General features: G+C 47.9%; 2 protein-coding genes across 4 annotated transcripts in view; both read right to left on the bottom strand.

Annotated features, from left to right (window-relative positions):
- Nucleotides 1-26,812: 26,812 nt before the first annotated feature.
- On the bottom strand, nt 26,813-96,382 carry Myom2 (myomesin 2). Its single transcript, XM_028859818.2, is given in 38 exon segments — nt 26,813-27,608; nt 29,180-29,235; nt 29,755-29,777; nt 31,249-31,285; nt 31,532-31,695; nt 35,284-35,356; nt 35,359-35,388; nt 37,113-37,151; nt 37,916-38,003; nt 38,175-38,288; nt 40,982-41,049; nt 41,956-42,015; nt 42,116-42,260; nt 45,809-45,945; nt 46,318-46,362; nt 48,152-48,258; nt 48,344-48,500; nt 49,986-50,100; nt 51,875-52,053; nt 53,924-54,050; nt 55,925-56,112; nt 57,900-58,021; nt 59,649-59,823; nt 61,059-61,242; nt 62,148-62,275; nt 69,211-69,264; nt 69,877-70,076; nt 71,878-72,019; nt 73,984-74,145; nt 74,413-74,577; nt 77,698-77,748; nt 77,839-77,927; nt 85,282-85,374; nt 86,282-86,439; nt 86,571-86,709; nt 89,608-89,763; nt 92,080-92,197; nt 96,220-96,382. Coding segments are annotated over 37 exon segments (4,389 nt in total). The 5' UTR covers nt 92,187-92,197; nt 96,220-96,382; the 3' UTR covers nt 26,813-27,296.
- A 28,677-nt stretch (nt 96,383-125,059) lies between these two features.
- The window catches only part of Kbtbd11 (kelch repeat and BTB domain containing 11), a 22,652-nt gene continuing 3,532 nt past the window's right edge, over nt 125,060-144,179 (bottom strand). For all 3 annotated transcript variants that reach the window (XM_028859822.2, XM_028859820.2, XM_028859819.2), the window contains exon 2: nt 125,060-131,662. In XM_028859822.2, the coding sequence (XP_028715655.1) occupies nt 128,995-130,896 (1,902 nt within the window). In that variant the 5' untranslated portion in view covers nt 130,897-131,662 and the 3' untranslated portion in view covers nt 125,060-128,994. The remainder of the gene's footprint in view (nt 131,663-144,179) is intronic.

Raw genomic sequence — 144,179 nt, 5'->3', positions numbered from 1 at the left:
AAGTATCTCTTTTAGATACAAAGTATCTAAAAGATTGTCTGCTGACCAGCTGCGGAAAATGTCACCTCTCACTCTTATTTCCTGTTTCTGCAGCTGACGTGTTCAGTACAGATTTGGGGGGCACTTTTAATGCACTCCAAGTGATCAAGGCACCGTAGTTTTTGTCGTTATTTTATTTAATCAAACATAGTCTAAACCTGTGGAGACGGAAGTTAACTTTCCTTCCCATCCCTCCATAAAACTCCACAGAACTTCACACACGGGGATCTCATGCATTTCTTTCAGACTAGCTCAAATCTCTTCATTGCCTTTGAATATTACAGAGCTTAGAAATAAATGTATTTCTATATTTTTAATTGAATGGGGTCTCACCATGGCATTCTGTTCTATGAGTTCATTCTTTCCTTGCCTTTCAGTCTTCATAATCCCTGCAGGTCACACTACTGTGCTGCACTCACTTTATAATGCGCTTCTGACTGTTTTTGAAGTAAATGAAGAGGTACAGCAGATAGGTTCACAGTTGATGATAGAAGATGCAGACATCTGACAATAAAATGATAGAAAAACAATGGTGTGATGGTTTCAGTGAGAATGGATCCCATGGCTTCATATATTCACATGCGTGGTTCACAGTTGGTGGAACTGTTTGGGAGGGATGATGAGATGTGGCTTTGTTGGAGGAGCTGAGGCACTGGGGATGGGCTTGGAGGTTTCAAAAGCCCATGCCATATACCAATTTTCTCAATCTGCCTCATGGCTGTTATCGCAACATGTAAGGTCTTGGTTACTGCTCCAGCAAGGTGCCTGTATGCCTGCTGCCATGCTCTCTGCCATGATGGTCATGAACTCACCCTCTAAAGCTGTGAGCAAGCCCCAATAAGTTACCTTGGCCGTGGTGTCCCTTTCCAGCAATAAACATGTATCTGAGACAAATGATGAAGTGGGAGAAAAAAGATAGTGGATAGATCATAGATAGAGTTAGACAGATGTATAAATGATTAACAGATGAGACAGATGATAGAAGATAGATATAGGTAGGTTGATCAATGATGCTATAAAAGATACATAGAAACAGATAAAAATGAATGGGCAGATGATGGATGGATGGATAGATAGATAGATGATAGATGGATAGACAGACAGATAGACAGACAGACAAATAGATAGACAGATAGGACAAAGATAGACGAACTAGGAAGAGAAATGGTGGGCATGATAGATGGATGGGTGACTGGCTGTATAGAATGACAGAAGGTAGAAACAGCATGGTACTCCTTGCCCAGTCTAACAGTTGAAGAAGATATGGACAACAGAAGCAACTGGAGTAACACTGAGCCACAAATGGTTTCCTCATCCTCATCACTGGTATTTCTTAAACAAACACTTGTTCATTTCAATATCATAAATATAAAATACATATTCTACAGAAACAAATATGCATAAATAAAGCATTAGAAATGCAAGTAATATAAAATAAATATAAGGTTGTGTGTAACATGTCTTTACACTTTATGCATCAAATGGCATGAAACATATTAACATATGGAAGGACTATTATTGGTTTATTTGCACAGAATTTTTAAAGACTTACTCATTGTAATTACATTTTTCAGTAGCTGTTAAATGCTTACGGTAGGGTCATCTCAAGTTCTTGACCCTCAGATGTCATATTCATTAATGCCACTTAATCAACATGTAGAACTTCAACAAGATACATAAGTTAGGATTGACTGAAAACTCTAACTTCTGCTCTCTTACAGAATAACAAATGTCTTTGTTTGGAAGACAAACATAATGTTCTAAGATGGAAACAAAATACATTAAAAAATACATGCTTTCAGATATACTCATGGCCAGGGGTCAGGAGCATATTCATTAACTATTTAGTAGGTCTAAATTGTAAAAATTTTAAAGAACAGAAGATCTTTTAAATTCACTATATTGACAACCTAGAGACAGAGGTGTTAATTCATCACTGCTTGAATTTATTTTTAAATAATGAAAGATAATAAGAATTTAAATTTGCATAACATAAACTCATTTCCTCCTAAAGATTTTTTTTTTATTTGAGAGGAGCATGGACCCCAAGTGTATGCAGGTGCTCTTGCAGGCCAGGAAAGAGCATTGGATCCTCTGGCTCTGGAGTTACAGACATTGTGAGCTGCCTGACGTGGATTCTGGAAACTGAACCAGCATCCTCTTCAAGAGCAGCAAGCACATGCTCTTAACTGGGAGCCGTCTCTCCAGGCCCCTCCTTTACCTCTTTGCTTCCTCGTTAATCCATTTCCACTAATACATTGTCACAAGTTTCACTAGTAAGATTTTATTCTAAATATAATTTAAGAAAACTTTTTTCAACAAAGATGCAAATTTTGTTACTTCTTACAAGCATTAAAATGCACTCAGAAGAAGGGGGCTTCTGGTTTTTGTAGCTGCCCCACCCAAAAGTGCTGAGACAAAATTTCAGCATCCTGATCCTCTCAAAGTGCTGGATAACTTTGGCTCTTACAAGTCACTGCCGGACTCAGAAGTATTTATAGAATATCCAGTTATATAAGAAACACAACTGTAAATGTCATTAGGAAAGTCTGCTGACAGGGCGGCCAGCACCTGCTGGGTTTGGAGACCATTTGTTCATGTTGCATAAGATCCCACGGACGGCGTCAGCCCCACCCTTCACCCCTTCTAGCCACTGCCAGAGTTGGCACAAAACATCCCATGCACAGCAATCTTCCCTTACCCCCCTTCACCCTACGACTGCTTCTGCTCTAAAAATAACCAAGTCTTCCCGTTCCGAAGCATGGCATGACAACACCAGACCAGGAATAATCTCTCAGATGTGTGACATTTTCAGTAAGACAGAATCTTGTTCCTTTTAAAGGGATCAATGTCTGCTTTCGACACAAAAGATCTCAGCGTATGGAAAATTGGATGAGGCTGTCAGTTCACTAATGCTAAAGTCACGCTTCCCTGAAAGTGTCTGGGCCTGAGCTCAGTGTCAGAAAATAAAACAAAGTCCCCACTAAATAAGAAGCTGGAGTTTGGACATCCACACCTGGTGAGGTCCACGTGTCAATACTGGAGTGGGGCCACAGTGGTTTTCAAATTCACACCTGCCACATTCTGGTTCTGCTAATGACCGAGTTATTTTCAATCTCCTAAAACACTGGGGTTTGCTGTCTCAGCCCCACAAAGAGTGCACTAAGCCAAAGGGGGAAAAAATGCTGAGAACTTTTATCTCAAGAACCAAACTTTTATCTCAAGAACCTTCCGCTGATATGTAATTGGTTGTAGCTTGGATCGTTTCCACTATTAAACACACTCTACCTGACGCTGATGCGGGGTGTGTGCTCTCAGAACTGGAATCTGAAACTTTAAGGCAAATAAAGGTAGCGGATGAGAGAAGCAATCTACCAACTTACTTTTCTTCCCCTCTAGTGAGACCTTGACGATGTAGGGACAAGGAAAATGGGCAGGTGGTTTCAGAAATAGTTCTAACTAGCTGGGAACAAAAAATAATTTAAGAAAATCCTTTTGGCAACATTTCTGCATAAACATTTTCCTGTCATCTCCCCCCAAATAAGAGATCCATGAGAGACGTTGAGGAGGCATTAGCCTTCTGATGTGGGGAGAGCCAGGTAGATCAGTTGCCAGGAAAACCTTCCTGAGGGCCCCAGCACATTTGCTGAGTACACCACCATGGAAGCTCTGACAACAAATGAAACCAAGATCAGATTCCCATTTTGTCAAGCAAACCCAGCCTTTGCTTGTGTGATGGGAGCATTTTCCTCTTTATAAACTTAACAGTGTTTCCTGAAATCCAGGCCTGTGCCCAAGCTTCTATCATCCTTTTCTTTCTCATGCAAGTCATATCCACCCCTGCCTGGCAAACATATCACTTGCTAACTCAAACGGATTTAGAAGATTAGTGACTCTCACCTGGTGTATCTGTGTGTTACTAGGGGTAACCACAGTATGAAGACTTGTGTGGATGTGGGCAGCACCATCCTCTAGGCTGGGCTTGGATGGAATAAACAGGGAGTGAGGAAAAGACAGCTTAGCTCAGGTATGTGCCAACTCTTATTTCCTGGCCATGAAGACGTAGCTGCTCTGATTCCTTACTCCTTTCACACCATGGGGAGCTAGAGCTGCTAGAGCAAATAAACCCTCTTCCCCTTAAGTTGTTTCTAAGATGTCTGAGCCTGGTGGGGGAAAAAAATATCTAATACCGATTGCTGTTCCTCCTCACCTACATCTGCATCTGCTTCGATGGGGACAGGGAGATCAGGTACCTCAGAGTGCAACACAGTGCCCTGAAGGAAGCGAGATGATACAAGGAACTGATGCTCTCCATGTCTTTGCGTCTATCCCCAGTAAGGTCCAAGTGAGCATGTGCGGGCATGAGAGTGGGGAAGCAGAAACACTGGATGCTCTGCACTGAGGGATTGTGTGGGTGGATGATCTGCCCTTAGGAGACCTGCTGGACCAAGTGGCCACAGACACAGGCTGCTCATTCCCCTCATACCCTAGGCTTCAAGGAAGAAAAGGTTGAGGGGGTGGCTGGGGGCAGGGGGGTGGACCATGTGAAGCCTGAAGGCAGTTAAGGCTCTCAGGCCCACATCATCTCCCAGTGTGGCCCACATCATCACCAGTGTGGTATGGAACAAGGACCTTGGAACCCAGAAGGTCACATGAGCCTGGGCAAGACTTAAAGAGGCACTTTCTGAGGCTTGTTCTAGAACCAGCACTAGCTAGCTGTACATGAGGAAGAAGTCGGACTTCTGTCATCCAAGAAATCAGATACTCATGGCCTTAAGCCAAGCAACACAGGATCCCAAAGCTGCCGCATTTAACATAAAATCTCTTAAGCCTCGCTCCTCAGCCCATGTCCAGGGTCAGGTGAATATTTCACATGTGTGCTCAGTTCCCTTCTTTGATTTAAGAATTTACTGTTATCAAGCATTATGTTTTTTCTTTCAGTAACCACTTGAGAAAATCAGACTTGTTGGTTGCGTATCAACAGGTTTAACAATAAAGGAAGAGGATAAATGTGTTCCTCAGAATGAAAGTTGTGCACACACTGGATAATTATAGAGTATCGATTATGAACTGATTAGGTTACATATTCCATGCAGTAAAGCATGTGGGATACTTTAATTAAATTCACACCCCTGTGATGTTTTGACCTGTGGAGTGTGAAGGAAAGACTAATAACTCGTGAAAGCAGAGACAAAAAAACCAGACTTTTGAATGGTGGCGTTTTGCATGCACGTGACTGATTGCTGCTGGATGGATGTGCAGTCACACTCAGTGTTCAGAAGAAGGTGTGATGCCACAAGGAAGGAATTTTGCCATGCCTGCAGATGGTAGATGGTTCGTTCACCAGGCTGCATCCCAAGGAGGCAGGAGCAGAAATCTGTCTCAATGCCAAGAAGTACTAATAAATGGATTTCCAGACTGGCAGCTGGTTCCTGGGTATGGGGCACCCTGTGATTTTAGCAAATGATACATTTGTTTAACCCAGTGTCCTCGAATAATGTGTAAACATGTATTAGATTGAAATCCTGCACACTTGGCACAATTAGATGGCCAGTTCAATGGAATTTCAAAGACAATGTCATAAATGACATGAAAATAATACCCTGTCACTCCCAGAGCTCATCCATGAATACTTTTCTTATTGGAAATTCCAAATGCATTAAAAATTAGATAAAGAAGCTTGCTGAAGGGCTGAAGAGTCACTAATGTCTCAATGTGTAAGAGCTTCCTGCCCTTAGAGGAATACCCAAATTGGGTTCACAGTACCCAGAACCTCCTGTGACTCCAGCTCAAAGGAATCCAGCACCCTTTTCAGGCTTCTTAATCAGGCACATACAAAAGGCATATACTCACACCAACACAGACACACACATAAATAAAAATAAATATACAAAAACAAGTTTGTCAAGGCTTGAATGCCTAGATCTGTGATGAGCTGAAGATATTTTCCTGCCATTAAATAAATGATTGTATTTGGTGTGTTCTTCCAACTTTTCACTATTTTTTGTTTTTGTTTTTGTTTTTCGAGACAGGGTTTCTCCGTATAGTTTTGGTGCCTGTCCTGGACCTCGCTCTGTAGACCAGGCTGGCCTTGAACTCACAGAGATCCGCCTGGCTCTGCCTCCCGAGTGCTGGGATTAAAGGCGTGTGCCACTGCCACCTGGCACTTTTCACTATTTTTAAGCAATGTTAAAAGTCACACTTTTGGCATACTTTGACACCCTCAGTCTGTTATGATATAAACCCATCTAAACTATCCCTTCCCTGAAGCAGTTTTCATTTTACTTATAAAATTCAAATGGTCCCCAGATTTTTCACCATGTGGCCATTGACTTCACTGTGGCACAGTAGTGGAGACCCAGGACCCAGCTCTCGGAGGAGGGTCCTGCTGCTGTTGGACTCCAGGCTTCCTGATCCCAGCCCTCCAATGAAATGGCACTCAAAATTAAATACTGCCAAATATTAAAGTGCTTGCCCCTAGAAGACGATACTTGGAACACTCATGCTTTGATGGTAAAAAAACCTGCTTTCTGAAGCAGCTCCCCCACGCCCACCCCCATCCCCACCCCCACCCCCACCCCAACCCCACTCCCAACCCCACCCACCAGCTGTGTCCCTCAATGACTGGCGCGCACGCACTGACGACAATTTCATAAAACCGTCTCTAGTGCTTTGAGCAGTGATTGTATGTCAGCTCTGTCCTCTATGAATAAAGTTTTCTCATTTAGTAAAAGAGAGCCAAAGAGTAGGAATGGGTACTGTTTGAATGAAGTCAATAAATATAACCATCTCTCTTAGGACGTTTACGTGTGTCACATGAGGCACGGCGTCGAGATATCTAGTGAAACGACAACTGTGGTCAAGCAAATGACCCACGCCCATCATGCTGCACAGCTGTCTTCCCTGAGATGATAGCATCCAAAACCTTAACATCTCTTAACAGCTTTCCCATGCGAGACGCAATGTCACCAACCACAGTCTTCCCACTCGGCGCGTGAGACGTGAGAATTTCGCATCACACATGGCCGTGAGTTTGTTAGGATTTCTCCAACAAGGTCCTTATTTCTTCTTCCTAAGAAGGTAAGATTGCCAGGTATAATACTGCTGCTTGGCAGGTGCTTTTTTTTTCTTCAGCACGTTGAATACATCCTCTCACCCACCCTTAGGCCTGGAAGGTCTCTGCTGAAAAATATGTCTTGTTGCCAGGAGCTGCTAAGACAATGGCGTCTGGAGGAGAAACCACTACGCTCACTTTCCTAAACCAGTATCATCTCTAACTGCATCCTTAAAACCCATGTATGCGTGCATGTACGTGTGTGTGCGTCTGCGTGTGTCCACAGTTAAGTGTGGCCCTCACCCTCATCAAAGAAGCTTCTCTTGCAATGGACAGAAAACCACCACTGGTCAAAATGCAGAGAACCCCTGAACATAGGGTGCACATCCCCAATTAACACATTTGCAATATAACCGTTACACCTCATGTTCAGGGACCATGGAGGAAGAGAGAGAGAAAGACCAGGCCATCTGCTGGGATGTAGAAGAGAGAGTAGATCTGGGAGGAGGTGAGATAAGAGGTGAGGGTAAAAAAAACGGTCAAAGTCATTTACATAAAATTCTCAAAGAATAAAAACGCCATAGTTTTTATAAAGACAATTGCACCAATATACACGCTAACATGGAAAGGGGAAATCTCATTGTTCTCCAACCCCAGACAAAAAAAACTGCAGCAACTAGAGAATGCGGAGGGTGAGAGGAACAGTCTTCCCTAGGGCAGAGGCCCCGACTGGTTATCTAATATCAAGTGGTCACTCTGAGATCATATGCACATATAGGTGACAATACATGGTCTAAACAGAGAGAGAATAATTAAGGAACAAGTGGTCATGAATATGAAAAATAGAAGGGAATCATCAAGGGGTAGAAGAGAGGGGGGGATGGGGTAATGGGGTAATTACACTTTAATTTTGAAAAATAAAATAAAATTCAAGAGTATCTCTTTTTAAGTAACAAGTCTTCTTTCTGGCTGCTTTCAGATTTTTTTCTTTGTCTTTACCATCTGGCCATTTGACTCTGTGTGTGTGTGTGTGTGTGTGTGTGTGTGTGTGTAGGGCAGTGTCCTTGAGTTTATCTTGTTGAGTGCCACTTCAGTTTCCTGGATCAGCACTTCTAGCTCCTGCCTTAGTGTGGGAAATATTCGTTCATGATTTTTAAGATGCCTCCTGTTGTTTTTTTGTTTTTTTTTTTTTTTCTTCTCATTCTGGAATTCCCGTAACTATAAATTTCCAGCTTAATGGTGTCCCACAGATCCCTTAAACCTTGTTCTCCCTCTCTCTCTTTTCCTCTCTCTCCCTCTCTCCCCCTCTCCTCTCTTCCCTCTCCCCCTACCTCTGCCCCCCCCACCCACACACACTTGGATTTTTGTCTTCTTTTCCCTCAGAGTTTATTGCCCATGACCTGTCCTCAAGTTCTCTACCCCTTCCTCTACATTCAGTTTTCTGTCAAAGCGTCTACTGACTCTTCAGTTGTATTATTGTGCTTTTAGGTCAATGATTGATTCTTGATTTTCTTTATACTTTCTGTCTTTCTCCATCTATTCTCAGTTTGTGTATCCTTATTATCCTAAACTCAGGTTAACTACTTTGTTAAGAGATGAGCAGAGGCCCATCAGTTATTTCCATTCCATTAGGGTTTCTAAAGACTTGTGTTGTTCTTTTTCTTGGAATGCATTTTTCAGTTTGGTCTTCTTGATTTTCCATGCTGATTGCTACACATCAGAAGACAGGCTCACCCTCCCTGTCCTGTCCCCTTGCCCTTGTGAAGCAGACAGACCTCACCAAATCAGCCCAGCCAGAGGGTCTCTTGTCCAAACCAACCTCTTTCTTTTTAGTGTTCTCTACAAAATTAGGATAAGCCACATCCTGTTAGTGCCCCAACAGAATCAAATCATCTAAATTCATCTTTGAAAGTTGGGTGTTAGATATGTGTTCTAACACTTTATATCCTCATGGGGAAACTAAGAGTTGGAACATATCTCCCTCTAAGTTATGGAGAGAGTCTGTGGAAAACAACCTCACTTTTGCCCACACCCCCAATGTGCCCAGGCAACATAATCACTAGAAATGTTCTCCTGTTCAGAACCCACTTCATCGTTCTGTGGGTCTAGGCATCCTTGTGTTTCCAAAGCTCTGTGGTCAGAAGGCATCTCGAGGAATCATCTGTTGAAACTAGGTCTGTGCACAAAGCTTTTCTGGCAGGGCTTGGGAGCTATGTGATGGCCATTCAATTCTATTCATTCTCCTGGAGGTCTATGGGTTTTCTGCCCTATAAGCATCGTGATGCAGGCTTACAGAAGCTATACCTTCAGGTAGCAGCTGGAAAAGTAGACACTCTTCCCAGAAGAAACCAAAAGCAAGGCCTTTTAGCCCTATTTCTAGACCTGCTCTCTAGAGCATCATCTTGTAAAGAACCTCCATATCCATTTAAAACTGCTTCTTAGTTCACTGTGATCCAGGGAAACTCACAAATGCCAAGTTTCTTCTGCTTCTCGACCTGGGGGATTTAAGAGACAAGCTGTAAAGGCTGAGCCCAACTTCTCTTCAGGCAGAGTCTCAGCTGGGGTTCCTTTCTGATCATAAGGGATGGTGCCCTGGGAGAACTGTGTTAAATCTGCTAATGAGGTCAGGCTGACGGGAATGGTGACCACCTCCGTCCTTCCCCAACTCCCAAATGCTAATGGCAGCAGCAGTCTGTGGGGAGCTGCTTGCTATTAACTATGTATTTATTGAATTCTGCCCTGGGAATGCATCTCTGTATTTAATGTCTGTCATAAAAATATTTGAGGGAAGACGGTTAAATGTCAAAGTAGTTCTGTGTTCCAAGACTCTTGAGTAAATAATGAGCTCACAAATTAAAGAAAACCTGTAGCGATGTGTGAGTCTGCAGGGTAGGCAAGCATATTCACGGAGTAGCATCCACAATGGGCTACTAGCGCAGCCATGCTTGAGGGAAACAGGAAACTAATTAATCCCAAGAGGACGGCAACCTCCAGGTCCCTCACTGAGAAGCAGCTTCACTCAGATTCAACAGGATCAATTACTATGTAGCAAAATCAACCTTCACTGAGCCACGACTCCTACCTGTCACACCAAGTATCATAGCACAGTTTATACGAGCTGCCCCAGGGTCAGGCCACGCAGGCTCTGTCCACCATCTTGGCGCATACCTGCAGCGGCCGCCAGATGATCCTGTTTGCTTGATGTTTTGCTTTTATTTCCTTTCTTTAGAAATTATAATAAGACCTGGCCAAAGACATTTAAAATGTATCTGTACTCCAACAAGAGTACATTCACTGAACCGTTATCACTAAAATATATAAAAGCAAATGACCAAAGAAACTGAAATTGAAGGCAAATAGACTAGAAAAAAGAAAAATTGCACAGAAGAAAGCCAGTGCCCAGCATATCTGTTTAAGACCAAGGACTCCTCTCTAGGATCAGGTAGAGCAACTGATACTAGCTTTCTAGAATCCAAACGTTTCCCTCCTGTTTTATCATGACATAATTGACAAGTAAAAATGTATACATTATAATACACACACACACACACACACACAACACTTCTCAATGTTTTGATAAATGTGAAAGCCGTCACCATAATTGAGTTAGTTAAGAGTCACCCCCACCATAGCCCTGTATTCATTTCCACCTCCTTTTTTATGATGAATAAATGTTAGCATTTGAATGACTTCATGGTTTTAAGGAAATCACCGCCTAGTGGAACCCATAACTGCAGTTCTGCAAGGAAATTTCATTTTCTTGATCACACATCCTTGCAAAGAGGTTGGGGGGGGGGCAGAGCTTCTAGTTAGCAGGGGGGAAAAAAGAAAGAAAAACTACAGTTAGCATTGCATCGTAGGATATAGAAGTGAAACCTCAGAAAAATACTTAAAACCCGGAATAAGTAAACCACATTATCTGAAAAGAAGCGTGAACCTTCTGTGTCACCAAATCCTGCAGAAGAGGAGCACTTTGCGGCCCCAGTGTGTACCAGAGGGGCACACGGCACAGATAAGGCTGTCTCCCATTCACAGTGGCCTGGGACACATGGCCTCAAGGAATATGTGGTGTCAGACATGAAGAACCAAGGCAGAGCGAGGGCAGGGTGCTGAGCCTGCCAGGTGGCGATGCAGACATTCCCATGTCCCCCAGAGCCTGCACTGAACTGATGAAATGCACAAGGTACAGAAAAGTCAGCACGTTCAATATTCAAATGGCTAAGAATAAACATCCCTTGGAGGGATTAAAAACCCATTAATATGGAAATTCAAAAGTATGGAACCAGCACTGAACAGTCACGTTAAACAGAGACACAAAATATGAGGACAAATGGTTGGGGAAGGCGAGATCTTCAAAGTCACTCCCACTTACACAGAAGCATCTTCATGTGATGTGAGTCAGGCCTATGGAAAAGTCAGGAGCTAGGGGACCAGCAAGCTTACCTACAGAGGCAGGACCAGGAGAGGAAGAAGGCTGGAGTCCCACAGCAGGGTGGTGTAAACTCAGAGAAAAGCAGAAGGGCCACCGGCATTCTAGCAACCTGAGGGCTAGCAATGGGATAAATAATGGGCGTGTAATGGCAGGCTTTAGCAGGATAATTCAAATGAGTGGCAGCATGCTCTAGGGAGTACTGTGACTAGGACCCAGAAGAAGATGAGTGGACCAGCAGTCCAGAACTCACTAACCAGAAAAATCATTTAAACAACATCAGCTTTTATAAGTTAAAAAGAAATGTCTAAGCAAGAATTCACGTGCATGGCTAAGTGGTGTCCTGTAAAGAGGGCACATGGAAGACTAGAAATTATGTTTACAGCCTATATAATAATATTTTTTAAAAATGAGCTGGCTGCCACAAACATGGTGTCCTCATCTTCAGAAGCCAGAAAACATGAGGAAGGAGCCCACTGCCTTTCCCTTTGCAAGGTCATGGTTTCAAACACAGCAGGTGGGATGATGTGGAGAAATCCCTCCTGAGAACATGAAGGATAGATGTTGCTAGTACACTGGTGTTGGTATCTGCAGGGCATGAAGGCCAGCAACAGAAATGGGGGGTGGGGGGGAGCCAGGAATGGGGAGAGAGGATGGCTGGCCTGGGTTTGCTGCCACAGCTCAGAGGCAGTAAAGTTAAGCCCAGGTCATACAATCAAAAAAAAAAAAAAAAAAAAAAACGTAACCAACGGCTGCTACTGTTCACCTCTAAGTACAACCAACAGCTGGACACTGACACAGAGGGACGTGGAGAAGCAAGAGCCGCACTCAGTGCTGGCGAACGCAAGATGCCACGGACACTGCAGAAGGCCATGTAGTGTGGTTTCTTAGAAAACCACTCTAGCATACAACTTAACAATCACAGCCCTTAGTAGCCACTCATAGAGGTTGGAAATTTGTGTGTACGCAAAACCTTCAATTGCATATCAATTGAATCCGTAATTACCCAAACTTGAAAGCTACAAGGACATCCTTCAGTGGGGGAATGGGCCTGAGGTATGTCCAGACTATGGGAAATTATTCAGCAGTAAACAGAAACGTGTGGCCTAACCATGAAAAGACATGCAGGAATCCTCAGTGCATGTTACTAAAGAAAGAAGCCAAGCTGAAAGATAAGTATGGGATGGTGCCAGCTACGTGGCATTCTGGAAAAGACAGATGCTAGGGATGGTGAATGGGTCAGCGAGGGCCTGGGGTTGGAGAGGGTGTCTTAGTCAGGGTTACTATTGCTGCTGTGATGAAACACCATGACCAAAGCAACTTAAGGAGGAAAGGGTGTGTTTGACTTACTCTTCCACACCACAGCCCATCATCAAAGAAAGTCAGGACAGGAACTCAAGCAGAGCAGGAACCTGGAGGCAGGAGCTGATGCACAGGCCATGGAGGAGTGCTGCTTACTGACTTGCTCAATCTGCTTTCTTTTAGAACCCAGGACCACCTGCCCAGGTGTGGCCCCACCCACAATGGGCTGGACCCTCCACCACCAATCACTAAGAAAACGCTCAAAGGCTTGCCTATATCCTGATCTTATGGGGCCATTTCCTCAATTGAGATTTCCCTCCTCTCTGATGGCTCTAGCTTATGTTGACATAAAACTAGCCAGAATAAGGGGAGATAAACAGATGGGCATGGAGGAATTTTCAGAGCAATGGAACTCATATGTGTGACTCTTATAATGGACACACATCATTGCACACTTGCCCAGACAGAGTGTAAAACATCAGGGTTGAATGCTAATGTTAGGTGTGGGTTTGGGGCCATTCTCATGAGGCAGTGTGAGTTAACTAATTCTCTTCTTCTGAAAAAAAAAAGCATAATTTTATGTAGATGAATTTCTAAATGGTCTTGTTAAATAAGAAACACAGAGCCAAATATAGGGGTGAAAGCCTTAGAGATCAGGGAAATAGTGAGAGCCATCAGCAAGCCTTAACTCACCATGCTGCCATAGCTTCCCAAGAGAGCTACTTCCCGTCTGCCCAGGCTTTTATTGCCTTGTTGTTCTGCCCTCTCATTGGTTCTTAGCCTAGCTACCTCACTTCCTTGTTACTGCCTATCTATATGGACCTCCAGGTCTCTGTGGTTGGCACTGGAGTTAAAGGCATGTGTCACCACTCTTGGCTGTTCCCTAGTGTGTCCTTGAACACACAGAGACCCTGCCTGCCAAGTGATCAGATCAAGGGTGTGTGCTACCACTGCCTGACTTTTGTGTTAATGGCTTGCTATTATCTCTGATCTCCAGGCAAACTTTATTTATTAATACATACAAATAAAATATCATCACATTTTAGCACAAATAAAATATCACCACATTTCCCCTTTTTGTCTAAAGAAAGTAATTAATAAATAAATAAAAATAAAAATTATAACTGATATAAGAAAAACTATATACAATAAGTACAATAACTATATACAATATATACAAACAATAAATACATCAGCAATGTCTAGTCCATTTGCTTTTGACAAATTCAGAGAAAATATTCCATTATCTATCCTATTTTGGCGAGTCCAAAATGTACCTAATTCACTTTCTATCTTACTTTCTATCCTAACTTGTATTATCAACAGAAAACTATCCTATGATGTCTTTCAAACTTTTACATTTTTTTAGATTTATTTATTTATTATGTATACAGTGTTCAGCCTGCATGAGTCCCTGCAGGTCAGAAGAGGGTGCCAGGTCTCATTACAGATGGTTGTGAGCCACCATGTGGTTGTTAGGAATTGAACTCAGGACCTCTGGAAGAGCAGCCAGTGCTTAACCACTGAGTCATCTCTCCAGCCCTCAAACTTTTACATTTTATCCCTCCTTAGTGAGTTTCTTTTCTGTCAGAAGAGTCCTATAGAAAATGGGCATTTTAACTGAGCCCCTTCACAAAGCTGCAGCCTCAGAGGCTGTGTGTGAGTTGTTTTGCTGTTGCTGGGATAAAATACCATAGCCAAAAGCAACTTAAGGAAGAGTTATTTTGACTTAACAGTCCCAGACAGCTGGATGTTGGCAGGAATGGCATGTCATCAGGATCAGGGAGCTAAAAGATAATTTCTCAACCACACACAGGAGGCAGAAAGAGAGCTGGAGGTGAGGCAAGACTATGTAACTCTGAAAGCCCGCCCCCAGTGATGTACTTCCCACCACAAGGCAACTTCCTACAGGTTCCATAACAGTGCCAAACAATGCCACCAACTGGGGACCAAGTACTTAAATAGATGAGCCTGTGTGGGGCACTTCACACTGAAGTCACCACAGGCTACAAGCTCAAGGCCTGTCTGGAAGAGCCAACATGCTAGCCCAGGAGGCCCACAAGTGAGACAGAGAGGCCCTGTAAGATGGCGTAGGAGAGATAGAATTCAGAATTTAAGATGGGGAATAGATGAATGGGCATTCATCCCCAAGGAAAGCAAGAAAGAAACGCAGAAACAATCAGCTAGAATGTAAAGAAATTATGAGGAAGGTTAACAAGAGCAACTATTGATTTCTGAAAATAATGAACAAACCCAAATAGTGGCAGCCATCACTACTGACTATGTAGCACAGAAATCTTCTAAACATTAACTACAAGGAGAACACAGAATGAGCCATCACTACAGACTATGTAGCACAGAAATCTACTGAACGTTAAGTACAAGGAGAACACAGAATGAAAGCACAAGACAAGACCATGAGATCCAAGTGTAATGAGTTTGACAGACATACAAACTGAGGACTTTAAAAATATTGTTCTAATAGTCTTGAAATAAACACACAACTATCTTACAAGCCTTTGTGGGAGCAAATCACAAAAGAATATAAGTTCTGTATAATATGACAGGAGCCTTTTACCAAACTTCCAAAGAAGACGTGATCTATTCTTAATGTTTGAACCAGCGGCAGTGGTTGAGCTTTTGATATGGGATTTATACACGTGAACATCCCTAATATCTGTAGATGATCTGGCAGCATTTATTTACAAATACAAATACAAACAAATGCCTGTTCTAGGACTGCAAGAATACCTTGACACTGGGACATTCATGAACATGATTCAATACCAAAAAGACTTAAAGAGTAAAGCAGCAGCTAAGAATTGTGGTTCTTCTGATAAAACACTGGTATAAATAACCAGTGGTACCCATCCCAAGCATATCTTATTGAACATCATCTCCAGCAAGCCCAGGGAATGGCCATTGCCACATCCATTGGCCCCTTGGGGCATACCCATCATCATCCTGGAGATTTAGTTCATAGATCACCAAGAAAAATGTAATTTGTGAGAACTGGAAAAAGAAAAGAAAAGAAAAAACTTGTTTGCAGGCAACATGGTTGTTAGTCTGAAGAAGCCAAGCAAACCTACTAGTCATCAGAAATGACTTGGAAGGAGGCTGGTATAACAACATACCACTCTGAACCACAGTCTTTCCCTGGTGTCCAGTGTAACCAAACATGAAAAACAAAAGGAAGTCTGTATGTGGCTGACCACAACATAAACTCAATAGCATTTCCAAGAGCAAATTGAGAAGACACAGTAAAGTGCACAGCTGGAGACTCCTAGTCCAGCAACTGTCCGCTCACAATACTGCTCATTTAGTGCTATTTTCAATATCAAAAACGTGAAACAACATGTCTTTCTCAGAAGGAAAATAACAGAGCCACATATGACATTAAAGGACAAAATTGGTAAGAGAATTTTACATATCAATTTCAGGTAAGATGCAGCAAATTCTATAATCAGGGAAGAGGAGGATAAAAGAGTGAGTTTTTTTTAACTGCAATGTTGTGTGTGTGTGACATGCATAAGCCCATGTCAAAGCCTTGAGATGTAAGTAGACTCATGTATGATTGACCCAAAAGGAGAGGGGAAAAAAGACAAGCCAAAGAAAGATTTCTTCCTGTGACTGTCCTGCACCACCCTGACTAAAAGCAGCTTGGGAAGGAAGAGATTGATTTTAACTTACACTTCCACATCGTAATCTATCACTGAGGGAAGTCAGAGTGGGAATCAAGGCAGGAACCTGGAGCTAGGACTGTGGAGGAACGTTGCCTGCTGGCTTGCTCAGTTACCTTTGAAAAATAGCCTAGCAGCTTCCCCCACCCCACACACACACCCCTCGGTCTAGAGAACAGCCCTCAGGAACTGAAGTGGGTGGAAGGCTCTGCTATCCTGGGTTTACAGACTGAGCATCAAACACCTGAAATGGATTTGAGGTGTGCATGTATTCTCCAGAGCTTCTTATTATCCACATTGACTATCTCACCTGGGGAATTCTATTTTTTTTAATTTTATTTATTTTATTTTACAATACCATTCAGTTCTACATATCAGCCACGGGTTCCCCTATTCTCCCCCCTCCCACCCCCTCTCCTTACCCCCAGCCCACCCCCCATTCCCACCTCCTCCAGGGCAAATCCTCCCCGGAGGACTGCGATCAATCTGGTAGACTCAGTCCAGGCAGGTCCAGTCCCTTCCTCCCAGACTGAGCCAAGTGTCCCTGCATAAGCTCTAGGTTTCAAACAGCCAACTCACGCAATGAGCACAGGACTTGGTCACACTGCCTAGTTGCCTCCCAAACTGATCAAGCCAAACAAGTGTCTCACCTATTCAGAGGGCCTGATCCAGCTGGGGGCCCCTCAGCCTTTGGTTCAGAGTTCATGTGTTTCCATTCATTTGGCTATTTTTTTTCAATAATTGAGTAAAACCGAAATTTATTATAAGCCACAGTCATCCTAGGGACCTCCATGCTATATATATAGCCTTCATGGTTCTATGGGTTGTGGTCTGATTGTTCTTTATTTTGTATCTAGAATCCACTTATCACCTGGGGAATTCTTTGTGGACAATGCCAAGTAAAACTCATCTGGAAACAGAACCCAGCGACGGCTCTGATTGTACGTGACAGTCTGATTGCGCCAGCTGATGAAGCCAGTTCTTGCTGTATGGAACAGGGCCCACCTCCACCTTTCAGAGTTACACAAATGTCTGTTGAGCAGCCTTTCCAGAAAACACTACCTGAGTACTGAGGACCCTTCTGCTTGCGGGTCTCTCACACTGTGAATGGCTGATGCAATGAAGGCATACCTTCACCCCTTAGGCAGAGGTGGAGCCCGTTTTCCTAAAAGACAGTGAGTCAGGTGAAAACAGTGGAGAGGCGGGGAGTTGTCACACAGCCTCCTTTAGCTCAAGTGGCTTAGGGGACACCAGAGGGCTTCGTCATTATTTCCTTTTCCTTCTCCGTCTTTAGAAGGGAAGATATGGAAGTGTATGCCTGAGAGTTTCTCTTTGAGGAAATACTAGGGATGTTTCAAAAACAGTGATAGGAAATGATTTCCTCAGCTGGTTGGAAGGTCCACATCTTGGCCTGCTGACCAGACCAAGAGCCAGGAGGCTCCAAACCTCGGGCTGCACAAAACAGCCTCCCCAAGACGTCCACAGTCAAGACTCGGTATTTTCCCACCACCTAGCCCTCCCTCTGCCTCAGCAGGATGGCACACCTGCATGGATCTTTGAAATCACGGTGCCATATTGGCAGGAGACAGTCTTGTTTCCCTCCTGAATTCTAGACTTGTCTGCATGCTGTAGCCCCATGAGTCGCCCCACTGTCCCGAAACCCACATAGGCACGTGCTTGAGGCTTCTACCTTGCTGGCGTCTTGGTTATGGTAGGGCCCTTCAGAGTTGGCCTTGTGCAGGTGTCAGTCAGCCTAATGTGTTCAAACATGAACTCTTTGCTGCTTGTTTTACCCTGTAGAGGCCGGAGAGCAGTTATTCTTTACCATCCCTGGGGCCTGTTTCTGATGGTTTAGTGAGGACATGTGAAGAAAGCTAAGGAAAAGGTAAGTGGGTGAAGGCTGCTGTTGCTGCTGGTGTAGGACCCAAGTGCAGCTTAGTCTTTATGGAGCATCCCTTGGACAGGGAGCCAGGAGATGGCCTCACGGCCACACTCGGTCCTCAGTCCATCTGTATGCACAGCAGATCTGAGACATACCTTAGAAACGATCTGGCATCGGGTCTTAAGAGGCATTGGAAGGGAATATGGTGGGAAGATCCAACATTCAGGACGGTGACTGAAGGTCCGCTGGTAGAACAGAGGACAGGGTGTGTCCCAGGGGTCATGTGTCCCAGGGTCATGGAGTGAGACCCCCTATGTGATTAGGGATATGGTTTAGCTGGAGGTGTGTTGGTTCCACTTTTTACAGATAAAGAAACTGAGGCACAGAAGAAATGTCATCTACGTAAGGCCGCCTGCTAGGTAAAAATCAGGTGTCCTTAACACCGTGCTAAGTAAGAATTGATCATGGTTTTCACAGCAGTCTATTGAAAGAACCAGCGCTTGTGTGTCTGGAGACGCTGGAGAACCTCCATATCAGAGTGCAAGCAGAGAAATCAATGTAAAGGACGGCAGCAGGTCATGGAGGGCACTAAGTGACCGGGGACGTCTTTGAAGTCAGAGCACTGAGCTGGCCTGGGGTTCTTTTTTAATTGTCAATGTACCATTGAAGGTACTCTTCACTGTAGCACTCTGAAGAACCTTCTTAACAGGCTCTGTTTAAAAATATGGCCGTGATTCTGCAGGTGAAGTGAATCTAAATAGGAATTTAATCCACTTGAAGCCAGTGAAAAATGAGGCTAACATCTGTGATCTTTCATCCAATTCGCTACTTCACTATTGCTCAAAGAATCAATTAAATGTTTTGTAAAAGATGGCCCGAGTTCGCTGTGTTTGATCATTATAGAGCGGGGAGGGGGCTGGGGTTCTGACCCTCGGGGGACTGCCCCTCCCAGATACGATCCATCAGCAGAACCCTGAAGGGCAGAGAAGGACTCCTGGGCTCACAACTCCCTGGAGACCCAGGAAGTCCCAACTCAAACCCCATCACGGTGATAGTGCTGCTGTATCCAGAGCTAACAGGAAGAATTCCAATGTTGTAATTTACTGCTTTGAAAAATGAGGGAGCCCGCCGCCTTTGTCATGCCTCTCTGAAACATGAGATATTTAAAATTCACACCCTAGACTTAATGTAGAGATAGATCACACACTTTTATGGCTTCACTGATGCAATGTGAGCCTTGTAATATCTCACAAGGTGTGTTTTATTCCTTCCAGTGTGAGTCACGTGAAGATTAAGACGCCGTATTATTGTCTTCAAACGACCTGCTATTTCCTGGAAACAGTAATTTGCCAGACCTGTCCCTGTCGCTGGGGTAAGTCTCACGCCTTGAACAATCTCCATTCTCTTAAGAGATGGGTTTGCACCAAGGAAGCCAGCTGGCCCGGTGGCTAAACTGAGTGTCTTGGCGCCACCTCGTGGCTGTTTAGGGAATGACCACAGGAAGGCTAGCTGGTGGCCTCCCCTTGCCTAATTGAGAAATAAGAATCTTGAGCAGACTGAAAACTAACATGTCTGAGGGTGCCAATATTCTACAACTTAACTTCAAAAAAGAACAGAGAGAAGGGAGTCGACCCCACATGGCTGAAGGAGGGAACCAACCCATTCCAAGTTTCCCCTGCCTAAGCCTGTATGTGGAGCAAACTGAACAGTGAAATCATAAAGGTCCAGTTGTTTCACAGAGCCAGTTTGAGATGGGCTGCATTCCATCTATGCTGTATATAGTTGGAATTATATATGAATCGGCCCGTCTTCTGGCCACCTCTGCTTCGTCTCAGTACTTTGCAACATTGAATTAGTTGTGCACCTGGTGCCCCTCACTCGCTTCAGTCACTGCTATTTGATGGCACATGGACCTCCCATCATTGAGGACAGGAAGATGTGTGGTCGTTCAGGGCTCTTCAGAGCTGTGCCCTCGTGATACTGTGCCTGTACATCTCTTTTGGGACTTTTTTTTCTTTAGCCCTCCCTGTTTTTATGATTTCTATAGGAAAGAGGCTTGTGACCAGTACTAATCTTGAGTACCTTTTTCCTATCTTCTAGTAAATTAATGTCTGCTCCAAAATATCATTTATCTAATCATCCTTTCTTGAGGAAAAGAAAATCAGATATCAGTTCTAGCAGATGTGGCATGTAAATTGGTAGCAAGTAATGACTGCAACTCAGATGATTAAGAATTTTGTAAGAAAGCTCTGCTATGTTTTAATTTTATATACAATTATGATAATTAGCAGATTATAAGACTACAGACCTCTGCTTTTTAATGTTGATTTTATTCTTTATCACTGTTTATGTACCATTGGTTTCATAATGTAAATACTATACATTGAACAAATTAAATGTCAAATTTTTTATTACCATAGTTCGTGTTAACAGTGGGGCTTTCAGGTGTCTAGAAACTTTTGGTTAACATTTGATGCAAAAATACTAGATGCTTATAACTTTAGAGTTGAATTTTAAGGGACTTCCTAATATGTATACTATCTTTTTATCTGAAGTAATAAATAAACTACGATCTTGAAAGTGCCTGAAAAAAAAAAAAAAAGAAAGAAAGAAAGAAATCCAAGGCAGCCTTGAGAGGCCCAGCAAAGCCAGCTTCTCGTGAGCTTGTGCTCCAAGACACAGCTGAGACGCTGACTGCGGACATTGCCACAGCTTTCTGTCCCCTAGAGATGAGGTGGGCAAATAAGATGACTGGACTGTGGGGAAAAGCCACCCCGGCAGGCCTCCCCTTGGCCCCAGTCTCAGTCAGCCGCGGTCCACTGACCCCACCACACTTTGTGTCTGAACTCCCTTTGTAGCCCTAGAATGGTGTCTTGTGTGTTTAGTGTGGGTGTGTGCCCCAAATGACAGACCATGGAAACCCAGGTGCTGTGTTGACTAGTTCCCCAGGTGAAACAAAGGTTATCTGTAATTATACTCCACACGCTGATGGCTACTTTAAAAACAACCTACTCAAGGATTTATTTAGGCTCAGGGCTTGAGGGCACAGTCCATCATGGCAGGGAAGGGGAAGAGTTCCCTGAGGCTGCTGGTCATGTGGCATCCAGTCAGGAATCAGAGACACATGAGTGCCGGAATACATTGTTCTGAGCCAAGATCCCCCACGGAATCTCAATGGACCCACTGCTGACCTATATGTTAAAAAGATTTCAGCTGATGCAATCCTGTTTGGTTTTGCCTCTGTTGCCTATGCCTTGGAGAGAAGATAATCATAAAGCATCCATAGTAAAAGATTAATATTTAAAACATATAAGGAACCCAATAGCAAGAAAAGAGCCCAATAAAAAAACAGGCAAAGAATCTAAATAGACCCCTCAAGAAAATTTTTTTATGGACAAGGCTCACGCCAGAAAGGGAAAAGGAAGAGGGACCTACTGCCCTGGTGTCCTAGTTAGATCTGTGATAAAACACCATGACCAAAGCAACTTGGGGAGGAAAGGGTTTTTTTCACTTACAGTCCCACATCACTGTTCATCATTGTTCATCCTGAAGGACGTCAGGACAGGAACCTGGAGGCAGGAGCTGATGCAGAGGCCATGGAGGGGAACTGCTTACTGCCTTGCTGCCCATGGCTTGGTCAGTCTGCTTTATTATAGAACCCAGGACCACCAGCCCAGGGATGGCACCACCCACTATAGGCTGGGCCCTCCCCCATCATTCACTAATTAGGAAAATGCCTTACAGCTGGATCTTATGGAGACATTTTCTCAATTGCGGTTCCCTCCTTTCAGATGACTCTAGCTTGTGTCAAGTTGACATAAAACTCGCCAGGACACCTGAGGAATAAAGTAAACATTCACAGGCGGCCTTGGGGGACATCAAGAGCTGGCTGGTGTGACAGCCACAGACTCTAACAACAGGAAATTAGTTAAGCTCATGCTCTCACACGAACTAGGGACAAGGACATTTCAAAGGGCTGGCCCTGAGTCCTGGTTGTAAACCAGGACCCCTGAGAGGAAGTCTCCTCGTGAAAGGGTAGAGGAAGGACTGGCTATAGCCATTTTCCTAACCACACCTGGGAGAAGGAGCAACCTCAGGAAGATGGTGTCCAAGGCTCCATCCAGACAGTGGGAAAAAAAATAATATTAAAGGTGGCTGTTGACCAACAGCTGCTAATTTCCATTCATTTAGAACCTTCTTTCCAGCCGGGCGGTGGTGGTGCATGCCTTTAATTCCAGCACTAGGGAGGCAGAGGCAGGTGGATCTCTGTGAGTTCGAGGCCAGCCTGGGCTACAGAGTGAGTTCCAGGAAAGGCACAAAGTTACACAGAGAAACCCTGTCTCAAAAAAAAATAATAATAAATAGAACCTCCTTTCCTAATCGCTTAGATCTGGAGGTAAGCTAATGGCTACTGCCTTCATCCCATTTCCCTGCAGGGACATCATTCCTCCACCTGGCGGCAGCCAGCTGTCCGAGTTCCCATTCAGAGGAGACCCAGGAGTACAGTACTGGGGTGAGATGTGTGGGGAGAATGATCCCTGTCACATGCATGCACAGTGCATCCCCTACCTGGCTGGATATCTGCCCTGGTGGACAACAAGCATTCCCCAGAACGTGTGAAGGACTCAGCCCTCAGCTTACCAGTCCCTTCCTCCGTGGACATGGACACAAACTCACCATGAAGTCAAGAAGGGTTGGAATTATTTAAATGCTGTAATCAACCCTCCCAGTGACGGCTACCTCTGTCCTCTCTGGTTGTAAACATCTGGTTGGTGTCATCATTATGGTTCATGCACACTTTATGGAATTCAATTTCTGATTCTATTTATGGTTTTTAATTTTCTAAGTCATTAACATTCATATGCAGACTCTCTTGGGTTAAAACATTTCCTAGAAAAAGAGTACATGTTTGCTGTAAGCAGCCCTCTCTTGTCACTAGAGGAGTGAGCAGAGGGTAACACCCCTGTGTGGCACCCCAGAGATGAGGTCTTAGTGCTCTGTAAGATATGGGTTGTGGTTTGTTATCCCCAGACTTCAGAAGCCCATGTGAATGCTCTGGAAAACAGCTGGTGTTCTGGAGAACAGTCATTAAGTTCCCCCGACTTACCTGAAGGACATCTCAGTGTTCAGTAGTCATTTAACATAAATTGGGTGCTTCCAAGGTAACCTACAGAACAGATACTATCTCATCGAGGGCAAAATGTTGTTCCCCAAACTGAATGTGACTCATTTCCTAATCTTACACAATTTCATTCTGATCAAACCTAAGAGGGTGAATGAAAAAAAAAAAATCAATAAGTGAATTGGGCCAGTAGTGTGACTTACCACAGAATGCTTGTTTAACATGCACTGTGCTCTCGCTTCTATCCACTGCACCGAAAAGGGAGGGGGGGGGAGAAGGAACAGAGGGAGGAAAAAATCTTACAAACATGGTAGGACAGTATTAAGTTCTTCAGAAGATGAACGATCTTGCACCTCCTGCTTGAGCTGGGCACCCATTCACGCTCTTTCAGTGATATAGCCAACAGCAAGATCTGGGCTGCAAAATGATGCTTAAGTCAGCCATGTTCTTGTGTGTGGTGCAGATGAAGGAGACCTCCCGGACAGTGGGGGCTTCCTCCTAGACCCTGGATTGGGTACAAACCACACCCACACACCTGTTTTCACAGAGAGATCCTTTGTTAAGCGGGGAAGAAAAGTTCAAGTGGCTGCTTTCTGACTCAGGCAGAAAACAGCAGCAAATGACCTTGCAGGTGTAATTTTGAAGAGGAGGAAAGGGGGGGTCTGTGTTAGAATAGGCTGGGACACAGTGGTAAAGGAGATAGGGGGAGAGGGGGAGGGGGAGGGGGCAAGAGAAAGGGGGCAGGGGTATTTGTCCCAGAGGACAAAGGATTGCCTCTGGATAGAGAGGAGACAGTCGTGACCCATAGGCAAATGGTGGTTTATAAAGGTAAAGGGGGAAACCCCATGTTAGGATGAGGTGTTTAATTTTAATTGGGAATGTTAATTAGGTGAGCCAAAGGGGGCTTTGGAATACTGGATTTTGGTAGTCAGCCTCAGGAGGATAAGTGGCCAAATAAGGGAATAGACCATGGTGGCTAGCTTTAGGAATGTAATCTAAGAGTTTTTAGCAAGGGAGAGGGAATGGGGGAGAAAGGCAAGGCCTGCCAGAGATACATGCTAGTGGGCTAGTGTCCCTTCAGCAGATACAGAACCATAAGCCATAGGCACATACACATACACATATTTAAAAACAAAATAAAATCTTTATAATAAATCACAATTCTGTTTTATGAGTCACAGCTGCTAAATAAAAAGAAAATGGGTTTCTAAACTTGAAAGTCAGTGTTTTCTGCCTAATAAAATAAAGATCTCATGTGGAAAAGAATCTGTAGCTGCAAAGGTGTTCTGGAAGTATGTGAAATACAAGATGAAATCAGCCCAGCCATCTGCCCACGTGACCAAGAAGGGCAAATGACTAACCAAGTCCTTGTCACCACTTCCGAAATCCAGCACTGCCAATATCATCTACAAAAGCATGAGGCAATGTTAAAAAGATTGGCCTTTGTGACCATTAATGCTTAACAGGATCCAGGTGGTGGCACACGCCTTTAATCCCAGCACTCGGGAGGCAGAGCCAGGCAGATCTCTGTGAGTTCGAGGCCAGCCTGGTCTACAGAGCGAGATCCAGGAAAAGGCGGAAAGCTACACAGAGAAACCCTGTCTCAAAAAACAAAAAACAAAAAAAAAAAAATTAACAGGATCTAGACTCATCCAGGAGACAAACTTGTGAGTGAGGATTGTGCAAAAATTTCCCAAGATTGAAACATTCCATCCTGCAAGGACGCTCCTTAAGCAGGAAAGTGAACAACTCAAATAGCTTCAGGAAGTCCCTGAAACTGACCAGATTCACTAACGTGAATTCCCTGCCAGAGTAAGCAATAAAAACTGAGAGTCCCCCTCAGATCGAAAGAAGCTGAGCTGCAAAGAAGAGTCTCAGACAAGACCAGCTGCCTGAAAGAAGCAGAAACCAGCCGAGATTCCTGGAAGAGGTTCAGACCAACTGAGGCACTTGGAAAGGATACCCCCCAATCTGTTGAGCTGCCTGCAGGCTGTGCAGTGCACTCCAGGTTCCCAGCTTTATGAGCTGTCACCCATGCTGGGTGGACATTGATGATAGAGCTGTCTTTCAGTCTTTTCTGCTTCTTTAAGTAACCCTCACCCATACTTCCATAAGTAACCCCAACAAAACTCCTTGGTTCACCAAGTTGGACTTGGATGGTGTCTGTACTTGGGTCTGTCATGGACTCTTGGCATGGCAGGGGGGTGAGGGTATAGATATGTGTGTTGCATCGCCCCAGGGAAGGGTGAAGGGGCTCTAGCCAGCCTGAGCGTGGTAAACAATGGCTCTGGCTAGCCTTGCCCTTCTCCCCCATTCCCTCTCCTTTTTTGGCCATTTCCTCTCCCTGAGGCTGACTACCAAGGTCCAGCTATAGAAGTATTGAAGTCCAGCAATCAAAAGCCCCCTTTTGACCACCCCAATTTGTGGTGGTATTGTGTTCCCCCAAAATATTGTGTACCTTAATAAACTTATCTGGGGTCAGAGAACAGAAAAGCCACTAGTTAGGCAGTGATAGCACACGCCTTTAATCCTAGCATTCCAGAGGCAGAAATCCCTCTGGATCTCTGTGAGTTCAAGGCCACATTGGAAACAGACAGGCGTGGTGACTCACGCCTTTAATCCCAGAAAGCCAGCCTTTAATCCTAGGGAGTGATGGTAGAAAGCAGAAAGGTATATAAGGCGTGAGGACCAGAAACTAGAAGCATTTTGGCCTGGTTAAGCATTTGGCTGGTTAAGCTTTCAGGCTTTGGAGCAACACAGTTCAGCTGAGATTCATTCTGGATGAGGACTCAGAGGCTTCCAGTCTGAGGAAACAGGACCAGCTAAGGAATTGGCAAGGTGAGATAGCTGTGGCTTGTTCTGTCTCTCTGATTTTCCAGGGTTCACCCCTCAGGTTTGATTTTATTATTAAGAACTTTTAAGATTCCTGCTACACCAATTAACATGTCCAATCAAAATTAAACACCTCATCCAAACACGGGGTTCCCCCTTTTACCTTTATAAACTACCATTTGGCTATGGACCACGTCTGTCTCCTCTTTACCCAGAGACTGTCCTTTGTCCCTCTGTGTGGTGGTGGGTGATTGTTTGTGCCATGCCCTGGGCACTGTGCCTAGTGAAGCAGCAGATAGCTGCTAGCTACCTGCCTCTTGGGCCCATTTCCCAGGACTCTTCGCTGAGGGTCCCTCTCTACGTCTCTATCGGTGAATAGAGCTGCAGGAGAGCCATAGTCCATATGCCACAGAAGCACGAAAGCCCGAGAAACTTATTGAACCAAGATAGGAACATGTCGGTAGGCAGGATGTTGGTACAGAAACCACAGCAAAGATGCCTTTTTCCTTTTTATTAGCCTAAAGCAAGAGAAAAAAGGTAACCCAAGTAACATGCTCAAAGGCTCCCAAGGGTTTCCAGAAATGTACCCTGCAGGCCCCGCCATCACCCTCAGGATGGTAATAACCGCCCAGACCACCACATGCTAGAACCATCTGAGCATCACTCCACATGACCTTGACCCTGGACAGGTCAGCTGCCCTCTCTCGGTTCACTCTCCACTGCCCTCTACTCTTGGACTCACACAAGTTTCTCAGCCTTGTAGAAACATTAACTTCGCCTTTACCCATAAAATGTTAATCACAAAGTGCAAAAAACCAAAAAGGCCTAATGCAGGATCACCCATCTCACCACGTGTGATATCACTCCGAACTGGCAACCACTCAGTACAGAATACAACATCCTAAGACTTCCGAAGGTCCCTCCCACCTCTCCAGCCCAGGGCACACTGTATCCCCTTATTCGGATGAAGTGGAGGCTGGGATGAGCTTGGGTTTGGCCTGCTGGGGAGGGGAGATATCTGGGATCTTCTCCCCGTGTTTGTATACGCTGACGGTGACGTCAATCTTCTCCCCTCCGTATTTGTTCTTCACGTTGATGCTGTACTTGCCCGAGTCCTCGGCCGTCACCCCCTGGATGGTCAGGCTGACGTACTTGGACTGCTCCACCTTCACGGAGAAGTGCTCGCTTAGCTCAATGTCCTTGTCGTTCTTAAACCAAACCACTTCCGGGTCAGGGTTTCCAAACACTGTGCAGGTGAGGTTCAAAGTCTTTGGAGGGAAGACGGGGTCAAGAAAGAAGACCATTAGAAAAGGAGCGGGAGATGGGGGTGGGGTGTGATCAAGATACGCTGCAAGTGTGTGTGGAATTTTCCAGTACTAAATTTAAAATGGAATAAAAAAAAAAATCCCCGTGCTCCTCTCTGGAGGTGGCAGGTCAGTCATGCCTACTGGCACCTGTGGATCACTTGTTACATCAGCCACCCTTCATTGACGCAGGCTCCAAAGGTAGGTGGCGGCTGAGGAGCTCTGGGCTATGGGGGGCGGGGCTCGAGAAGCAGAACCCTGTGAAAATGGTTCTACCTGTTCCAAGTTCTAACCTGAGCCTGGGGTTCAACTTGGGAAATGATTTAGCTCTATTATCATTCCACTGAACCTGTTTTTAAGCTTTTTAGCTTTTATTCTTATGTACGTGCATTCCTGCATGTCTATGTATGGGGAAGTACATGTAAGTGGTAGCTGTTTGTGGGGGACAGAATAAGGTGTCGGATCCCCCCGGAGCTGGAGGTATCAGAAGATGCGTGGCGCCCAGTGTGGGTGCTGGGAGCTGGACCCCTACTTTCGCTCTAAGAGAAGCACTTGCTCTTACTAAATGAAGCATCCTTTAGCCCCTAAACGTCCTTTACATTTAGACTTAGGGGTCTCTCTTCCCAGTTTCTCTGAAAAGTCCAGAGAATATTCTGTCTGCATCTCCTAACTCAGACGCAGCAACTGCACACTTGCCTGGGCTCAACCCCCTTGCAGACTGTGATTGTTAATTTCACAATTACATCTTTTGTGATATCACAGTTACTCCATCTCAGGGGCATTCCATGCTTTCACTGACTGTTAAAAAGAGGTCTATAAATTTAGGCCTAATAAAGTCCTTTCGAGTACCTACGTCCCTATGACATTGAGCTAGAATTATGCCGCACAAGTGCCAATTAGATATCAATAACTCCACTGATGGGAGACAAATTAAAACTTCAATTAGAGATTCTAGAATGACCTTGGAAATTGGAGCAGGGTTTTTTTTCTTTTCTTTTCTTTAATATTAAAGAGGCTGTGACTGTTTACATTCAAAAGTGGTGACTCAGTTTCACCCCGATGAGAGCTGACCCACCACCTCATATAAAGAAGCCCTAAACCAGGTGACATCAGACGCTGTGGACCCCAAGGTCCTTATACTAGGTCCATGAGTCACACAACAGGCCTGGTGTTTGAGGATTTGCAATACTGGCTTTTGTTGTTGTTGCTGCTGCTGCTGCTGTTAGTGTGGCTTTTCTTTCTCTCAGTACCGAGGTGAAGCCCAGTGACTCACGTACACTAACCAAACTCTCTGCCATGGAGGTACACCCCAGGCTTGACTATTCGACTATCCACCTCTCTGTTTGCAGAAGTTCTCAGGGGTTCAGGTCAGAGGGGCGACAGCACAATGGAAGGTAACTCTGAGTGCCCTGCAGGCTGAGTGGGGAATGACTCCAGCTCTCAGGCTCCCCTGTGTCCCACCCTGAGATGGCAGCTGAGTTTCTACCCTGCACCACTACCCTCATCCAGCTCTTTCGCCAGTCGTCTGCTCTCACCTTGCCTTCCATTATGGTCACCACGTCAGGTAAGCCGCCAATCACCTTGCCACGATCTGCAGTGAAAAAAGAGCCAGGTTGAGGAGACCCTGTCAGGGAGGCCCCACAGGAAGCCTAAGGCTAACACCAAGTGATACCACCGTGGAAGCAGGGAAGGGTGGGCATACCCTCAGGAGAGGACACAAAGAAAGTTATGTTCCGGGTGGAGAACGCTACCACAGGGGCCATGAGCAAGGACTAGCTGGCACTGTGCAGGTTGGGGGACATGTGGTCCCCAGGAAATAGAAATGAGAGTCAACTGAACCAGGGAGGTCACATCAAGGACCGCACAAAGAGCCACATCTCACGAGGGAGGGAGTCTTGGCATCTGGGGTACAGAAACTTGTGGGGTGGGTGCAGACAAGGTGGAGAAGGGGGTCAGGCTGGAATGAGCGGAGGCCAAAAGATCGGGGTGCACTCAACCTGGGGCAGGAAGTTTGCTGTTACCGATCCCCTAAATCAACCACGTGAAATGTGCACCTCCCCCACCTGTCCCACCCATGCCCATTATCACTTTTTATCACACCAGTACTCACTCTTCTCTGCAAATGCAGCCGCCCTAGAAACCACAGGAGGGAGAGAGAGAAAGCTGTAAGAAATGCTACTGACCAAAGGACTCTATGCACGGGAGAAGTCTGCTAGCAGTGTGAGCACATACAGAAGGAAGGTCTAATGGTATGCAGCTATCCGGTCATGCCCGCATTGGTCATCCCCAGAGGCTGAACCCCAAGGAGACCAAAATCTATGAGCGTGCAAGTCCCTGAGATGAAACGGTGCTGTATTCACTACAACATCTACTCATCCTCCTGGGCCTTGACAATCATCCCTAGTCACTTACTCCACCCAATGGAGTAAAACTATGTAAAGAGCTCCTAGACTGTTGTTACAGGAATGATGACAGGAAAAAATGCCTGTACGGATGCACTGCCTTTACAGTGTCTCTTAATCGCAGTGGGATCTGAGGGTGCAGAACTGTACCCAGGCAGAGAGCTGGTATCCTGATCATTTGGAGTGGGGGAAGATGCTAAAACCAAAAGAGAGATTAGCATGCAGACTCTCAGGCTGGGAAGGTGTATTGTTTGACACCAAATTCACCAGACTGCATTGGAGACTTTTAGGGGATTGTGTGTCTGCACTTGTGTGTGCTGGTTGGTGTACATGTACAGGTGTGATGTGTGTACACGTGGAGGCCAAAGGTTGATACCAAGTACCTTCCTCAGTTGCTTTCCACCGTATTAACTTTTGAGATGTGATCCCCACCTCTCTATCTATCTATCTATCTATCTATCTATCCATCTCTCATCTCTCTATCTCTCTATATCTATCTCTATCTATCATCTACCTATCTATCTGTCTATCATCCATCTATCTATCTATCTATCTATCTATCTATCTATCTATCTATCTATCTCAGACCCTGCAGCTTGCTAATTTGGCTAGACTGCTGGCCAGGAATCTTAGAGATGCTCCTGACTCTGCCTCCCCAGTGCTCAGATTACAGGTGTGTCCTTCTGTACCCAGCTTTTTTTTTTTTTCAAATATGGATTCTAAGGACCCACTTGACTGACTAAGCCATCTCCTAGGCATTTTGTTAATTGTCAATTTGTGATTTATCATACTTGTCACATATCCACTCAACAAAGCATCCTGAATAATTTAGTAGTAGCCAACGATGTCTCAGCTTTAAAACTCTAAAACTGAATCACTCATTTGAAAATCTGAAGCATTCTTTAACAGTTGCTCTGTATGGCATGTCACCTGGATCATGATGATTTGAGAAATCCATCATTTTCATCATTTAAAGTAATCCAAGTTTCTGATGGCCTAGGAAGGTAATACACAGTGCGTTTCTATTGTAGAAAATGGGTGCCCTGCTGCATACTGAATTTCTTACATTGCTATTTTCATCCCAGGAACAGAGCATCCTTGGAATCACTAAGGCACTTATGGACCCTGTATGTGGCCAGAATGAACCCAAGTCAGAGCCCCGCCCCCCATCAAAAATGATGTTAGCAAGCTATGGGTCTTACTTGAGCTGCTGGAACTCAGCAAATGCTTCATCAAAAGCTGCAAGGAAACATTCCATACGTCAGTCATGTTCCATGTGTTTAACTTCCATCCACTCAAATGGTCCACCAGCTAACTGACAAAAGCAAACTGAGGGGCAATCAAACTAATAAATTGATTTATCTTAAGTCAGTCCCTCTACATGAAAGTCATAACGTCAGTGGATTATTTAATGCACCCTTTTCTTTTCAGTATCTACATGGGTTGTTCACAGGAATGTGACGAGCTACAGGGAACATCTAGTACCTTGTCCAGAGAGGTCCAGTGAGCGCTGGTGGTTGTCTTTGCCATCGAAAATCTCAAAAGTGTACTTCCCCTTATCCTTCTCTGTGGGCTCGCAGATCTGCAGCCACGCCATCTCCTCACTGCCTCCAATCCTCATGTGTTCGCTGGATGAGATCTTAGCCTCTCTACAAAGCAACATGGGTGTGCTCAGTTAACCTCCAGATCTTATCCTCACACCTGTGAGGGGACATTAACATGTCTGAGTGAGGAGGACCTGGTCTGCTGGCTTACATCAGTTGGGGATGGTCTACTGACTTGCTCACATTGAGGCAAGGAGGCTCTGCTCACTTGCTCATGCCAATGGCACAGTAGGTTTTAGGGATTTTTCTGGCTATTATAAACTTAAATATATTAATAACTCGGGCCTGAAACCTCCTAAAGCCAACTGATTACAACTTAAAGGACTTCAGAATGCTTGATTTGGTATGCAGTCGTAAGAATATTAAGTGTGGAACTTAAGACCTGACACAGCATTTCCATCTCTAGGTACATGTTCAAAATAGCTGAAAGCAGACGAGATCAGGTGCATTCAGGGTGGTATGGCCATAGAAGAGGGTTTATATGAGCGAGAATTGTTGAAACCAAGGTTGGATAAAGCACAGGGACAAATAGCCAAACGAATGGAAACACATGAACTATGAACCAAAGGCTGAGGGGCCCCCAACTGGATCAGGCCCTCTGAATAGGTGAGACAGTTGATTGGCTTGATCTGTTTGGGAGGCATCTAGGCAGTGGTACCAGGTCTGTGCTCATCGCATGAGTTGGCTGTTTGAAACCTGGGACTTATGCAGGGACGCTTGGCTCAGTCTGGGAGGAGGGGACTGGACCTGCCTGGACTGAGTCTACCAGGTTAATCTCAGTCCTCAGGGGCAGGCTTTGCCCTGGAGGAGGTGGGAATGGGGGGTGGGCTGGGGGAAAGGGAGGGGGCGAAAGGGGGAGAACAAGGGAATCCATGGCTGATATGTAGAACTGAATGGTATTGTAAAATAAAAGGAAAAAAAATAGCTGAAAGCAGGGACAGGGACACATGGACACTCATATCTGCAGAAAAATTACTCACAATGGCCAATGTGGACCACCACATGACCCTGACAAGCAAATGCATAATTAAACTGCGGTCTATCCACAAGGTGGAATACTATTGATCTTTTTAAAAGAAGGGAACTGACACATGCTATAACACACATGAATTCTGAGGACATTATGCTACATTTACAAAGCTGGTCACAAGAGGACAAACCATGTTTCTACAATCTGAGGTCACCAGAGTTGCCACACTCAAGAGCAGAGAGTAGAATCAAGCTAGTGTACGAGAGGGACAGCATTCCATTTTACAAGATGAAGATGCTCTGGAGATGGTTGCCCACAACGTGGATTCACTGCACCCTTACGGCAGATGAAATAATAAATTTTATGTTTGATGTATTCTGTCCCAACTTTTTGAAGATGTAAGTAAGACTAAAGTACCTAATACCATTGCTGTCCTCCAAGTCAGCCGAGTGTTACACCACACTCACTGTCAAATCAGACTGCCTGGTGTACACACATGTTTACATTATACACATTTTATACATATATACATAAATTTTCAAGTTACTGCAATTTAGAGGGCTGGTTCGGGTTTTGCAGAGAACTGGCCATGAACTAATAGTAATTCTATCACCTTTGCTGGCCACTATGTACTCTGCAGTTCAGGGAGAAAAAGGAATTGCCTGGCCCTCTTCACTGTGAAATAGTTCTGGCATGTAATACTCATAATGTGGGGACACAGAGCATGTTAATCCAGGATAAAAAAAAAGTGACTGGTTCTATGAGAGCGGAGCATCAGGAATGTGGCAGATGGGGAGGGAGGAAGCCAGGATGGCTCCATGGAAGACCCACCCAGGCAGGGACAAGAGGATGTAATGATAAGACACTATGCATGCCTAGTAGAGCATAGAACACTCCTGGGAGGAGGAAGCATAGGCCCTCAGTGCTCTTGGGAAGGCAAAAGCCGGAGGCCAGAGCTGTAGGGTAGGCTCACAGCTTTCCAGCCAGAATGCTTTGTTCATACTCTGTTGGGTAAATCCTAGTCAGTTGGCTCTTTTACCTGAGGGTAACACACACCAATTCTAGACTTCCAGCGAGCACAGAGCAAAATCTCTATTACTAAAGCAATGGGAAGGGTCACCCAGCACTCACAACTGTCCATCCCTACCTAAAAGGAATAATGAGACTTTTTATATAGAGAGACTTTCTGCTTCTGCAGAAAAGAAAATTCTTTCGCAAAAAAAATGTACTGTGCGAATCAGTCTCCCCGCCAAACCTCCATGAACTGACAACCCAAATGAGGGCTAGACAATGCCTCACAGCTTCCTAGACCCACACAAGCACACATCAGGGAGTTACAGCCAGGGCTGCTGATGCCTCCAAAGACAGAGAATCAGAGGCAGAGGGCCCCATGTGAGCATACACATTGATAAGCGCCCCCTTGCAGTCCACCCCAAAACACCTCAGCCAGCCCTGTAGTGACCACATGCTGCCTGAAGGTTGTAGCTTACTCCCTGGTTGTCAGAGGGAGACAGCATTTCACCGCACTTAGGGATTTGCAATCTGCTTCAAGGGCTGTGTGAGTCCCTGGCCACCGTCCCTAAATATGCAGCAACTCCAGGAGCCTGTTCGGTCTTCCTCTGCCATGTGCCACCACGTGGGCCTTAAATCTGGGACGTCATTTTCTGTCTCTAAAACTCAAATACACTATAAGCCTAGAGAGTCTGTCACAGGTCACCACAGCGGTAGCCTACCCAGAGTGGGAGAGAATCCACTGCATGGGAAGCCTTCACCTCAACACCACTCCCACCCTGTCTAAGGATACTGAAAGGTAAGGTGTAGGAAGCAGAAGGCATCTCATTCTTGCAGGTAATTGGAGCCCACTGAGATTAAGGGGAGTCGTTAGCCTAATGTGACCACTGCAGGAGAGACCTCCCAAGCTGACGGAACACATACAGCCTGAGGTCAAAGCATGCTAGCTTTGCTTTTCCTATAATGACAGCAAGAAGTCCCTTGAGTGGCTGGATTCCTCTCAGTCTGAAGTGGTCAATCCTCAGGCAGTTGGGCTTTACCATGTCTGCATAATACATTCATTCGCCCTCCGCAAGACAACAAGGTCTTTTTTTCTGAAGAACATTTTTGCTGTGTTCCTTTTGGCCTGTTCCTCATTTGTGAGGGACAGATTTCCAGCCTTTTATTTAAAGTGGCATTTTCTAAATTCCTTGATGTATGACTTGGCATTTCTTTTAAAGCAATGAACAATGGTCCACACTTAAGTCTGCATTCTACAAATTTCTCACTGGGATTGATCTATGAATCGAATGTCACCCATTGGCACAGGTTTCTCCCCACTGACTCCCTTGTCTTCTTACTCACTCTAGTGAGAAAGCAACTGGTTGGCAGGTCGGAGCTTGGACTCTAAACACTGGTCCCCTTGTTCTTCTACCCAGAGAATGCATTTTAAGCACTGGTGTCATTGGTAACCACCAGTGAGGACGCTGTTGACACCTTCTGATGTTTCCTTTTTTCTTTCTCCTTTGTCCAGACCCTCCCCACTGTCCCATGGCCCACCTAGCCAAAGCCTGGCACAGTTACTGAGAACATGGCCATGGCCTGTGGTTTGCCAAGAGTACCACATTGAGCCACGGGCTGCTGCAGCCATGGACACGAGCTCTCATACTCACTTGTGATACCAGCTGACCTTCATTTCCTCTGTGAAATACTTCATGAAACACTGAAGTCTGATGCCCTCGGGGTGCAGAGAACCTTCAGCGGTGAGGCAGAGGCTCCTGCAGATAACAAGATGTTACCTCAGATCTCAGAGAGTCAAGACAGGCCCGTGGCCCTCTGGTAAGGCTCATCTATCCACGGTATCAGCACGTCTCTCAAGTTGGTGCTCAATCCTGTCATGGCCACAGAAGCTCCCCCGTCCTCCCATGTCATATGCTTCCATTAAACACACACTTGTCCTTGCAGAGTACTTTGAAAAGCCCTTTGCTTAAGACCAAAGAAACACGAAGTTTTGCAAAAATAATCCACACCTGGCCCTTAGCAGTTTGGCTTGCATGAAAGAATCAATCTTGGTGACAATGACTATGAAACCTGCCCTATTAATTGACCCAAATCTAAAGAGCTACAGAAAACCCATAAGGAAGAGGAGGGGAGTCAGCAGAAATGGGAGTGGGCGGACACAGCTGGAACCCTCTTTACGGAGACATCTGCACCTTACTCTCTCCACCTGGAATGTCACAGAGATGCCAGGGTCTAGTCACATGGAGACTTCTATGCTTGCTCTCTCTCCCCACCTAACTCCCCAAAAAGATGCCTGTGTGCACCTTGAGTGGTTGAGTGAGCTGAGAGTTCCAGAAGCATCGTGCGAGGCCAGTCTGATGCACTTACCAGTTCTCTACATGTGACCAACCTGTCATCAGCAGGTGACCTTCCAGCACGTTCTGAGACAGGTAATGCAGAGCAACTCCCCAGAGTGTAAGGGCAAAGCCATTTTCCCAATGGCTTGGTTCATCTTACAAGTGGCTTGCATACCCATGGGTGAGTACTTGACTCACTGAAAGCCATTCCAAGTGAACCTCATTTTAAAATGTAGCCCGGTCCTTTCACTAAACAAAAGCAAAAGCTCCACCTCACGGGGCTGTTTGCAAAAGCATTAGAGGTGAGCATACGGTGGTTTTTCATGGAATCCCAGAAAACCATAGGCCTCTCTAGTTGAGGTCAAGAGGATATGAGTTCTGGTGAGTCCCAACTTGCCTACGCAGATTTTGGTAACTTGATCAGAAAAGTAACCTGGGTATTCTCTGGCTGGTGTCTCATCTTGTGACAGTATGACACAGTGTTGTCATCTACAAGAGTCACACTGGAGAGCCTCACAAGGAGTCACAGGGAAGGAAATTCCAAAAAAAAGTCTCATACCATCACAAGGAGGTGTATGGTTCTGTGTTGGTCACATGGGTAGCAATCCACTTTGAGCCATTACGTGTGGCCAGTGGGTCACAGGTTAGGCATGCCTACGAATCTAGAGAGTCTAGAGTAATAAATTACTAGTTGTTAACATGTAAGCTACTATTTGTTATTTATAAGCAGTATTTTTTTTTTTTGCTTCTCCAACTTCTATACAAAGGCAAATGGCTCAATACACAGACTATGAAGTCTAAGCGTTAAATAAACCCACTATTACTACTCAGTGTTGGAAGAAAAACTAATAGCAATTTTGGACAAAACAATTGCCCAGGCCGGGCAAAGGCAAGCTGGCAGGGATGACCGGTGGGTAACATCAGCAGGGGCTTCTGAAGCTGAACACAGGCTCCAGCATTCACACTGCAAAGCTCTGGAGGAGCATCATAGAGTGGGCAGGTAACCAGTCATTCCCCGCCACCAGCCCAACTCCAGGCAGGGGGCACACCCCAGCCATCAGTGTCCTCTGGGACATGAGAGCTCACCCTAGGAAACAGAGATGCTTCAGTCAACAAGACTTGAAAACTCGGGGGCTATTACTCACCGCACACACGACTCATTGCCAAGATCATGTCCTCGTACACTGGAAGGGAAATGGAAATGGACCATCACTGGGTGTGACTTTAACAGAAAGCAGCATTTTCCATGTCTAATTAAATTGGACACGGGAAACTGTGATACTCATTTGAAAAATGAAACATTAAAATGGTATATTTGTCCATAAAAGTCTTATGTGCACCATAAATCCTTCTAACCTATTCACTTTTTAAAACAGGACAAGAACATTTTGTTCAACATAAATCCAACTGTACGTTGAATTGAATAACTTCCTGAGAGCTTCAATCATCTTAACCGCATTTGTAAAATCAAACTTGGCTTCTGATAAGGGACTGAAATCATGTTTCATCAAAGCCCAAAGTGATAGTGTGCATTTTCTAACACCGTGAAACGGCTCTTAAACGCAGACAAAGTACAATCTGGTTTTCTTGCCTAATGTCACTGCAGAGGCAAAAATGCATGCAGTCCAGAGTGTACATGCTTGTACTTTTATAGTACCCCACATTCCATGGACAGAACGGAGCTCTGTCAGCTCAGGGTGCATATGAGTATACCCCCACAACACCCCTCGTCATATGGACAGACTGGAGTCCTGCTCAGCTGGTATGCACACAGCTATGGATACTCATGAGCAGTCTTCCATAACACCCCTCATTCCATGGACAGAACGGAGCCCTGCTCAGTGGAATATGCACACAGCTCAGGGTGCCTGTGGACACAGCTCCACAACAAACTTCATCCAGTGGACAGAACAGGTTTCACTGTAAGACAAAGAAGGTACCATCTTACCTTTGCCAGCTATTTCAAGGATGGATACATCTTGACCTCTGTCATCTTTCAAGGTTGCTTTGTATTCGCCATGGTCCTTCTTAGACAACTATGAATAAAACACATTCCATATTTACACAGAAATCAACACCATAATACAAGATGGTATAGTAGTACATTTTTCCTTGCAAAGCATGGGAAATCGGTGTGCAAATTGGAAGGCATTGCCGAGTTTACAAGTCATGGAGAATGCTGTTTTGTTTCTCTGGCTGCATGGTACCTTTGGTATTAGCAGCTCACAGACCCCTTTCTCCAAGTCCGGCAGTGTCTCAGTTTCATAAAGAACATCATCCTTGAGCCATTTGAAAACGGTTTCCCTCTTGGTGTTTGCAACCTGCAGAACAGAAGTCCTAAGTGAATCACTGTGGCTCAGGAGGGGAAAAAATCCTTCAGGGTTGTCAAGCCAGACCTAAAGAAAACACCAGCTTTTACCCTCAACAGGCTCAGTGAGGGCTCATGGAAGAACTGTCACTTCTAATAATAGCAAATGCATTTCTCAATCGTCTTCTAAAAGCAGTAAGTCCTTACATCTGCCACCAAGAGGACCAATGATGTCGGTAGGTGTAAAAATCTCCATTTAATAGAAAATGTCACTAATGAGGCCTAAGCCAAGTGCTTTGATTCATAAATGTTCTTAGAGCTCTATGGATCACTGGGTGACTGACTGCTCTTTGAAAGTGTGGTATTCAGGTGCATGAACACAAAGGGATGACACATAGAAGAAGAGCTTCCCTATGTGGGAATTCTTCACAACTGAACTCTGGCTTTAGATGCTAAGCTTTGCAGGGTTCTAATGGAGAGTAACCACACTCACACACACACATACATGGCTGACACGCTATCTCAAACATGGCTGACACGCTATCTCAAGAAGAAGATGTTCTACTTTGTGTGACAGATGTTGATGGCACTGGATTCCAGGAGGCTGAGGAGTCTGCATCCCCATCCACACAGACCCCACACAGATAATGCCAGCAATGGAACATGACAAATGATAATGCCATGGGATTGGCTCTATAGACCAGTAATGCCATGTGTTTGGGATTTCCGTAGCAGCTATATGCAAGGTGTCACCAGTGACACAGAGAAAAATCACATACTACGGGTACTTTTGTCTGCCTTAGTTTCCAGAGTTAAAGGCCAGCTTGGTATAGAGAAGTCATTCACAGCATCTAAGGAATGGATGGAGACCATGCACTAGCCGCCCTGGAAGTGCCCCATCCAGCACAGAACATGAGTGAACACACATCACAGGGTAATAACTGCCTAGTCTTCTCCGGGTCTCCCTGCAGTGGCCGCCTCTGCCATCCTTCCCTGTTTCCAGGCTCACTCTGCTCATCACAGGGGAAATTGCTACTCAGTATGTATGAAATCAAAGACTTTCCAATGCCTTCAATCTCATCTCTAAACAGCTCCACCCTCCTGCCACGTGGCTGGAAGGGTCTCACCCCATGCACAACCCCTGTGCATCTTCTCTGACCTGCAATTTATCTCTGTCACGCTGGAACACTCAGGTGCCTGATGTGTACATGAGCATGCAAAGAGACACGAATAAGCGAATTCATCAGACACCACACACACGCCATGCCATGCCCAAGGGACACTGCTCTCTCATCACACTGCTCTAGAGTATGACAAACTCCAGCACACTTCCTTCTTGTTGTGATTAAGATTTCTGTTAATACTTCTTTTGTTTCAAATGCTTTTCTGTAAAAGCGTAAGGATATTCTTAATTTCTACTATTCTCTACACATTTTGTAAATTAAATTAAGAAATATCACCTGCCACAGTTATCACTGAATGAAAAAAATACTCAGGAAGATGGCTTGCCTCATTTATGGGGGCATAAATGTGTAAACTAAATGCATGAGAGTGCAAAATACTCATTTCAAGATTTATTTCATTTCCTAATATCTGTGTCTACTGGCCTATGCATCTCTGTGATCAGGGAACTTGAGGTAGTTTCAAATATCTATGGGCAGTTACACAGCACTCGGATGCTATCAGCCCCAGGAAGCGGACCTCTCATTTCTTCCCCTGTCCTTAGGACACAGGAAGACCTGCAAGTCTTGGTGCTTATGGTCAGAACCAGATCATTAGTCACCTCCTCATTCCTGAACCTGACCTCTGACCTCCTAATGAGCTGAGCTTTTAATGCTCACCTCAGAAATACATACCTTTCCATGTGTGGTAGTCATTTGAGAAAACACTCGTGTTTACCCAGTACAAACCGCCTATGCAAACAGCCGCTGTTCAGTGAGGGCTAGCCTCTAGCCTCTAAATATCAATACTTCAGACTCCACCATCATACCCAACCCTTCTTACAACCCCACACCATCAACTCTGCCTCTTGATATGCGCATGGCTTCTTATTGTGCAAAATGCACATAACATTGGCTGTCTCCTGACTGTGGTTAAAGCGGTGTCATTCGGTTCCTGCTCTCGGTCTCATCTCTTGGACCTGGACTATCCTGACCTAAGAAGTCCCACCTAGCTGAAATAGCCTGTTTGTTTTCATCTTTCCTGCTTGAGCTTTAAGTAATTTGTAAGTAGTTTAAGAACAAAAATAATGCACTATTTATCATTATTCCCCAGCACTTTCCCCAGTGAAAGATGTAAGGCAGATACTCAATAAGTGAAAGGTTTGTTGATTAAAACGCAACTTAGAAATAAACTTCTTTACTGAATTAACATAAGGCATAAAAACCTGTTTTCAAATGTGCCTTTTAGTCCCTGATGATGTCATGTGGACAGCATGGTGGGTGCCTTTCCTCATGGCACGCCTTCTCATGGAGTCACTGCTAACATTCTAAGTCCCTGTTTAATAAGCTACCTCTTTAAGTCTTCTTTTGAACGTCACAACAAGAAGGAGGGACAGTCACTTACCCTCAAGTTCTCCAGGGTCCACTAGACCCTGAAGTCTCTTGTCTATTTGCACCTAAACCTAGACCACCCACTTCACTCTCCACAGCTGCTCCAAACCAGCACCCCACAAGGAACATGAAGGAGAACCACGGGGTCTCTCACCTTACAGACAAGCCGAACATCACAGTCTTCGGTAACATCCCAGTGCAAATATTCAGCAAAATGAGGGCCTGTGGAGAAAGGAGGAAGTTCTAAAATAAGAACTTACATGTATAGATATCTACAGCTAATGCAGATATTGCATACACATATGTATGTATGTTTTAATATAGCTCTATGTTCTATTTTGATGTATAAACATAGTTGGCTGGAAGAGCTGCGTGCCCTAAAAAGCCAAGGTATGTCTCATAGTCCTGAAGCCAACTTGTCTTAGAGCTGACTCTCTCCTGAGCCTCCTGTTCCTAGTGGAGTACACAGTCCCCCTTCCTTACTGCACCTGGGGTCTATTGCTCTTTAGATACTTATAATATCCAGCTCCTCACATTCTTGTTCCTAGGCTATGCATCTGACTGAACACCGAGCAGCACAGTGATCAATCTTTTAAAGTAAGAATTAGTAGAGAAGATGAAGATAAAGCAATGTGACCTTGCAACTTTGTAGATGCTTATCACTTCAGATTAGAGACAGACTCATGTATGTTTATCAAAAATATCATTCATTTCTATGAAATAAACATGGAGTAAGCCAAATCCTATAAAAACTATTGTCTCATTCAATACAACAATATAAAGCAGGCTTGTGCTGATTATTTTCATGTTTAATACATTTTATAAGACTATAATTTAATTGGTGACCTGTTTAAAGCTGGTTATAGATAGACCGCTTCCCTGATAAAGAAACAGGAAATGATGAATATATATCCAGGGTCAGCCAAGGTTAGAAGCCAGAAAGAACACAGGCAAAATTACCCTGGAGGACTAAAGATAGGGAAATCACCTAATTTCCAGAGCTAAAATGATGGTGTGATGTTTGATCATTCTACGTTTCTTCAGAGTCAGCTGTGAGATGCAGGGTCTGCTCGAGACACATTACAAAGCAAAGTCTGCACCTCATGGTGTGAGCGAGGCACCACCTACCTTGTTTCCTGAGGAATTCCTTCCTTTGAAATTCAGCCTCTTCTAGAACAGCTCTGAACGCTATTCAAAAAAAAATAGACAGATGAAATATCTCTCCATTCAAAGGAATTTTCTTTCCATTATGTTTTGCGGGCATGTGAAATGTTTCACTGTAGCATACCGTCTCCAATGAGCACCAATGAAGATTGATTCTTGGCTTTTCCATCTTGAATCTGCACAGTGTAGGTCCCTTCATTTTCTATAGTAAACCGATCCATGACCATCTCAATCATGCCAGTTGATCTGTCACATTTAATTTTGTGTGTCTGGAACCCATAAAAGACACAGAGAATGATGTGATGAAATTGCTTCTCCACGTTGCAGTTATATCTTGTGATTGTTTGAATAAGAATGACCCTCAATAGGCTCATCTATTGAAATGCTTAATTACCAGGAAGTGAAACTGTTTGGGAAGGATTAGGAGGTGTGAGCTGGCGCTGGCTCTCGCTGACGTGCTCGCTCTCTCGCTCTCTCTCTCTCTCTCTCTCTCTCTCTCTCTCCCTCCCTCCTTCCCTCCCTCCCTCCCTCCCTCCCTGCTGCCTGTGGTTAAAGATGTAAAGCTCTCAGCTACTGTCCCAGTGTCATGCCTGTCTGCTTCCTGCCATGATGATCAGTGAATAACTCTCTAAAACTGTAAACAAGCCCCCAATGAAACACTTTCTTTTAGAAGAGTTGCCTTGGTCATGGTGTCTCTTCACAGCAACCAAAGACTAACTGAGACACACCAGATGTTACATATGAAGGAACTAGGGGACATGAAGTGTGAAGGCAGTACAGACCCCATCTTAGGGTAGGTCCACCTGCTGTATTCAGTTCTAGGAAGGATCTCAGTAATGAGCCATGACAACTCAAAGAGATACAGGGCAGTATGCTCCTGCAGACATCCTGTCTGCAGTTTATGTCCCTTGAAGATATCCAGATAATCTTGCTGAGCCATCCAGATAATCCTGCTGAGCAAGTTGTGGTTCCTCGCCAAAAGTCTAACCCAATGGTTTCAAATGTGGCTTCTCACCGAAAGTCTAGACCAATAGTTTCAAAAAATCACCTTGCCTCATATCCCGTCTATCAATCCCAAGCATGTAATTTCTGGCTTGTGGAACTATAAAAACTCTCTGCACCTGGGCTCTTGACAGCTGCCGCATTTTCTTCCATCTGCCATGTGGTGGCCCAGGTTGAACCTGAATAAATGAACCCTTAGGTGCTTTCACCAGAAACCGGCTCCTTGGTGGTCTCTGGGGGTTTCTCAAAATGGGTACAACAAAAGGAACTGAGAAAGAAAGCTATCAACTACACCTCTGGGTGAACCAAGGACCAAAAACAAACCACTGTCCCCTGGGAAGGGAAGAGAGACAGGAAGTTTCCCAGTGCATAAGTATGAACTTCAGCCTCTGAAACAGTAAATTGTAAATGGCTAAAGCCTGCCCACTCTCCAGGCTTTGATCTCCAATAAACATTCAAAAAAAATAGGAAGAAATTCAAACATGCTTTCAAATATGTCAATCACATGTTCTGTACTTGTATAACATCACTGAATATTTTCAAAGGGAGCTAGAAGAGGAGACAGGTATACATATGTGCTCAAGAAAGGCCACAATGAAGGGGCACCAGCCTGCAGATTAGTCTTGAGGTAGAACCTTCTGGAACAGGCTAATGACAGGAGCTATGGGAAAGCACTGTGTCCTCATCCTGAAATGATGAGGTCACCACCACATCGGAGTGGAAGAATAAGAACCCAGTGAGCTGCCCCTGGGCGGTCCTTGCACATCTGTCTCGTTTCAAATGATGACATTTGAATATCAAAAGCAACCTTCAAGTTGCTCAACAAATGGTCAGTATCTGTGTGATCAGATCACTATCAGTATCACTGTCAGTTCACCAGCACTTCCTGGAACTGGAGGGACCCACTCTAACTAGTTAAGAAATCACAGGTTTGAATTTCACCAACGAGAAGCTTAAAGACACAGTAGGCTCCCCAGCTTCCTCTGCTCCCACAGCACAGTATCTGAGAAGGCTTTAGGAAATAATTAGGCATCTTGATGCAGCAAGATGAAGTTCTGTGATTTTACGAGCCCCATAAATACAGGGTTTTATGTGACTTTCACAAAACAGTATCAGTCTTTAAATGTGAAAGTCACCTGTGGGCGGCTAATTAAAGCAGTGAAATGGTGTATCCGACTCCAAAAGATTAGCTCTGGAGCGGCACCGACGCTCTCTGTGGCAAGTAGAGAATGTTAATCAAAAGATGTTCAGCGAATAATGTGCAATTACTCCATATTCCACTTCTTTTCCTAGCGTGATCTCTGCTCAGAGAAAATTCCTCCAATTACCTTGATCAGGCAGTACTGTCCCATACACAGTATGCATTCACGTGGCTGTTTGCAGCCCACAAAATCTAACCGCACTCTGCTTTTTCTAAAAGCATGCCATGGCTCCCATAGGACAGACTGACTAGATCATGTGATTTTTAAACACCACATGATCCTGACATCCCAAGATTTCTGTTTGATAGACTTCATCTAGCCCTGTTTTGCAAGACATAAAGACCAGGCTGAGAGTAGATGGTAAAGCTCATAGAAAAGAGAGTAGGCTGTCCACAAACATGGGTGGGCTCTCATTTCCAGCTCCCAGTTGATATGTGTGTGTGAACATCTGAATAGGAATTTAGGATTAGGTGGCTTAGTGCCAAAGACATACACTGGGCATTTAGTGGAAAGAGGGACATACCAATAGATGACTCACCTAATCCACCCCTGAATAAAAGAGACCCCATAAAAAAATAGATGTCCTATGCCTGGGTTCCCCAGCATGCTATAAATTAGACAAAGGTAAATATATCTAAACATAGCTAATGACTTCTCAAATGCTCCACAGTGAAAAATAATTTTAAGAATCTTTTTATATAATCAAAAGATAGAAAGATGGCTCGGTCAGTAAAGTTCTTGCCTCACAAGCATTAGAAACTGAGTTTGGATCCCAGAACCTATGTAAAAAGCTCAACATGGTAGCACATGCCCAGAGATAGCAAAATTGGAGGCAGAGACAGGTAGAGATCTATAAGCTTGCAGGCAGCTAAGCTGGTCTATTTGATGAAATTCCAGGCCAATGAAAGACCCTGTCTCAACAAAAAAGGGAAAGATGCCTGAGGGAAAATGCCCACGTGTGCCATGCACACGCACACCTCACCTCAATTACTTATACAAGTGAATACACACATACACACACACACACAGAGAGAAGCAGAACAAAGGCCAAGTGCTTAGCCATTTATGAGAGCCCCATCCCTTTCTCTGTCCAGATCAGATCCAACCCACCAAGGCAACAGCTCAGGAGGACCAAGGAGGACCAAGAGACTTCTCTTCCACCTGGTGGTCCCATGGGAGCTGTCAGAGGAAGGAACATAGGGAACCATTTCCCAGAACAGAGCAAAATAACAAGGCTTCAGAACCACAATCAGGAAGAAAGAGACTAATTCATCAAGTTAATCCCTTTTATCTTGATCATTTTCCTAAACCCAAACTCTACATCTCTAAAATACAGTTCCTCATTTTTCATTTTAACATATTTGGATTTTAAAGTCAGCCTAAGTTGTACCAAACCAAGCCTGAATCTCTGCACACTGTGAAAAACCACAACCTCAAGTCATCTGGTCAACCTTCTGAACTCCTATTTCTGGAACTCAGAAAGGGTAGGAATGAACACAAAACATTGATTCTGAGAACCTACCAACCAAACCCAGATTTCTTTAAGCTTTAGCTCACTCCCAGATCAGCAAATCCAGGTACCTCTGAGCCACAGCTCACATCCAAGAACTCACCTCACTGTCAGAGACTTCTCTGTCATTGATAACAAACCGGAAGCTGGCATCAGGTGAAAGATGCTCTGCCTGGAGCCAGAAGCGGACCTGACCCTTATCGAAAATCTCATAAGCTAATTCTGACTTCAGAGGAATTGCTACAGGAGGAAGAGAAATAAGTCAGCAGTGAACAGATCGTCCTTAGATGGACAGGTGCAGATTGGAACACCAAACTCAGTTCCTAAACATTTCGAGAAGGTGAGCCATGGAGTATTGCCTGGCATCATGGAAACAGGATATGAAAATCCTCCTGTTTGATGAGTTCCTTGAGACTCTCTGGACATGGTCAGAGGTTGAGAAGTGACTCTGTGAGATAGCCTTCGCTAGACAACTGCTTGGATTAGGAACAGACGGGCAAGTTTCCATATCATAAGCTGGCATTTCTCCCAAGTAGGTCTTTATAAGCCTAATGAAGGCCCTCCCTCCTCCTGGGGCTGCAAACGCATGTACGAAACAAGGGGATTACTTACTGGGATTCTTTATCTCATTGCTCAATGCCATCAAACGTTCAAGTTCTAAAATTAAGAAAAAAACGTCATCAGTTTTGACCCATGCATTCAGAAGTCTGTGAACAACATTGTGGTGGTTTGAATAGGAATGGCCCCCAGAGACTCATGTGTTTGAACCTTGGCCTACAGAGAGTGGCACTTCAGGAGGTGTGGCCTTGTTGGAGTGTGGCCTTATTGGAGGAAGTGTGTCACTGTGGAGGAGGATTTTGAGGTCTCATATATGCTCAAGCCAGGCCCAGTGAAACAGTTCACTTCCTGTTGCCTGCAGATCAAGATGTAGAACTCTCAGGTCCTTCTCCAGTACTATGTCTGCCTGGGTGCCACCATGCTCCCCACCATGATAATAAAGGACTAAACCTCTGAACTGTAAGCTACCCCAGTTAAATGTTTTCACTTGTAAGAGTTGTTGTGGTCAAGGTGTCTCTTCACAGCAGCAGAAACCCTAAGACAAACATCAAGGCTAAATTCACACCACCAAGGTTTACTCTGAGGACATGAAGGACAGAGAAGGGCCTTTAACACACTAGCAGTCTACTCCAGCCAGGGTCCTCACCATGAAACCCACTTACTAAAAGGACAGCTGAGGGTGAGACATGGGAGTGTGGGTCTGGGCAAGGCAGGCATTCGGGAAATCTAGGATAATCTGCAGAGAGTGGATAAAGGGACAGCTTTGGGAATGGCCGCTCTCTCTAACACAGGAGGTGCTTTCTGCAGCTAACCTGCTCCTGGGAACATGCTGAGGCTGGTGGGTCTCTCTCCCCTTCCAAGACTTCCTTCTTATTCAGAGTGAAGCTCCCTGACTCAAGCAAACCCTCGTTGTGGCAAATTGCAATGGGGTAAAAGCAGAATGCACGGCTCCAGAGGAACCCTGAGCAAAGTCAGAGAAGCCAAAGTTCCAAGATGTCTCTCCGTTTCTTCCCCTTCTTCCTCCCCTCCTTTCACAAGACTAGAATTCATCCATGTCAGGGATATAAGGTAGCATTCATTTGCAGTAAATAAAGAAGTCAGATTCTTCTCAACCAAAAGCAAACTTCACCCGAGGACCTCCGTTCCCAGTGACAGGATGTGCATAAATCAAGTGAGGCACACCCGGGTCCCTGAGGTCTGGCTTGGGTCACCAGTTATATAAAGCATGGCAGACGCTGCATCCTATGCATCTACATGAAGCTGTAATGCAGAATGCCCTGTGGGGACTGCGGTGCAGCGGGATACAGCGCCATTTCTTGGGCGAGCAGAGAGGGTCCTCAAAGGCAGATTGCCAGACCCCTTCTGTGCAGCTTAAGGAGGGGCAATGCCAACCCTCTGCTGTTCTTGGGTGAGTCTTGTTCAGTTTGTCTGAGTTTGGGAAAATTTAACTAAAACTGAAGTGGACCTGCAAACCTCTGGTGCCATCAGCATGTCACGGGCACCCTCCTCCCAGGTGTTCACTTCCCTCCCCACAGTGCGTGGGGTGAAGGCGTCTCCCCAAGTTCACGTGTCATCAACAGACTCCTCTGTGAGCCGAATTGAGGTGGGCATGAACCAACACTTCTGTCCCAGCAGTGGGCCCTTATTGAGACAGTGAGGCCCTCATAAAGACTGAGTTATGCTTCCCCCATGTGATACTTTCTAGACAGAAAGAGGCAGCGAGAAGACCTCTAGTCTAGGTTTGCTAAATTTCTAAAGAAATCTTGGCTCACGAGCAAACCCCATGCCCACCCTTCTTCCCGATCCAATGTGTTTTCTCTGTATTAGGGTCAGTCTCTGAAAGTGTGACAAAGCCAAGAATGACCAGCCCGTGTCAGGAAGACATTACCTTCTTCGTCCAAAACGAAGCTGGAGGACACACCATCCGTGTCACTTACAGATACCGAATATGTCCCTATGTCTTCTTTATCTGGATTCTTAAAGTACAGCTTTGAGCTGAAAGGAAAAAGAAAGGCGAGCGTTAGTCATTTCTGCCTGCAGAAGCCAATGGTTCTCAGCCTCTGGCTTCCCGGAGACTTACTGATCACCCTCAGTGTGAACCTCGAACCGCTCCTCATCAGCAATCTCTTCATAGGCCTTGCACCAGGTGAACTGGGAGGCATCTGTCATTTCCTGGCAGTCAAACCCAAGGTAGATGTTGCCCTCCTCATCCACACCAGCGCTGATCTCCTTGGTGCCTATAAGGGATGGGAGGAAGCGGGGGAGGGGGGGATCCTCAGGAACACTGTGTCCCCAAGATTCATTTTCTAGACACAGGCCAGGTGGAAGCTTGTTTGACATTGGCTGCATCATCAGTTTTACTTAATATCTATCCAAAATGGACCAGAGAGGCTTAGGGGAGCAATCTCCCCTCAGGGAACTGGCTGACAAGCCAGCCGCTGCCTCTGCTGATTCCATTTATACCATCAAACTTCTGCTGGCTTCCTCTCCAGCACTTCAGAAACCCCCATACTGCCTCTCAGACTGACCTGTCACCCCCACACCATAACCTGGACAGTCACATTTGCGCTACCCTGTATCACCTACACATTCTTCCTTCTCCACATCTGTTATTCTGTCTTCTGGGGCATGGAGGCTGCTATTTGTCTGGTATGTGTTGACCAAGGTGAACAGCTTAGCCTGACACCAGACGTTCAGAGTACAACTCTCAGAAGGTAGGAATGGGTGATGGAGAAATGGCTCAGCCATGAAAAGCATCTGCTGCTCTTTCAGAGGAGCTGGGTTTGATTCCCAGCACCCACATGGTGGCCCACAACCAACTGTAACTCCAGTTCAAAGGGATCTGGAGCCCTCTTAGAAAGCCTTTGAGAGCACCAGTCACATACATGGCAAAACACACACACACACATAAAATAAAAACAAATCTTCATGGGGGGGATGAAGAGGGAGAGGAAGAGGAGGAGGAAGAAGAAGAGGAAGCTGTATTATTGCTGGTGGTGGTCGTGGTGTTGGCAGGCAGGCAAAGCTAAGCTCTGCTGGTGAACGGAACTAAAGTCAGTAACACAGATGTTCCTGGGTTACCAGGAAGATGAAAAAGAGGGAAACAGAGACAGGAGAGAAAGAGGCCCCGGGAGTAGACAGACCATGGAGGTCTCAGCTCTTGGCTCCATCACACAACCAGCCTATGCATCTGTGAGCTGGTTTTCAGCCCCAAAAGTGCCTCTTTGCAAGATCACCTCCAAGGAGGCCAGTGTAGCCAAGAAAGTGGCCAAGAGCTCTATAGCCTTCTGACCCCTGCAGCTGTAGAAACAACACAGTCCCTCTTGGACACTGCTACTCTTAGAACAACCTCTCCACACCAGGCGTATGACATATGCTCAGGGGCTTAGAGCAGATGCAGAGCCCGGATGTAGCCTTACTTCTCCTGTCAATCAAGTTCTGCTTAAAACATGTTTGGGGAACTCACGGGGAAGAAAAAAAAAGAGTTCAGCAAGGAAGGGGTAAGCAGGGAATAGGGGTATATATAATCAAAATGCATTATATACATGTATGAAATTATCAAAAAACTTTTAAAACAGTTTAAATGGCAGGGTACATATTCACGCATTTAAACACACCTCCACCCATGCATACATATAGGTACAGAGCATAAGTGCTCCCTTCAGGGTCCCACTGTGGGGTGACATGTCCTCTGTTGAGCAGCCTGAGAGGTGGGGACTCACCTGGCCGGGCCTCCACAAGCACAGGCTCCGATGTGTCTGACGGCTTCCCGGGTCCACTGGCATTCACTGCTCGAACTCTGAACACGTAGGTCTTACCTTGCTGCAGGTCACTGACCTTGAAAGGACAGAAGAAACATGTGCCGGGCCAGACAGGGGCCAATCTCACTGACAGATGAGCAGATCTGGGTTTGTCTACTTCATTTGTTCCTCAGAACACCGGCGTGCAGAATCAAACGCTATTGACGCGGTTACAACCTGGTGATATTTAATGTGATTCTCCAGGACCAGATACTATTTAAAGTGTGGTTTCTGGCTGTTGAGAACCATCCTTTAGACATACCGAAGTCGAATCAGTCTCTTTTCACATGTATGTGCATACTGCTCCCTATCATGGCTGGATTCTAAGGTAATCACTGACTCATTCACAGGAGAGTTTTCCGCTGTGAATCTGCTTTGTGGAGAGATCGCTGCCTGTGCCTCCTCAGTGTGCTCCAGGGACTGACACACACAGGTCGCCTTCCTTGAAGGAAGGTGCACAGGCTTCTGTCTAAACCTGGGTCAGGAAAGGTCAGCACCGGAGGATGCAGGCCAGGGACTCAAAGACGCTGTCGCCGACCCAGTGACAAGAAAACTGCAAGTGTTAAATATTTGGAAAATAAGGGTAAGAGTAATTTACATTGTGCATGTGTGTGAGTGTGTGCTCCTGTGGACATGTGAGTATAGGTGTGCAGGTGTGTACGCATGTAAGTGCATGTGGCAATGCAGGTATGTATGTATATGTGTGTGAGAGTGCTGGTGTGCATATGTGGGATGCTGTGAATGTGCATATGTGTATATATGTGGGCACGGTCCTACTTCTGTGTGCATATGTGTACGTGGGTGGGTGGGTTCACGTTTGCATGTGTGTACAGGTATACAAGTATGTGTTCATGTGTGCATATGTGTAATAGTGCAAGTGTGGTGCATGTGTGTGTGGACATGTGTGATTGCTGATGTGAAATTATGTGTATGTGTGTAAGTGCAAATATGTACATGTGTGCACACGAGTGCATGTGTATGAGTGCATGTATTCAGGTGTACGTATGTGGCAGTGCAGGTATGTGTCTATGAGTGTACTTGTGCATATGTGTGCATGTGTGAGAGTGCAGGTGTGCATATATGCATGTGTGGGCTTCTGTGTGTATATATGTGCATGTGTGTGAGTATAGACATGCATGTGTGTACATGTGTATAAGAGTGTGAAGGTACCTATATCTGTATAATAGAATATATACATGCAAGCGTACATACAAATGGGTGCAGATGTACATGTGTGCATGTCAGTCCAGCTGTATGTGTACATGTGTGAGAGCACAGGTGTATGTATATAGGTAGATGTGTGCATATGCATGCCTGTGTGTCAGGTGAGTGTGAGCACAAGTGGATGAATATATGTGGATGATTGTGTGCATATGCATGCATGTCTGTGTACCTGTGCGTGCTGCTCATCAACTAGATAAGCAATTGTTATTAACAATAATTATTAAAGATAATCATTAAATAATTATTATTAAATAAGTAATTGTTACAGCTGAGCAATTACTATTAGCAACCACAGGGACCAGGTGAAGCGAATGCTGCTGGCCTTGAAGTCGGAGCACACAGGTGCGGTGGTCCTTACCTAGGTGGGAGAACATAACAGGTCGCTACATACAAGGGGCGTGGCCTCTGCATACAAGGGGCGTGGTCCTAGAGCGTCGTGCAGGTTGGGGAAGACCCAGAGCTTGTGAGGCCAGCGCCTTTGCCTGTCTGCCTCGCCACCCTGGAGCTCCACGCACCTCTCTCCCCTAGAGACTGTGGCCAGCCAGCTAAAGGGTCAAAACCATGCCTGTGAAAGGGGTGGCAGTCACCTTCAAATAGCGGTTCGGAGTGGCTGCCTCGCTGGCGGTCTTCCACTCCCCCGCATCCTCTTCCTTAAAATCCACAAAATATCCAGACACGGAACTGCTGCCCGAGTACACCGGGGCTTTCCACAGCATGACCAGAGAGGAGTCGCGGACCTCGCAGAACGTCAGGTCATAGGCGGGACCTGAAAAGTTACGAAGTCTGAGCAGCAGCGTGACCCTGCCTCCTGGTCAGGGCCCCACACACACACACACACACACACACACACACACACACACACCACTCGCGTGACCCCCAACCCCACCACTCCAGTGATTTCCCCTGCTGCCTTGGCAAGGGCTTCCCTCCACAGACATCGCATGTATCCTCTTCACACTCAGACATCACTCTCTCTAGAAGGTTCCTGATGGCTGGGGCTGGAAAGAGTCCAGCTTCTATCCCCCTCCATCAGGCACCTGGGTGAGTATGAATGAACCAAGTAATCCACAGTGCACATCACTCTCTCGGGCCAGCACGTGGGCATCAGAGACACAATGTGCAGAAACGGTTGCCATTGCTGTGCTACAAACCTCCCCGCATGCTAACACACATCACAGTTCTCTCCAGGATTCCAGCAAGCCACAGGAGTCTGGGCTTCCTCCGCATTCCCAGAGGAGCTCTTAGAAGCAATGGGAAAGAAAGGCGGCGTTTGTTGCCCAACTTCATCTTAATTAGATCTCACTGTAGCCAGTGTGTACTGTTACACCAGCTTGTATGAAGCCTTCGAGAAGACCCTGGAGGTGGGCATGGCAGGGCAGACCTGCAACTCTGGTTACTCCGGAAGCTGAGGCAGGAGGATTGAAAGCTCAAGGTCTGTCTTGGCTACAGAGTCAGTTCAAGCTAACTTGGCAACTTAGTAAAATCCTCTCTCAAAATAAAAATAGAGTGGTAATGGACAGGAGTTATGAAAGAGAATACAAAGCCAATATCTTCCCAGTTCTAACTCTGCTATAGACTTTTTTAAAGTTTTTAGTGGTAGAAAAGTGCGTGAAAATATATTCAATAGCAAAAGAGTAAAATTGCGAAGCTCTACAACTTCGGAATGCCTACAGACTTTGGGTCTGGTTAATTTCAGTGCATGATTTCTTTGTTATTTCTGAGTTTTTAACATAAAGTTGGTCTTTAAAATAAAAGAAAAAGGCTGCAGATGTAGCTGCATGATAAAAGGCTTGCTAAGCTGGTGGGAAACCCTGGCTTCATTCCCAGGGGCTGAAAAAGAGACCAGGAGGCAGGGGAGGAGGAAGAGAAAAAGAGGAAGAGGAGGAGGGAGAGGAGGTTGTTCTGAAGAGTCATTTCTAAGGGGGCTCAACTTAATTTAATAAAAATGGAGAAATAAAGAGGAACATAGGGGCATGGGAGAGAAAGAAGGAAGGAAGAGAGGAAGGAGGAAAGGAAGAAAGAGAAGGGAGGAGGGAGGAACGAAGGGAGGGAGGAAGGGAGGGAAGGAAGAAGGGAGGAAGGAGAGGAAAAGAGAAAGAGGGAAGGAAGCAGGATGTGCAACCAGCACTGCAACAATTGTGCTTCTCAGAGCTGGGGGCCCTGCTTCTCAACATCCTGGAGCACAGGAGTGAGGACCCTGGTGATGTTCTCTGCCTTGACTTGAGCAGGGCTCGTGGCTCCCTTCCTGCCTGGGACCTTTTGCCCTCATCTTCTCTTGGCTCCTTAGGAGCCGATGGCCACAGCCACATCTGTCTTGGGTCATACGTCAGGTGCCAGCTGCACATTGTGGACTCTGGGACATTCCCTCTGCTCTGTGGCCTGGGCTAGCGGCTCCCTCCATGCACTGCCTCCCCGGCTCTGTACTCAGGGCCCCTTCCCTGGCTGTGCTCGGTTGCCATGGTCCAATCTCATTACCACACGCAGCTCTTGCCACAGTCTGCACCATGGGCATGGCCGCCTTCTCACTGTGGAAGTAAGTGACAGCATACTAGCAGCCACCCAAAAGCCTGCTGTGGGAGCCCTCCTCTGGCCAGCTGTGCCGATGTAGGGAGGTCTGTCTGGGAAGACCGTCTCACCAGGTTCTGGCGCTGTCCAAGCCTCACACTTGAAATGCTCGCTGGGATCCGACGGCTGCCCGATCCCAGCCAGGTTGGTGGCGGCGATTTTGAACTCATACAGTGAGCCTTCTGTCAAGCCGTCCACCTGCATGGATTTTGTTTCAATTAATATAAGAAGTCAAAGCTGTGTGAAAATGCATAGGGACCGCGGAGGACTCACGATGAGTTTGCTAAGAGAAATGGAAGCGGAGTGAACAGTGCTGGAGAGTTAGACTAAATCATTGCAAAGAGGCCACTTCTGCACCTAGCATGTGGTAGTCATGACACATCAACTCTATGATGGCTCCCACCAGGCTGATACATGGTGACCTCTGGGCAGGTGAAGAGCTGGGCTGAGAGAAAAAAACGATGCCCATAAAGAGCAAATCAGGAGCAGGGGGGCAGCTCCAAGCCCTGCTCCGTCTCTGCAAACCCACCACTGGGGTTGATGCAATGGAGCAGGGTCTCGCAGAAACCCTGACTCCAGCCTGGCTTAAGTAATGCTGGGTTAACATTCACTGTAGTCACCGGACCTGTCTCCTGTCGTCGCTACAAAATCTACTCCCTAAGTTCAAGTGCTGTCTGAGTTTCATGGCTTTTCAAGTTGCTACAGTCTTCGGTCTACAAAGAGAACTGGGGTCTCTGTCAGTCATGGGCAAGACCGGAAAGGAAGATCTTTGACCCAGCAGCTTGGCACGATGAAAGCCATATCCAGGTCTGGATACTGATTTCCAAAGCGAGACCTTGGTGGTTAAAGTGCTTTATTCCCCAGAGGGCAGAGCCATCTCACCTACAGAGTAAGCAAAGAGTTCTGCCAGGGGCACAGGTCCAATAAAGAGCCACTGGATGCTGAGGGTGAACTTGGAAAGTATCAATATTGTCACACACATTGAGTTTAAGTCACACACATCGTAACATGTAAGTATTGTAAATATAGTTTAAATGTTACAACATTATATTATAAAATATATCATAAAGCAGTTTTCTATATGATGGATATTAGACTGCTAAGAACTCCCCCAAATTCTCATTTTTCCAATGTGTCTGCTATGATCAGTTTTTATGTGTTGGTGATGAGGTGAACTCGTTCATCACTGCTCAGATGAGAAAGACGTCAGCAGTTGACATCAAAATCAAGGGTTTGACTCCAGATCTGTCACTCCCTCTGCATCTGGGTGTGACACACTGGGACAGGAGATGGGAAACACTGGGATTTCTAGGAAAGGGTGATGTGGTGGTTTGGAAGAAAATGGCCCCCAAAGGGAGTGGCACTGTTAGGAGGTGTGGTCTTGTTGGGGGAAATGTGTCACTGTGGAGGCGGGCTTTGAGGTCTCATATATGCTCAAGCCACCTTCAATGTCTCAGACCACTTCCTGTTGCTTCTGAGTCAAGATGTAAGAACTCTCAGCTCCTTCTCCAGCACCATGTCTGTCTGCATGCTGCCATGCTCCCTGCCATGACAATAATGGACTAAACCTCTGAAACTGTAAGCCACCTCAATTAAATGTTTTCCTTTATAAGAGTTGCCATGGCCATGGTGTCTCTTCACAGCAATGGAAACCCTGACTAGGACAGGTGGTTATTGACAAAGAGCAGTGTTCTCCCATCAGCACTTGCCCAGCTAGATCCTTACCACCACCACCACCACCACTCTCACCCTCCCCCTCCCCCCCCGCCCCCGTTTCCCCCATTCTTCACACACACAGGGCTGGGATCCTAGAATGGAACACTGCCAACTGGTCATTAACTGACTATGAAGTCTTCCTAACATGGCCTCTTTATTGCTTCTTAGCTTCCTAAGATCCATCTAAATCCAAACGCTATGCCCTCCTAATTCTAGGATTTTTTTTTAACTACTTCTATTTCAGGATCAAAGGACCCAAAAGCCAACTGAACTCTGAAACTCTGAATGGAGTCCACCCAAAGGTCACCAGAGGTCACCTAGGCAAAAGCAAAGGACAGACAAAAAAAATAACTAACCGTCAAAATCCTCTCTTTGACAGGCGAAGAGTTGACTTCATGCCAGTTCTTATGGTGTACTTCTCGCTTGTCTAGGTAGTAGCCCAGGATGGCCGAGCCACCGCTGAATTTAGGCACCTTCCAGCCCAGGGTCATGGAGTGGCCGTCGCAGTTGAGAAGGGTGATCCCGTATGGATGAGAGGGGACAGCTACGAGGACACAGAAGCATGGCAGTCACGAGGGCTCTGTATCCCTCCTCCCACCAAGCAGCCACCTTTGGAGTCACAGCGGGGAACAGACGCACAGGCATCCCTGCTCCCTTCAAAGGAGGTGAGTTTAGAAGTGCATTTAGGTCACACTCCATTTTATTTCCTGGGGCAGGGGCTTTCATCTGTGTCCATTGCTCTTTCTAAACGCAGTTTCAAGCATCATGATGGTGGGACAGGAACCTGTTTAAAACCTGGTCCAGACATGCAGCAGGTGCCCTGTGGCCCCCTGAAGGTGGGCAAAGGCAGCTTTCCAATCTGCCTATGAGAAGAACAATCACCATGTGGCCAGAAGGGGGCAGCACCATCCATTGCGTAGGCTTTAACTTCTTGGTCAGGTAAGAAAACTTCAGACTAATATGGGTACATAGCTCATGTTTCCCTGTTTGGTCACCATGTCCAGAGGAATGTCACCTTCCCCAACAAGCTTATGAGTGTGCTGCAGCTTCCCGCTGACTGAAGACTGGTTCGTCCTCAGTAATTCCCAGTGGGAGCAAGTACGAGCCTTCAGCTTCCTGCCGTAGGAATGAGGTAAAAGGCAACTAAGGGTGAGCACAAGCCTTCTGGGAGGGCAGAGCCGTGTGAATCAGAAACAAATGTCTCTGCTCCTGTGCTCACCTGGGAGTGACCAGAGTCCTCAGACTGTCCTCAGAAGTCCCAGAGCTGGGAGCAGTGGTTAAACAATCCCAGCATGTGAGAGGCAAAGGTAGGTGGAGCTCTGTGAGTTCAAGGCCAGCCTGACCTACATAGTGAGTTCCAGGCAAGCCAAGATTACATAGAGACCCGGTCTCAAAAAACATAAAAAAAACCGGGGGGGGGGTCCCAGAAATAGTATTGCTGGGGGTGGGGAAAACCTTAACTTCTGAAAATGGTGGTAAAGTTATTCGGAGTCCAAAACAAAAACCTAAACGTATCTCTTAGGAATGAAGAGCGAATACTGTCACGGAAATATGCATATGTGGCTGACGTTGGTATTTTAAAGTATTCCTCCTGCAACTGCTCGGCAGCAGAGTGAGCCCCACAAAAGGCTACAGCGACATGAGTAAGACACTGAACACGGGAGAGCACCTCGTGTAGGGACAGCCAAAAGGTCTTGTCACCACTCAACTCAAACGGCAGAGAGAGCCTCAGGAGCCCCGGAGCAAGCTGGCTCCCTAAGCTAGTCCTGTCCCCAAGCTGTAGCTTCAGGGGAGAAACCCTGCCCCAGGAAATAAACTGGAGTGTGACCTAGAAGACCTCTCAGGCCTCCACACTCACGCACCCACAGGAGCATGAGCACTCACTCTCTCGCACGCGCGTGCGCGCACACACACACCACACCACAGATGTGTGCAAAAAAATGGATCTGGATTGTCCTGTTTGATCAAAATAACAGACATTTAAAATATTCATGGATAGGACCAGGCAGTGACAGGAAAGCCACACCGGCTTTCTCCTTGAAGGCACATGTTTCAAAGGAATAGTCATGGCGGATAGTGGATATCCTCACCTGAGTATGGCGCTGTTGTGATCCCTTCCATATTTAATTGGCATGGTGTTGGCCTGCTACCATTTCCCCTCACACTGCCATTCCCAGGACAAACAGCCCACTGGGAGGTGTGGACTCTGTAACAAGCCCCGCCCCTACCACCTTTATCCCCTGTATCAGTGCTCTAGGTGGTGTGGCAAGTGTTTATTCACACAGAGATTATAACCCGAAACAGAGACAGAAGAGCCCGTAATCTACGTACTGAGGGCCGCCTGGACCTTGATGACCTCCGACTCCTGGGAGTTCTCGCTGGTCCCCACCGCGTTGACAGCCTTAACCCGGAAGATGTACTGCTCCCCAGTGGTTAAGCCATGCACCACGAACCTGAGGGACATGACCAAGAGTCACACAGCACAAGTCCCAGCTTGCTGCTCCCCACCACCGAAGTAGAAGTCACTGGGGTCCTTCATATAAAAATTCTCACTTGATCTAAACCTGAGTTTATTTTCCCTGTAAACCACACACATCCATCCTCATTTTCTGTGTCAAGAAATAATTCACTGTTTAGGGTAAAAAAGCAAGCCAAAAGCCCCGATTAGACTGCATTTAGTGTCAAAGTCTGAGACCCTACCTTCAGTGTTTTATCTGGAGCCTCTCTAGAGTGAAGCTCTGCTATAGCATTCGATTCCTCACATCCAAGAGGTCTGTGCATGGAAAATAAATGCAGGACTATGGGTAGAGACTAGGACCTCGAATTCACAAAGAGCAAGTTGGAGCACTGGCTTTGACACCCGCCGCCAGACCGTAGGTCCCTTGTCATGATCCTTAACCCCTACAAGGCTCTGCTTCCCCTCCTGGGGAGCAGGGATGCTCAGTCCTCACAGAACTGCCATGAGCATCAACTGGAGAACCATCCAGAAAGAACTCAGCCCACCTGCCTTACACACAGCAAGCATTCGGGAAATACAAGCGGTTGTTAAGAAGCTATAGTCAATACAATTTAACCACCTCCTTCAGACTCCTCCTGAGAATACGCCCCAGGTCTCTTCTGTTGCTGGCATATGGGTCTTTCTCCTGTTGCTGGCAGTGGACTGATAGACCATCTAGCTGTTATTCTTTTATGTCCCTGGATTTTTACAATATGCCTTTTTAAAAGAATTCTTGCCGGGCGGTGGTGGCGCACGCCTTTAATCCCAGCACTCAGGAGGCAGAGCTATGTGGATCTCCGTGAGTTTGAGGCCAGCCTGGTCTACCAAGTGAGTTCCAGGAAAGGCGCAAAGCTACACAGAGAAACCCTGTCTCAAATAAATAAATAAATAAATAAATAAATAAATAAATAAATAAATAAAAGAATTCTTTTTAAGGGAAGATGGTGGAGCTGCCACTAAGACCCTCCACAGCGGCCATTGCGATTGCGACTGCACTTCCCTGTGAAGCACATCGTACAGGAAACACAAACCCAGACAATCCATGTGTCCTGGGCAGAGAGCAGAAGTGGGAAAGTTCCAAACGTAAAGACTCCTCCGGCTTCCCACTGCCAAAGACATGCGTCTCCTCGGGGGCACTGCCCAGCCAGGGGCTGATCATTCCCTGTCCTAACCCTGTCAGGGGCTGAGAAGAACAAAACTGCCCTTATATATGCAAAGAAGGGTTTGCCCTGCTGTGTGTCAAGTACTCTGACCCCCACATAAATCTAATTTAAAATATTAAGGAAATGGCAATTGTTGTTACATATTGTATACATAGGTTTGATTCTTGCATTGCCAACCATGCATTTATACAATCAAAATAATAATAGGCAAAGGTTAGTTTTATCAGTAGACAAGTTATCTCAGTGATGTGACCTGCCTATCTCAAGTCAGCACTAACATGTGCGACTAAACAAAAGGATCGTGTCTACAGGGGAGACATTGGCATTCTACTGTGGTATCTCCAGCTCTGGAAGCCAAACCATGTCCAATGCCCTGCCTCTGTGACAGTGGGTTGGTTGCTAGGTGATGGGGGGTGGCACCTGTTATATCCAATGGGTTTGTGGTTGCATGGCTCCCACAGGTTTGTTCCCGCCACACAGCAGTCCACATAGTAGCCCAGCAGGTCCTCCTCATGCTTTGGCCTGTCCCACTGCACCACGACAGAGGTCTTTGTATTCCTAGAGGCAAGCACCCGGCCAGGAGCAGATGGGACCACTGAGGGGAGACAGGAAGATAGATGTGATCAGCATGTGGGCCATTCCAGAGAGCCACCTTGTCCCCAAGGTGTAAAATCCAGGTTTAATACTCTACAAAGAAGTGAGTTCTGGTGGGGCTGTGGGACCAGGGCCTCTTCCTGAGTCACATGACTGGTAGGAAAGGAATTACCACTGTGGAATCTTCATTTCCATGAGGCTGCTAGAGGTTCTAGTGCATGCAGGCTTTGTTTGACGGCCGTGTTTGAAGTAAGACACACTGATGTCCTATTTTGGAAGATCTACAAGGATACTCAGTGGGATCACAGTTTGACCATCGCGTCTTCTGCCTTTCCCCGGTGGGCTATAGTCAAAGATCCTCCAGCCACTCCAGAACCAACCACCTCAGACACATTCCCAGTGTTCAGTGATTATTGTCACTTTGTGTGTATGTCATTAAGCGAAGGAAAAGGCCAGGGCCTCTCTTCGGAGACTACCGGTGTGGTATCTGTGGTCCTGGGTTTGATTTCTAAGAGCCTGGGTGATAATGGAAACAGGGCCACAACCCAAGGAGGATCTGAAGGCAGCCTAGGTCTCCATCCCCAATAGCAGCTCACTGTCATCTCCAGCTTTTGTAAGGTGTGGTACCAAGGAGAGAGGATGCCCTGATGCTCAGAATGAGAATACCTAATACTAGGCACATCCTGTACAAAGCCTCCTGAGAATACACCCCTGTTAGGGATCAGGGGGCCTCCTGAGAGGGCTACGCTTTGGGGTGGACGGCAACTCCGAGTTTCTATGAGCTGCATTTGAAACTTTCTGACCAGGATCTTCAAGTCAGATGAGCAAGTAACCACCCTGGGTTTAGGGTTGGGGCTGTTAAGTGACCATGGCCTAAACATACATTTTAATCCAGGCATTACTAGGTGTGGTGGCATATGTTTATGATCGCAGCACTCGAGGGCCTGAGATGGAACGGTTACTAAGAGCTTGAGGGTGGATAGGGCTACACAGTGAGGCCCTGTCCCGATGAACAAACCAACAAATCACGTGTGGGTTTCATGAAAGGAAGACAGGCCTTCGGAGAAACACTGAGTGCTGGCCATAACATGGCGCCAGCCTCTCGCGGCTTGTGAACGGACTCGACACCACGCACGCAAGGCGCTCCAGCACCTGCATTCTCTCACCGAAGTGGTGCCCGGGCCACCGTATTTTCAGCCTTGCTGCTGTGGATTCTGGTTGTGTGCCATGACTTACCAATCACGTCCTGTGCCTGAATGGGTGGCGTTATCTCTGACGGGTCGCTCAGGCCATGTTTATTGGCTGACAGGACCCGGAACACGTAGGACTTCCCCTCGGCCAAATCGAAGACGGCATACCGAGGCGATCTGACTGCTGTCTGGGCATTGACCCGCTGCCAGCTGCCGCTCCCAACTGCAGACTGCGGAAGGAACGGAACGGGAGGTCAGAGTCTCGGAAAGATGGAAGAGAGGGTAATTAGAGAGAGTTTAGGAGAGGATTTATGACATTCCCACACCACTTAAGGAGTCACAGTTCAGTTAGAAATGTTACCATTCTGCAGCTACTTAGGGTGGTGGCCTGACATGCTCTATGTGTCCACAGGTGCATAGGTCATACAATGGTGAGGTCACATATCTAAACCACGGAGCTACTTAGCTCATGAGTAAAGGCCTTTGGGGGATTATATCATTTTGTTAAACTCAGTATCCAAGTTCATAAAAACTAAGTAAGAGAGAATACATAAGGTATAACGGTATATCTTTAAAAGTATAGAGATATAATTTGTTGAATATGGGTGTGTGTGTGTGTGTGTGTGTGTGTGTGTGTGTGTGTGTGTGTGTTCTACTAGGCTGTGACATAAAATGAGTCTGCCTTTACTTAAATCCAGGAAATGAAGCCTCAAGCTGCTCCAACACATGGTTCCCTCTACAAGGTCGCCATCCAGTGGCTGTGCATGGCTTACACGCAAACACTGAACAGTGGTAGATCTCAAGAAACCAGCAGTCCTTGGGAGAAATTGGAAGGCAGGTCCCAGTGTGTAAACTCCACTCCTCCCCTAAACCATGGGGACGTAGGAACCAAACAGTTGAGCGACAGCTCTGTTACCCAGACAACAAAGCTCAGTTCCCACAAGTTTCCATAGCAGAGCAGCTACCTGTGAGGGACCAGCCCCCAGGTCTCAACCCTGCCCTCCACTATTTAACCTCCTCTTATACAACAGTGGTCAGGCTCTATGGAGACCAATGGACTCACAGCCCCTAAGTAAAGCATAGAAAAGAGGGTGGCCGCCTGAGCGCGGCCTTCTTGGAAGCTTGGCCACAATACCTTCTCAATGAAGTACATCAAGGGCTCCTTGCCGCGGGGAGAAGGGGGGTCCCAGCTGAGGACAACATAGTTTCTGCTGACCTCTGAGGCCTGGACATTGGTGGGAGGCCCTGGAATCTGAACGTCACCTGCAGAAAAAAATGAACTGAGTGAGGGCTGTGTGGTGACACTCAGTCATTCCCCAGCATAACCCAGGGCACAAATGACTATCCTAGTGAGCTGGGGGTATGGCTAAGAGCAACAGCTGTTCTTCCAAAGGGCCTGGGTTCGATTCCTAGCACCTACATGATAGTTATAACTCTAGTTTCGGGGGATCCAGTGCCCTTCTCTGGCTTCTGAGTATACCAGTCATGCACATGGTACACAGACATACATGCAGGCAAAATACTCATAACACATAAAATAAATATTTCTTGAAAGGTTGCCACGCTACAGTTGACCATTTCTACTCAGAGAAGGCAAACAGATCCTAAGATTCCTTATCCAGAGTCAAAAACACTCCAATAAAGATCACTCCATTTTATTTCTGATTTCAAAAAAAAAAAAAAAAAAAAAAAAAAAAAACAGTTCCTAAGAGTCTCCTATAAAGGCCTTTCAGAGTTTCTACAGGACAGAGGAATCCGAATCCAGAAGTAATCAAGCAAAACCAGGATTGTCTCTTGCTAGGATCTGCTCAGGCAGCATTTGCCGAGGAGCCTGCCCTGGCCACACCTCCCTGATGTCTCCATACTGTGGGCTGAAGTCTTACATTAGCTCCTAAGGCACGCTGCTCTTTCCTCCCTCCAAAGATCCATAAACGTTTGCAAGCACTGTAATCTGTGCCTGTTTATTTGAACTTCAGGAGAGATGGTGATAAGCCCTTTGCAAGTAACTGTGAAGGGGTATTTATGATCAAAGACATCTGGTATACCTCCGTCCCCTCTCACCTACCTCCATTGTTTAAATACATGTGAGGTGGTAGATATTTGTGTTCGAATTTATGAGAGAATTTCACAGGTCTCTTTAATTGTTAGACAAAATATTATGACTTTCAGTTAGATTAGCACATGATTAAAATGGTTTGAACAGTCCCCAGGACATCTCTCTGCCCTTTGCAATATCTAGTTGCTCCCTTGGGACTCAGCTCCAGCCGGCAAATGGAGCAGCCACATGGAAACAGCACAAAACAAGATCGGGTTTCACTCTGAGAGTCCCTTCCCAGAGCACAGCGCTCGGGTTCAGCCTGGTCTGGAATCCCGCCGCTCAGTGGGTTGAATTTCACCGAGGAGTCAGCATGTCTCCAGGAAAGTGGGGGGACAGAGGTGACTGAGGGAATGGGGAGCAGCCCAGGTCCCCACTAGCCGTTCTCAACCCTTACTTGTGTATAACAACCAAAAGGGCACATGCAAGGACACCAGAGAAAGGCACAGAAAAGCCTGTCGAATTCCCAGAACCTGATAACTCGCTTCCGGTGGGACAAACGAGGAGGACATATCGTAGACTGCTCCCACCATCCTGGAGCAGGCCGGAGCTACAAACCAAATGTCACCCTTCAGATCTGAGAACTATCTGTGTACTTTTGGGTACACAGCCTCTAGGCGAGAAATAATAACCCTGCTGGGCGGTGGTGGTGGTGGTGGCGGCGGCGGCGGCGGCGGCAGCGGCGGGGCGTCGGTGCACGCCTTTAATCCCAGCACTCAGGAGGCAGAAGTAGGCGGCGGATCTCTGTGAGTTCAAGGCCGGCATGGGCTACAGAGTGAGTTCCAGGAAAGGCGCAAAGCGACACAGAGGAACCGTGTCTCAACAAACCAAAACCAAAATAAAAATAAAAATAAAAACCCAGCCTTTGCAAACAGAGAGCTCCCAGGGAGGATGAAATTCTTGACTCATTAAGATTTTCTACACTACCTTGGGGAGAGTAAGCAACAGCTCTGCAGAGACCCTAGCCACAGACAGAAGAAACCAGGCTGGGAATGGCCTAGGAGCCAAGAATGAACTGATGAGATTCACAGAAACACAGCTAGGTTAAAGGGAGAGGTTTGTAGAGACAAAGATGAAAGAAAATGACCAAATACATCTCCTTGTGCCTTTTGCTGTAGAACTGGATGCAGCTGGTTCGCTACAAATACCTTTGACCTCTGTTCACTTCCTACCAGTTCTATTGGGCCTTAACTCAGTAAGCCATGGTTACACTGGATGCAGATAGAGAGATGGGCATATGTATAATTGTGCTATATACTCTATGTACAGAAATACTTCAGACTAAAGCTGTTTGGATAACAAAAATACAATATGTATAACTACATATATGTGTGTTATTTTTATCTTGTTATTGTTTAAAATATCCATATCCATCATCTTTTTTCCCTTGGACAATGACACTGCTCAGTTCCATCTAGAGCACAGAATGGGAGCCTGGACCACATCCAGTGCCACAGCCATTGAGAGGTTGAGCTGGCGTTTAAGCTTGGGGCTTCTGGGTCCCAATCCTGGGCTTTGTACCCTCTGTCAACCCAAGAAAACCATCATCATCCCAGAAGAAGTTTCCTTAAATTGCTGAAAGCTAAGGTTGATTTGGAATTTGTAGAGCTCTCAAGGGACCAGAAGTCAAGAGAATGAGAAACCAAAGCCAAGGGCTACAATTTCCAGAAGAGATGATCAACTGAACACATAGGGTACTAGCTCCCTGGTCCAAGGCAGATCACAGGATCCTGGATATGGAATCAGTAGAACGAAATCAATCTTGCAGGGGTAGCAGGATCACTGGGTAGCTAAAAGGGTGACCTGGATTCAATCCCCAGAACCCACATGCTCTAATTTCATTTCTGTTACTGTGATAAAACACTCTGACCAACAGCAACTTAGGAGAGCAATGTGTTTATTCAGCTCGTGATTTACAGCCCATCACTGTAAGAAGTCAGGGTGAGAACTTGAAGCAAGACGATGGAGGAACACTACCTGCTGGCTCATTGGACTTCATGCTTCTCTAGCTAGCTTTCTTGTGTTCCCCAGAACCACCCACACAGAGACCGGTGCTGCCCACAGTGGGCTGGTCCCTCCTACATCAATTAACAACCAAGACAATGTGCCACAGACATGTCCACAGGTCAGTCTTATCTGGGAAATACCTCAACTGAGACTCCGTTCTCAGGTGACTCAGGGCTACATCAAGTTGACAGAGAAAGCTCATTAGGACACCACATAAAGGTGGAAAGCAAGAGCTAACCCCACAAAGTTGTTCTCTGACCTCCACAATCACACACACACACACACACACACACACACACACACACACACACACACGACAGACAAACAGAGAGACAGAGGGAGAGACTCACACAGAGATAAAGTTTTAAAATACACAAATAAAAACAATCTTAGTAAATTACACAGGATCACATCTTAGCCACCCCAAGAACGGACCATCCTTTTTTGATGTGATAATTCAGGAAATATTGGAAAGGGTAAATTACATTAAGGAATGAGCATCGGCATGAATGAAATGCTTACATTAAGGGGCGAACCAACTGAGATGGGCGTGAAAACAAGAAAGGCTAGGAGCACAACACAGGGACCGAAATAGCTGAAGTGCTTTTCTTGGTCATAAAAGTGATGCTTTCATTTCACTCAAACAAATGTCTAAAGGAACATTTGAACTTAAAGAAGTCAGAGCCAAGGAGGTAGGGAGGTTCAATGCCAGAGTCGTGATGGGTGTGTGCAAAACACTGGCTTGATTCCTCAGCACTGTGGGGGTGGGGGAGGAGGAGGGAGAAAAGGAAGGAGGGCCAGATTCTATGAAACGTTATAGAACAAGGGGCTTGCTAGTAGCAAATACTTGAACTCAGACATGATTTGCTTTAAAACACTATAGAATCTCTTTAAAGATTAGTTAAGTATTTATGTTTAAATGACCAAAGGAAACAGGCTGCCCTGTTTAGTTCTCAGTGTCACTTGAGAAGAGGCTGAAGAATTGCCTCTATCAGCTTGGCCTGTAGGCATGTCTATGGGATACTGTCTTGGTTGCTAATTGATGAAGAAGGGCCCCAGCCCACTGTGGGCGGTACTATGCCTAGGCAGATGGTCCTGAGCTGTATAAAAAAGCTATCAAACCATGAGCCAAGAAGCCATGAAGAGTAAGTTCCTCCACAGTTTCTGCTTCAGTTCCTATCCTGATTTTCCCTCGATGGTAGACTGTAACCAGAGATGTAAGATGAAATAAACCCTTTTCTCCCCAAGTTGCTTTTAGTTAGAGTGCTTTTATTTTTATCATAAAAACAGAATAAAACTAGAATACAAACTTACTCTCCAAGTCCTCTCCATTGACACCAGAACCTTAATTCACACCCAGCTTGTTGGAGACTGTAGGAATATTCTTTGCAAGCACAGACTCACACCAGATCAGCATCCTATTCCAAGGTCCCCAGTCCTCTACCTCGGGGTCTCATCTTCGACCTTCCAAGGCTAGCCACGTGACTAGGTATTAGCCTCAGGAATGCTCTGATGTGTGAACAAAACACTGCCACATCCAAGAATGTAGCAACCACGAGGAAGGGTAGAACCAGCTGGAAAGGAGGTGCAGGGAGGGGACCAGGGGTGCAGCTGAATGCCCTCAGCTTCTTCCTCTGGCAATCGAGCCACGGTGACTGCAGGCAGAATCTCACCGTATCGACCCTGTTATTGCTATGGAAATGCTTCGTTGACTCGACATTTTTCTTTATGCAACATTATTCTTTACTCAACACGCTTCCCAAATGCATCCATGCCTATAGACTATAAAAGGTGGCTCCTCTAGCTAGGTAGGCAGAGCTGGAAGGTCTCTGCCTTTGGGAGTTTTACTAGGCTCTGCTGCTTCACAGTACCACAGGTTTCATCACAGACCCACGGCATTTGTGATGCAAGCTGCACCTTCTCACCGTGGCCTTTGTTATGGGGTGTGAATTCCATCGTCCACATTGGGAGAGCACAGCATTTCTCCACTAATCCTACATCCCATGAGAGTGAAATCGAATGCTTTTCCTCCCCCAGCATGCCAATCCTCCCATTTATACAGGCCTGCTCACAGCAAGACTATCTTCTCCAGTATATCTCAGAGCCATTTCTCAGTCATTCCAATATTTGTGTTTCAATAGATCCTGCACTGGGCAGAGTGCTAGACTGAGGGAACCAGACAGTTACGGAGAGTTGTAAGCCACCCTGCCAGGGCCAGTTTCCTCTACTGAGTATTGATCAGGTGTCTCTCGTGGCTTTACAGGTCTTCTGGAGATACATGTTTGACGAAGACCAGTAGTGCCACCTCGAGGTCACCTCTGCAGAATCCCCAAGTGCTCTCCATGGAACTTTACTTCCTCTGTGGTCAGGGTTAGGGTACACTCCTTCAGAGACCCCACAGCCTTCACAGGGTAGAAGACACAATGTGAGGCTTCTCCTATGGAGACTGTGTACTGCAAACCTAAAAGTCAATCCTAGCCACCAACTGCCCTAGGAGGAACCTTCTCGAATACTGTGATTTTGAAGAAGAGCCAAGAAGCACCCCTGCTTCGCTGGTGGCTTCCAACTGATTTGCAGTCTTTCTAGAAGAAGAGGAAGAGGGAGAAAGTGTGTGTGTGTGTGTGTGTGTGTGTGTGTGTGTGTGTGTGTGTGTGTAAGAGGACAACTTTTAGGAGCTAGTTTTCTCCCCTTCCATTATGAGTCCCAGGAATCAATAAGTCACCAAGCCCTGGAATGTTACTTTTTAAGTTTCTGTTCAGTGTATTGTGGTCTGGATATAAGACCAACCAAAATCTGGGGATGTCTCATTCATGGTGTGATATATGTCACCTCAGTCCCTCTTTCCAGTTGTCTTGGGATACATGTTAATGAGACCTAGTCACAACATCAAGCTTTAATAAGAGAAATGCAATCTTTCAAGAACGCCATTTGAAAGGGGAGTTGCAACCCATTTCAGTTCAAATGTTAGGAATAAAATTCTTGCTGAAAAGGTTAAAATAAAATAAAACATTCTTTCACTCAGAGTGTTGGTAAGATGGGGAGTCACTCAATGGGTACAGTGCTTGTTGACCTCCAGCCCCTGTCTAAAAAGCCAGGTGTGCACACTTGTAATTCTAGCACTCAGGAGGCAGAGACAGGTGAATCCCTGGGATTCATCACTGTTTGACAAGCTCCAGGCCATTGAGAGATACCTTGTCTCAAGAGAGAGGGAAGGAAGAGACAAAGAGGGTGGGAGGGAGAGAGAGAGAGAGAGAGAGAGAGAGAGAGAGAGAGAGAGAGAGAGAGGATGATACCTGCGAAATGACAAAGTTGTCTGTTGTTTGTTTTTACTCTTTTGCTCTTTGAGGGCCCACTACCCAGCTCCCAAATAAATCACACACAGAGGCTTATTTTTAATTATAAATGCCCAGCCTTAGCTTGGCTTGTTTCTTGTCGGCTTTTTTAACCTAAGTTAACCTGTCTATTTTTTGCCTCGGGCTTTTTCCTTTTTCTATTTCTGTATATCTTTCTTTCTTATCCCATTGCTGATTGTGTAGCTAGGTGGCTGGCCCCTTGTGTCCTCCTCCTTCTCTTGCTTCTTCTTTCTTTTCTCCCAGATTTCTCCTTCTATATATTCTCTCTACCTACCAGCCCCGCCTATCCTTTCTCCTGCCTTGCTATTGACTGTTCAGTTCTTTATTAGACCATCAGGTGTTTTACACAGGCACAGTAACACAGCTTCACAGAGTTAAATGCAGCATAAACAAAAGTAACAACACACTTAAAATAACATTCTATGACAGTTGTCCTCTGGCCTCTAGATGTACATGCATGCATGTATGCAAACACGCATGCATGCATGTATACACACACACACACACACACACACATGCGCGCGCACACTAATAAATACATAAATAAATAAGGGCCCAACATCAGCTAAGAATCATATCTCAGCTTCACCTGCAGGAGTCCCTAGAAGATGCATTTGGGCCCAACTAGAAGAGTGCTTCCCAGACATACTACAGCTTGATCATTGTCCGCTCTGTCCTCAGCCTCTCTCATCTCTAACTAGAGCCCTCAAGTTCACAAAGCTGAAAAAAAAGAGGATTCTTACCTTCAAGGTCATCCTGGTAGATGACGATTTCTTTCTCTCCTTCCAAATGAATCGCTGCAGAGAAAAGAGGACAGTGACTTTGACATCCAAGGGTTCCCTGAAGGAAGCACAGTTTTCCCTAATTGGGGGTGAGTTGTGAGCTGGCTCAGCATTTAGGCAACAAAAAGTTATGGGGGTCATGACTTCTGGTATTTTGAAAGTGTTCCTGGTAATTAGAGGGTCAAAGGACTCATAGTAAGGTAAAAATAGTGACTCCGGTGAATCATGATGAAGGATCTAGTCCCATGAAAGAATCTGTGCCATAGAATTTAAAACTCAGGCACAGAGTGGTTTTGTGTTGAGACCTAAGTCCCACTATGTATAGAAACTGTGCCATCAAAAGTTGGAGGACATGTGACTTTAGGCAGCCTAGATTCCAGTGCACTGCTTGGTGAAGACAAGAAGCATTGTTGTGAAGCACAGGTATCAACCTCTATTCCTAAAGGCATGTCAATCACCTCCAAGCCAAAAGACAATATTGATGGAGATGCTGAGAATGAGGAAATATCTCTTGCCACACTCCTCATGGGATATCATGCTTACATGCAGTGGGTAACAAAGAACGAAATAACTACATGCATGTAATCCACAGGTTCCCAATTCATACTGGGACTTAAATGAGCATACCTTGTAACCTTTTGAGGTCAACAGGGTCAAGGGCAGCCACAGCATCTGAGACCCGGGAAGGCCTGCTGATGCCAGCATTATTGACAGCCCTCACACGGAACACATATGACCTTCCTTCAAAAAGTCCTGTGACAGGGTACTTGCAGATCTTTACTGGTGCATCATTGCACTGGACCCAGTTGTTAGTTCCCACCTCACATCTTCAAATGAAAAAGAAATGTAGAGAAAAAAAGCAAATGTGGTAATAATCTACTAAATACTCAGAGGTATATTCTCATAGAGCAGTCATCACAGAGGAGCACACCATTTGGATAAAAACTCAAACTATTGAAATATTGACCTCTATTAATAGTAACACAATAAACCTTAAAAAATATTTAGTAAATCCAATAGCTATCTCTATATAGGTACATAAAGGTGAATGGATAGCTAATTGATAGATAGTATAGATATAAGATAGATGAAAGGTAGGTAGATAGATAGATGATAGATAGATAGATAGATAGATAGATAGATAGATAGATAGATAGATAGATAGATCAGGGCTGGTAGATAAGATAGAGATAAAGATAAGACAGGCAAGACAAGATAGAGGGTAGGTAGATGGATTATAGATAAGATAGTCATGATAAGATGGGGAGACAATTGGAAGGTAAGGCAGACAAGATAGAGAGGGAGATGAATGGTAGATAAGAAAGACATACAAGATAAGATAGAAGTATAAATAGATGATAAGTAAGACAGTCAGATACATAGATGATAGGTAGATAGATAGATAGATAGATAGATAGATAGATAGATAGATAGATAGATAGATAGATAGGTGATGGATAGATAGATAGATAGATGAATAGATGGTAGATAGATAGATGGATGATAGACAAATAGATGATAGATAGATAGATAGATAGATAGATAGATAGATAGATAGATAGATAGATAGATAGATAGGCAGGTGGATAGATAGACATTTAGATAGATGATAGATGGAAGATAGATGAGGGAAAGGTAGATGATAGGGAGATAGCCATATACATGCATTTACATGGATAGAAAGGTAAGTTCAATCTCTGTGGCTTATAGTTTAAGATAATTCCTGCCATCAAACATGTTTAAGTCAAATCTGCTCAAAAACTTGTTTTAAACCCATTGTTGGCAATTTCTTTTTTCATTTTTCCTCCTCCCTCTACTCATTCTAGTTCCTCTCTACCCACCCCTCCCATCAGGATACACTCCCTTTCTGTCTCTTATTGTAAAAAAAAAGAAAAAAAAAACAGGCTTCTAAGTGACAATAATAAAATATAACAAAATATAAGATAAAACAAAAAAACTATCACATTGAAGTTGAACAAGACAAGCCACATTGTTGGCAATTCTCTTGGCAGCTTGAGCAGCAAGGCCACAGGGTAGATCCTGAGCTTGTGAGATGAAATCTGGGAGAGGATCTACCTTCCTCTGTCTCCACTGTCCATCTTACTGATGCCTTCCTGGGATCCTGTTCAGGCTACTGAGCAGTAAGATACCAGTTTCCAGAACCCTTCCCATGCAGAATTTGGAAGACTTTTGAAAATATAGTCCTGTCTAGAAACCTGGAAATGCAGACAAGATTTGCCTCTGTCTTTCATAGGCTGAGGAATTTAAATATAAACTTTTATGTTAAGTCCCCAGCAGAAAATGGCCAGGTCAGAAAGTTAGTCTTTTGGGCTCCTCAAGTTGTAGAGTTGAGCATTTGTATTAGAGAGTGTCACCTCTCTTCCTCTAATTATCCTGCAGTAAAGGGTTGGGCTTGTTACTGGCCAACAAGCCCCAGTGGGGTCTCCCAGGGCTCAACCTACCAGCGTCATTTACCGATTACTTTATCAGTGACATTGGATGGCCAAATAGTGGCATGCCCACTCTCCCAAATGGCACTGTCAGCCTACAGTGACATGATACATCCAAATGTGTGGCCTTAGTTGTGACACTGGGGCTTCCATCCCTAGGAGAACGAAGCTCACTCACTTGTCAATGAAGTAGCCGATGACAGGGCTCTCAGTAGTGGTGTTGGGCGGTTTCCAAGTCACGATAACATAGTCTCTGTTGGCGTCATGGCACTGCAGGTCCATGGGTGCCCCAGGAGCCCCTGTGACCAATGGGTCAGCATCTGTTGTGGGGAAAACGTGCTCGCATCACTTACGAGGTGGGGTCACTGCCAAGCCTGCCCACAGACGTCCAAGCTCACATTCTCTCTGATCAGTTTGATCTTTATCACCAAATCACTTGGATGCGTCTATTAACCCAGCAGACTGATATCAAGAAATAGAGAGGTAGGTCTACATGCATTTTATTTAAATCTTCTTACTAGTAACTTTTTTATAATTTGATCCAAAATTAAAATTTACCTTCACTTAATTTTAGGTGGTCAAACCTTACAAGTTGTCGAAATTTACTAAAAACACAGAGGTAAGCCAGCCTTTACAACACCTGAGAAATACCAACTGAGATGCTTTTATATTTTGAATTTCTTAGAAAATGTGAGAATTAAAAAAAGCAACTTGTGCTCAAATGTTTCCCATTCATTTTGCAGCCTCCAAATGCAATTTTAATTATAGCTGAAGGCCAGCAGAGCTGATGAGAAAGTTAATACACTTAACATTTGATTTTCTTATCTAAAAATCCATATTTATTCAGGAGCCATGGCTGTTGTGAGCCCACAGAAGTCTGGGCGTTCTGTGGCATCTGGTTCAAACCTCCCTGATGTACTAAAGGCCATGGATTCACTGCCGTTGAGCCTGGTGTTTCCACTGAATTCATAACCTCCAGAAAGTGATTAGGACGGCTGAGCTCCCCGGGTTTGTGCCCTGTTCTTCCCGATCGGAGTGCTGAATAAGCAAAGCAATCAAACCTGGTTGAAGCCATTGCGTTTTTATGGTGCAAAACACCCTGCCCGAGGCACGCTGGAGAATGGAAGGTATCTTTTAATGCCAACCCTAATAAAACCCACAAAATTATATGGGAGAGCCGAAATCACAGCCCTGCATGCCTGTGTGAGCTTGTGGGAAGTACAGGAGCAAGATAGATGTTTATGTTCCCAAGGTAACACACTCTAATGGCACAGGCCTCCATTAAGTTCTGTTCTAACTGCCACTGAGAGAAAAATCTAACACCCCAATGGCTCTCTCATACCACCCACACCTGAAGCTGCAGGAGGGGGAGCAGGGACCAGCCAGAGATGGCTGGCCACGCAAGACAGAAAGAAAGCATGGCGTCCTGGGAGAGCAGCCACAGCTGGGGTCTCCCCAAGAGGCTCAGGAAGGAGCCCACAGAGGGCAGCACCCTGAGAAAGGGGCACAGCCCCAGCCCAGTCCACTGGGCTTTGCAGAGGGGGACGCGCTCAGTCTGTGGCCCCAGCAGAAGTCAGCCCTGGTTCCTCCACAAGCAAGAGAGCCAAACTCTCTGAGCTTTGGCGTCTCCAACCGGGAAATAGAGCAACTTACAGAGTCGTCATGAGAGTCTTTGGAGGTCTGTACAGATTGTGCATGAACACGCATGTCTATGCACACCTACACACATGTGCATGATGAGTGTTTACAATGCATGCCACCTCTGCTGTTGCCTGAAGCTGTGCCTGGTACATTTCCTTATCACATAATTACGAATGGCATCCTGATGTGAGTTAGAGGCAGGACAGAGGATTCAGTCAGACCCAGGGCATTCTGGACCTGGTGCTGCCATGTTGTGACCAGAGGAAGCAGGAATAAACCAAAGTCAGCAAAGATGAACGACACACTGCCCTAGTCTTGTGTCAGTCATAACAGCAGAGTCTCAAGGAGCCTACTGCACCCTCCGGGGAGCTGAGCATGCAGCACACTCCCTCTGGGGGTCCCCTTTGTAAATTCTAGGATGTTAGGAACAGTGGGGAGCAGAGGCCATGCGTCTAACCCTTTCTGCTCACTCACAAGTCAGGGTCATGATGGCAGACATGCCTCACACTTTGGGTGGGGTGATTTCTGGTCAGGGGAGTCTGCAATGACCAAGCCCCACCATCCACTTGTGTATCTCTCCCCTGTCCCCTCCTTCCATGTGGCTTCTCCCCGCCCTCTGAGTGGACCCCACCCACGGAGGTACCTCTGACAAACATGAAGGCGCTGTGGTCACTGACACCACCCCGGGACACGATCCTCAAGGTGTACAGCCCCTCGTCATCCTTGTTCAGGTGGCTGAAGGACAGCGAGGCCTGGCCTTCTCCGAAGAACATCTTCGTCCACTTGGACTCTTTCAACAGCACATCTGAAATGGCATCAGAGAGTGAGGTTAGCTCCAGGTGCTTCCCCATGAGCTGCTCCAAGAGACTCCTGGACGACGTTCAAGGTCAGAGCCACACCGCCAAGGTCACCCTCCCCGGGGTCTACTTCTCTGCTGGCAACTAAGAGACCAGCAGAGGTGAGGGTCAAGTGCCACCCAAGGCCACACCTCCACAGAGGGCTCACAGGTACAGCAGTGGGGACTTAACATGTCAGCAGTTTCCCCCGGGACCCGATTCACCACAGCACTCACCATCCCGGTACCACTCAGCTCGTGGCTGCACTCTCTTCAGATCTGGCGTGACCAGCAGCGTGCACTTGAGTGTGACTGTCTCGCCCTCTCTTCTGAAGGTGACCCCGAATTTCTCCAAAAACTGAACATCGAAATGTGTGTATGGAATCACGGAGGAAAGCGGCACTGTGGGGGGATGGGGGTGGGGGTGGGGGCGTAGATACTGTTAGCACCCAGCCAGCATGTGTACCTATGTCCCAGCACAGCAGATACACCTGTTTATGGAGTACACGCCCTCTGGGGTGGGGAGGTGCCTGAGGGTCTGTGTCCCCCAAACTCACATGCTGAAGCCTTAACCACCCTGGTATGAGAACAGCAGGGCCTTCAGAGGTGATTCGGGTTTGCTGAACTCATGAGGAGGGGCCCCATGATGGGGTCAGTGCCCTCATAGAGAGGGAGAGAGATGGCTTTGTACCCAGGAGGACCAGGGAGGACCATCTATAAACCAGGAAGCAGAGTCCCCCCCAGAACACACACTGGCAGCCTGAGATACCAGGCCTGCACACCGAGAACCATGGGAAATAAAGGCCCCTTGTCAGTCACCCTCCTGGGAGACTGCCACTCTGTAGTCAGACAAGTCATTAGGGACATGGTCACACAGGGACACGGCATGGACCTGACTGTTTACAGCATAGGATTTACGTCCCACCTCAGCCCAAAGAGTGGCTTTGGGAAAGTCCCACCCACTGGAATTGTGGCATTTCCCTCTTTATAATAAACTGTGGCACTGTTCTTATCCGCATGTCATTCCACAGCAAGTGAACTAACTAGACGTCAACTAGAAACAGACTAAAACTCAAAAACACACTTAGTAGAGGGCGTGCGTCAGTCAGAAGCACGTCCGCAGGCATTGTTTATTTGGTGGTTGTAGCACTGGTGTCAGACTCGGGGCCGTTCACATGCGAGGCAAGCACTCCACCACTGAGCAATAGTCCCAGTTCTTTGTTGAGACAAGGTCTTACGATAGCTCAGGCTACCCTTCACCTTGACATCTTCCCGAGTGATATGATTACCAGTGTGCACTACCACACTTAAAAAGTAAGATCTTAGGCCAGGCAGTGGCAGCGGCGGCGGCGGCGGCGCATGCCTTTAAATCCCAGAACTCAGGAGGCAGAGGCAAGTGGATCTCTGTGAGTGTGAGGCCAGCCTGGGCTACAGAGCTAGTTCCAGGAGAGCCAGAGCTACACAGAGAACCTCTGTCTCAAAAAACCAACAAAAATACAAAACAAAAAAGGTAAAATTTTAAAACCAAAAGCCACCTGTGACTTCAAACACATGCATATAGGGAAAGTTCAGAAAATGTCTGCAAAATGGAAATAGTAATTTTGACTTGGGGGACTGGCTGAGTGTCCAGAAGTTCTTACCAATTCCAATTCCATGATAGCTCCAGCATTTTTTTTTTTTTTTTTTTTTTTTGGTTTTTCAAGACAGGGTTTCTCTGTGTAGCTTTGTGCCTTTCCTGGAACTCGCTTTGTAGACCAGGCCGACCTCAAACTCACAGAGATCTGCCTGCCTCTACCTCCCGAGTGCTGGGATTAAAGATGTGTGCGCCACCACCGCCACCCGGCTCAGCCCTTTAAAAAGAGCTGAAGCATGGCTGAACTGTGTGCTTTAAGGGGTTAACTTTATGCCATGTAAACTTGATACTAACTCCAAAAGTGAAAAAATGGTTTTAAAAAAAAGGAAAGAGAGAGAGAGAGAGAGAAAGAAAACATTTATATGGTGAATACAAAAGCATTTATTGTCATTATGATCCTGAAATATTTTGTAGCTATTATAGATATTTCAAGTCTCTGTTTGGAAAGATAAAATTTTAATGGATGAAACCTAGGAGTAGGACAATTAACTCAAAGATCCAAGTACTCAAGGTGTATAGGACTCCGGATCCATATACCTCCCTACATCCACCTTGGCCTGCCCTAAACTCCTGGAGTGGTTTAATACTAGCCAAATGTTAGGTGTGAGCCCATCCAATAAAATTCATGCACAAACACCAAAAATATATTTGGTGGTTTATGGTGGTATTTTATTTGTACTGAAATGTGATTTTAATTGTATGTTAATAAATAAAGTTGCCCGGGGGTCAGAGCTATTAGAGCCATAGCAAGAGCTGGGCGGTGGTGGTGCGCACACCTTTAATCCCAGCACTCGGGAGGCAGAGCCAGGCGGATCTCTGTGAGTTCGAGGCCAGTCTGGGCTACAGAGTAAGTTCTAGGAAAAGCGCAAAGCTACACATAGAAACCCTGTCTTGGAAACAAACAATCTAGAAGGTTCCAGAACTGAGAGACAATGTTTGTCAAAGTGAGATGCTGGTGGGCAACCCTAGGGACTGACCCACAGGGTCCTGAGTCTCCCTGAATCTGTCTTCCCAGAACTCTGAGGACGGCTGATTTTCTCATCTGTCTTATGGACACTCAGTCTCAGCAGTGGTTGCCAAAGGATCTACCAGCAGGAAATGTTTTGGTCAATTCCTCATGACTAGGGCTCCTGTGTAAATAGAATCATGGCCAAGCCAGAGCCCACACAGAAAGCACAATTCCTCCGGTAGAAATATGAGTCGAACATAAACCTTGTCCCTAACCCATACATGAGTTATGTTGGAAGTAGGTCCTCATCTCTGGTAGCCTTCCTCGACTGATCTGGGTCAGCACAGCTCTTGGACCTCCCAGGGAAAAATCAACCTGGGTCACAGGGAAATGCATGTCTCTGTGGACAAGGAGCCTATTTGCTGATAGATAGTTTCTTCCCATTCTGATGGTGTTTAAAGGTAAGTGGGGTGGCATTGACATTGACAGCAGAGCAAGAGGCCACACGCCACAGGGCACCCCACATGAGCAGGAGGTTTGTCGGACACTGAGGCCACCGGTGTTTATCACTCTCAGCATACGCTGGCTGTGTGTCCCACCTAGACCTCAGGTAGCTGCTCCATATAAATGGCCTAGGAACTTTCAAGAGCATAGAGTGTCCTCACACACAAAATAAGGCACCATCACAGACTCTGCCTAAGAATTTGTATTCATTTCTTTTTTCCAATCCAGATATATAAAGTCTCTATGAGCGATGGTTTCACCTGTGTCTAAAAACACCAACTTGCCAGCAGAGAAAATTATCACACAATAACCCTGGCTGGGGAAACCTAGAGAGGTATTAGAAACATATGTTTAACAAAGATTTCACCCTGAGAAAATCATTTCTCACCTCCATGCCTAAACATCTTTCTAGACAAAGACACCCAGGTATACTCACATCCAATTGGAAGTCCTACAGAGTGCAATGGTTCCTCATCTCCTCGGTACCCTGTAGGGAAAATTGCATGAATGTGGCACAGAAGGAGACAGGCAGGGACAAAGGCCTTCTTCCCCTACAAGACAGACAGCAGGAACATACTTCTCACCACCACAGCAGCATTGGTAGACACTTGTCCATGGGAGTTCGTGGCTACTGCTGAGTAGGTGGCTGTGTCCTCAAAGTCGGCCCTTGGGGAGAGAAAGCAAGTTTGTGAGATGTCCTGACACAGTCGGCCTCCTGAACTTGAACAAAGCATTCCTGGAGAGCAAACCACATGGCCTGGATCACTTGTGACTTATTGGAAAACGGCGCCAGCTCTATCTTGGAACGAAGGGCAGAGCATAGTATTAATTATAGATACAGATGAATGCCTGGCCCCAAACTATGCGTGGCTTGTACTCTCAGACAGGAAGGATAGGAGAGCTTCCAGAAATCATTTATTTCACTCTCAAGGAGAAAGCATCCGTCTGTCTGGCTCTATTTCTCAGCCTAGTTGAGTCTGTTGTTTCATCCAGTCACTGGGAAGGCCTCTGGGGTCTTGGTCCACAGCAGAATCCTTCCTGCTGGGACAATAAAGAGGCATGTTTGGGGGAGTCCTGTACCTGTTCTGTGGAGGGGAGTTGCTCTCCTCCCTAGGAGCTGTTCTCTGGTTAGCTCAAGGTAGCCCAAGAGCTGACAACTGGTCCTGCTTTCTATGTTGTCTTGATGCTTCCCATCTCGGACTGTGCCTGCCACTGTCCTGTTCTAAATGGCTCCGAGATCACAGCATGACCAGGCAGCTGAGAACTCACCAGAGCCCCAGGCAGGAACCCGAGCTTGTATCTAAGGCCTGAGCAGAAACCCTGTGAGCCTCCCTAAGTGTGGAACACCCTGCTAGTCAAGTAAAGCAGGGCCAGAGCCCCACCTCACCCCCCAGAAGCACTCTGAAGCCAGTAGCTGATGTTGAGAACCACAAATGGTGCAATCCCCAGATTGGGATGACCCACACATCAGCCTCATTAAAACACCCAGGCTGACACTAGAGGAAGCCCATGAACTGTAGACTAGTGGCTGTGGAGCCCTCATAGGACTGGACTAGGCTATCTGGATATGGAAGACGGTAGTTTGGCTCAAACTGTTTGGGAGGGACCCAGGCAGGGGGATCAGGATCCATCCCTGGTGCATGGGCAGGCTTTTGGGAGCCCGGTGCCTGTGGTGTGACGTCTTGCACAGCCTTGATGCAGTGGGAAGGGGCTTGGACCCGCGTAGGCTCAGTGTGCCAGGCTCTGCTGACTCCCCATGGAAGACCTTGATTTGGGGGATGTGAAGATGTGGGGTGGCTTGGGAGAGAGGGCTGGGGGATGGGAGGAGGAGGAAGTGGAATCTGTGGGTGGTATGTAGAGTGAGTAGAAAATTTCTTAATAAAGAAAAAAAAAAACCACCCAGGTTGGGCCCCACCTAAGACATGGGTGCGTGTCCATCCCAGGAAGATGATGAACTTGAAATGGCAAGGGCCCAGACTCTCGGGTGCAGAGTTCTCATCTCTTCACTTCCATCCTTCAAAAGGGAGGCCACTTCTGTGGCTGTGAACTGGCACCCCTTCACCTCCCCCAGAAAATGTAAAAGGAGAGAAGCAGGGCATCTTCACATCCTCTGATTTATGCCCGGTACCCCGTGAGGTTCCGGTGGGGGTCTTGCTCTCGCTGTCTCTCCTGTGTGTATGTGTATGTGCTCGTGTGTATGTACATGTAGACACATGTGTGTGTGCGTGCATATGAAAGCCAGAGGTCATCCTCTGGAATTGTTCCTCGGGCTCTGTCCACCATGATTTCTGAAGCAGGGTTTCCAGTTGGCCTGGACTAAACTAGGCTGGCTAGAGAGAAAGCCCCAGGTCTCCACCTACTTCTGCGTCAGCGGCACTGAGATGACAAGCACATGCCACTATGCCCTACTCCTTCATGTAGAGTCTGGAAATCCAACTAGGGTCTTCACGCCTGCATAGCAAGCCCTCTACTGACTGCGCCACAGTTCCAGCACCACAACCTCAGCTCGTCTCACGTAACATTGCCGTGCATGCTGGAAAGCACCACAGGAGAATTCGGCACTTGCAGAGATTGGAAAACAAGGTCCACCGGGCTCCAAAATTCGAATTCCTGCTGCCTTTCCCTCCAAACTGGGGCACAGGGCAAGGCCTTAATCTTGGGAAAGAACTAGCATAAGTTTACCTTTGAGAAATAAAAAATTTGCCGGAGTCTCACTTTAAAGTGCCGTAAGCCAGTAATCCCAGGGACAAAGCCCTGTCCTGCAAGATCATCTGGCTTTTTTCTCTGTCCCTTTCGGAGCTGAAAATGTTTTCTCTGACCAAAGATTTAGTATCTCCAGGAAAGGGAAGAGAATTTTCTGAGACCTATGCTGTCTGCCAAGGGCCTTCTTTTCTCTCGGGAGTTTCAACCCACTTGTGCTGTGTCAGACGTGACATCTGGCCCCCTTTTAAATGTCACTGCTCACAGAGGTCAACACAGCCCTGTCCATCTGGACACTCACACCAGTACATTATGTTCCATGCACCTGGGAGGAATGAATGCGGCCGCCACCCAGCAGCACGGTGCAGCGCTGGCCTGCTTTGATGAGGAAGCAACAGGCTTTTGCAGTTGGACACTCTGCAGGCAGCCCTGCCTCGGTGCAAAAGAGCAGTGGGCAGTAGAGAGTCCCGGCTCCACTGGCATTCACCTGCCTCTACTACCAACAGCATTGCAAAATGAGAAAACAGCATGCGGACCGTATGCGTGACCAGAGGTCCTGGAAAGCTGATGGAAAGAACTGAAATCTGTGGGAGCGACGGCCTGGCCAACATGGAGCCCAGTGGGGCCACAAAGTGGCACAGACTTAGAAGGAGGAGCAGGACACCCAAAGCCACCACCCAGCCAATAGCAGAGCTCCCAGGGAAGCCTGAGCAGGACTTCCAGGAGGAGCCCAGAGGACAAAGACTGCCCTTGGCCCAGCAGATCACCTGGTCCTCAGAGCTGAGAAGGGGATTAACACTTAGGCCATAAAGAGTCCTCAGAGGAGTGTGGACACAGATGGTACCTGAGTGTCCAGTCAACTGCGTAGATCTCACCATCTCCAATTCCGTCAACAGCCCTTCGTGTTAATATAATGGTTTCCAAACTGAGTTTCCCTGGTTGCACTGTGAATTTCTTCAATTTTTAGATCCAGAGTAAGTGCCTGTGCTCGGATGTATCATATCCTCTTCGCACAACTAAGGGCAGTCAGAACTCGGTAGTATATAATTCAGATAGTATATAATTGGTCTGGGCCTAGGCCTCAGTAAAGCTTCTACGCCTCTGTTTAATTGAGTAATGTCCTTTAAGCTCAAGGTAAAAACTTGTTTCTGTCCATAATGGCTCATCTTGGCAACTCGGGGCTGTTCACAACAGTAGTCAATCAGAATAACAGCAGAGAACTGTTAATATATATGGCTGCCGAGGCTGTAATCCTGCAGCCGTGGTACCTTGGTACTATGCACTTCCTCAGATGAGCTCACAGCCCTCTTCTATCAATGTATCCCTCCCAAAAGGCACCGATATTTTAAATTCCTAAAATGCTTTATAAAGGTGGCTTTGATGATTAAAATCAAGCAATGTATTTGAAAAACTCTTACAGTTTTATAAATGTAATATAATAAATATAAAAATCAAGCTCAGCATCATCAGTTAGAATGTATTAACTCAATCCCTGAGCCAAAAGAGAGTCCTCCACTCTCTCCTGTGCAAAGCTTTCTTTCTTTCCCCAAATTCCTCCAAACATCAGGGGCTTCCAAGCCCTCTGAACTGTTTCTGAGTAAGGAAGAGCTGTGTTGGCGCCGGAAGAGAACAAACTTGTCACAGAATGGACCACCGGAGAGAGGAAGGACGTGCTGAAATGGTCAGGCCTCCGGCCACCTCACTGTAACTCCCAGCTTGCCCTGGGCTGACTTGAAGATGGGACAGCGCCACCTAACACATTAGCACTGATTAGCTCCTCCGTTCACCCATTAGCACTTCGAGCACAAAGGCATGGAAGGTCCGATGGAGAAGCGCTTCTCCCTCTGCCATACATAACTCCTGTGCTTCGGAGAGCCAGCTCAGGAAGCAGGCTCCAAGGCTTCCTTCCCCCCTGGGAAGGACACCCATGACCTGCCCAAATATGAGACCCCTTGATTATGACACTGGTTCCCCGGAACCGGGTGCGCCCAGGTGACTGCTGGGTGGGCGGGGCGCAGGTTACAAGTTCTGGTATCTTCCTTTATCTGGTTCATTGTACTCCTTGGGGTTTTGTACTCCATAAAACTTTGAAACGGTGGTATGTACATAACTAATAAGTGAGCATCCATGCGCGTATGTAAGCAAGCCCTGGAATATCTCCCCTCTACCGAGTTTAATAGAGCTGTAGGAAACAGGATGCCTAGAGCAGAGACAGAATGGGAAGCAGAGAGGAAGTCAGGGTGGCTCTGGGAACTCCACCAAACTCTGATTTCAGCAAAGGCGAACTTGGAGATAGTGAACTATGACCTCATCTCCACCATGTCCCAGGAGGACCTCCCCTCCCTTCTGCTCCCCGGGACCTACAGAGAATGTTCAGCAAACCCAGAGTCTAATTCTAGCCTTTGCTTCATGCTGAGAGAACTCTGCGAGGGTTTTACTTTCTGTTTGGATGGGTTCCCAGAATAGGAGGGATTTTTTTTTTTGTCTCAATTTTTACTTCCTTTGCCTCTCAAATTTTCAGTGTAAAAGCATCTCAACACAACTTCCTGTGAGAACCAGTGCAATTTTATCTTTCTAAAGACGAACAGACGTCATAAGCGAATTTCTCATTGGTAGGCAACGCTCAGGGCGCCCTAAATGGTAAGTGACATAGAAAACAGGTTTAGAGCGTAACTCTTAACTCAGAATTTAAATACCAAAATCAGAAAGTAAAGTATAAGAAAAGTTTAGTCATGAAAACATTCTGCAAAAAAGGGGATGATGGCGGTGCCGCTAACAAGAAATGAGACACTATTCTAAGCTCCCCTCAGAATAAGAGACCAGCATAAAAACCCTTTGAAAAAAATGGAGACTCTCATTATGGCCAGAGAAAAATGTATATGTATATAGACACCATGGTACAGATTACAAGTTAAAGTTCAAATAGTACCAAGGAGCCTGTTTGCTTTTCAGCATCGTAAGAATTCAGCTGCAGGAGCCAAAGAATATTCATAGGAGCAAATGTCATCTTAGAATGCAAGGAAAAGCTCATTCCACAGCCAGCTAGAGAGATGGACAAGGCATTCCACACCCCGGAGACGCCGCGGATCAGATGATCTGTAGCTCAGCACTTTGGAATGAACAGCTGAGCTGAGCTATAATTTGTGGGGTTTCTCATTGCTCTTTTCTTGAAGAACATGAAATTCTCTAGATCTACTAAGAACATCCCAGGAGGGAGGGAGAGTGGGAGAGAGGGAGGGAGGAGGGAGGGAGGGAGGGAGGGAGGGAGGGAGGGAGGGATTGAGAGAGGGAAAAAACAAAGATGTGCTTGTCTTACCAAGTGTAAGTCAAGAGAATTGTGTTGTTTCTGGATCATTCCATCATGGCCTACCAGGGCCAACTAACTTAGTTCATTCTGGGTGTTTCTTCACTGTTTAAAGTGGATGTTATTCTGGGTATAAAGTTTGAATGTTGCCAACATTGGATAAGGGTGTGACTATTTTCATGCTTGATAAAGAGAAAACACTTCTTGACAAAAAGCTAACTGATCATTCAAGTCAACCTACCCAGGCCTACTGATCAGAGCATACCCTGCCCAGTGATCAGATACCCTGACATCAGTGTCCTCCTGAGAAAACTGGTATTGGTTTACTGCCCACTGATCCTTGGAAGTCAAGGGAAGAACTACTCTCCACAGAGTGCTGCTGCTCTGGAGACCTGCTACCCAACTGGCTTCTCCCTGCTCTGCATGCTTCCACCAGTGACACAATTCTGAGTCTACCTGCAGAGTAAGTAGACTCTGGATCCCTTTGGATCCCTCTCGTCAGTCCCACCACCACCAACCCCCGTTCCACACCTGGTTCCTAATTCTTGAGTTTCAGCAACAGCATGGCACTGGTCACCTTGGGCCCCTCCCACCCCAAGTCAAGAGGGATCCTGTCTGCTTCTATGCAAAGCCAGCATCCAACCTGCCCTGCAGGTTTCCTGGTCTACAGGCCTAACTCTGGCCTCCAGTTCTCCTTCTCCCTCTAGCCCCAGTACACAGCACCTGTGCACCATGAGACACTGTTAGAGATCCTTCACGGAAATACGCAGTTTCCACCTAGCACTCTCTCACCTTGGAAACTGGGGCTGCATCTTCCCAAGCAAATCGGCCCTGGTCCTCATTTTACCATGATCTGCCACCCTAGGCTCAGTTCTCCCCTCATCTACCTGATATTCACCTATGCAAATACAGGACACCTTCTGGACACCAGATAGCAAGTCCAATTTTGGTGGCCACCCATGTACCACCCCACCTAGCACAGCAGCTGGCACTCAATAGGCTACCAATGGATGAATGAAGAAAGCAACCAGCTGTGAGGCCAGGAGTTGGAGCTTTTCCGGGGACAGAGTTCCTAGCTTAGCAGAGATTGAATAGTTGTGGAGGAGTGGCATTTTCACAGTGAGGGCCTTGAGGGAGGGGCCCACAATCCAGCAGGACTCAGGGACAGCACTACACTGTCCTCGGGCCACCAAGATGAGCCCAGAGAAGGGACTGTCTCCCCCACGGAGGAGCAGAAGTCACAAGGAAGCAGACAGAAAGAGGAAGAAAAGCTGGGAAGGAGGATGAAGAAACTCCACCTCAGCTAGAGGGCCAGGGCCTGACAGAGGCTTCCAGTCCAAACAGGCTCATGTTGGAACAGAACATCAAGAGCAGGACCACTCACTTTGACCTCTTCCTCCATCCTGATGGAGTCCCTCATGCATCTCCATCAGGGAACAGCTCTTCACCCCAGCCTAGACTCATCAAGAATCCTGCTAGACGTATTTATCCAGAACCCCTTCCCAAAAGCTTCCTGTTTTCACTTTCTGCCTGTGGACTCCACCCTCTCCTTGGCTCTGGTGTCCAGCTCCAGATCTGCTAAGGGCTGAACACACTTGGCCACTACAGCTATCATTGAGTGAATCCACCTCGCCATCAGAAACAAATACCAGAACTCATCGCTTCTTCAACAAAACCCAATGCATAAAACATTTTAATTAAAAAAGAAGAACATGCTTCTATTCTAAGCAAACATCTAGTCAAAGCCACAGGAAAAAATAAGCCTGTCTGCATGCACTTGTATGTCTGAGTGTAGTATGTCTGTGCCGTCACGTGACTCTTGCAAGCACACCTGATATTACAGATGCACTTAGGTCTCAGTCCATCCGGGCTGGCCTAGACATCCCGATCTCTCTGCCTTGGCCTCCTAAGGATGAGGATCAGGCTTCTACTGCCTCTCCCAGCCAGCTTCTGCTGTCTTAGTTTGCATGTGGTTATAGGATGTGACCCCAGCACACACTGGGTGTAGCTCCTCACCTGTTGATCTCCAGGGTGTGCACTCCATATCTGCTCTCAATCCGGTACTTCCCTGGCTCGCCTGCCTGGCATATCAGACTGCCATCTTTGTACCTGGTGGAGGGAAATATTCACTTTAGTACAGTGGCAGACATACTTTTACAGTTTTGTCCCAACCTCCTTTGGGCTCTAAGAAACATCTGCTCCTCTTTCCCCTGCTCATTACTGCAAGGTGCTCTGGATCTGGCTTTCTAGGAGAGACAGGAGTTGTAACATTCAAACAGACCGAGCCTCATACATCTGCGTGAACTGCTTATGAATTCAGAAATTATCATTCCATTTAAAAAGAAAAAACATAACTGGTGCTAGCCGAGTCCCAGCCTGGCCCATCAGGCCACATTGCAGTCAGAACAGGAGAAGAATGCCACAGAGTGCATGAAGCTCTGGTGCTAAAAACTCCAGCCCCCAACCTATAAAGTGGAGCTTAGCCACCGCAGTCTGTGTTATGGTTGAGCAAGTCTTGGAGTACTCCCTCGTCTCCTAACACCATGGATGAGCTGAGCTACAAGGTTACAAGACTCCTGTGAGAGACCTGGGACACAAGGGGATATATACAGCAATCTGTGGTTTCAACAGCAAGTGAACAAGAAGGGTCTGTGGGGCTTAAAGATTTGACTCACTAATATTTACAGCTTCCCTCCATGAGCCCTCCTATAATTAAAGCAGATACATGGGCTCTCTGTACAAAGTCAGCAATGAAGCCAGTGCACAGACAATAGCCAAGACAACAAACAGTCATGCCTATTCAGGGAGTTAACCCTTCAACAAAACATTCTGAGAGAGCCACCAGGTCAATGTCCCTAAAACAGGAATGATAGAACATTATCTAGACAGGCCTTTTGAATTTTGTGCACACATTTCCCACATGGACTTCCATAGGTCTATAGGGCAGGCTCTCAGGCACACATGCCTTCATGCACATAGTTCTTAGAGGAAAGCAGCCCCGAATGCTGTCTCTCACCATTGCACCACAGGCGTGGGGAATCCTTGTACAGTGAAACAGAGCCTTACAGACATCCGCTCCCAGATGGTGTGGGACCTTAACCTCACCAGGATCTCGGGGGCTCTGCTCATCCGGTCTTCAAATGAGTGTCTCTCCCAAGCTAGCTTGTCTTCCACCTTTGGAGAAGAAGCAAGGGTGGTCAGAGAGGGTGTGGCAAGAATATCACACTAGCAGTGAAGCATTGGACCACCTGCATGCAGACAAACTCTCCTTCTATATGCCCCAGGGAGCTTGGAGGTCCTCCTACCATCTGCTCCAGGGAGTACTTGTCCAACTTGTCCCGAGCCAGTGACCTCGCCAGGTGTACATTCTCCTCCATCTGGGCCAGCTCACTGAGGAAACGCTGCCTCTTAGCTTCTCCATAAGAAGCCTCTAGGGACCGGTACCTAGGAGAGCCAAGAAACTCTGTTAGTCATAGGACACGTGACAAGACTGTGTGGTACTGACAGACTAGACTGATCCTTTCTGGCTGCCCATCCCTCAGCGGGAAGGGATAAAAGATGACGAGGAAAAACAAAACAACTTTTTCTACTTAGTTTTACCTCTTGCTTTTCAAAGTGTGTTAACGGCGCACAGGAAGTTACAAAGAACAGCAGGTATGTGATTTATTAATATAGATATGCACAACACACATCTCTTGTCTTCTTGGCATGAGGGATAGGGCTGATATACTTGGCCACTCCTTAGAGTCCTTCAGGAGCATGTACATGTGGGTGCTTGAAAGGATCCCTGCATGTAGAGGTTGAGGGGTCACAAACAATGAAGAAATACCAGCCTAGCCTTAGTCCTGGGAAGTTCGAGTCACCCCTTCCTGTCAAAGCCAAGGACCAGTATGTACCAGACTGAACTAATGTCTGCAAGGAATAAATGATAAGAGCTTGTGATAACAATTAGGGCTGGTGAGAGTGGTAGTGAATAATGAATGACCGAGGCTCCCATCCACCCTCAGCAGGGCCCGCTCCTCCTCCACGGCTGCCCTGCAATGCAATGGTATCATCTCCCTGAGCCCTGGGATCACTCACTAGCCACCTAATCTACTTTCAGAAGAAGTGATCTCCAGACCCGAGACGGGGAAGACACCCACATGAGTGATGAGAGTAAAATACCATGATTCTAGGGGGGGCAGTGAGGGCAGTATAGGGATGGCCAACCCCACACCTGCAACCTTAACCCTACCAAGAGGACTGACCATCTACAGTGGGCGAAGAGGCGCCGTCATAACTCAAACCCAGACTCAAACTGAGAGGACCCAGTGCAAACGCTCTGTGTGTCATGAAGACTCCCATCAGCTGTTCCAAAACTGTGCGAGGTTCATAACCAACACACCAACCACTCAAGTTAACGATGTTCACTTTCCTCACCCTACAGTAGGGACACTGAGGGACAGGAACTTGCATAGTATGTTCAAAGTCACACTGATGTATAACTGACAGACATAAAATGCCATGGCTCAAATGTTCAATGTCTAGTCCACAAACTTAAATACAATCAGTATATATCTTTCCAAAACAATTGAATACTTAAATCTTCAGATAGTTTATGTCCCACATAGCCCAGGTTGACCTGGAACTCATTATAGAGTCAAAGATGACTTGAATTTCTGATCCTCTTGCCTCTACCTCCCAATTGATGGGAATACAGTCACGTACCATCATACCTGGTTTGTGTGGGACTTGGGATGATACCCAGAGCACCACAGATGCTAAGCAGGCACCCTCCACCCCACACAGCTGACATTCTGAAGTCATTCTTTAACAATTTATACAATTTGCATGGTACAACACACCTAAGGCATTTATAAGCTAATTTGTTTTTTTAAGAAGAGATGAATAAAGTTCATACTTATAAGTCTACATATATAATATTTTACACGTCTGTCCTTTGAATGAACTCTTAAGGTATAACACATTCCAATGTAAGGTAAGTCCTTAAATGGGCAGTGTCCACATGTGTGTCCATGGAGAGCTGGTATCTTACTGCAAGACTTGGATTTTAAACTATGATTTCACTGTTTGACTATTCCTCTAGGATGTCGTTCTTTTTAAGAACTACTAAACGTGGTGCCTTGTATTCTTTAAACACACATCTTAACTAACTAAATGATAAGGTGAAGATTACTAGAAGTATGCTTAAAAATAATCCTAACTTTGACATTGCTGAGAATTCCTAGGAATACAGATTTACTGTCCCTGGATTTAAAAGAATAACACACCAGGAATCTAAAAGCAGGAGGAATCTTGTTTCCATCTCACTCTGGGCTACAGTTCTAAAATGTATCGTTGTTGCTGAATAACTGTGCGTTTCAAACAACCGAAAAGAAGGCATTCCTTTGGGCTATCCACCGCCAGTCCAGTTACTCCATCATTGACTAATTTTCAAACGAAGCAAGCTTACCCAACTCTCATGTGTCCTTACCAATTACACTTTCTTTCAGAGAAATTCTGAGAAACTTCAGGGAGCAGTGGGTGAGATATACATCAGGTATGAAACATTTGGCCGCTCGTGTTATTCTCTTTAATTATCGTGGATATTGTGTCCATGAGTGCAGATGCGTGGGGAGGCCAGAGGCATAGGGTCTCCTGGAACTGGAGTTACGGGTAGTTGCGAGCCACCTGGGAATCCCTCAGGTCCCCTGCAAGAGCAGCAAGTATCTTGACTACTGAGCCGTCCCTTCGGGCCTTCATGTTCTTCTTGAAAGACCGATGCACAACCACCAGCTGTTTCTCCATCGCTTGGATTTTGTAACTTCAGGACTGACCTTCTGGCTGGTCCGTCTCTTTCCTATGACAGTGCACCGTCATGAGCCAAATCCATTGAAATCTAAGATATGATGATTTATGGAACCCTTCGTAGCCCTTGGTGTCCACAGACACAGCTGTTTAAACACTGGCTGCCTCCTCAGAAGATGACCTTGCTCCAAGGGACAACAGAGAGTGTGATGGAAACTCAACGGTGGAGTCTGAGGCTCCGGATGGCTTAGGGATCTAAGTACAGAGGGTAAGCCAAGAACCATACCTCAGCCCTGGCTGGTGTAATGATGGAGGTGCAGTCCCAATTCTTTGTGGGTTGGAACTGACATCAGATGGTAAAGAGTAAGCGAGTGGTGGGAAAGAGGAACTCAGCTCTGGTTATAAGCAAGCCCAGCTTCTGCTGCTGACCCTCCCCAACTAGCACCCCTTACCCTTCTCTGCCCAAGGTCACCCAGCCCACAGCTGAATTGGACGCCGGCACTTAGAAGCACAGGTACTAAGGGCAGCCGCTGATGGAGGACCCGAAGCAGTTACCTGTTTTCATTTTCAACTTCCTCCTCTTCTGATGCGCTCACCCGCTTTGCACAGAGCCTGCAAGTCACCCCCGCAGTGGAGCTCTGACTGGAAGCTCTCTGCGAAGAGGACCTCTCTGTGAGAGACCTCTCAGATGATGACTGGGAGGTCGCTCGCCTGCACAAACAGAGAAAATGATTAGATGAGCTGGAAAATTATTAACGCGTATGCTAACACACAATGCTCCCTTTCTATACATCCAGTCCTCCCTGCAGCACACACATGTGCATCTAGAGCACAGGCACACAAGTGCACACATATGTACATGCATGCCCTTTTTGTAGCCCATACAGATGCACCTGGGCACACCTCATACATGTGAATGCATACATGCCACATACAGAGGCACACACATACACCACTATACACCACACAAACACAAGCAGGAACATGCATGGCCTTGGACACACACACATACCCAGACATTTATACTTGTGCAAGCACACATATACATTGATATATATGCATACAAGCACAAGCACACATACGCATGGAGTTCACCCAAACCCAAGCGTGCATCTTTGCATGTGGCAACCTTCCTCTGTCTGCAAACACCCTCTGAGAAGCACTCCCCTGAGATCCCTGTGGCTGGCGCTCCTCTTACCAGCCATTTCTGAACCATCCTTCCTGGTTTTCAGCCAAGATGCTATGTGGTGTGTGTGTGTGTGTGTGTGTGTGTGTGTGTATTGTGTATGTATGCATGTGTGAGTGGTGTGTGTGTGGAATATGTGTATGGTGTGTGCACGTGTGTGTGTGTAGTGTGTGTGTATGCATGTGTGAGTGGTGTGTGTGTGGAATATGTGTATGGTGTGTGCATGTGCGTGTAGTGTGTGTGTGTTGTGTATGTGTATGCATGTGTGAGTGGTGTGTGTGGGGAATATGTGTATGGTGTGTGCATGTGTGTGTGTATGTGTGTCTATGTGTGTGTGATGTATGTGTGTATGTGTATGCATGTGTGAGTATGCATGTATGAGTGGTGTGTGTGTGGAATATGTGTATGGTGTATGCATGTGCGTGTAGTGTGTGTGTGTGTTGTGTGTGTGTATGCATGTGTGAGTGGCGTGTGTGTGGAATATGTGTATGGTGTGTGCATGTGTGTGTAGTGTGTGTGTATGCATGTGTGAGTGGTGTGTGTGTGGAATATGTGTATGGTGTGTGCATGTGCGTGTAGTGTGTGTTGTGTTGTGTGTGTGTATGCATGTGTGAGTGGTGTGTGGGGGGAATATGTGTATGGTGTGTGCATGTGTGTGTATGTGTGTCTATGTGTGTGTGTGTGATGTATGTGTGTATGTGTATGCATGTGTGAGTATGCATGTATGAGTGGTGTGTGTGTGGAATATATGTATGGTGTGTGCATGTGCGTGTAGTGTGTGTGTGTTGTGTGTGTGTGTATGCATGTGTGAGTGGTGTGTGTGTGGAATATGTGTATGGCATGTGCATGTGTGTGTGTATGCATGTGTGAGCGGTGTGTGTGTGGAATATGTGTATGGAGTGTGCATGTGCGTGTGTAGTGTGTGTGTGTGTGTGTGTAGTGTGTGTGTGTGTGTGTAGTGTGTGTAGTGTGTGTGTGTGTGCATGTGTGTGTGTGTGTGTGTGTGTATGTGTGTGTTAGAATCCCAATCGCTGCTGAGATGGGCTGCAAATGTTTGGCTTTGTTTATATCAAGGGATGGTAACTAAACGAATGCCACAAGCGATTCTAAATATAGGGTGCCGGTGACATGTGGCAGGCACCTGCAGCGCGAGAAGGCCAGGCTCCGAGCCCCTTCCTGCTCACAGCCCTCTCTCTAATCAGCCCACGGGAGCTGTAGATAGGCTGCCCCACACTGCGCGCCAGGGAGGCACGAGCTGCAAGCTGGAGGAGACCTCGTCCTTCAGCGTGGCCCGGAAGACACCTAGTCCTTCAGAAGCACGGAGGTGAATGTGGGGCTAGACCCAGCCGCCCCCGACAGGGAAGGACACGCAGGTGTCGAACCTGTACTACTGAGGCAGCAGAACTGTGGTCAGAACTGACTTCATCTCCATCTTTATTCTGCCGCCTAGGAACCCTGCCAACGTCCTGCCCATTGCTTTCCTCCTTGTTCTTCTATATCATGAGGGACTCCTTAAGTCCCACTGCCAGAAGACACCCGGGGAAGAGGAGAAAGTCGGGGGGCCTGTACTGAGCAATCGTGAGCATCTCCTCCAGGGGCTCAGGGTCAGCCCACAGGTGCTGCAGGATACATGACCACTCCATCCAGCTGGGCCATGCAACCTACCCAACTTTTCATCTCCAAAAGGGATGCGTACATCAGGGATGGGGTCATCCCTGCTTTCAGACTTCCCACAGACCATTTCACCCCCAGACCTCAGGGAACGGCACAGTCTCCAGCCAGAAAACAGCAAAGCTGCGCATTCAGAATTCAGGAAGTCGAGCCAGGACCTGCCAACTTACTTTTTCGATGCATACTGGTCCAGGAGGTACCTGGTCTGGATGTTTCGATATGACTGATCAAAGTGCTTGTGTCTTTTCTGGTAGAAAGGGACTGCCACCAGGGACATCTTGGATGCTTCTGAGAGAAAAAGAGCATGAGGAGTCAGGACCTGTGATCTCCGCCTTTACATTCTGCATCATTCCAGGGGAGAAAGAGGGAGCCGAGGCAATGGGCTCTGTGGAAAGGGTGCTTGCAGTGCATGAAGACCTGAATTAGGGTCCCCAGCACCCGTGGGAAAGGTCAGTGCCACACGCCTGTAGCTCTAGGCTGGAGGGGGCAGAGTGGAGAAAGGAGAGATCCAGGAGCTCACTGGCCTGGCAGTCCAGAGAGCAGGGATCTCTGGGTTCAGTGAAAGACCTTGTCACATAGTAAGGTAGAGAACAATTGAGAAGGATACCTGACATTGATCTCTGGCCTCCACATGTGCACGCGCGCGCATGCGCACACACACACACACACACACACACACACACACACGCACACACACAGAGAGAGAGAGACAGAGACAGAGAGAGAGACAGAGAACAGACACACACAAACAGAGAGAGACAGAGACAGCGAGAGAGATAGCAGACACACAAACACACATAGAGACAGAGAGAACAGACACACACACACAGATAGATACACACACAGGCAGGCAGACACATACAGACACAGAAACACACAGACAGAAAGAGAGGGAGAGTACACACAGAGGGAGAGAGAGAGAAAGAGCAGACACACACAGACAAACACACACACATACAGATAGACACACATACACAGACAGATACATACAAACACAGAAACACACACACACAAATACACAAACACACAGAGACACATAGATACATACACAGAGAGACACACACACAGACACACACAGAGATAGACACACACAAACAGACACACAGACAGATACATACACACAGAGAGAAATACAGACACACACACACACACACACACACACACACACACACACACACACACACACACAAGAAAGGCTACTCCGATCCCAAAAGGGGGATGGAGAGTATTACACAGATACAAATCATCCTCCACTATACTCATGAAATCCACAAACTTCTCTGGAACCCAGTTTTATTTATTATTTTTTGTTGTTAGCTTCCATGACCATCAGGAAATGTGACTATATGTTTTCTCTAATTTCTTCCTTAACGGTATTTATAGAACGCCTAATGTGCTCGGGGCAATGCAAAGAGCAGTGTGAGGAAAGAGGGTAAAAATAATTTAAACAGATTAGAGGAGTAACCAAATGCCTGAAATAACAGGAGCCAGAGGCCACACAGAGATACAGAGTGGCCCGCAGAGGAGAAGAGAGGGCACCAGAGAGGCAGGCCCCCAGCACGGGACCTGTGGGGAGGGCCAACAGACAGAGGTCAGGAGGCAGGACCGGTTCGGAAGCATGAAGGTAGGAACACGGTGTGCAGCAGGACCTTACTCTAGGAAGGCTGCAGCCACACCAGAAAACCTCCAGGGGCTGCCCCACGGGCCTTGGAAACTTACTCACCCCCCAGTGCCTCCAAGGGTCATCTGAAGTCATGAACCATGGGCTTCTGGTATCAAGGTTGGAGCAGATGCAGGAAAGGACAAACCAAGACAGGAATGAAACCCCAGGATGTGAGAAAGTGAGCAAGGCTGGGTGAAATTCTCCCGAGAGACCATTGAGAGATTTTGGAGGATTTCAGGAATTACATGTGTTCATCTAGCGCACAGATTCACCCCAAGTAAATAAAACTTACACCTGGCCCCTTCGGTCACCTCTATACAGTCACTCAGAGGCAGGTTTCCTGCGTCTCTGTGATCCTCCGTTTCCCAGATAAGATACAAAGGATACTGTAGCCCAGTGCCTAGGATGTGACACCCTGCACAGCCTTGGTGCAGGGGGGAGGGGCTTGGACCTGCCTTAGCTGAGTGTGCCAGGCTCTGCTGATGCCCCATGGGAGACCTTGACTTGGGAAAGGTGGAGATGGGGGGTGGGTTGGGGGGGAAGGCTGTGGGGCGGGAAGAGGGGGGAAACTGTGGTTGTAAAGTGAATAGAAAATTTCTTAATAATAATAAAAAGGGAAGAAAAAAAGATACAAAGAACAATTCAGGCCTGAGCTTGGAGTCTGCTGTGTTTAGAACCCACAGCACAGCCCTGAGACTGCCACTCACATGAAATGACATGAGTGGAGGCTCGGGAGGGAAACTGGAGGGCAGCTCAGAGAGGAGACTGCCCCCTTTCCAATCCTCGTCATCATTCAGCCGTCTGTATGTTAGAAAACTCACCATAGTGCACCATTTACCCCACGATCAATTCCAGTTAAGACTGTGGGATCGCAGAATCACAGAGCTGAGGACGATCCTGGGAATGCTCCCAAACACAGGCCCGCCCATCCCCCACCCCACCCCCAAGGTCGGCAAACTTCTGCCTTGGGGGCCTCTTATGCTTTGATACACTAGCATGTGTTAATATTTCTTCCTAACAACCGACATGTTGACCAGCCATCTCCTGTCCCAGAGGCACCCCAGATTCCACAGAGTGCCACCATCCACTGGTCACAAATGGGTAACGAGACATTGCGCCCTAAGGGCCACACAGAAGCAACCCAGCCAGCCTTGAAGGAGAACTCAGAGGTCAGGTGCCAGGCTCCCTGGGGCCAAACTCTGCCTCCAGCTCTGCGATGTATCCTTGGGGCTTACTCCTAATCTCTGCAGCTCTGATATTCCACTCTGAATCTATGTCACAGCTGGCACTGTGCTTGGTGTGAAGTAACAAACAACGGACCCCGTGGCTGTCTCTGTCACAGGGTCATTGTGACACTCAGCCATGTAGATGGGAAGAGGTACCTGAAAAACCCCCTCACTTTAACATGGGGGGGGGCCTCAACTGTACCTCAGCAAAGTGATCCCCAAGAAAGGTCTGCTGCCCATGGCTGCACATGTTGGCTCTCTGGGGACTAAAGATAGACCAGCGTGACAGAGATAACCACCAGAAACTAGTTTCCTCTCTAGGATTTCTTCCCTTAACCCATCTGCCCTGACTACTTCTAACTCTTCAGCAGAAACCATAGACTACCACGTCATTCCATATGTGTACTTACATATGTGTTCATGCCGTGTTAACTCTCAAATTGTTTTTTGTAAAAAAGAACTCCAAACACACGCTCTGTCCCTAGTAGAGCTGTCCACAAAAGAGGGCCAAGTGCACTTCACTAGATGCATGCCTCCGTGTGTAATGTAAGATGACATGAGGCATTATATCTCAATGGCCCTCTTGCCTTTAACTCAGCAGCATGTCCTGCTCCATGCTACAGACACAGACAGCACACGGTCCGGTATATCTCTGACATTACCTCGCACGCTGTCCAGTGGGCCTGGAAGTCTTCAAACACTTCATGTGTGAGGAGCACACACTTTGTAGTGATTAGCAAGGAACCACCTGCCTTAAGTGGTCACGTTCCCTGGGCCCCTCACTCGGACACACAGACCCACTGCAGATGCGTCCCCCGGGTGCCTTTGACAAGGGCAACAGCACTTCCCTGCCCTTATCCCTATACTTTGTACCCCTAATGCCATCAAGGGCAGGAGTCGAGGAATCTTCGAACACAGGCACTCCCCACTGGACTCACTTTTCAAACCACAGCCTTTTGGAGCAACTGACGTGTGTCCACCGTTGCTGAATCCCCAAGACCACTGGATTCCAAGAAGGACACACCTTCGAGTTCATGGCTTGGGGACAGTGCCAGCTGCATCAGTGCATCCAAACGCTGTCCCTGGGACCCTCGGTCCACCTGTCTCCTCAGACTGCTACCAGTCTCATGCCCAGCAAGGCAAATCACAAGAAAAGGAGGCCTCATGGGACCCCAGTGGGAGCTCTGCTGCCATCGCTGACTCCTTGGGACTTCAGAATTTCCCTGAGTCGGGCTGGGTTCCCAACCCCATGTCTATCAGTGGGTCCTCCTAGAAGCATATTCCTGTGGCCCATAAAAAGGTCTTGGGCTGCAGTCTGGGAGTATCAGGTGCATAGGCATTTAAGGGCCCTTGGAGAGCTCCCCCAGACTCACACTGTGACTATCCTCTTTCAGAAATACTTCAAGTGTCCCCACACATACCCAAAAAGATGAGGAGCACCTCTTCTCCAAAGGGCAGGTTCTGACGATCCCCTGGAGTTCAGGAGCACAGAGAGGCTTTGGTTCTGGGGACCCCAAGGCCTGAACCCTCACAGCGCCAGGCTACTGTGTGGTTCACTGTAAAACCAGGGGACTGAACTAACATGAGAAAAATCCCTCTAAATACCCCTCGCCTCCAGCAGCGTGTGCCTGTGGCTGTACGTAATTAACATCAGAGGCCATGCTGACCAGTAATGCCGAACCCTCTCAGATGGACACGCCCTGCCTGAAGGACTGGTGCATTCCAGCAGAGCCAAGACACCAGCTGCTCCTCTGACCACTCCCAGACACTTTCCGCCTCAGCCCAGCTCTGGAACCACACCCGAGAGGCTCCTGACATGTTTAGGAATTAGGACACCACCATGAAACTCGAGCCTGTCCCCAGCGCCGGGGCTCCGTGTCTGCGATGCACCTTGTTCTGAACCCTCCCTGCAAGGAGCAGTGGGAACAACCTCTTTTGTGTCTCTAAACGCGGTTTCAGTTTGTGAAGACACGTCAGGTGGAGAGAGCATTTACTCCTGTGCAATTAAAGAAATTATTTATATAGCTAAAAATGCCAAAGCTCATAGACACATGGAATGAAAACAATCCAAGGAAGAAGAGAGAACCAGCCGACACAGTGTAGACCACAAGGAACAAGGCCCGAGTTCATGAGATGAATTGTTTCCCAGCTCGCTCACATTAGAACCTGTTTGTCTAAAGGGTTTTTTAAATGACTAATTGCACGGGGCAATGGTGGCGCACGCTTTTAACCCCAGGCGGATCTCTGTGAGTTCAAGGCCAGCCTGGTCTACAGAGTGAGATCCAGGACAGGCACCAAAACTACACAGAGAAACCCTGTCTTGAAAAAAAAAAAAAAAAAAAGTGACTTATTGCCAAAAAGGACCTCTTACCACCAAAAACAACTAGGCACAAATGAGGCCTTGGGGACACTGAGGATCAATTAAACATGGCTGGTGCTGCAGGGTCCCTCCTTTGAGAGCCTTGGCACAAGATAGAGAAGGGTCCAACTTTGCATTCGCAAAGCGCTCAGCTGTCTGTGAGGACTCATCGGCTTCCCATAATACTTCAATCGTGTGAATTTGACACAGAAATCATCCCAGGCAGCTCCCACTTGGGCAATCCTTACAGCCACCCACAGCGTCACCCTCTTTCACGAAGGAAAGTGAAGTCAGCAGTCATAAAGACCCGCACAGAGTCCTATCGACGATCTCCCCTGGTCCTGCACGTGCCGGACCTCGGGTGTTTAAGCTCCCAGGTTCGTGTGAGCTTCATGCAAAGGTGCTGCAAATTCGATTTAACATCCTTCCGGAGCACTTCGCAGCTTCTGCTCCATTCTGCCTTTGCAGAGCTCCAAATGACAGTCGGTGAGCTCATGGGGCACAGCATCTCCAGAGGGCACATGGAGTTGGCGTGGGCCCCAGAAAAGAAGCTCTTGGCTCCTGGGGCAGGTTTTTATCTGGGGCCCCCATTTACTCAATATCACCTTCAAGTGCCTTGGTTCCCGCGTGCTCTCTGTTTCCTGTTTTTGTGGCACTCAGGAAGGAAGGAATGTGGGGCAGGTGACAGAGAAAGCTGAGGGTTTCCAGCCCCGCCCTCGAGGGCAGCAGGAGTCCCTTTCCCCTCCTGGCGGGCGGGCGGGCGGGCGCAGCTCACTGCGCACAGCTCCACACAAGGCATGGAGCTGGAGACCCCCAGGACCCAAACTCCAAATGTACAAGGACAGGAAACCGGACCAACCCACAAACAATTGTCCTTTCACTGAAAGGGCTGGAACCTCCTCCCAAGCCCTGCCCAGGCTCTGCGCTGAATGCCTGGTGTGTCTCTGCCCTCCACCCCACAAGAAAGTATCCTTTCTCTAGTCCGACCCCTCCTCCTCTCTTCATCTCTGATCCTTTGTAAGAACCCCAGAGACCAAGTCAACTGGCTGCTTTAAGAACAGTTTTTAAAAAATAAAAAGGGCAGGAAACCCAGGGGCACAATCTATCATGAAGGGGTGTCAGATTATACAACACTGAGGCCCAGAACATAGGGAAATAAAGAACAGTCTCGGGGGTAATGCCTAAGGGTGTAACTCACTCGGTAGAGGACTAGCCTAGCTTGCCTGAAGCCCTAGGTTTGATCCCCAGCACGGAAAAAAAAAAACCACCTGGTGGCACACACCTGTGATTCCAGCACTCGGGCACTCAGATGAAGGCAAGAGGATCAAAAGTTCAAGGTCATCCTTGGCTACAGAGCAAGTTCAAGACCAGCCTGGGATATATGACCCTCCCCCTTCAAAAGTGAGGAGGGGGAGGAAGGGAAGGAAAAACCAGTGGGTAGGGGAGGAAGAAAGGGGAGGGGGAGGGATCCTAGCTGGGCTGAGCACAGAATCCAGTCAAAGACAGGCAGGCACACCTTGGGTGGAATCATTTGATTTATCCTAGAGTAAGGAATACCTGCAGGTAACTCTTCACTCTGGACATGGCCCCACCACGGGAAAGCAAATGCAGCACGCTCTGTGGTCTCCCAAAAATCCCAGCCTTGGAAAGGAGAAAGACTCACCCAGAGGAGACGGGCCAGAAGAGGAGAACACCACTCACTGCAGAAGAGTTTCCCAGACACTGGCTGAGGACAGCAGAGCTAATTTCTCCCCGCAAAGCTCTGTGCTTCCCTCCCATTTATGGCCAGAGGAGGTGCTATATTTAGGCCCGGGACTGCCTCTCCCAAACCCATACCTGTATCATAAATCACAGGCCTGCTCACTAGAGGAGAAGCACCAGATACAAGGGGGTCCATCAAAGGAGCAAGGAGCAAGTGCTGGTACCAAGTCCCAGGGGGCTCCACCCTCTGCCCCTCTGGCTACTGCCCAGAAGAGCGAGCAGACTCTGGTTTTGCATCTACCCAGATTCAGGCACGAGATCTGAGAGCCAGACCCAAACGCGCAGGCACATTTTCTCATTCGCTGAAGGCTCCCTGACATGTGGAGTGGTGGTTCTCTACATGAGTATCCATAAACATCCGGGTCACCTGTTAACCAAAGCACCTACATCCAAGGTGCTATTGGCAGAGAAGACAACAGGCCCATGTATTTTCAGTTGTGTGTGTGTGTGTGTGTGTGTGTGTGTGTGTGTGTGTGTGTGTGTGTTGATTTAAACTATTCCCATCGGGGTGTGACTTTACCGTGGGAGAATTTAACAGGAGCTGCCCACCTGAGTGGGGACAGGCTGCAGGGTAAGCTCAGTCTTATTTATGGTCTTCACACTGTGCCACAGCTGACCTGTGGGGATAACGGCAGGTGTCCATCTTTTCACACAGCATGTGTCCAAATATAAATAACATGCACCTGGCATGGTCACCCTGCCAAGAGGAGGAGTCTGGAGGGATGGCTGTCGCTTGAGAACTCTAGCCAGCCAGCCCCACGGCGCTCTGTGTTGCTGTCTTAGGCTGTGTGCAGGAGCAACCACCTAGGAGTTTGTTGTGAAAATGATACTTGCAAAGGACCTGGAAGCCTTTAAGGAAATCCATGTTCCCGTATCTAGTTTATCAGAATAAGCTGAGGAACAAGCACACGCAGAAGCAGAAAGGACGAGGGTAAAGGCCACTGCTGCCTCATCGTCCAAAAGCCCCTCGGATTCTTAGTGACTTAGGCACTTTTATTCTGCGTCTTGCTTTTCCTAGCACCCCAGTGCCCTAATATATGCGTCCTGGTTAATTTGATTTTACCTTGATGCATGTTAAGAGTCATTGGGGAAGACTGGCTCTCAACTGAGACAATGCCTCTGTAAGATTGCCCTATAGGCAAGCTTGTGGGGAGTTTTCTTAATTAGCGATCGATGTGGGAGGGCTCAGTCCATTGCAGATGGTGCCACCCCTGGGGCAGGTGGTCCTGGGTTCCATAAGAAAGCAGGCTGAGCAAGCCATGGGCAGCAAGCCAGAGAGCAGCATTCTCTCGTGGTTCCTGCTTTCAGGTTCCTGCCCTGACTGACTTCCTTTGCTGATGGACCGTGATGTGGAACTGTAAACTGACATAGACCCTTTCCTCTCCAAGGCTTGTGTTTTATAACATGATGCTTTACAACAGCCATAGAAACCATAACTAAGGTAGAAATTGGTACCAGGTCATGGGGTATGGCTGTGATAGACTTGACCATGTATGGAGGAGGATTGTGGAAGGGCTTTGGAATTAGAGCTAGAAAAGCCTTTCAATGTTAAGAGCTCAATGAGCTATTTGGGGACTTTGAAGATAAACCCAAGAGCAGGGCAGGTAGTGGAGGCTTGGCTCATGAAGGTTCTACAGGACAATCTATGTGGCACCGGTCAGCTGGGCCTGAGGAATCTGCTGTCATTAACAAGAGACCAGAACCACTGAAGTGAAACCTTTGCTTTGCTGGGACAATTGCTGCTGGTCAGCTGGGGCTGAAAAATCATCTGTGATTAAGAAGAGACCAGCATCATGAAGGTGACGTCTTCTGGGAAGTGATTCCTCAGGGTCGACACACAGAAGCTGTGGTCCACAGGGAGCCGAGGCTGTACCTCATGCTGGCAGTGAACTTGGTAATGTATAAGAGTTTCTAAGTTGGTGCTGGTTTTGAAGGGCATGAAGGAGTCATGGAGAGCAGCCAAGGCTTGGCGCCATGAGAGGCCATTGGTCAAGGGATCTGCCTCAGTTGCAGTAGAAACTCCAGAGTGGAAAGAATTGTGGAGAGAGGCTTAGCACCACGTGTCAGGGTCAGAGGCCCTGAAGAGAGCCCACGAGAGGCTACTGGTGAAAGCCCAGTAGCCCAGTTGTGCAGGAACCCGAGCATTTTGGAGTGACCTTAGACAGCTTGTCTACAGAGTTCCCAGCAGGCAACACCTCAAGGAACCATCAGGGTGGTGTGCAGAGAGCTTCACAACTGGTCCCAGCACCAGGAACGCACGGCACCCTCTGGTACTAGCTTCAGATAAACCAGGGATATCCCAGCTAGGGTGACGTTACCTGGGTCCTAACCAGTGTATACTCCTTCCTTCTGATGTGATGGCAGAGGTGTCTGCTTGGCCTTACTGCTGCCCAGAACCAGGCTTCTCTCAGTGAGTCCTGGAAGTGTCACACCTCTCTAGGCTCTGGGTGGATCCTTCCTTGATTTCAGGGTACTGTGCATGAATTTGTACACAGTAGGACCATTCTGGAATGCTTGAGATCCCACTTAATAAGTCTGTGTACCGTGACTTCCTAATCCAATCGGGCTGCCACACTGGAAGACCACAGCCTGGAGTTTTGCTAACAGCAGGACTTTCTCTCAATTCTGGGGGCTGTAGGTCAGGTGGGAATACCTTTCTAGTCCACAGACTGTGCCTCCTGACTGTGTCCTCCATGGAGGAAGGGACAAGGAGCTTCTTGGGTCACTTTTTTGTTTTTGTTTTTGTTTTTGTTTTTCGAGACAGGGTTTCTATGTGTAGCTTTGTGCCTTTCCTGGGACTCACTTGGTAGTCCAGGCTGGCCTTGAACTCACAGAGATCCGCCTGCCTCTGCCTCCCGAGTGCTGGGATTAAAGGCGTGCGCCACTACCGCCCAGCTCTTGGGTCACTTTTTAAAGTCCTTATAAATCCCTTGTACCCGGGCTCCGTCCTGGTGACCTCAACACTTCCCATAATCCCCACAACCTCACTATCCCCTTGTGGATGCAGATGTAACAGGGAACAGGCCACAAAGGAAGTCCCAAGGTCATGCTGGTTATACATATGAGGGACCAATTCTGCCCTCCCCCTGTATATCCAGGCATGGCACACTGCATGTGCCTCACTTGCATGTACTGTGGCTGCAGAAAGCACATTATAATGCTCCATTCCTACCTAGAGAAATCCCAGTCACCTGGGTTCTCATTGCCAGCTCAGTCCTGTTTCAGGAGGCTAATCTCAAAGGACCCTAGACCCCACCTCCTTTATTTAGTTACATTTAGTGGGTTTTTTTTGTTTTTTTGGTTTTTTTTTGTTTTTTGTCATGTGTATCAGTGTGTAGTGCTCTGTTGCCTAGAATGCTGCATCTGAGGAGTCCTCAACTTTCTGGATGTGTCCTTCTGAGGGAAGAACCCTTCACTTACCAAACTCTGGAGTCTTTAGTGTGTGGACCAAAATAAATCCAGAGGATTTGGTTAAATTACCACATAGTCAAAACTGATGTTCAACTCAGGAACTCAACTTGAGGAGAACTTGAGAGAAATAAAGTTACTCTCACGTTAATAATTTTCATGTATCATGTCTTAGAAAATAGAAGGTGGTCTAATGTGCAATGGAAAACATCCATCCAACTGGCCAAACTCTCATAGCTGCTCACGACCAGAAAAGTCCCTGATTCTGAGTGTGGTGGCGCACGCCTTAATCCCAACACTCAGAAGGCAGAGAGAGGCAGTCAGACCTCTATGAGTTCAAGGCCACTCTGTTCTCGAGGCCTGCAACACAGAGAAACCCCATCTCAGAAAAAAAACAAAAAACAAAAAAGAAAGAAAGGAAGAAAAAGTCCCCAGGGGTCAGAACAGCTCAGGAGGGAAGCAGCTCAGCATGGTGGGAAAGCAGTCCTGCTTCAGGTAAGTGTCCAAAAAGCTGAGCAAGGCATCTGCCATCTTCCCTATGTGAGTGTGGGAATGTCCCTCGGCCTCCATTTTCTCCTCTCGGAAATGAGAAAAAGATGGAGTTTGATGAGCCTTCTCCAGGGCCATGAGCAGCAGCTGCTGTGACCAGGCCCCCCTCCCCGGGGAACCCCACCTACCCACTGCACCCAGGGTTTTCTCAGGAAGAGGGTGCTGCCTGTGGACTCCCCTCTACCCATGCCCACTGGAGTAGCTAGGAGCTGTGGTACAGCATGCACATGGATGCTACTACCATCCACCATCAATACAGAAACCATCCGTAGAGAAATCAGCCCTCTTAGAGGTGGCATTGGGGCGGAGGGCATCAGTGACCACATTCTGATTACACAGCATGCCCTGCCTTGACTTCCAGATTCCGAACCCATGTGCTCTTTATAGCGTGTGTTTTTCTACCTCTCCACTGTCCATATGGACTTGTCAAAAGGGAATCAGTGCCTTTAACCCCAATGGGATGTCACATGTTTTCTTGTGGCCATGGGTGAGATGTGACCCCGTTCTGGGGAACTCTGTTTTTTTTTTTTTTTTTTTTTTTTTTTTTTTTTTGCCTAGCTCTTAGTCAGTCAAGCACAGTCGACAGAATGTTTAGTAACAAGAGTCTCTTGTCAACTGACGTGTTATACATTGTGGTAGTTTGAATGTAATTGGCCCCCATAATCTTATAGGGAGTGGCACTATCAGGAGGTGTGGCTTTTGTGGAGTAGGTGTGGTCTTGTTGGAGGAAGTGGGTCACTGTGGAGGTGGGCTTTAAGGTCTCATATATGCTCAAGATACAGCCCAGAGAGACAGTCCATTTCCTCTTGCCTTCTGATCAAGATGTAACCAGCATCATGTCTGCTGACACACCACCGTGCTTCCTGTCATGATGATAATGGACTGAACCTCCGAACTGTAAGCCACCACCTCAATTAAATGTTTTCCTTTATAAGAGTTGCGGTGGTCATGGTGTCTCTTCACAGCAATAGAATACCTAAGACACATATATACAGTGTTTCTCCTACTTTTATTTTATCCCCCCATTATCAGGGACTATTAAGGCAAGTGCTCATGTTCCCTTAATTGATCCTTTTTTTTTTTTTTTTAATAATATTCACCCTACTTTGTACTCCTAGTGAGGTTATCTGGTGCCAATCCTGAGACCAATGTCAGTGTGACAAGCTATACTTTAGATCTTGGGTCAGGGCTTTCCTCACTATACCTGACACTTTCCACACACCCAGAAATGCACTCTACCCCCCACTGGAACTGGAATAATAAAACCCAGGTTCTCGCACCGGGAGACCACACACAGCTTCTCTTAGCAGGCCGCTCTTCATTTTAAGACAAGCATGGTTTCTGTGGCGTAAGGTCACTTGCCCAGCCTGCATGCTTGGTGTCTGGCATCACTCCGAGTCTCCGTAATGGAGCCCACAGGCTTTCCGTATTTTGCAGATCACAACGTATCCTAGGAAACCCATCAACAGATCTCAGCAATGTACCTGGCAGGTATCACGTGTGCAACCCTCTGGCACCAGCTCCAGCGTGTTCAACCCAAGCTACGTGCCCAGGCCCCAGTGAGCGGCAGGAAGCCCAGGACTCGGAGCAGCAGCGGGAGGCTTTCCCTCAGACTGCAAAGGTCTGTCTTCAGCAGGCCAAGGGCGAAAGCGTTCTTAGCAGACAGGAAGCCACAGAGGACATGAGGCCTAGTGCGTGACGGAGCGGAATACAAGTGGCTTAGTGTGTGTATAGTTATCTGGGCAGCCGCACACCCATGCATCTAGCTAGCACGCTGGGCTGCAGTGAAACATTCCTGCAGCATCTTAACCTGTGGGAGGAGCCCACCCAGCTGGAATTTACCGGCGGGATAGCATACTCTCTCACAACCTGTCTACACCAGGGGCCTGCAGATGTTGGCATAGGCCTTCATCTTTGCTCTGACACATCCGTCAACTCCCAGCACGCTATAGAGAGTCAGTGGGTATATATTCCATTCAATGTGAAGGCTTGGGTTTTACCCAGGTTCTATGGGCAGGCATCAGCCTTTAGAAACATCTGACTCTGGTGTTTGCATGTATTTCTTGCAGGTGAGGGTGTATGTACCTGCCCACGTTAGTGTGTGCATGTGTGTGCACATGCGCATTTGCATGCACTGGGAAAACAGAGGTTTTCAGTGTCTTCTTCAACCACTGTGCGCCTTGTGTATTTCGAGGCAGGGTCTCTCGCTGAACCTGGAGTTCACTGAGTCCCCTACACTGCCTAACCAATGGGCTCCAGGGATCTGCCTGTCTCTGTGCCCCAGCACTGGGGTTAAGACGTGTGCCACCGCATCTGCCTGGTGTGTAGGTGCTAGGATCCAAACCGAGGTCCTCAGGGCTTGTGTGGCAAGTGCATTACTGACTGAGTCATATCCAGCCCCCTAGGGGGTTGATTCCCACAGTGGCTTCAGTGAGCCAGGCTAAGACAGGAGGCAGCCAGGTTTAGATGGAGAGCCCTGAACTGGAATCAAGGGCACCAGCTTGGGTGGACTCTGCTTGTTAATCTATTCTGGGAGCTGAATGCCTATTAAGAATCCCTTCAGCTGCCCTGGGCCTTGACTTCCTCATTGGCACAGTGGGAATCAGATTAGATACTCCCAGTTGAAGCCCCAAGAGGCTCTGGGCTCCGTTCTGCACGGTCGTGCTCTGAGCCTAAGCTTGCTGCTGCACAGGACTGTGTGGCCAGCTGCCTGGCCCACGACAGGCTCCAGGAAACAGTCATGAAGGCCCGGACCAGCCATGCCAACAAGGATTCCATTCTGAAAATGCTCAGAGGCTCAAAGATTAGCAGCAGTGTGCCACGCCACGTGTTTACAAGAACCGTGGCTGCAATAAAATAAAAGTGGCAGCAGGCCCAAGAGTCCGCTCCGCGGGCCCTGCCTGTCCCGGCGAGGCGTGAAGCAAACAGTGTGCCCACTGGCCTGAAAAGAGAGCTGTTGGGGTAACGACCCAGGCTGAACCACAGCCGTGAGAGGAACTCCTACTGCAGAGATCCACGAGAGCGGCGTCCTTACCTTCACCTCAACTGCGGGAGTAGAAACCACAGTCCAGAGAGGTCTGTGAAAAGCCAGTGAACTAAAATTCACCACTTCTGATTTCGAGCCCTCCCTCTGTGGTGGAGCCTCCTGGGAGGGATGGGAGTTACCCAAAAGCCAGGCCACGATCAAAGTCTGGGCTACCATCTAGTCCAGCCTGGACCTGGGACAGAACTCCAGCTCAGGAGGCCTTGGTGAAAAAGTGTGGGGAGTGCACACGCGTGAGCCCAGTGGACTGAGCAACTTTCGGACAAGACAGAGTCAACAACAGAGGTGGGAAGCCAAAAGTCATTTAAAGAGCCACATAAACAGCCACTGGAGTCTGGTGTGGTGGGGCAGGCCTATACTCTCAGCCCTTACGAGGTGAAGGCAGGGAGATCAAGAGCTCAGGGCCATCTTCAGTTACATATCAAGTTCAAGACCAGCCCAAGACCCGTGAGACCCTATCTCCAAAGAACAACTAAATCAACAACTGTACTCACTGCAATTTCAGCCAACCCTGCCTCGAGGCTGAGGCTACACGTTCACAGAGCCGGGATGCCATGCCTGCTTCCCTTGGCTTTCTGGGAATATGCTGCTGGTCCACGTAAACCTTAAGCTTGGCGGATCCTCAGCAGCCTCAACTGTCTCACATTCTCTGGACACAACTAAGAACCATGGCTGCCCAACCAATAGGAAAGACAGGAAGAAGGGTGAGTCCTTCTCGGGGTTATGCCACCTCTGCTAACCCAAGACCCAAATGAAGCCAACACCTGAGGGGTTCTCCCTCGGGGACAGGCCCACTCTCAGGTGTGGGCCCAGACAGTCCTAGTCCCATCCCTTAGCGTAAATCGTCTGTTGTCAGCGCCCCCCCCCCCCCGCTGCCAGGGACCCCGCAGCTGCCTGTATAAGTGTCAGGGACGGGGCAGACATCCCAGGCTGCGTCCTGGCCAGACACTCACCCGCCAGATCTGTGACCTTGGATGAGACACTGGTTCGGCTTCCCAACCAAAGGAAAGGGTGAGTGTGAAGTGGTTTGTGGTGGTATTGTGTTCCCCAAAATATTGTGTGCCCTAATAAATTTATCTGGGGTCAGAGACAGAACAGCCACTAGATACAGAGGCTAGAAAATGGTGGCACTCACGCCTTTAATCCTAGCATTCCAGAGGCAGAAATCCATCTGGGATCTCTGTGTGTTCAAGGCCACATTGGAAAGAGCCAGGCATGGTGACACACGCCTTTAATCCCAGGGAGTGAGCCTTTAATGTCAGGGAGTGGTGGTAGAAAGCAGAAAGGTATATAAGGCATCAGGACCAGAAACTAGAGGCATTTGGCCTGGTTAAGCATTTGGCTGGTTAAGCTTTCAGGCTTCTAGCAGCACAGTTCAGCTGAGAGCCATTGGGATGAGGACCAGAAGCTTCCAGTCTGAGGAAACAAGACCAGCTGAGAAGTTGGCCAGGTGAGGTTAGCTGTGGCTTGTTCTGGTTCTCTGATCTTCCAGTGTTCACCCCAATGCTTGGCTCAGGTTTGATTTCATTAATAAGAACTTTTAAGATTCCTGCTACAGTGGTTAGACAGGAGCTCTCTCGGGACGACCTCTCTCCCACAGGTCCCTTACAGTTGATCATCGACAGCAGAGCCACGCTGAGACTGGAAAGAGGGACTGTCGATAACCACTGCATGCCCAGAGGTCCAGACGTCTGTCACCCTGAACACACCCAGCCGATCCAGAGAGCAGAGGCACTAAGAATGCACATGTTTAACCTGACACTCACGGTACCTGTGCACAAGAGTTGTTCATTTAATTGGATCTAGAACCACCTAAGAGGCATGCCTCTGGGTAGGTCTGGGTGGGTGTTTTCACGAAGGGTTAGCTGATGTGAGCCACTACAAATATGGGGGTACTGGGGGGTGCCATGGTCACATGGACCGGGGTTCCAGGCTTCATAAAAAGCATTCACCTCGCTCTGTTTCCTCGCTGCCTGACCAGATGCCTCCTGCCCTTTCGAAGCCTCCCCTCCACGATGACTATGTATCCTCTCAAATAGTGGCCCAAACAAGCTCCTCCCCCCTGAGTTGATCTGTCGGGTATTCTGTCTCATCAACAAGTAACTAACACTCTCATTAACTTAGGCAATCACTGCGAAAAAGATTTACAAAAAAACCATAAACGAGAGTTCTCCTCCCGAGAGCCCTTCTGTCCGGCACTCTAAACAGCCACCGCTGCAATCTCACATGTGGCCACAAGAGGGAGCACCAAGCCACCAGAAATCTCCTCTTCCCTGAGAACTTCCCTAACTGGAGCTCAAAGACAGTGAGCAAAAGAAAAGGTACCCATGATCCTTTGCAATATAGGAAAAGTTACATTATTCCTGACTGGGGCTCTGGCTAGTCACAGTAATTGTGTCTAACAGACAACAGAGCAGCATGGAGGTGGGGTTTGGGGGATGAGGGGTGCGGAGTGAGGGGTCAGAGTAACTGTGTCACCAGACAACAGCCTTTGCTGCCCCCAACCTGCCCCCCACGATTGGGAACAACAACAAAGGCAGGAAGGAGCAGGGAGATGGGGAGGCTGAATAGTGAGTACAAACAGATGAAACAAGAGCTGAAGAGAGGGTTCAGCAGCTAAGAGCACCGGCCGCTCCTCCAGATGACCTGGGCTGACTTCCCAGAGCTCACAGGGAGGCTCAAAACCGTCTGTAACCCCAGTTCCAGGGACTCCGACGCCCTCTTCTGGCCTCCTTCAAAGGCACCAGGCATGCACCTGGTGCACAGGCACACATACAAGCCAACAGTCCTACACATAAAATAAAAATAAGTAAATATTTTTTAAAAATCTCAAAACAACAGTAACAAATTTAGGATAGTTCTATTTTTAAAAATAGAACTGCCAGGCGGTGGTGGCACACACCTTTAATCCCAGCACTCGGGAGGCAAAGGCAGGCGGATCTCTGTGAGTTCGAGGCCAGCCTGGTCTACAGAGTGAGATCCAGGACAGGCACCAAAGCTATACAGAGAAACCCTGTCTCAAAAAAAAAAAAAAAAATAGAACCAACATATTTCCCACCCTGAAAAGTAAGAGAGATGGGGGCAAAAAAAAAAAAAAATACACTAAGACTAAACAATTCTTAGAAATATTTTTTAAAAATCCAGATACTGAAACTATGTATGAGATAATACAATATCTGTCATTAAATACTGGCTCGGAATGACCCACCCCAAGAAGCTCTCGTGTGATCTTCAGGTCCTTTCCCCCCCCTATACAGATGGCTCCACCAGGCAGCCAAACCGTAGATTTGGGGCCATGTATCCTTACAAGACCCGTGTATCAGCTCCACGAGGACTTTAAAGGCAGAGTTAGAAGGCTGTGGAGCCCCATGAGCTGCAGGGGTCCCCCAACAACACTGCAGGGGTCCCCCCAACAACACTGAGACTCCACTACGGATAAAGTACGAAGCCGATAAAACCGCCATGGCGGCACAGCCTCGCTACATGTGACCTACGGTTGGAAGTTGTTGAGAAGTTTCAGGAACAAAGGCCTCCACGCACGACCTTGGGAAGCATGGGGAAAGAACACAGTGCTAAAAGCCTGGTAAGAAACAGAAATTCCAGGTTCTGGTAAAGGGAAACATCTGGGATACGAACTCTTCTTTGTTGCCTCTAGAATGCCAGTGTTCTCCTTGCCGCGCGCGCCTCTGTGGAGCCACCTCAGGAACATCACAAACAGAGGAGGGCAGGGTGAGCCCAAACCTGACTTACGGTGCCACTAAAGCGTCTGTGTGTCCTTGTGAGGTAGGTCGGTTGGGAGGGATAATTCCCACTGCTCACCTGTTCTTCACAACCAAGGAAGTCGGCTTGGTGACTAGATTCCCCCGGAAGCAGACGTCTGTGTTGAAACAGTTGACCCATCCCTTTAAGACTACTCAAATACTAACACTCCTTTATTTTGTCATTGCTCCTGTGTGTGTGTGTGTGTGTGTGTGTGTGTGTGTGTTCATAAAATCGACTTCTCTCTCTACTGTGGGTCTCATCTAAACCCAGAAAGATAAAGTGATTCTAAAGAGGTGCCACCCACTGCCACCCACTTGCCCACATAGAACCAGCCGCACCCCCGCCTGCAGCTCCTGGGACCCCAGTCTACCAGGCATAGCCTCCAGGAAACCCGCAGAGACATGTCTCGGCTTCATCAGACCAAGACGAGGACCAAATCCTTAACTTTCCTCACATTCTGTGACACCTGGGCTCTGCCCTGTTTCTTAAAGGATGGTTATCACTTGCAAACATGGTCCCCAGGAGGAAGGGATGCAGAGACACAGCAATGGGAAGATCTCATATGTAGTGTTCTTGACCTAAATAATAAGCATTGGGAGAAACTGTCTTCAGAACATTGATACTGGGAGCTGAATGCCCCGTGATGGAAACAGGTGTGCAACAGGAAGCATTGAGCGAAGGCAAACGGGGATTTCTATAGACAGAATGAATTACATCCAGCATCTCAAAACTGTCCTCCTTGACCACAGATTGACAAGGGAAATGCCACTCGAGGCTGAGCAGGTGGTTGCTGGGCAAACATCCTGGGTTTTCTGGACGAAATTCTGGTTCTGTAACCAATGCCTTGGGTTTGCATCTTAGTGAGTACAAAGTCAAAACAAACCAGCATGAAACGAGAAGGGGAAGATTCATTGCCTGCCCCAGGAAAGGACAGGGGTTCCATTTCCAACGCAGTGCCTTCCCCGAAGTGCCCGGATGTTACTCGGGGAGCCTACACATACTCACTTCAGAGGTGGGCACATCACTGAACACACTGTTAAGATGTGAGCTCCTGAGCATGCTCAAGTTAAGGTTATATTCAAGAAAGAAAGATGGTAGGCACCTTCCTTGGCATGCTGTGTTGTAAATACAGCAGACTGGAGCCACTTAGCCTGCTGAGGGTGTGACATAAAAATTTCATTGAAGAGGGCATTAAATTCCACTGGAGAGGGTTTGCCTGCAATGAAGCCCGCTTCCCTGAGTGGCTAACACAGCTTGCCTCTGCCTGTTGAGGTTTGATTTGTTTCCTGCCGTCTAACTGGCAGCCAAGTGTCAGACCCGTATTTTTTAAAACAACCTCCTAGTTTTATCTGTTAATAAGTAGTTATTAAGTGGACGGGTGACTCCTCGTGATTATGATAATTTTCAGTTTTAAAGATGACCTCACATTTAGAAAGTGTTAGCTTAGTATAAATAATTGATGTCAAATGATCCCTTTAGATAAAATATTATTCTTATATTTGAAAAGTCAATGGCCAGGGCCAGAAGCAACTGTGAGAAGAAAAAAAAAAAAAAAAAAAAAAAAAAAAAAAAAAAAAAAAAAGGCCCGTGAGTGGGAAGCATCACAGAGGTCCCCATCTAGTGTGGCCTCTAGCAGGCGACACTCACAGGCTCCCTGGAGTCCCAAAGCACAAAAGTAACACTGTATCTGAAGTGTCCTCACCTGCCCTACCTCAGTCACACTGTGTGGGGCAAAGTAATTAGGAACTGGGGATCCACGGTGTGGTGGAGACAGGTCCTGGCGCAGGGGAACAATACCAAGACAAAGGCCATCTAGCATGAACCGGAATGGCTGAATGAGGCTGGAACTCCTAAGCACTGACTCTCCCACAGCCTTCCAGTTTTTACATGGTGAGTGCTAGACACAGATTCTGGCCCATGGTGAAGAATTCTGGGATGACGATGGGGATTTTCCGAAGTGGGTAAAGCCCTGTTGGTTACAGGACCAATAGGCTCCTTGGGGCGCTGTCTCTCAGTCCATCAACAGAGAACACGGAGCTCACACAGAAGCAGGCACCCACTGGGGACATCGTGGGCTGAAGCAGACACCCACTGGGGACATCGTGGGCTGTATTATAGGCAGAAACATGTGCTGACAGGGTGCTTGTCATCTGCATGGCAGGCACTGCCCTGAAAAGAAAATGCATTTCATGTCTTTAATTAGCAAGCATTTATTGTGCATGCACTCCTTAAATAATATTAAAAAATGTACCTAAAATATTCTGAAAGGCTGGGGAGATGGCTCACTGGATAAATTGCTCGCCACAGAAGTTTGAGGGCCTGAGTTCCAATTTCCAGAACTTACCTAAGCCGGGCACAATAGCCTAGGTTTGTAATCCACGTGTTTCCATATGGGAGGCAGAAATGGGGAGAGTGCCTGGGAGCTTGTAGCCAACTATCCTGGTGTATACAGAGTGGGAAAAAAAAACAGCAAAAAATAGGGTTCTGTCTCCAACAAGGAGGAAGGTGAGAAGCAAAGCCTGAAGAGAACCCATCAACTTCAAATGCACACTGTGGCACACACACACACACCCACATTCACACGCCCGAATACAGGCACACACACACACTCACACAAGCATGCATACACACAAAGTAAAAGATTGAAAGCATGGCATTATTATTGCCATTTATCCTTAGTAACTTTGTTGTTATTGAATATGCTTTTACTTGTCTCATTCTCAATATTCTGAACATTTTCTCCAGTTTGACCTAACAGTTGCAGTGTGCTGTAGTCACCTGCAGGGGGTGCTGTTGGATTTGGAGTTGCACCTCCCAAGCCTTGGCCTGAGATCTATGGCTGTGGGAAATCTAGAGGCGGTTACATCACTCACTGCAGAGCCATCAAAGCCATTTGTGAGCGTTTGATGCCCACTTTCCAGTAAGAATCCAATGGCTCGGATTAGAATTTGCAAAGCCATTCTAACAGAGACCCGAACTAGAAGAAACAAAACTCCTCACAGCATGGGAAAGTACAAAGAGTTCTGGGCTGTATGTCGATGCCCCCAAAGCAGGTGCCAAGGCTCTAATCCAGACGCTGGTGTCTGGAGAGGGTCTTGGACTGGTGAGGGTGGATGGACATTCAGGGTGGTCCGGAGTAGAGTGGAATGTGGCCTATACAGTCCACTGTTGGCATTACATGAGCCCATGCGTGGTGCTCCATGGTGGCAACCTGGGAAGTGGTTGGGACAAGTTACCAGCAATGTGCACAGGACACGGAGACCCTGTGTGGCAAAATGCACTTAGCAGATGAAATACATTACATTTTAAATAGCCCGCCAGTGGGTCCAGGTCAGCTTTTGCTGGGTGGGTGCCTGAGGGTGCCATGTTGAATACCCCTGACTCCACCTGTGAAGCTGAGACTGTAAGTAATGGAGAGGACACAGCCCCATAAGGCATGGGAGCGGGGCTCTGTAAGAAAGGGGTTCTTGCTCTGTTAGTGCCAACCCACATTTTCACCAACAGCTCTCAGATTTGTTAGGACAACACGTTTCAGTCCAAGCCATGGTGTAGGAATAATTATTTACCCAACTTCATGTTTATTCTATGCCATTTCCACCCTAGTGACAACAGATTGTCCTGACTCACTCACAGGTCACCTGAAGGTGAGGACTGTGACCCATGCGGTATAGACACTGCTTTGTGTCAATGCGGGGGGCAGGGGGGGTACCAGTGCACTCTATTCTAATATTGAAACAAAAAGACACAACTTTCTGCATGGTGTTCAGGGGCTCTGGTGGATTTGTTTTCTGTTAGGCTCATCAACCTTCCACCTCTTCTCCCAAGACCAGGCTACCATAGTCAGGGTCAGGAAACCCAGAGCAGCCTGCAGGACCAAACAGGGTAGCACTGCCATGGCCAATCTCCTCTCCCACAGCAGCAGAACAGACCTCAAAATGGCTCCTTCTCTGTCACAGCCACGGACTTTAACACCCACAGTTCCCTGTGAGGCCCTCTCCATCCATCCATCCAGAATGCAGACCATGGATGCTGTGGTACCGAGCCCATGCTCAGGTGAAGCTACAAGACAAGCAATATCCTAGACTACAGTGTCACCCCTAAGGGCTGCCACCCTGCTAGGAGGCTGCTATGGTTAAGATATTGAGTGTTGAAGGCTTTGATCCCAGTGGGTAAGTTGAGTCATTCGTCGATGACCCTCAGCTGCAGCATCACCCTTGGAGTGCTGTATCCCTAAAGCAAAGTGAGTGATAAAGTATTAATGGTCGGCTCGGCATTGGTCCATTTCCTAACTAATGTTTCAAACGTTAAGTTCTACTGAGAATGAGATTGGCTAAACTACTAGATGAATATGAAACAGTCAGGAGCTGTAATTGTATCACGAAGATGAATGCAAAGGAGATGCTTGCATACGTCCTGCCAGGCTGGGGAGGCAACCAGGCCATATCTGTGGGAAAAAGGATGTCCTCAGATGTGGGACTGTGGCAGTGTCCTAAGGAAGACAAAACCTTGTTCAGTGTCTCAGTGAAACGAGCCACGAGCCTGAGTGGCCAGGCTCCCTGCCTAAGGAGAGGTGGTGTGGAGCTTAAATGTAAAAGGAAAAGCATGTGGCCACTCTTGGTACCTGGGGGTGAACTTCTGTGGTTCTCTTGGTCTATTCCCCTCCCATGTTCAGCTTCCTGGCAGCAGCTAATAGGACACTATGCATGGGGCAGGGGGGGGGGCGGTGAAGACCAGAGGAGCAGGTTGGAGACCCTGAGTAAAGGTCCAGCAGTTGAACATAGCCTGCCAGGGACAGCATCAGGACATGGAGTCTGAGTCTGATGGGCAGTGCCACAGAGGAAGGCTGGGTGTTGCTACACTGTACCTACTGCCCAGCAAAAGGCAGAAAGGATCAGAACCGGTCAGGGCTACAGCCTAGGCCTCAAGAAGAGAGAGGGAGGGAGGGAGGGAGGGAGGGAGGGAGGAAAGGACTGTGGTTCTGCCCTTCAAAGGGCTGGTGGGTTTCAGAAGCGGAGACACTAACAGTTTGGGGGATTGTGGAGCCTATAACCCAGGGTTCCTGAGAGCTGGGGCTATGCACAGTTCAGTTTTCTGGTCCATCATGGTGACTACTGGAGATAATCAAGCAAGTCCTCCCCACCTGCAGGACCTTAGGGAAATAGAGACCGAGCCTCTAGGAAGAGTCGGTGCCTCAACCCCTGGTCCTTGACCTCATCATCTCTCCTCATCCATCCCAGCATCTTCGATTCACTTTCTCAGCACTCAGTTTCTGAGGAAACTCCAGCTGCAGGGACTCCTGTAGCCACAGCTGCTTCTCACGCAGCGATTCCTACCTCAGCCACTACCACCACAGGCACCTTGGAAAACTCCAAGCCAGGCTAGGCACACCTCAGGGAACTTCAGATGACCTTGTTCAGCCTTTGCCTCAAGAGGGAGCAGCTTGGCAGAGAATCACCTGAAGTGCCTGCTCTTGGTGAAGTGCCAGGCTTCCGAATGGTTCTTTTTTAATTTTTATTTATTTATATTTTATGTATGAGTGCTCCGCGTGTATACCTGCAAGCCAGAAGAGGGCATCAGGTCCTGTTGCAGATGTTGTGAGCCACCATGTGGTTCCTGGGAATTGAACTCGGGGGACCTTTGGAAGAGCAGTCAGTGCTCTTAACCGCTGAGCCACCTCTCCTTAAGAGAGGTGTATATAGGCCGGGCAGTGGTGGCGCACACCTTTAATCCCAGCACTCGGGAGGCAGAGGCAGGTGGATCTCTGTGAGTTCGAGGCCAGCCTGGGCTACCAAGTGAGTTCCAGGAAAGGCGCAAAGCTACACAGAGAAACCCTGTCTCAAAAAACCAAAGAGTGAGAGAGAGAGAGAGAGAGAGAGAGAGAGAGAGAGAGAGAGAGAGAGAGAGAGAGAGAGAGAGGTGTATATAAAAGCCATGCACATGCAAGTCTGCAGCTGGCGGACTTGCAGCTAAGCAGAATTCTGCTGCACCCCTTTTTTCGATACATAAGCAGGTGATTTCTCACTCTTGACAGGTTAACCTAGGAGGCCTCTCCTGTTTATTCCTACCTCCATGTTGCAACAAGAGGCAGTAACGGCCTCTTCTGGGTGGTACATTGTTACCTATTGTCTCTATCACAGGGAGAGTAGGCTGAGCAGGCGACACTAAGGACAGGTGAAGCTCTGGGTCCCCAGTCCCAGGCACCCAGGGACAGCAGCTAGAAGGCAGCTGGAGAGAGTCCTGAGGCTGCAAACCCGAAGCTCACTTGTCCCCTCAGGAAGCCGCTGGAGACGACAGAGAACTCGAACAGCCCAACTTGAGTGTGCGAAAAACCGAGAGGAAGAACCCCAGCCTGTGGCTAGAAGAGCTCCAGGGAGCTTCCGAGGGTAGAGCGCCAAGCCTCGAACACCTGAAGTCTGGGGGCTGGAACACGAGCCGCTAAGAGCCAAGGGTCCTGGCACCCAAAGCTAGAGAGCCATCATCAAAAGCCGAAAGCTTGCTTGGCCCTGAGCATGGAGAGCTGATAGTTCCTAGCTTGGAAAGCTTGGGGTTGTAAGCCCGGGCTGAGGAATCAGAGCTGTGAGCCTCTCCGGCTTGCAACCCATGAGCCTCTGGCATGTGGGAGTTAGGGCCGTCAGCTCCGCTAGCCTGCTTACTGCATCTGAGTAAAGCAGATGGAGCCAGCTGTTGATGTCCCAGGCCGGGTGGGGCTCCTTGGAGACACATTCCACTAGAGCTCTCCTGTCCGCATCCCACACTCCTGGGTCTCTCTTCCTCTCCCACACTCAAGGACTGATGTCAATCATGACTTGCCTTGATGCTTTTACATCGTCCATCCATTCACAGAACCCAAACCTCTGACAGAAAATCATTTGAATTGGACCGAAGAAGGAGACAGAGAGAGTTTAAAGGCAGAGCCAAGGATCACCAGCAATGGAGAGATAAAGACAGAGCATGGGGAGCAGGCAAGGGACACCTTGTTCTCAGGGTGAGGTCATGGAAAGACCTGAGGATCCAGGTCCGGTTTTGTTAGCTCTCAGCCTTGGCCTTCTTTTGAACAGAACTCCCCAAAACTTAAAAAAAGAAAAGAAAAAAGAAAGTGCCCCCCACCCAACTGTTCATGACAGTGTAGGTAATCATCACGACAACCACTCACTTTCTCCATAAGGGCCTTCTGGAGAAACCACTGAGACTCTTCACTTGATCTTAGCCAAAAGGCCGAGAAGCGATGCCACTGAGACTCTTAATCTGCCCCACAATGACATCCGGCCAGAGCAGGGGGAACCAGAGGAAATCCGATTGGAGGGCCAGCCAGAGAAAGAGCATTTGTCCACCCAGCAGCCTTCACTGTCCTCCCCACGGCACAGGACAATGGGCACTTCTCTGCTGATTTTCTGTTCTCAGTTGGACAGAGGGTAAACTGTGACACACAAGACCTACCAAAGAAAGTGGCCTGTGTACAGAGTGTGCCCGGGGCTCAGTGATGTCAGGCTAAACCGTGGAAGGAAAGGGAGCTGGGAACATGGGTGGGGGCGGGGTGGGGGGTCGGGGCAGGACAGCAGGAAAAGTACAAAGAAGAAGCAGATTTCCTCAGCTAAGCTGCTTTCGAGCCACAGGTCCTGAGCCAGCCGCTGCCGGGGTTGGGGTGGATACTCAGGGATACTGAGTCCTGTAGTGACCTGCACACACCTGGTCTGCTGTTGCTTACCACCCATGCGGTGGGTTCCTGCACTGGGCTGCCAGAGCACTGGTGGGAAGTGGGGTGTAAAATACAGGGTTTCAGGGCCCAAGGTCTGCATCACACAAAAGAGAAGCTGACTGGAAAGCTAGTCGGCGGCGGCGCACACCTTTAATCCCAGCACTGGGAGGCAGAGGCAGGCAGATCTCTGAGTTCAAGGCCAGCCTGGTCTACAGAGCGAGTTCCAGGACAGCGTAGGCTGCAAAGAGAAACCCTGTCTCAAGATGGGGGGGGGGGGGACAGCACAGGCTTCCTTCCTATAAGACTCAAAGGTCAAGTAGCCTTTTACAAGTAAATGTTAGCAGCAGCAGGGGGGTCACTGTTCAGCTCTTGACCTCATAGTTCCCAGGATATCCTTTGAGGGGAGTTATTTTTAGGTTTACAGACTTACTGCTCCATATGTTAGATAATAATTATGCCATGAAGGCAGGACAGAACGATGCTGTAAGGCTGTACAACCAAGGTTAATATGGAATTCACAGGAAGACACATGTACTCGGCGGCCAGGTCCAACTTGCAGCCAGGGTGCCCCAGAATAGCTATGAACACAGCTCCACACAAAATGGTAAGCTTGCTGATGATGAATGAGATTTGGGTTTCTCATTTTGTGTGTTTGTCTGTTTGTAGTTGTATGTGTGTTGAATAGACGTATTTTGTATGGGTGCATACGTGTGTGTGTGTGTGTGTGTGTGTGTGTGTGTGTGTGTGTGTGTGTGTGTATACATGTAGAGGCCAGAGGTTGACCTTGGGTGTCCATTGATCACTCTCCGCCCTTTTTAAAGTTTCCATTTTTAATATTTAATATTTTATTACTATTTTTAGTGTGTGTGTGTGTGTGTGTGTGTGTGTGTGTGTGTTGATGAGTATATTAGCAGTCAGAGGGCAACTTTGTGGAATTGGTTCTCTCCTTTACGTAGGTTCCAGGGCCTGGACTCAGTCCATAAGCTTTCGTCATTCAATGGCAATTGCTTCACCCTGAGTTGTGTCACCACCTTATTTTTTAAGACACAATCTTTCACTGAGAGATGAATTCAGCTATGCTGGCTGCCAGCGAGCTCTGGGATCTCCCCAGCTCCGTGGTGCACACCGCCCAGCACTGTGATGCGCACCGCCCACCTGGCTTTTACACAGGTACTGGCGATCCAAACTTGTGTCCCCACGTTTCCATGGCAAGCCCTTCATTGATGAAGCCACCTCTCCAGTCTGTAAACTGATTTCTATAACTCAGTGCGCTCTTGACATTCTTGAGCTCAAACCTCGAAGGTGGCCCGGTCTTTCACGGTGTCAGAAGCTTGGGCACCCCTGAGAGTTCATCTCCCCGATCCCAGCTTTCTCCAGATGAGCCGCTTACTCTGCTCCGCGGTTTTCCAAGGGTCAAGCTGTCCACACTCCTCCAGCCCTCATCTGGAGGGTGAGGAGGTCCAGAGGTCTTGACGAGAGCAGGGGGGGGGGGGCTTGAGGGTGAATCTGTGATGATCCTTTACGAGATCACATCCCAGAGACTTGGTCAGTCACCACGTAATAGCTACCCAGTTTTAATGCGTGCAGTTCTTTTCTAGGCTACCACGTACTCCTGAATTGTGTGAGAACGGAGGCGCTGCAGTCCGTGTGCTCAGGAGGGGCTCTGCAGTTACTAACTGCGGGCGGCTCACTCACGGCTGCAGTGTCTGGAGGGGAGCTGGCACTCCCTGTTCATCGTCACTAGGTCTTGATCTAGGTCTGGGTCTGACCAGGTCACCTGCATCCCTCCTGTCACCTCCTCTGCTCACTCCTGCACCTGAGCGCCACTCTGTATCAGGACCTTGTTCGGGTCATTTACCGGGACATGGTCTTACATGCACCCATTTCTATTAAGGGAGCACGTGGGCTGGGGAGACGGCTCAGCTGGTAAGGGAGGGCACTTGCCACCGAGGCTGACCACCTGAGTTCAATCCCGTGGCGGAAGAGAACCAACTCCCCCGAGCTGCCCTCTGACCTCCACATGCACTGCATGGCACAAATGTGACCCTCATCTCACACAATAAATAAAATGCAATTTAACTTTTTTGTTTGTTTGTCTTTCGAGGCAGGGTTTCTCTGTGTAGTCTTGGTGCCTCTCCTGGATCTCGCTCTGTAGACCAGGCTGGCCTCGAACTCGCAGAGATCCTCCTGGCTCTGCCTCCCTAGTGCTGGGATTAAAGGCGTGTGCCACCACTGCTGCCACCACCTCACGCGCAATTGAGGTTTTTTGTTTTTGTTTTTGTTTTGTTTTGTTTTTTGTTTTTCGAGACAGGGTTTCTCCGTGTAGCTTTGCGCCTTTTCTGGAGCTCATTTGGTAGCCCAGGCTGGCCTCGAACTCACAGAGATCCACCTGGCTCTGCCTCCCGAGTGCTGGGATTAAAGGCGTGCGCCACCAACGCCCGGTTGCAATTGAGGTTTTTAAAGAACACATTTAGAAGCTTCTTATACAAAATACATTGTTTCCTTTTATAAGAGTCCTTACAATATATGAAGAGTTTATATAGTACTATTAACAAATATTAAATATCTAAACTGTTAAAAATTAACCCCCAAATAAGAAACTATTAGGGAAAGGCTGAATAGATTTGATAAACAAGAAAAAGAAACTACTGGTGGCTGGCGAGATGGCTCAGCAGTTAAGAGCACTGGTTGCTCTCCCAAAGGACCTGGGTTTGATTCCTAGTACCCACCTGGTGGTTTGAAACCATCTGAAACTCCAGTTCCAAGAGATCCTATGTCATCTTGGGGTCTTCATGGGCACCAGTCATCATCCATCATGCACGTGGTACACAAAAATATGTGCAGTCCAAACACTCAGACATATGAAAAAATGTTAACTTAAAATATTTTTTTAAGTGAGGGCTGGGCAGTGGTGGCACATGCCTTGAATTCCTTTAATCCCAGCACTCGGGCGGCAGAGGTAGATGGCTCTCTGAGTTCAAGGCCAGCCTGGTCTACAGAGTGAGTTCCAAGACAGCCAGGGCTACACAGGGAAACCCTGTCTTGAAAAACTACACATTTAAAAAAAAAAAATGCTAGCTGGCCAATAAAGGGTATATTTTTTAAAATCCCTAAAGTAACAAACTGGGACTCTCTGAAACCTACAAGTAACTACGCATGAGCGGAAAACATTCATGAAAGAGACACAGAGATATTCCTGGGCAGGTCACACAGGGCTCCTGTAGGGGGACAGAAACGCATACTTTCCTCTGGGGGAGGCACAGAAGCAAGAATGGGAGGGTGGTGTTCTGGTCTCGGTGGTGCCCTGGGGGTGGGCGCGCTCCACACAGGAGCCTGGGGACGGTATTACATGGTGGACTTAAGCGGCTTCATGTCCAAGGTCACAGGGACCTCCCCAGAAGGCTTGCCCAGGTCCTCGGACAGTTTACATCATGGTATCTACAACACACATGCCCTGGGCACCCATGCCAAGACAGGTGTGTGAGTGGGGAGTGCGCCCATGAGCTTCTTACAGGCTTTGTAGCTCAGGCAGTGAAGTCTGTAAGAGGCCTGGCCTAGGTGTCCTCAGTCGCCATCACTGGTTCCACACACATCAAAAGCCCCTGCTGGGGACAACAGCCCACCCCGCAGAGGGACCCTTGCAACGGGACTCCTCAGCCCTGCCTCCGCTGCCCCAAGTGTCTGATGAATTTTTTCAAGGGGGGGGTGTTAACCAATGCCTCCCCCCTCCTTCAAAGGTCCGTTGCACCCAAGTTCAACCTAGGGAACCAATGAGTTCATTAGGCTCATTAACAGAGTGTAGGTGACCCTGAAAGAGCCATGCTGGAAGGTCTGCCCCCAGAATGAATGATGGCTTCCCTTGTGGCTGCTTAAATAGAACCCCCCCCCTTCCCCTCATCTTCCCAGCTCTATGCTCCAGGCTCTCCTCAAGAGCCTGAGGTCACATGCAATTAAGGCAACCTTGCATACAACTGGCTGGGAGGAATGGGTGGTACACTCAAGTGAGGGTCCAATAATCCTCCGTCCCTCTCATTCTAGGAGGATGTCGACAGTCGATATGCACAGCTGTGATGATCTTTTGCAAGCAGACCCAGCTGGTCTTAGGACAATAGATGCTGTTCTGATTGAAGGATAGAACTGTACACCACCTCAGCCATCAGAGACAGGCTAAGGTCAGACAGTGACCTGAGAACCATCCCAGGATCACAAACCTCAACATTGTAGTCATGAATGGAAGGAGATTTGGACTGTGGAGCCCTGCCGGTCACACCTCAGACCAAGCAACAGATGTGGCCATCCCCCTGCCCATAACCCCAGGTTGACAAGATATCTATTATATATCCCAGCCTGGCCTCAAACTCATGGCAATCCTCCCGCCTCAGCCTCCCAAGTGCTAGGATTAGAGACATGCACCACCACTCTTTGTCTGATTCTCTGAGTACATGGACACGCATTTGGATGTAAATACATTTGGACAGAAGCCATTGAACCGTATGCAGGAAATGAGAGTATCATCAAGTACACAATACAATGTGTTGGAGTTGGTCTCAAAGGAACATAAACTGAAAGTGTGTTCATGTAGAAACCCATATGTGACTGTTTTACTCATAATTCTAAAACCTTAGAAGCAACCAAGACACTCTTCAGGAGGTGAACAGGCAAACCGTGGCATATCCAGACAGCGGAGCAGTAGTTTTCAGCCCTGGAAAGAAAAATCGCAATCCAGCCATGAAAAGACGAGGTGGGAATTTAAGACACCAGCTTTCCTTCTTCCTTCTGGGTTGTTGGCAGTGTCTTCTCCGGGCTGCGTGGCTTTGCCACAGTCAGTGAGCATGTCTAGGCTTCACCTCTCACTGTAGAGCTTACTTAGGAGCAGGTGCCCCATCTAGAAAGAGGCATAAGTCCTCTGGCCACGTTTGACACCACTTCACATCAAATACATAGGACAAGGAGCTGAGTGGGAGGTGGGCAGTGGCCAGGAGGAGCCTCCAGCTAGATGTCAAATGTATGTGTGTGTGTGTGTGTGTGTGTGTGTGTGTGTGTGTGCACGCCTATGTTTAGGTGTGAATGTACACACGTGCTCAAGCATGTGGAGGCCAGAGGACAACCACAACAGTGAAAACCATTACTGTGGGTCCTCAGGCACTAACTACCTAACTCAGCTTTTTGATGCATTGTCTCGCCAGCCTGGAGCTCACCAAGTAAGCTAGGCTGGCTAGCCACTAGGCATGGAGCTCCACCTGTTTCCACCTTCCCATTTCTTGGATTACAAGCACATATTACCACACCCGGGTTTTTAGGTTCAATCTGATGATGGAACCAGGTCTTGTGTTTGCAAGGCAAGCACTGAACCATTGCCTAAATACCCAAATGTCATCTTGAACATAAGGAGCAGGAAGCAGATACAGAAAGAGTGATTCATTGTTTTTTTTATCCATGTCTGATATAAGGAGCAGGACCAGAGCCCAGAAAATATACCGGAGTCCAGGCTCACGGGCCTTCAAAACCCTGGAACTTTGTATTTAGAATTTTGTGTTTTAACATTCTCATAGTCCAGATCCTAAGACAAACACATAGTGTGTGGGTGTCCTCAAAGTTCCAGCAGAATCTGGACATCCCCTCCCATCACACACACACACACACACACACACACACACACACACACACACACACACACACACACACTGGAAACTTGGCTGTCCCTAAGAGCAAGAATATTCTCCTAGGGTCCAAGGCTTACACCCCTCTCCAGTAGGAGAACATCAGTCATATGCCAGCTTTTCCCCCTACAGAGGAGGGAATAGGGAGTCCCTCCCTCCATGCTAGGCTACCCTGGGGTCTGCCCCTCCAAAGAGCATGCTTTGTGGCCCTCAAGGATTTGGGCTTCCCTTCCCAGGGGCTGAAGGGACCAGTATCAGCTCAGGACACACCAAGACCAAGTTCTCAGGACAAAAGAGATTTATTTGCCCCAGAAGGACAAAGGGCAGAAAATAAGAGACAAAGACGGGAGATAGAAGATGAGGGAGAAAGAAAAGGGAAGAAAGGAGAGGGGGGAGGGATATTTGTCCTGGGAGGGACAAAGGGCTGCCTCTGAATAGAGAGGAGACAGGCATGGCCCATAGGCACATGGCAGTTCATAAGGTAAAAGGGGAAACCCCATGTTAGGATGAGGTGTTTAATTTTGATTGATTTGTTTAATTTTAATTGGGCATGTTAATGAGGGTGGTCAAAAGGGGGCTTTTGATTGCTGGACTTCAATACTTTGGGCTTCCCTTCCCAGGGGCTGAAGGGACCAGTATCAGCTCAGGACACACCAAGACCAAGTTCTCAGGACAAAAGAGAGCAGCCTCAGGAAGAGGAAGTGGCCAAATAAGGGAATACACCTTGGAGGCTAGCTTCAGGAATATAATCTAAGTGTTTTTAGCAAGGCAGGGGGGATGGGGGAGAAGGGCAAGGCCTGCCAGAGCCATGTTTGCCATGCTCAGGTTGGCTAGAGTCCCTTCAGTGGCCTCTGTCCAGGACTGGCTAAGTTCACCTGATTTAATTGCCTCCCAAGCCAACCCCAAACTTCTTACTACCCAAGTCAAGTAGGCAATACCCACGCATCTGGGTGTCCCAAGCTCTTAGGAGTCGTCCGTGCTTCCCCAGGTCCTGTGTTCAGTTGGGTCTGCTCTGCACATCTGGTTCTCCTCAGCTCATCTGGTTCTCCTCAGCTCATCTGGGTCCGCTCTGTTCAGTGGGGTCTCCTCTTCTCAGCTGCTGAGCCTGTTCTGGTTTATTTTGAGTTTTCTGGGGATGGCAGGAAGCCATGTGATGTGTAGGAGGCCCCCAGTCCCAATACACTGTGGAATCCCAGTCAAATCAGGTGGTGCTCATAGGGAGAATGGGAATGTCAAGATATCTCCAGTTCCCCGTGAACCCTCTCCAAGAGGTGTGGTTGGCTGATGTGACTTATCTTGTGTTTTCTGTCTCAAGATGTGTTGGCATGCTAGAGCTTGCTGCTGGGGAGAGACACCCCTTCCCCCGAATCAGTCAGTTCCTAGGAACAGCAGCACAGGGTTTGGCTAGCACGTCCCTCAGACAACAGAGCCACACCCTTCTCTGACTTTCAGATGCAAAACTATGCTCCCCATGCTCTGAACTGCCCAGAGCCAGAGAATCAAAGAGGATCCCAAAGGCCAGACAGAGCCAAGGAGCTGGAGAGGAACCCCAAAGCCCAGAACCCAGAACAGTCACACCTGCCAACAATGAGTAGTCTGCTCAGCTCTGCCTGTCCCCTACAGGAGCCACAGCAAAGGCCTGGCTTGGCTCACTCTCACTCTGTCCTGGATTCCCAGCCACCCCACCCCACCCACCCACCCGTGGCATGCAGTGACCACTTCTTGGTTCTGGCAGCTGTGTGAACCTCATGATTCCACACCCAGCCCTCATGGCTCCATAACCCCATCCTCCAGGGCAGGACCTGGCTGTGACCTGGCTAGCGATGAGGACAAGTATAGAGATGGAGGTCATGAACATCCTGAGGCTGACTGAGAGAAAGAGGAGACCTCAGCATCCTTGGAAGCTGGCTGCCGTGATACTAACCCTAGGTCTCTCAAGACTCATTTTTAGAATCCGGTTATGATGGGGACACACCACAGCTGCCATTTCTGGGGCTCAGAGGGAAAAGCAAACACAGCAAAATTTCGGGAAGCGCCGGCAGTTTCCACATGGTTTATTTCGTCTTGGCGTAGGTGGCAAACATAAAGGATTTACAGTATTTATGCCTAGGATAAAACTCAAGCGTTAGCACAGTCACTATATACCCAGTAACAGCTGGCCTGGCTGTCCCTTAAACATGTGCAGATCTTGACTAAATGGCAGCATGTGCGAACTAGTTAGTAGGTACTGGTCAGAGCTTTACCAAGCATGGTGGGGGGCCGGGGTGGTGGTGGCCGCAGTCTCACGTTAGAATACACCTAGACTTTTTCTTCAACCCACACCGGTCCACCAAGCCACGTGAAGCGGCTGCCGGGACCAGTTTCCTGCCAGGTTCTTCAGCGTCTCCCAGCACAGCCCTCTTCACGGATGTGGACAGAGCATAAACGGCATGGCAGCTTGGATAAAGGCAGACGCAGCTAGAGAGCTGGCACAGTTCCACTTTTAGCGTGGGTCATTACTTCCCGGTGACTAAAATCACAGAAGAAACGGGGACATTGGACATTTTTGAGAATCAAAAAATGAAAACTGACTGTAAGCTAGAGAAGGCATCTGAACTAACACAACACCAGAAAGCGCTTTGGCCCCCGTCGGCCACTAAGACACTCCGGATGGTCACGCCCTGACTCACCTTGACTTCATCAGACCCTCGGAGGCATTCAGCTTCAACCCTGGAGAAAGTCTGCTAACAGCTGGTGCAGGCACCACTGGGATCACTAGAGATCACTGTTCATTGTGTTTTGTTTTGTTTTGTTTTGTTTTTTTCCCGACATAGCAAAACCAATACAGGTAAGAAGTTATAAACAGCCAGCAAAATTTCCACAATATTCATTTTCATAGAGTAAAAGAAACTCCTGCCATCCTATCCTTAGAAACCGAATCACCACATTCCAAGTCCACGAAGCTGCCAAGAGTCTGTGCTAGAGGTGGGGCTTGACCCATGCCAAAGTACAAAACAGAAAGAAAACCAAGAAACATTAGCTCGTTGCCTAGGATCCCAAATGAACCCTGGCAATACAAATGTAATTACCCATCAACCAAACAAAAGGTCAATCCTTTCTGTGTGTTAATCATTTTCCTCTTGACGCAGCACTGTTCTCTAGAACACTCGGGATGTCGGTGTGCAAGGGTTAATGTCCTGAGATTGTAAAACGGGTGTCACAAATGCCTTATTTGACTCTTAACTGATAGCCTTATCTGTGCTCACACCAACCATCCTTCTAGGTGGAGTTAGATGCAGAGTGTGACCGGCCTGTAGAACACAAAAGGACCTACCCTGGTTCACACACCGGAGGCACATCCCAGAGATGCCTGCTCCCCTTACTACCAAACCAGATACCTTATAGAGTTCATGTCTGTTTGTGGGGGTGGGGGTGGGGGGGCACAAAGGTCAGTGTTTACTGACAAGCTCTAGAATCACCTGGAAGATGGGCCTCTAAGCATGCCTGCTGGGAGTTACCTTGATTGCATTAATTGAAATGGAGAGAGCTGCTCACTATGGGTCACACTGTTTCCTGACTGGGTCCTGGGAATGTTTACATGGAGAAAGGGAGCTGGGCGGTAAAGGGCATTCAACGCTGTCCCTTGACTGCAGATCAATATAACCTGCTCCCTCAAGGTCCTGCCCCGTGACTTCCACAGCATGAGGGACTGTAACCTGAACTCTGAGCTCAGAATAAGCTCTCTCTCTCCTTTAAGTTGCTTATGTCAACATGAAATGACTCTAAGACAGATGGGTAGTAGGTCTTCCCAGTCCCAAGAACAAAATGCATGGTTGCTAAGACGTGCCAGGGCCTGTAGTACGTTTTCATATGGGGTCACTATTTAAAAACAGGATATAAAATATATGTTCCCTAAAAATGGGTTGTTGGCCACACATCTATTTGTGATTAATGAACTAATTTTCCTTTCACGGCTCACAAATTAATACATATACCCTTTTGACTTCCTTGGGTTTTGTTTGTGTTCTGTGGGGCACAATAGCATGCCAGTCCTCACAGGAAGACTCCCCTGTCTGGTGTACATCTGTCCTCTCCGGGGACATGTCACTCAAGAGGCCAGATTTCAAAAGTGAACGTCAGAGGAATGACTTCCGAGGAAAAAGCTACTTAACAGTATTTAGTAAGTTTGGTACTTAAGGAATGGAAAATAGGGACCAGTTTCATACAAAAGTACTAGCAACAGAAACAGAACTCCAGAGCGATGTATCTCTCTAAACATCACTTCACTTTGCTCATCTGCAGACCTTTCTCCAGGACACCTTTAAGACAGACCAATAAAACCAGGCCATAAGAAATCTGTTTTTCTTTCCTAAGATGATTAACCAAGTTGCTAAGACATTTTCTTGGTTTATGAGTAATCACGAGCAAGCACAAAGCGACTGGAACACACAAACAGAATCTGTAAACTCCATTCCCCTGGGTCATACAGAATAACCACGCGGATTGTTTCTAAACACACTTCACGGTGACCTTTCAGAGCAGACTCTTAAAGTCTGACCTATTTCCCAGCTAACCACCGACTTCTATGGAGATGACATGGTGTATGTGGAGCTTCCTCTATGTATGTTCTAGAAACTCTCAACGTGTAGGGACCCTGTTGTAATAAAACAATGGGCTAGATGTGGAATCTGAACCAGTTATTTTGGGGGCATGCATTTTTGTCCCTAACGTCTTAATAAATAGGAAGCCTTGCCCATATATACTCAAAATATCCGACATCCTAACACACGAGAGAAATGATGTGGTTTTGGTCCTTGCAACCTTCTCTGAGTATGAGTCTCCTTTCAACTCTATGAGGGTATTTTGGAAGTTAGATAAATGTCACTTACTTGCTAAACTACATTCAAAACACATGTATTTCTCCTTGTCCTACTCCTTAGCATATCACTCTCCTACACTTTCTTGGGAGATGGTTCTCAGTTCATCCCCCTCATCAGCATCACAGAAGACATGGTCAAAACATAACCAAGCGGAGAGTTCAAACCGTGCAACCATCAACACATGACTCTAACTTGTTTCAGTGGGGAAAGCTTGCCCTAGTTCATTCTAAAACGGGGAAGTGGGGGAGCATGCAGAGCCTGGCATCCTAGGGTCCTTCCAGTAAGAAGACTCCCTTGCTGGCCATGCTTTCCCATTTAGCATGCTGCCGGATAGCATGTCCTCACCAAAGACTTCAAATCTAAGCAAAGATAAATGACCACTCTCGCTAATAACATCCTCTACACAGTTGCCTCAAAGCATGCCTCCGCTCCAAAACACAGGCCTGGTTGTATGTCTGTGGTTGGACACAGTATGTTTGCAATTAGAAACCATGTTGGTCAACAAAGATTCACCCTCAGTACTTGACGCATTACTCTTTCAAGTTACACCTCACACTGTGAACTTTGCAGGTCGTGTAGATCTTAGAAGTTATGGTTTTAAATCTCAGTGTGGGATGCAACCACCCCCCCCCCCGCAGTTGCATTGATGCCTGGCCTGCTCTAGGACCCCGTTCAGGCTTGAGAACCTTGCAGTCACCGGTAAGGAAGGAAGGGACTGGGCAGGCTCCTCATCACACCTTATGTCCACCCTTGCATCTGGCTTCATCCGTGGCCTCTACCCTTAGGCATCGGTTTACCTGCATCTTCCCGAACTTTATGCCATCAACCTCACTAACCAAGTGAAGCAACAGGAGAATCCAGCGCTGCAAAGCGGGGCTTAAAACAGCATTGCAAAAAAAGTCTTCAGACCCAGCCAGCCAAGCTTCTACTCGCAAAGCTGTGGCATGATGCACTGTGGCCAGCAGCCTGCCCTATCGATAGCTTCCCTCCTTTCCTGCGCCCTCTTTGCCCTCCCTCCCCACTGGGGGGGGGGGCTAGCCCACTTGCACAGACACAACCCCCAGCTGCTGGACGGTGGAGCTGCCCAGCTGATCCTGTCCTACGCGGCACCCTGCTCCCCGCGGTCCGGTTTCTCAGGCAGGTTGAGCACAAATGGAAACAGTACGCCCCGGACATCCAGAGAGGATCCTAGGGGTTCGGGCTCAAAGCTGCCACCAGGTCCCATTTCGCCGCCAGCCTCAGTATCCTGAGAAGGCACGTAGCGCCAGGTCCCCGCGCGGCTCACACAGTAGATGGTACCGTCCAGGGCGACGCAGCGGAAGGGCTGCAGGCCCGATGGGGCGCCCGGGGGCCGCAGGTGCACAGCACACTGGCTCCATTGCTTGGCCAGGCAATGGTAGCGGAAGACGCTGACCCCGCCACCTGGACCCGCCGCAGCCTGAGCGTCACCGCGGCTCCCGCACAGGTCAAAGCGATAAAGGAAGCCGTCGAGGGCCACCATGTCAGCAGAGCGCTCTCGGCTGCTGCTGCATGGGCACTCCTGCCACTCATCGCGCCGGGGATCGTACTTGAGCAGGCGGTAGAACAGCGAGCCCCCGGACACGTAGATCTCGCCGTTGCAGGTTGCAGCCTCGTGGGCCACTGCGAAGGCGCCCCGGGGCAGAGGGGCTACCGCGGTCCAGCGGTCCGCTCGCGGGTCATAACGCTCCACGCTGAGCAGGCACTCGCCGCCCACGGCGTACAGGTGGCCGTCCAGGGCCAGCAGCTGCACCTGCGAGCGCGCCTGCCGCAGTGGCCGCACGGTACTCCAGGAGTCGGTGGCCGGGTTGTAGCAAAACACCTGGTCCGACGGGCGCGCGCGGCCATCGGGACCCGCGGGAGCCACACCGCCCGCCACGAAGAGGTAGTTGAAGAGCACGCAGAGGCCGCAACCACGCGCTGGTGCGCCCTCGGGCAGCCGCGTCAGCTCGCGCCACTCCCCGGCCTCCGCCTGGTAGCAATAAACGGCCGCGTCCCCGCGCGACTCCGCGTCCCCGGACGGGCTCTGCGGACGGCTGCCCGCGCGCTCCCCGGTGGGTCCGAGCGCGGCAGCCAGCAGGCTGGCGCGGCCCGACCCCAGGCGGCGCCGCAGCAGCAGATCGCGCTCGGCACCGGACAGGCGCCCGAAGACGGCGGGCTCGCGCAGCACCTCCAGGTAGTGGTCGCTCATGAAGCGGTAGGCGGCGTCGCGCAGCTCGCTCAGCCGCTGCCGCTTGCCTGCGCTCAGCACCTCGTAGCAATTGTCCAGGCTCAAATGCGGCGCCATGGCATCGGTGGCGCGCTGCGCAGCGCCGGGCAGCTGGAGGCGGCGCGCGCCGGCCACCACCTCGGCCACGTTGTCGGGCCGCACGCCCGCCATGCACCCGCTGTACGCGTCGGCCAGCAGCAGCCGCAGGGCCGTGAAGCTCACGCCTTGCACCCGCAGCACGTCCCGTGACGCGCGCGCGCGGAAGTAGTCGCTGCGCGCCGCCAGCACCGCCTTATGCGCCCGCAGCCGGCGACCCGCCACCTCGATGACCAGGTCGGGTTCTCCGTGCGCGGACCCGACCCCGGGCGGCACCGGCACCGGCTCCCCGAGCTCGTCTAGAGACTCCGCAGGACGCGCGTCCTCGTGGCGGGAAGGGGGCTCCTCCGGCGACGCGGGCTCTTCCGGGCGCGCGCACTCCTCCGGGGACTCCGGGGACGCGGCGCTGCTGACTTCCCACTGCGTCTCCACCACGCGCAAGTCGCTGCGATGAGGAGGAGGAGGCGAGGCAGAGGCGCCCTCCGCGGCAGAGGCGCGAGACTGCGGCGGGGAGTCGTCCCCGGAGCTGAAACACAGCGAGGTGCTGAGACTGCAGGGTGTCTGCGCCGGGGACGCAGCGCCCTCCTCCTCCTCGGCTGGCAGCGGCAGGCTGTCCTCTCTCGGAGTCCCGGGCTCCGTCCCCGGGTAGAGGACGAAAGACGCCACAGAGTTCTCCATGAGTGGTTTGGGTTGTGTGCGGTCTCTACCAGCTCAGGCGTCACACATGCCTGGTGGAGGCTGAGCGATCGTTGCCCTGGGGTCTTTGGCAGCACACCCTTTCCTTGGCACCAGATCAGATTTCACATATGTCCACCACCCCACCCCCCTGTTCACGCCACTCCCACCTTGCCCTTCCCACTCTCCTCTCCTGCGAGGAGGACGCGCCCAACTCCCACTGAACTTTTGAACCGCGGGATCCTCCGCTCTGGCTCTATCCGTCGGGGTGGAGGTGAACCAACCAGCTTGGTGCCAGGGAAGTTCTGCTGCAGTTTGCACGTCCGACGACAACCAACCCTGAGCTGCGGCTCTCTTGTACGGCCCCTCTGGAGAACCGAGGTTAAATGAGTCTGGTCCGCCAAGGCATGCCCTTCATTTGACTCTGTGTGAACCCACTCTGTCACCTTGCCTCACAACGCTGTGGCCCCAGGACCAGCAAATCCTCTCTTAAGGGGCTGTGACCACAATGAAATCCTTGGCTTCAGTTCTGTTTGAGCCTCCAGCTAGCTGTGCAGCCCCGAGTTCAGCTAAGGTGTGTCTCTCTGAGTCCTGGGTGGCAGCTCTGCACCCACGCTGTCCACTTAGGGAACCACTCCACCTATGGGTGGGTGTCTGGAACGGCAGTTCCTGTGTCACCCAGGCCTTCTTCCTTTGCCATCTGGAGCCTGCCTCTGCTGCTTCCTTTGTGGGGTGTCAGGGGCCCACATCGCTCTCCATATTCTTGCTCCTGTTCACAGAAGGAAAGTGGGAAGATTTGAGTTTCATCGCTGAGTGAAATGGTTTTACCCCAGACCCTCCATCAGCAGCAGTTAGTAGTCTCTGGTCTGGTGGCCAAACGTCTGATTAGCACTGGAGTTTGGTGGAGAGGAAATACATAATTACTCAGCTCCCACCCCCCACCCCCATCCCACCCACCCCACTCCCTCCACCCCCGGCACAAGACTAAGAGCCCAGTTCAGGCAACAGGTGTCACCAAAAGAGGCTCTGACCATGGTAAAGTAAACCCAACACGTGGCTAGTTCCATTAAGTTGGACATCGCCAGCCATCAACATCAAGTTTAAACCCAGTAGAAGCACCTTCAGAAGCAAGACCGTGTGTCGAGGAAGCTCAGTGTGGCTACAAAACCTCATTAACTTAATGTGTTGGCAGTCTCCCTTGGCTTTTCTGGACAACCACCTTACTCAATTACAACAAATATGCATCAAATATTTGAAATCGTCCTCAGTCAAGGATCCGATCCTGGGGCTCCACCTGCCACCTGTGGTCATGATTGGAATCGGGTCTCTTCCCACATGAAGCGGGTAAAGGAGAAAGCAAGGCAAAGCTGCAGAGGTATGGGAGGGGGTCAGGACCCTGCAGAATCCTAGGCAGAGTCCTCCTGCTCTGGCAGCCACTGGTGAAGGATTCCCTGCCTTGCTGGAGGGGACTTGGGGGGCAGGACAGTGTGCCCAGTTGTCTTCTAGCCTTCAGAAGAATAGGAACGAGAACATCGGAGACAGCTCAAGAGCTGGTACTAATGTAGAGAACGCACTTGCCTCCCCAAGACAAGAAGTAACATTCAGGTACTTTCCTTGCACATCACGTGACCTGCTACACACACACACACACACACACACACACACACACACACACACACACACTATTATGTAAGTGCTGCTAGAGCTTGAGTGTGAACTTGTCCCTCACAGGCTTATGTTTGAGTGCGTGTTTCCCAGCTGCTCTTGGGAGGGGGACTGTTGGAGGGGGCTGTGGATGCCTGAAGTAACAAGCATACCCAACCTTTCGACATTGCAACAGGATGTTGTCATCGACAGCGCTCCTGCCTGGAGACCTGTGCCGTCAATTTAACCCCTCCCCAAAACCAATCCCCTCATGTTTTAAGTTATAAATTTGATTTTAGGCCACAGTCATGGCTATCCTAGATATATGTGCGTTTAGGAGCTGTGACTGTGGCTTGAGGGTTCTAGACCATTATCTCTTTCCCACCTACTTTTCTGCTTTCTGATCTGCTAAGACATAACAAACCCTCGGCAGGCTCTCACCATCACAGAGGAAGCCCCGGCTGTCATACTTACCCCAGGGTAGTGGACTATAAACCTTTAAGTAGGAAGCCCCCAAATCCTTCACCTCTCAAGTTGTTGGCCAGGTGTTTTGTCATAAGGATGAAGAGAAAAACACAGAAGAATGTAGTGTACAGCACTCCCGCCCACACCGGTTCTTTAAGCCACTTTGCCACTGACGAGTTTATTATGGAACTGGGAGACATTCCGTTCCCCCCATGCGAGAACTGTTTCATTTGGCATGTTCACTCTGCCCATGGCACTGCAGGAAGATCCTCAGGAAGGGTGATGCTAGAGAAGTCTGGGGACCTGAAGCCTTGCTCGCCAGGCACATGGGTCAGGAGACTCCAAGGAGGATGGGTACAGGACATGACGTCCGCTGGTTGACCTATGACCACCCCCAACGAAGCCTCCATCCAGCTCTCCGTCAGTCCAGGCATCAGAAGGACTTGTTGGTCCCCAGCAATGAGGATGTGAGGATGACTGCAAACACCAGAGAGACGGGTACCCCAGCACCCCACGGGCTGTAGAGCTTTTCCTCCGGGCTTAGCCACTGAGGGAAACTGAAGTCAGAAGCAGGACACGCTTTGAGTCTCGTGTGGAAATGTCTGGAAACCTTGCTGCATCAGACAGAAACTGAGCTGGCTTTCCTGGTTGGCCCATTCTTCACACTGCCTCCACGAGGGACAGCAGACTGTCACCTTTAGAATGTCTTCTGACTTGGGAAGTGGTTTCAGAACTACCTGGTTCCCTGGTTTCACAGCCTGGGAGAAGAACCAAGCAACAGAAGACTCTAAAAGGGCAGCTTGGGATTGGCCATTTAAAGGTCCTAAATCCTGAAAGAACGTGCAGTAAGTGAGCATTTTACTGTGCCCATAACTAACAGAGTCTCCATGCTGAAGCTATGCTAAGGCAGTGGTGTGGTCTGGCCCACACCTGGGGGGCCTGTCTCTGTTCAGGAGACCTGGGATGGAGCTGCCTCTAGCTCCTAGTCACTCAGGAAAAAGGAAACTCAGCTACCTCCAAAAGCATGCCTGCTGCGTTCTTAAGCCTATATCGCCCTTACTCCCAACACACATGACCCCCACATGACTTTTGGAAGCTTACTTCCAGAGTATGGCTTTAACGGTGTCCCACTGAATTCCTCGATGTCCCATGCTACCCTCAGCACAGACGGCAGGATGAGTTGGCGGAGTCCTGTGGTCTGAGCATGGCATGGAGCACACAGCTCATGTAGCCTCACTCTGCTCCCTCCTCCAGCAAGAGCTCTGCTGTCACCCTGTGACAGTCAGTAGCACCCCACCCCACCCCTGCAGCAAAACCCGTCAACCACACCTCTGTGAAGCTGGTGCTGAACAGGTTCTGAGCAATCTGACAATCAATGCTGCCCCGCATTAAAGCCAGGGTCACACTTCAGAAATCTGGTTACCTGAACTGGGAGCTCAGGCTGGCTGCACAGCTCCCCAGCTCAAAAAAGAGATGCAGGTATCGAACTTCCCCATAGGAGCAAGACGGAGGGGTCCTTTGCCTTTGGGAGGTGGCGTTAAAGGAGACTGGGTCTTATCACCCATTACCGCAGCTTAACCTGAAAACAGCACAGCGCAGCCCGCCCATTTCCACACACAAGCCCTCACTAACAAAATGGGATGGCTTCCTGGACAGCCTGTTGGTGGGAATGAATGCCTGAGCTTTCTGACTCTGGTGTGAACACACTCCCCTCCTGCGCATGTTTGTGTACAGCAGTCTTCAGGGAGGCAGTGTTAGTTGTACAATTGAAACAGCCACGTTCGTAAGTTAGAGGCTTAACTGTAAACCACGCCAGCTTTAAGAAGTTACTGAAGTTTAAGCAAATAGAATACAGAAAGGCTCCACCTGCTGTGGTTCTGCTAAGACCATTCTCATGGAATTCCAAACCAAAACGGAGGGAGGTTTGCAAATGGAAATTTCCCTGCTCTGTGGTCAGCTCTCGGCGAGAATTCCTCGGAGGCTCCTGCAGAGCGCTGTCACCGTTCTGGTGCAGTCATGGAAGGCCTCACTGCCTGCTCCAGACCTTAGGACAAGACTCTCCTCAGGGAGGCTGTTTGTCCAGAATACTGCTGGGAAGGAGTGTGCCAGGGCAGAGGAGGGGAATGAGAGGCAAAGTCTCCTTCTGAACTAGTCAGGAAATCATACACCACAGCAGGCTTTTAAATACAATTTACATAGCATTTCCTCTGTAAGAATATGACCTTCTTAGACCTTAAAAATATCTAAACAATATTAAGTTTCTGTTTACCATTTATATGAATAAAAACATAAGATTGTATGTGGCTTCCCACTGTGGACACTGGGCTATATGGTTATCAGTTTATTCAAAATTAAGTGCCATGCTTTGCTATCTATAATGCCAGTTGTTAGAATCCTTCAGGTCATTACAGCCAGCTCACTTTGTTTGTTGATGGACTTACAAACCTGAGGCAAACTTCAATGATTATGTAGTACTTATAAGACAGACCTCCTCCCTGTCTCTCCCACATCATGTCTGTGTCTCCCACACCTACAGGACCACAGGGTCTCTGGGAAAGGTGTCTTTGCTGTCTACCTGATTCATAGTCAAGTACCAATAAACTACAACCGGGATCCCTGTGCCAGTAGATGAGGCACAGGGCAATGTGTTTCCTCTTAACACTCATCTCTCTCCCCACCCATCAGACCCTTCCCTGCTAGAGCAGCTCATGAGATAGTGTGTGCCCACCATCTCAGGATGGTAGCCATGCAGAGATGTGATGTGTATGTCAGAGAAGGCAGCTTTGTCTAGGAATCTCCATTCTCCTGTGAGCCAAAATTCTTATTCCTTAAGCTCATACTCCATGGTATCTTTTATTCTTTAAGTTCATGTTCCTCCAATCACTGCTGGAATTGAGGGAAAACTTGCCCTGGCTGGTGTGTGTGTGTGTGTGTGTGTGTGTGTGTGTGTGTGTGTGTGTGTAAATCTCAACACATAAGTTAAAAAAAAAAAAAAAGTCTAAGAAATGAAAATCACAGAAGAGAGAACAATGGACTGGGTCAGGTCCCAGACCTTCATCTGGCTTGCAGGATTCTGAGGTCTGTAAGCTGCATCCCACCTGGACACATCTGGACATGCTCCCACAGCTGTGGCCACCATCACAGCCATGCATAAGAGCAGCAGAGCAGCTACCCTCGTCTGGATTTAAGACACACACACAAAAAAAGTGTTCTGTGCTCAGAAATATTAGGTGCACAGTCTCAAAAGACCAAACGAAGCCCAGCAGTGGCCACACTATTGCCCTTGCACAGTCCACAGGTGGCCTTGGAGAGGAGAGCTGAGGCATTTGGCATTCCTAGTCCTTAAGTTAGCAAGCCCATGTGAGCTAACAGGACTGAGTCACTGGTCAAGGTGTTTAAAGGTTTACACTCAGTCACATACTCTAGCCCCCAGGGTTTTACCCTATGTGCACTGTGATGCTAGGGTCAGGCCACACTGCATATAGAGAGGAGGCTGGATTCCTTCCCCTGGGATCCCTGACCATCACCAGATGAGAGCTATTTAGGGAGATCTGAAGTATCATGTAGAGCGATTAAATTTTTACTAATCCAGTTGGACACTGGGTCATGAAATCATAGATGTTAACAGTCCGTTTCCTCCACCCAGTTGTGGATGTTTTTATATCCAACTATTCTGAAACACACACAGGAATTGATTAGTTTCACATCATACAGGATGCATCTTTTCTTTGATGTGATGAGATGCCTAGAGTACCACACTTGAAAGTGGATGGGGATAAAGACCTGCCCAAGGATGGGAGCATTCGAACCAGGTGTGTAGAGCAACCCCATCCACCCCATCTCTGGTACAAGGCAGACAAACTCATGGGATCAGACTTGGATGTACTGACAGAAAAGGGTTGAAATTAAATGTTTGTCCACTCAAAGCATCCAAGGGTCAGATGACTCAAGCTGTGCCCCTGACTTCTGTGAGGACATATGCCCAGACACAAATGGAATATTATGAAATCACAAGTGTCTGCCCCTCCTGGTGACTCAAGTGAAATTAGAGACTTGGAGAAATAGAAAGCATGAACACCCACAATCACCGAGACCTGGGGAGAAAAGGTATACAAACTGTAAGTCTATCTTACATTTATAGCTATAACATCCAGTTCCTAGCACTGCCTGAATCAGCCTGATTATGGAATCTTCTGTGAGTCCGAAGTCCAAATCGAACATTTCACCTGCGACAGGTGCCAGTGTCAGAAACGGCAGACCATCGAGACCAATGAATCTGCAGCTTTCTCAACCATCCACTTAGGTTCTGACTGATCCCCCAGAGCTGGAAAATACTTACAGGTAGTCATTAAGAGAGACACACGGAGCACCTACCATGTGCTGGGCACACAGGGCTGGGTACCTGGATGAGGCAAGACATCAGTTAATCCTCACCCTCTGGAGCTGTATCAGGAGACAAACTAAGCTGGCACATCTTCAAATGGAATCATACGCCAGCTAAGAGTGGACACAAGACCTAGTACTGTGGTGATATTGTGTTCCCGAAAATATTGTGCACCCTAATAAACTTATCTGGGGTCAGAGAACAGAACAAGCCAGTAGATACAGAGGCCAGGAAATGGTGGCACACACACCTTTAATCCTAGCATTCCAGAAGCAGAGATCTGCCTGGATCTCTGTGAGTTTAAAGCCACACTGGAAACAGCCAGGCATGGTGACACAAGCCTTTAATCCCAGGAAGTGACAGCAGGAAGCAGAAAGGTATATAAGGTGTGAGGACCAGGAACTAGAGCTGGTTAAGCTTTCAGGCTTTCAAGAAGCAGTTCAGTTGAGATCCATTTGGATGAGGACACAGATGCTTCCAGTCTGAGGAAACGGGATCAGCTGAGGAACTGGTGAGGTAAGGAAGCTGTGGCTTGTTCTGCTTCTCTGATCTTCCAACATTCACCCCAATACCTGGCTCCGGGTTTGATTTTATTACTAAGACCTTTTAAGATTCGTGCTACATAGCACGTCATAATAAGATCTAACTTCCAGGGCAAGTGATGCTCCCTGAGAATATGAAATGTCTGCTGAAGCCAGCGGGAGACTCCAGGGGTAAGGCCTGTAGGAGTGAGTCTGTGGAACTGACTTCCACAGGAGAGTGGCCAATGGACTGTAAGAAACCTCAGGAGCCAGGGGGGCAGCAAGATCTTGGGTGGCCACAGAGTTTTGTCACCTTGGTCACAAAGAGGACTATGAGTGGCTTTTAAAGATTTAAACCGAGCAGTGATGTGCAGGTGGAACCTGACTAGTCTGTCCTTTCAGATATGAACAAAAGATAAAAGATTTTGATTCTTAACTTACAGTACTGCTAACTTTACCTTAAAATCAATGAGCTAAAATCTGCACGGGCCAATCCAAGTGAATCCCACAAACACGATTCCGACTTTATGAAGATCTAGCAGATGTTTCCCTATAATGCCATTGATAGGCTTTTTAAAATACACACACACGCTGCCTGTCTTTTATAAAGTGGAAAACACAGGAAGGGAGGTGAGTCGGGTCTTTGTGCAGCATGTACTTATGAAGTATGGGGGCATTTCCTCCTGCTCCCCGCTGCTGGGCTTCTCAGGATGGGTGAACATCAAAGGCTCAACAACAACACGTTCAGTCTCAGGAACGAACGGGAGGGGCCTCCTTTCTGTTTCTTTGATATTTTGTGTCTGTTCAAAGTCTTTTCGTTCATAATTTGTTATTCTGAATGCTCCAGTGGCAGGCTTTTCAGTGAAGGGAGCCGGCCTACACTAAACGCAGGGTGCAAAATCCCAGACAAAATAAGATTGACACCAGGCAGCGGGGCATGACGGGGGTAAGTGACTTGGGCGGTTGCTCACGTTCTAGGCAAATGAAACAGAGGAAATCAAAATGAACACTCACATGGGGGTAAGCTCTAAAGTTCTAGGCTCTTGGGTTTATTAAGCTAAAGCTTGGACAAGATCACATGGTGGTAGGTCCCACCTGCATCTTCTAGTCAGCACAGGAGATGACAAGGCCCGGACAAACTTAAACCCGGCAGGAGCCCCCAGCCAGCCTCCAGCTTCCACGCTCTCCTCACCCACTGTGCCTGCATCATGAAAAACTGTCTGCTCCGTTCTCAAACAGAGGATATTATTGAACTGGAACTTCCTGCTCAGCCTCAACAGCAAGTGTTAACTGCTTCGGGTCCAGAGAGAAAACGGGATTCTTTTCATCACAGTGGTCGTGTCCAAACTTCCTGTTTGGATGTCAGGAAGAAGAGGCTGGGAACCGATGATGCTGAGAACAGGAAGACCGGGGTGGGCCCCCCCCCGAGGCTGGTCACGTGACCATCTCCACTAACTAGGTTAACTGGACGTGCAGCAGGGCAGAGATGAGCAGGGTTCTTTTCACTGACAGTTTAACCACTGCTGTGGAAGTGGGCATCAGAACCTGTGGTCTGATGGGTAAGAGCAAGAAGACCACTTCCTGTCCCCAGGTTCCGAGAGGTGGAGACACCTGCGGATGCAAAATCTGCCTACAATTAGGCCCTGAGATGAGCTTGGAACCGTGCATTCCAGACACGTTCACCACCATCACACCGACTTCTCAATGGTTGCTGACACACTCATCTTTATTTCATTTTTTCCCAACACGCAGGTTTGAAGGTAGCCTCTGTAGAACATTCAGGATGAAAGGACCTCAAAGTCGGCACAAGACACCCCAAGACCAAGTTCTCAGCACAAAGGAGATTTATTTGCCCCAGAGGGCAGGGAATAAAAGACAGAGACGGGAGATAGAGGACGAGAGAAAAGAAAAAAGGAGTAAGAGATTGGGGTGGGGAGACATCTGCCCTGGAGAGACAAGGACCACTCCGCTACTATAGAGGAGACAGACGTGGCCCATAGGAAACGTCTACATGTGGTTTATGAAGGAAAAGGGGGGAACCCCATGTTAGGATGAGGTTTAACTTTAATTGGGCATGTTAATGAGGGTGGTCAAAAGGGGGCTTTTGGTTGCTGGACTTCAATACTTCGATAGCTGGACCTTGGTAGTCAGCCTCAGGAGGAGGAAGTGGCCAAATAAGGGAACAGCCCGTGGGGGCCAGCTTTAGGACCGGAATCTAAAGGCTAACGAAGGTTGAGGGAATGGCAGAGAAGGGGAAGGCAAAAGCTGTCCGCGCCATGTGCTGCCGTGCTCGGGCCTGCTAGAGTCTTTCTCGGGGACTCCCGCTTGGACCAGTACTTGGCAAGACATCCTGACCACCTCGAACAGGATGCAGCATCTTGTGTGACTGGCGAGGCCTCTCCCCACACTCTAGTGCTGAAATCCTCTGGGAGCAGGAAACGTTCCAAGTGTCCAAGTGTCCTGACGAGGGAAGGAGTGGCTGTAATCCGACCTCAGCACGGGTCCCAGGGGACTCTGAAATTAGGGTTATCTCCCTTTGGGGCCAAAGGTCACATGGGTGGTCCAATACCCTTCTAGCTTCTGTGGGTAGCCTTCCTATAGATATCAGCACCTTCCCTGTAAGGGGGTCTCGGGAGAGTGGACCAGCCACTTAGACTGGCCTTTGCAACAGGAGTCTTACAAAGGCACTTTTCGTTTTATACAGGAGCTTTCCTCAGTCCTGAGAACATATTCTAGACACTCCTAAGAATTCTTTCTTTATCATTCTTTATCAGTTATTCATTCTTTATCAGTTAGCAGCAGAGAAGGCAGGCAGACAGACACTGTGTTGAAAGGAGCAGGCTAAGTCTTAAGAGGCCAGAGTTCCAGGTGTCCCTCTCCTTGGAGAGGGGAGGACACAGAAATTAACCAAGGCAAGCAGGGGTCTCAGGCAGGTTTCTGCTAGCTCTGGGCACCCACGGCCTCCAAGCCAAACAGACCCCGCCATGCTGGCTACATGCTCCATCAACCTTCCAAACAAATGACACCTGGCTCCAAGAACAAGTGAGTTTGGCAACTTAACACTGCCCTGTCTGATAAACTGATCTCGGCTTTATTATTGTTGTTGCTATTTGTGCTGGCTAGTTGTATGTCAGCTTGACACATGCTACAGTGATCTGAGAGGAGGGAGTCTCAACTGAGATGTACAGCAAGCCTCTACAGCATTTTCTTAATTAATCATTGGTGGGAGGGGCCCCAGCCCTGGCCTGGTGGTCCTAGATTCTATAAGAACACAGACTGAGCAAGCCCTGGGAAGTAAGTCAGCAAACAGCACCCCTTCATGGCCTCTGTCTCAGCTCCTGCCTCCAGGTTCCTGCCCTGCTTGAGTTCCTGTCCTGAATTCCTTCAGTGATGAAGAGTGATATGGAAGTGTAAGCCAAATAACCCCTTTCCTCCCCAAGTTGCTTTAGGTCATGGTGCTTCATCACAGCAACAGTGACTCCGATTAAGACTCTAACCTTCTAATTACCATCGTCACATGTGCTCCGGCAGCACAGAGCGCCTTTGTCTGGCCACCAAGGTTCTGATTTAGCTGGTTTCATTGGACACAAGCACAACCGCCCTCGATCCCTCAGGCTCCTTTCACACAGTAGATCTCTCTGCCACCTCACTTCGTGCAGTTTAACCTTAGACGTGAAGCCCGCCTCTCACAGGCAGCATTAGTTGACTCTTCTCTGGGAAATAGCTGCAATGTGCTTTGGGGGGAATTGAACCCGTGTTACCCCTGAGGTAAGTACTGGCAGGTAAGGCTCACTCCTGCCTTTCCTCCAGTCTTTTGTTTGTTTTGTGGACCAAGCTGCTTTACCCTTCTCTGTTAGACTCCCATATTAGCAAGTCTACTGCAGGTGTCGGCTCTGTGTTTCCTGTGATGATACCTCACTGAGCCCCCCCCCCAAAAAAAAAAGTTAAGGAAGAGAACCATGGGGCTCTGTGGTTCCTTCTCGGCAGAGCACAGCACTTTTGGGAACTGTCGGCATTTTATTCACAGCAGCCTTGCGGAAGTCTGAGTAAAGGAAACACTTTGTGCGGATGGGGTGTGCAGATGCAGCTTCTATCCAGCAGCCTGGGTCCCCAGAGAGCCCTGGAAACTAGAGACAACTGGAAATTGGATGGGGTGAGATGTGGCCAGCTCCAGCTAAAGGGAACAGATGCAGTACAGGATGAAACAGCATCCTAGGCTCTGGAGGCACTGCGGGGGCAGGACACAGGCAGAGAAAGTCTCTTAGCTGCAAAGAGCAGACATTGCCAAGGAGAAGGAAGAGCTTTGGAGAGCCAGAACTCAGCTACTGCTAGCTTGTACCTGGCTGTCTTGGGATAGCTGTGGGCCACTGGCCTACCAGCCTCTCAGATCCCCCTTCTCACCAAGAGATGAGAAAATGGTTAGTTTTATCATCCACGTAGGTGTACCACACTATCCAGATGTTTGGTCCAACACCAGTCTATATGTCACCTGGAACACCTTTTAGACAAAGTCAGCAGACTGGGTAAAGCCAGATGTCCTCCATTCTCTGAGTAGGCCTTACCTGGTCAGTCCAGAGCTTAGAGAAAGAGATGGAGGTGCCTGAGGAAAGAGAATTCACCCTCCAGGCTCATGTTGCACCATCAGCTCTTCCTGCTGTGATTGTGATCATTTTCTGTGATTGTAACTGAACACCCGAGACTGGGAAACTTATAAAAACAAAGAAAGTTACGTATCTCTGAGGATCGGGAAGTCCACGGACACAGCTCTGGCCGTCTACACGGCTTCTGGCACAGACAGGCCTGACCAAAAGCAGAGGGTAAGTGATGCCTCCAGAAAAGGCAAAAGGTGAGGGCCGGACTCACAATGAACCAAGCACTACGAGAGCTTGCACAGGGCAGCGTCAACCTCCAAATGACCAAGTACGTGTGTCGTCAGGAACCAAGCCTCCCACGCAAGCCTTTCAGGGGACACTTCATACCCAAACCATAACTGGGACCGAGCTTCACTGTGAGTCAGTCGTGTGAGAAGAAACCACAATTATTGCTCAAGACCCAGGGCTGTGCCTGCTGGGCTGCCCCCACCAGTGGGGGCTGGGTTGTGCTGATTCTTCATTGTCCATTTGACTGGAACTGGAACCATCTAGAAGACGCCTCTGAAGAGAAGACCGGCCCTGAAAGTGGGCTGAATAAAGAGGAAAAAGGAAGCCCATCCATCCTCCCTGCTCCCTGACTGCCACCTCATGTTCTCGCCACCGGGCCTTCCCTGCCATGTGGTCCCTGTATCAGATCATGAGCCAGAACAAGTCCCTTTCCCCTTAATTTCTTGTTATTTTGTCACAGCACCCGTCACACACACACACACACACACACACACACACACGCCTGCACACTCACATCCCATGGCTGTTTGCGGAACACTAACAAGATCGACAGTGACCCTGTGCTGCCCATTGTGGTACCTGTGGGTGCAGGACGAGCATCATCCCTCTTTGGTACATAGGCCTTCCAATGGGTAGCAAGGGCTCAAGGCAGCTCCTTCACCCGGTAACATGACTTAAAAACCCTGACCCCACGAGAATGTAAGGTATTGAGACTTTTGACCCTCATCTCATGGGGCACAAAGAGGGCAGGGGGGGGTAGTGTTAAATGCAGCAGTTGGAGGTCTGGCTGTGACAAGTGATGCTTTCCAAGGACACCTCTTAGATGGGACTTCTTCAGTGCTCTCCCTGGGTAGGAGATGACACAGTTCCCTGAGTGGTGGAGTTTCTCTTCCTTCAATCGGCAGGTTGTGACTGTGATGAAAACAACACTATGTGACTCAAGGCTCGGGAAAAGTGGTCCAGCTTCTATGGGGCTCTTTCTTAGGACATGCTCCCTACAGCCCATGATCCACGGGGGAGCCAGTTGACACACAGGTAACTCAGAGGTCCAGCTGCCTCTGCCCAGCCGTGCCAGAAGAGAACAGCAGCTTTCCGTGACTCAAGCCCTGGCTGCAGGCTGCCACATCTGGCACTGATTGGCAGACATACCACCTCGGAGACTGCAGGATGGCAAGCAAAATGAATGGATGCTATTGTCTAAGCCATCAAGTTTTCTCAGAGAACCTGAACAGGAGTCTTGATGCTTGAACTGAGGACTACACTCTGTGGTGTTGGGAAGCAAGTGAAGGGCCAGTCTCAGAAGATGAGCATTCCAAATAGTGGTGCTGACCGTTGCATCCAAAAGCAGATGTCCACATCACCAGCAAAAGCAGAAGATGGATGTGGCTCAGA

Source organism: Peromyscus leucopus, chromosome 17, assembly GCF_004664715.2.
Source record: "Peromyscus leucopus breed LL Stock chromosome 17, UCI_PerLeu_2.1, whole genome shotgun sequence".
Classification (NCBI taxonomy): domain Eukaryota; kingdom Metazoa; phylum Chordata; class Mammalia; order Rodentia; family Cricetidae; genus Peromyscus; species Peromyscus leucopus.
The sequence above is the reverse complement of the archived record's forward strand: the minus strand, read 5'-3'. Positions and strand labels throughout refer to the sequence as shown.